The sequence below is a fragment of the Pleurodeles waltl genome, chromosome 1_2 (genome assembly GCF_031143425.1).
Source record: "Pleurodeles waltl isolate 20211129_DDA chromosome 1_2, aPleWal1.hap1.20221129, whole genome shotgun sequence".
Taxonomy (NCBI): Eukaryota; Metazoa; Chordata; class Amphibia; order Caudata; family Salamandridae; genus Pleurodeles; species Pleurodeles waltl.
Genome location: NC_090437.1, coordinates 726,702,449 through 726,846,627, shown reverse-complemented (window position 1 = coordinate 726,846,627; position 144,179 = coordinate 726,702,449).

The window sequence follows — 144,179 nt, the reverse complement described above, 5'->3', positions numbered from 1 at the left end:
AGAAAACTTCCCTTAGTATTATACGCAATTAGGACCCATGAACAAGCCTCTACGGGCCATAGTCCGTTTGAGTTGTTGTTTGGGCGACAACCCCGGACCCTACTAGATATGGCCGCTGAAATATGGGAAGAGGAAGAAGGAGAAAAGACCATTCTGAAATATGCCCGTGAGTTAAAAACCCACCTACACACAGTATGGGAAAGCGTAAGGGAACACATGGAGAGGGCCCAAGACAAACAGAAGAGGAATTATGATCGGAATACCCAATTAAGATCTTTTTCCATAGGAGATAAGGTGTTAGTGCTTCTTCCCAGTTCAGACGACAAACTGTTAGCAAAATGGCAGGGACCATACCCCGTAATAGGAATTGTAACCCCCGTAACCTATAAAGTTCAGCTCAAAGATAATCCCAATAGGTCGCAGATCTTCCATGTTAATTTATTAAAGCGATGGGAAGAACCTCTGAGCGACCAGAGACAAGGCTGTCTAGTTAACACCGTTAAGGAATTAGAGATAGGGTGGTGTCCCACTGATCCCCCTGGCGGGAGGGAAGTTCCTACCATAAATGCAGATATCTCAATTCACCAAAATAGACGGTTAAACAAACTCTTCGATAACCATATCCGGGTGTTCTCCTCGATGCCCGGTAGAACACGACTGGTACATCATCAAATCATCACACCACCTGGGAAGATAGTACGATTAAGGCCTTATCGTATCCCTGAAGCTAGGAAAGCCTGGTAGAAAACGAAATCGAGAAAATGTTAGACCTAGACATCATAGAACCTTCCCAAAGTCCCTGGTGCTCGCCAGTAGTATTGGTGCCCAAACCTGATGGGTCTATACGCTTTTGTATTGACTTTAGACAGGTCAATTCCATATCGCAATTTGATACGTATCCCCTTCCGAGGATAGACGAACTCCTAGAAAAGTTGGGAAAGGCTAAATATATGTCTACCCTCGACTTGACCAAAGGATACTGGCAGATCCCGCTGGCCCCCGAAGACAAAGAAAAAACGGCTTTCTCTACTCCCTCAGGATTGTATCACTTTAATGTTCTCCCTTTCGGGTTACACGGGGCACCCGCCACCTTCCAACGTCTCATTGACACTATATTACGACCTCATAACAGATACGCGGCGGCCTATCTGGATGACATCGTTATTTTCAGTGAGACCTGGGAAGACCATTTGGTACACCTAGACGAAATCTTTTCGGCTTTACGGAAGGCTGGACTGACAGCCAACCCCGCCAAGAGCCGACTGGCCTTTAATGATATCTCCTACCTGGGCTATCACATTGGGAAAGGCATACTTCGACCCCAAATGAATAAAATCGAAGCCATCCTGCACACCAATGCTCCCACCACGAAAAAGGAGGTTCGTTCCTTTTTAGGCCTAGTAGGTTACTATCGAAGGTTCATCCCACACTATTCCAGTTTGGCTGCCCCCCTAACCGACCTTTTAAGAAAAGGGCAGCCCAACAATATCACGAAACTAAACCCGACTCAACTTCATAGTTACCATACCTTACAAAGGTGTCTCACTACTCAACCGATTTTAAAATGCCCTGAGTTTGAAAAACCCTTTCATCTCCAGAGTGATGCCTCCGACGTCAGAGTGGGAGCCGTCCTTTTTCAAAAAGATGAAAACGAAATAAGCCATCCCATCATCTTCATCAGTCGTAAACTGTTTCCCAGAGAACAGAAGTATCCCATTATAGAGCGGGAGTGTCTTGCCATTAAGTGGGCAATCGAAAGTCTCCAATATTACCTTTTGGGCAGGCCCTTCCTGTTGTATACAGACCATGCACCCCTTACCTGGCTCTCAAGATATAAGAATACCAACAGTCGTATATTGAGATGGTTTATAGAGCTCCAACCTTTCTCCTTCCAGGTTTGCCATCTCCCTGGTGACCTTATGGGTCAGGCTGACTATTTATCCCGGTTTCCGGGTCTTGTGGGGCTCGACCAGCCCCATTCATGTGAGGGGATGTGTAACCGGGCGCCTCCTGACGCCGGTTCATATGCAGATAGGACAACCGCCGAAGGATACCCCTGGGGCACCCGAGAAACTCCGGACGTGATGACGTCCAACGCCATCTGTCAGGAAGAAATACCCGACAGAGAAAACGGACGAGGAGACGATGACGCGAGGAGGAGAGAGAGAGACGCTGGATCGACGAGGAGCCGAGAGGAGGAACGCCGCAGGCCGCCGACCGGGAAGGGAAACCCCGCCACGAAGGAAGAGGCATTGCTGAGGAGCGGAAAGCTCAGGGAGCCTCCCGCCCCTGCTTGAGAGAAGTCGGGAGATCACCTGGAAGCCGGCCGCGTCCCTGGAGGGGCATGGCCAACCAAGGTACGCGCGTACCGACAGTGGGACTGGGGTTCCGGGTGGCTAGCTGGATTACGGGGCGTTAAGGGGAAAGGGCTGAGAACCTGCAGAGAAGGGGAGACGGTGTAAATAAGACCGAGACTAACTGACTATAATAGCACAAAGTGCCGCAAACAGGAAGCAGTGGGATAGAATAAAAGGGGAGCACGAAGAGTTCACAAAGAATAAACCACGAAGGAAAAGTAGCCCCCACCTACCTCCACTCTCACAACCCCCCCCCCTCCACGCCCTACTAACCTTAATTAACTGTGTTTAATTACTTTTTCCCCCACTTACCTGTTCCTTTCTCATTCTTTGTTTTGGGAAATCCGGTGTCACTGAGAGTCGGGAGAACGAGACCTCTCTCCAAACCGGACCAGGCTATTCCCGGAGCACCACCGAACCCTGAAAAAGAATAAAGGGATTCATATTAATTTCTTTGGAGTCTGACCACAAGACAACTTTGAAAAGTAATATAGTTGTCTAGCGCAAACGAACAGAAATAAACTCACTAACCCCATAAAAGCCGAGTCTGTCGCCTTCTTCCAATATCTCTTCAACTCGGGATAAAGAACCCGTCACACCATGATTGTGGCAGAGGGCGAGGCAGCTGATTCAGCCACTTGAAGACGATGAAGTGAGTATCAATAGGGATCAAGAATATAGGAAGGCACGAGCTAGCAGGGCGAAAACGTATAATTGTAGTTGGAAGGTAATAGTGGAATGCAGCTGTCGGAATTTGAATTTTTTGCAGTGATTTTGGGTCTTGTAGCAATGGTAGATATTGCTTCTGTGGTGCTCTTCTTTGAATTTTGAAATCAGGGCTGTAGAATGATTTGCTTAAATGTGTGATGTTTAGGGCAGCAGTATGTAGTGAATCCTATTTTGTTTTAGCAGGGAACAGGAGTTAGCTTAGCCTTTGGTTTGCAGACTAATGCCCCCGTCACTAAGTGACTTTTACCCTACTTATTTTGTTCTGTTTTAGCTTATTTATTTAATTATATATTTTAAGATGGCTGCCTTGTTTCTAGTTAGGTTTCAGAAATGAGGTCTTTGGTTGGCAGTCAGGTTAACCCCTGTCCAAGCAAGGACCCTCACTCTGGTCAGGGTAACTCACACACAATCCAAATTATCCTGTGCCCACCCTCTGGGAGCTTGGCACTGAGCAGTTAAACTTAACTTAGAAGGCAATGTGTAAAGTATTTGTGCAATAAATTATACAATAACACCATATAGCACCACATAAAGATACCACACAGTGTTTAGGAAAAATATATAATATCAGTCTGGATAAATGCAGGTCAAAACGATCAAGATGCAATAAGAATATGTTGAGATATCACTGAAAAAATGATAGAAAGTGTCTTAAGTCTTTTAAAAGCAATCAAAGTCTCTTTCAAGCACAAAGTACCTGGTTTGTGTGCTAAATCTCCGCAAAGAACCACAGAGGAAGAGATGCGTGAAAACAAAGGGAGTGTGCGTTGATTTCTTGTGCCGCGCACGGTGATGCATCATTTAGTTTTCACGCAGGGACTGCATCAATTTTCGGCGCTCGGTCGTGGATCCTCATCGGGTTGCAGGGTTTTCGGACAACCCCGGGGACGATGTGTGGATTTTCGGTGTGGCAGGATGAAGTCACAGGGACTGCATCGGTTCGGTGGGCGTTGCATCAAATGTTCTACCGCATGGCAGGCGCTGCGTCGATTCCTCTCTGGATGTCGGGCTGCGCCGTTCTGGCTCGGCTGTGCGTCTATCCGGTGGGCCGTGCGTCAAATTTCCGGTCACTACACTGAGGCTGCGTCGATCTTCTCAATACGAAGTCGGGCTGCTTCGTTCAGGTTCGGCGTGCAGTGAAATTTTCACCACAGTGCAGGCTGTGTGTTGTTTCTGGCTGTACTTCGAATTTCACTGCACAAGGAGTCTTTCTTGTAGAGATGAAGTCTTTTTGGTCCTGAGACTTCAGGGAGCAGGAGGCAAGCTCTATCGAAGCCCTTGGAGAGCCCTTCTTCACCACAGCCAGGGAGCAGCAAGGCAGCAGGGCAACAGCAACAGCAAGGCAGCATTCCTTCACAGAAAGCAGACAGGTGAATCCTTTGGGCAGCCAGGCAGTTCTTATTGGCATGATGCAGGTTCTGGTTTAAGTTTCTTCTCCATGAAGAGTCTGAGTTGTTAGGGGCAGAGGCCCTGGTTAAATACCCAAATGTGCCTTTGAAGTGGGGGAGACTTCAAGGAGTGGCTTAAAAGTGCACAAGGTCCCCTTTCAGTTAAATCCTGTCTGCCAGGGTCCCAGTAGGGGATGTGGCAGTCCTTTGGGTGAGGGCAGGCTACTGTCCTTTGCCATTCAAGTGTCAGGCCCTCCACCCTCTCAGCCCAGAAAGACCCATTCAAAAAGCAGATGTATGCAAATGAGGCTGAGGATCCTGTGTTTGGGGTGTGTCTGAGTGAATGCACAAGGGAGCTGTCAACTCACCCAGCCAGACGTGGATTGTAAGGCAGAAGGATTTAAGTGCAGAGAAATGCTCACTTTCTAAAAGTGGCATTTCTAAAATAGTAATATTAAATCCAACTTCACCAGTCAGCAGGATTTTGTATCACCATTCTAGCCCTACTAAATATGACCTTCCTACTCCTTTCAGATCAGCAACTACCACACAAACAATGTATGAAGGCAGCCCCAATGTTAGCCTATGAAGGGAACAGGCCTCACAGCAGTGTAAAAACAAATTTAGGAGTTTTACACTACCAGGACATGTAAACTACATAGGTATATGTCCTGCCTTTTGCCCACACAGCACCCTACCCTATGGGTTACCTAGGGCATACCTTAGGGGTGACTTATATGTTGAAAAATTGGGTTTTTAGGCTTGGCAAGTACTTTTAAATGTCAAGTCGAATTAGCAGTTGTAGGGAGGCTGGCCTGGTTTATAGTGGGTACCTGATGGTACTTACACCATGTGCCAGGTCCAGTTATCCCTTAATAGTAGATTAGTAGTGTTCTAGCAGCTTAGGCTGATAGAGGTAGCTATAGCAGAGCAGCTTAGGCTGAGCTAGGAGACATGCAAAGTTCCTACTATTCCACTTATATCATATAGGTACTATATCATAAGAAACACAATACTTAGAGTTACTAAAAAATAAAAAGGTACTTTATTTTAGTGACAATGTGCCAAAAATATCTCAGAGGATATACTCCCTTAGGAGGTAAGTAAAATACCCAAAATATACACACAAACCAAAATCAGGTAAGTAAAACAGTCAGAAAGTAGTGCAGACACTGTAGAATACAATAGGGTGCAATAGGCCCAGGGGCAACACAAACCATATACTAAGAAAGTGGAATGTGAACCAAAAATGGCCCCCTAGGCTAGGGTAGTGTGTAGAGAGTCACTGGGAGTGTAAGAAAACACCAAGGGTGTCCAAGATACCCCACCCTAAGACCCTGGAAAGTAGGAGTAAAGTACTGCTATTTCCACAGAAACACACTAAACTCGTGATAGAGGATTCTGAAAAGACCACAACAGACTGCAAAGCACTGAAGATGGATTCCTGGACCTGAGGACCTGCAAAGGAAGGAGAAAAAAGTCCAAGAGTCATGAAATTGTCCAGGCGGGGCAGAAGCCCACTAAACCCCGGATGAAGGTGCAAAATGGCTGCTTCTGGATGGAAGACGCTGAAGATTCTGAAGGTGCCAGGAAGTTCTCCTTCGTGCAGAAGATGTCACACGGAGTGCTGGAGGATACAAAGTTGTTTCTTTGGCAAAAGACTGCAAACAAGCCGTGCTAGCTGCAAAGGTCATGGTTAAAGAAAAAGGGTGCTGCACGGGACCAGGAAGGACTAGGAGGTCGCCATTTGGGAGAGGAGCCAGAGGGGGCCTCAGCAACGTAGAAAGCCCACGCACAAGAAAGCAGCACCCGCAGAAGTCCTTGAACACAGGTTCAAGAAGACTGAGCATGGTGGTTATCTCAACAATACAAAAGAGGGTCCCACGAAGCCGGAGGTCAACTCAGAGAGTTGAGCAATGCAGGACGGAGTGCTGGGGACATGGGCTTGGCTGTGCACGAAGGATTCCTTGCAAAAGTGCACAGAAGCGCCAGCAGCTGCAGTTCATGTGGTGTACAGGATTACCGTCTGGAGAGGGGAGGCAAGGACTTACCTCCTCCAAATTTGGACAGTTGGACCACTGGACAGTTTGGGTTACTTGGGTCTACCACCTGTGTTCCAGGGGCCATGCTCGTCAGGATGAGAGGGGTCCCAGAGTACAGGTGATGATGAAGTTTGGTGCCTGCTGGAGCAGGGGGAAGTTTGCATCAACCCACAGGAGATTTCTTCGTAGCTTCCAGTGCAGGATGAAGGCAGGCAGCCTCCAAAGCATGCACCACCAGGAAACAGTCGAGAAAGCCAGCAGGATTAGGCGCTACAATGTCGCTGGTAGTCTTCTTGCTACTTTGTTGCAGTTTTGCGGGCGTCTTGTAGCAGTCAGTGGTCGATCCTTGGCAGAAGTTGAAGAGAGAGGTGCAGAGGAACTCTGGTGAATTCTTGCAAGTCGTTATCTGAGGAAAAGCCCACTGGAGAGATCCTAAATAATAGCCCTCAGAGGAGGATTGGCCACCTAGTCAGGAAAGCACCTATCAGGAGGGGTCTCTGAAGGCACCTGCTGCCACTGGCCACTAAGAGGCCTCCAGAGTGCCCTCACACCTCTGGATTCAAGATGGAAGAGGTCTGGGACACACTGGAGGAGCTCTGGGCACCACCTCTAGGGTGGTGATAGACAGGGGAGTGGTCACTCCCCTTTCCTTTGTCCAGTTTCGCGCCAGAGCCGGGACTGGGGGTTCCCTGAACCGGTGTAGACTGGCTTATGCAAGGAGGGCACCATCTGTGCCCTTCAAAGCATCTCCAGAGGCTGGGGGAGGCTACTCCTCCCCAGCCCTTAACACCTATTTCCAAAGGGAGAGGGTGCTGCAATTGGTGGACTTTTGACTTGGTTGTGCTGTTCTTTATGGACACATTGTGCGGTTTGTCAGTGAGAAGCAGGACGAGGGTTGGTATTTAAAAACTGAAAATGAGAGATATTTCTTTAAAAAAGCCCCAAAGAAAGGAATAGAAAAAACACCTGCTACGAAAATGGCACAAACAGTGCCATTGGCTGTGCATGTGGCTCAGCCAAGGGCATCAATATGTTGAGGAAGATAGCACTGCAAATCCCATTGTGCAGAACCTTTCAGATTGCAAAACTCATAAATTTGTGGAGGAGAAATTATGACTCACAGTCAAATGCAAAGGTAGCACAATTGAACACACTTCATGTCTGCATGAACAAAACTCAAGTTGCCACACATTAGATGAATCAATAATCCATATCAGGGGGACAAGTTTAATATCATACACGCTCACATTGTACAACACAATATTAAATATTAACCATAACAAACAGCACACAATGCCATGACACTACGATTGCATTTACACCCACATATCCATACAGTCAACTCATACCCTTGTCTTGGGGACACCCGCACTGCTCACAAAGTGAGATACTGAAAACAACAGCAAATGGGTCAGCAAGTAGGCTGAAACAAACACAACTGTAGGCAGACAACACAAGTTGCTCAGGAACAACATAATGATAGAAGAATAATTCCTGGACAAATGTATACCCAAAAAAACAACTGTTTGGGTTTATTAAATGTATATTTTTGTAAAGTCCAAGGACATTGGCCAGTCCATATGTTTCTGCACAGGCACATCATTGTGTCATCACTTGACTCCTGTTAGACTTTTCATCCTTGGCGTGGTCTCCCTTAATGTTTGGCATCTGTTTTCCAGGATATTGATGTGCTGGACTGTTTTTGCTGTTTATTTACTCTGGGCACTTTACCACTGCTAACCAGTGCTAAAGTGCAAGTGCTCCTTTACAAAATGTGTATGTAATTGGTTTATCCATGATTGGCATATTTGATTTATTAGTAAGTCACTAGTACAGTGCACTAGAGGTCCCCAGGCCTGTAAATCAAATGCTACCAGTGGGCCTGCAGCACTGGTTGACCACCCACGTAAGTAGCTCTGTAATCATGTCTCAGACCTGCGACTGCAGTGTCTGGTTGTGCAGTTTTAACTGTAAATTTGACTTGGCAAGTTTACCCACTTGCCAGGCCTAAACCCCTTTTCTTACATGTAAGGCACCCCTAAGGTAGGCCCTAGGTAGCCCCAAGGGCAGGGTAAGGTGGATGGTTAAGGTAGGACATATGGGAATGTGTTTTATATCTCCTGACAGTAAAACATTGCTAAATTTGTTTTTCTCTGTTGCAAGGGCTGTCCCTCTCATAGGTTAACATGGGGGCTACCTTTAAATCTGGTTAAAGTGTAGATTCCCTTTGGGAGCGGATAGACCTATGGAGTTTGGGGTCTCTGAGCTCACAATTTAAAAATACATCTTTTAGGAAAGTTGATTTTAAGATTTTGTGTTTGAAAATGCCACTTCTAGAAAGTGAGCATTTTCTTGCTTATACCATTTCTGTGACTCTGCCTGTATGTGGATTCCCTGTCTGGGTCAGTTTGACAGTTGGACTGGTTGCACCTCACACTAGACAGTGACACAAAGGGAACTAGGGTGTAGTCTTCATTTCCTGATGAGCCATCTGTGCTAGGAGGGAGGGGAGGAGTGGTCACTCACACCTGAAAGGGTTGTGCCTGCCATCAAATAATGCAGTCTCCAACCCCCTGGCGAGTGTCTGGGGCCTGGCCTGGGCAAGGCAGGATTTCACAATCAAGTGAGACTTTGCTTTGAAGTAGGCCAACTTCAAAGGAGAAAATAGGTTTAAGAAGGGCACCCAAAACCACAGACTTTAGAACACTTCTGGAAACCATGAGGAACCTCTGCCTGGAGAAGAGCTGAAGAGCTGCCCTGCCTGTGCTTTGTGGAGCTATCCTGCAGTTGCTGCTTCTGCTAGAGTAAGAGGGAAAAGACTGGACTTTGTGTGCCTTCCATCTTGTGAAGATCTCCAAGGGCTTGAATTTGAGCTTTCCTCATGTCGTTTGTAGTCTCAGGGACAGCAAAGACTTCTCTCTGCCAGCACCCGGAGTCTCTGGAGAGAGTCCTACTCTGCCAAGTGGTGCCAATCCAGTTCCTGGGACCCTGAAAGGAGAAGCTGGCAGCCTAAGAAGAAGAAATCTACACAAAGAACGATGTGCGGGGAAAAGATCAACGCGACTCCGATCTGCAGCTGAAATTTCAATGTGCTGCTGGCTTCGCAGCTGAAAATCGACACTCGTCTGCAACGCAACCGGAAGATCGACGCACGGAGCTAGCGAAATGACACGCAGCATCGCTGACGGAGGCTGATGAGATCGCAACCTGCGCTGCATGGTTTTCGGATCATTGTGTGGCTGGATTTCCGAAGCAAACACTGCTGAGTGTGTAAAAACAACGCAAGTGCTGACCGGATCGATGCATCGCTCTCCTGCGGAGGGAAGAAATGACGTGCCCCGACCAGACGAAAGGAGAAACAACGCAAGGTCTCGCTCATGAGTGAAATCAATGCATCGCAAGCCCTTTTTGACGCACACTCTGAAGTTAAGCCTACTGCTCGTGCCAAGCTACCAAGGGGGTAAGCAGGGGTTAGCTGAGGGTTATACCCTTTTACCCTGACTAGAGTGAGGGTCCTTGCTTGGACAGGGGGTAACCTGACTGCCAACCAAAGATCCCATTTCTACCAACTCCTAACTGGCAGGGAACCTCCACTGGAAGGGGCATCAGGTGGGCAGGTAGGCAACTCAGAGATCATCTTTTGGGGGGTCAGATTTGTGAGGGGTTGGTTTGGTCTTGGGTTTTGGAGGGGTGGGCTTCTTCTTGGGGGACGTGTATGGGTGTTTGCAGAGGAGGACTTGGAGGTGGAAGGGATGAGTTGAGAGATCGGTCAAGGTCTCTTGGGTTTGGGAAGGGGTGGAGGGAACAGGGCAAAGGTCAAGATCAAACATAAAACAGTACACAGGGACGGTCAGCAGAAGGGGGTGGGAATTTGAAGTTCAAGGCAGTGGTTGTCTGCTGTGTCAGTGTGGATGTCATGGGTGTGTGTGTATGGGAGGCATGCTTATGTATGGGTGGTGTCTGTTGCATGGGTGAATGTGTGTATTTGTGTGTCTTGAGGTTAAGAGATGGAGGCGCTGGGGAATAGAGTGGTGGATGTGTGTGTCTCTGTTGGGGTGGTGTCTGTGGGTATGCTTGTAGTGGTGAATGTCTGAGTGTCTGTTTGGGTGGTGTCTACAGATATGGAGGTTCTTGTGGATGTCTGTGTGACTGTTGGGATGGTGTCTGCGAGTATACTGGGTGTGGTGTGTGTGTCACTGAGTTATGCCGTGGTGCCTGTGGGTATTCTTTATGTTGTGTGTGGGACAGTGGGGGTGGTGGCGATGTCTGGGGAAGCAATGACTGACGTTGTGTCTGTGGGTGTCTGTTGTTTGCTTGTGTGCTGGTGTGTTTTGCGGTTCTTGTGTTTGTGTGTGCTGCTCTTGTGTGCTGAGGTAGATGCGTGCAGATAGGTCTGTGTGCTTTGAGTAGGTAGGGGAATGGGAGATTTGGATTGGGAAGAGAGAGGTAGAGGAGGGACGGAAGATAGAAAGTAACTAGCTGCCATCCGTGTGGAGGCCAGAGCCTGAAAAGATCTCCAAAGGCCAAACTTTTCACCATGAATGTCTTCCAGGAATGCATTTGTCTGCTGCAGTTGGATTGCCAATCCCTGTATGGCATTCACAATGGCTGTCTGACCCACAGGGATACTTCTCAGGAGGTCAATAGCCTCCGTAATGAGGGCAGCAAGGGTAACAGGAACTGGGGTGGAGATGTCTGCGGCAAAAGAGATGCCTACCCTCTTTGGTGAGTGGGTGCTGCAAACTGGGTGGGGCGCAACAGGGAGGGCAGTGATAAAAATGGGGGGGGGGGTTACAAAGATGGTATAGGAATATGTCCTGATAGGTCTGCCACCACTAGAGAGTGTCCACTGAAGGAAGGTTCTGATGATGAAGATGATATTCCTGATGTTCCTGTCTCCCCCGTGGAACTCCCCTCATCCTCCGGGCTACCAGGTCCCCTGTGTCCGTGGTGTCTTGACCCAAGCTCCCTTGTCCAGATGCATCCCCAGTTGGCTGTGCCCTCTAGCTTTCCCGTTTCAGTGTTGATACTGCAAATACAAAGAGAAATAGGGTCATCACATTTTAATGATCACACTTGAACAACAGCTTTGATTAGCAAACATTGCCATGATGTCAACTAGGCCCCAGAAACAAACTCCACCTAAGTGGCCCATACATGTGCTATACCAAATGTATGCATGCCATTCAAAATGTCAACAGTTGCCCATAGGAACATCAGGATCTTAGACAACTACAATTGCATGGCTGACGTTGTGCAATCACAGTAACCATTGAACTAGTAGGAGACCTCATCGCCCTCAAAGCCTTGCCCAATGGAGCAGACCTCAGTTACCTATTTTGATGCAATAGTAGGCCAATGCCCACTGCATTCCCACTGCTCCCTCACAATGTCATGAGACATCTATTTGTCCCATACATAATGACCTAACAATAATAACTGATGCTCCAAAATCCTGCCATGTTGATGATACATTACAATAGCCTCAATAAGGTGACATGGAAATACTCATGTCACAATGGAAGCAGTTCCACAATGCACACTTCACCAAGTCCTATTTGTTCCAATATAGTCATGGAGGTAGTACTAATGTTGCTCAGATAGGCCACATATGTGGCATGGAAATGGACACTGTAAACATAATTTGCAATATGTCAGGGAGAGATGTCCCCAAAATCCACAACACAATGAATCAGCATGCCCCAGGGTAATCACCACTAATGACTGGCACCCCTTACTCTGAGTGCTTCAGTAGACACCATTAGTCCCTTGGATGTTGGAGAGCCTCTGAGATTTGCATGTACATGCTGAGGACCCTCAACATGTTTCCCAATTGGAAGCCACATCATTATCTCTATTATGGTCATGCAGACCTAGATATCTGTCTGTAGATGAATGCTTGTACCCAAACACACGTGATTTCAACATAACTGCATGTCACTCCATGATGCCTGCCAACAGTCAGGTTACAAACCTTACCCTTCACACATGTGCAGTGTACTTTGCCACATGTTGCCACATCAATGACATAGAAATGCACATTTTGGCTCAAGACTCTAGACCTATCAGTCATGTCCCTCAGTGCTATTGCAGCTCTACGTGCCAAATTACAAACTCTGATGCATGAGGGAATTTATCACCCAATAAACATTGGTGACACACTCCCATATGTGGCATAACATGAAATGCAACCCCATTGAAAATGTCTTATACAACACAAAGCTTGTCATGCAGTTATATGTGAGGGGATACAGACATCATCCCATCAACACGGGTAGACCATGCAGCATACAAATGTTTTGCTAATGACAAAGATGTGCATGCTGACATGAAGGCACAAGGAATGTTGGCAACAGTGATGACACATAAATCATGTCAATGGACATTCCCCACTTACCAGGGGAAAGAACTGATCTGTAGTTGCACCCAAAGTACAATGCATGCTCTGTCACATATATGATGGTCATCTTCACATTAAAGACTGCAGTGAGCACCAGTACCCATCACACGCTGAAGACAAATAGCCTTTGGGAGGCAGATGCTAATATACTAATTTACCAAGACACATGGCTAAGGACAGTGATCCATGACTTCTTAACATTTAACCTGTAACATTGAGGAGTAGTGGTCTGTGGTATAGAATTTACACACACAACAACAACAAACAGTACTTAATTGATCACTGTACACAGCCATAAGTCGTCCCTGAAGAGCAAGATGTTTGTGGATTGTACTCAGATGTGTCCTAGGTTCCTGGGCCAATAGGCAAGGCCTATCAGTATACAACACTTGACATGTCTACAGGATCACTCATGTACTGCGTTACACATGGCTCATCCCTAATTGCCAGGGGGGCTGTCAGAACCTAACACATTCACTTGGCAAGGTGACAGGCAGAAATATTCCCTGTACTCACTCTCTTGTGATTTCTGTGCTGTCCTCAAACGCTAAATCAAAGTCTGGGTAGGTCAGCGCCAGAATGCAGGCCATCAGGGGGGTCATGATCCAATGGGCACCCCACACACATTGGGAAGGCAGCTCCATGTGGACCTCTGGAATTGTCCGTCCCCAGCATCTCAGGTCCTCACACTTTTTCCTGCAGGGGGTGTTCCGCTGGCTGTGGGCTCCCAGGGTTCGCACCTTCTTGGCGATGGCTCTCCAAAGGTCCTTCTTTTGATGGGCATGACCTGAATGGATGCAAAAGGCAAATCAAGAGATTCATCACAAATGGTTAAGTCACATACATGTCAGTAACATCAAGCTAGGACATTTCTATTTGTCAACACCCCCCAAGTGTGAAACACACAAACCAATAAGCACAGGGACATGACTACATATATATATACAGTTCCATCAAGCAAGCATACTGACATCAGGTAGCCAATGCTCTACCAACCTGTACTGTGATGTTAGCCACTACACCTCTGTAACAATCAAGGGGCTGGCATAGTGGGTACAGAAAGTGTTTTCCTTATCCATAGCTGGAGATGAGGCCTAACAAATACAGACTCTGGCCACTTCAGGGGGTGGGGTTCTCTGCTATGTACCTGTACCACGGAACACTCTTTTGGACATATATGTCCATCGAACAAAGATAGCATCCAACAAACAAAGGCATGCATTGTACAATTTCTGTTATATGACCAATCTACTGAATCACACATCGTGGCCTCCCAGGTTCACTGTGGGACTGTCAGTTATGCAATATGCATTGTACAATACAAATATGACCTGTGTGAAGGTGGCTACAGAACTGTGGGAGTAAGTGATGTGTCATAAGTCTAAGAAAAGACAAAGTTCCCTTTATGGATTTCCACAATATGAATCCTTACTAGTGTTGCTTGCACACAACTAATAGTTCACAAGGTAGTGCAGTAGTTATCATATACCCCTTCGTCGCCACGGACGTAATGGTTACGTCCATGGCTGCGCCCGTGTGGCGCAGCCATTTTTTTTTATTTTCATAAAACTGACATAAGGGAGCGACCCCTTGGGCAAGGGTCACTCCCAGGGGGGCATTTTTTTATTTTAAGGCCTTTTCTGCCCCCCCCTGGGGGCAGAAACCTCTAGGCACCAGGGATAATTATTTTTTTGTTTGTTTTGTTTTTGTTTAGTTTTTTGTTTTAGAGGTGGGGAGCGACCCCTTAGGCAAGGGTCGCTCCCATAGGGGGCAAATTATATTTAGGCCATTTCTGCCCCCCTTGGGGGCAGATTGGCCTATTTTTATGAGGCCAATCTGCCCCCAAGGGGGACAAAAACCACTAGACACCAGGGAGTTTTTTTTTTTTTGTTCAGGAATTTCACGTAAGGGGAGCGACCCCTTAGGCAAGGGTCATTCCCCTGGGGGGCAAATTTATTTTAGGCAGATCAGCCTATTTTAATTAGGTCTATCTGCCCCCAAGTGGGGCAGAAACCGCTAGGCACCAGGGATCTTCTTTTTTTGCGCCGTCACGCAAGGGAAGTGACCCCGTAGGCAAGGGTCGCTCCCCGGGGGTAGGGGGGCACATTCATTTTAGGCCATTTCTGCCCCCCGGGGGCAGATCGGCCTATTGTTATTAGGCCGATCTGCCCCCGGGAGGGCAGAAACCTCTGGGTGCCAGGGCTAATTTTTTTTGTGTATTTTTGTTTTTTTTGTGTGTGGTTTTTTTAGAGATGGCGAGCGACCCCTTAGGCAAGGGTCGCTTCCCTGGAGGGGCAAATTGTAGTTAGGCCATTTCTGCCCGCTTTGGGGGCAGATTGGCTGATTTTAGGTCAAGCTGCTCCCAAGGGGGGCAGAAACCACTAGGCACCAGGGATAATTTTTTTTGCACCGTCACGCAAGGGGAGCAACCTTGTAGGCAAGGGTTGCTCCCTGGGGTGGGGGTAAAAATTATTTTCGGCCATTTCTGCCCCCCCTGGGGACAGATCGGCCTATTGTTATTAGGCCGATCTGCCCCAGGGGAGGCAGAAACCTCTAGGCGCCAGGGAATTTTATTTTTATTTATTTATTTTATGTTTTTTTAGAGATGGGGAGCGACCCCTTAGGCAAGGCTCACTCCCCTGGAGGGGCAAATTGTATTTAGGCCATTTCTGCCCGCTTTGGGGGCACATCGGCCAATTTTAAGTGAATCTGCCTCCAAGAGGGGCAGAAACCACTAGGCACCGGGGATCTTCTTTTTTTGCGCCGTCTCGCAAGGGGCGCAACCTTGTAGGCAAGGGTCTCCCCCCGGGGAGGGGCAATTTATTTGGGGCCGGCTGAGCTAGAGGCCAAAATCCACAGGTAGACACTTTGCAAAAAAAACCTCTGTTCACCATGCAAGTGAGGTACCATTTTGGTACTAGTTTTCATAAATGTGCGGGTTTGCTAGGTTTCCCCAGGTGCCGGCTGAGCTAGAGGCCAAAATCCACAGGTAGGCACTGTTTTCTGTGAAAAAATGTGATGTGTCCATGTTGTGTTTTGGGCCATTTCCTTTCATGGGCGCTAGGCCTGCCCACACAAGTGAGGTACCATTTTTATCGGGAGACTTGGGGGAATGCTGGGTGGAAGGAAATTTGTGGCTCCTCTCAGATTCCAGAACTTTCTGTCACCAAAATGTGAGGAAAATGTGTTTTCTTAGCCAAATTTTGAGGTTTGCAAAGGATTCTGGGTAACAGAACCTGGTCAGAGCCCCACAAGTCACCCCATCTTGGATTCCCCTAGGTCTCTAGTTTTCATAAATGTGCTGGTTTGCTAGGTTTCCCCAGGTGCCGGTTGAGCTAGAGGCCAAAATCTACAGGTAGGCACTTTGCAAAAAACACCTCTGTTTTCTGTCAAAAAATGGGATGTGTCTACGTTGTGTTTTGGGGCATTTCCTGTCGCGGGCGCTAGGCCTTCCCACACAAGTGAGGTATCATTTTTATCGGGAGACTTGGGGGAACGCTGGGGGGAAGTAAATTTGTGGCTCCTTTCAGATTCCAGAACTTTCTGCCACCGAAATGTGAGGAAAATGTGTTTTTTTAGCCAAATGTTGAGGTTTGCAAAGGATTCTGGGTAACAGAACCTGTTCAGATCCCCACAAGTCACCCCATTTTGGATTCCCCTAGGTCTCTAGTTTTCAAAAATGCTCAGGTTTGGTAGGTTTCCCTAGGTGCGGGCTGAGCTAGGGGCCAAAATCTACAGGTAGGCACTTTGCAAAAAACACCTCTGTTTTCTGTGAAAAAAAATGGGATGTGTCCACGTTGTGTTTTGGGCCATTTCCTTTCGTGGGCGCTAGGCCTACCCACACAAGTGAGGTACCATTTTTATCGGGAGACTTGGGGGAACGCTGGGTGAAAGGAAATTTGTGGCCCCTCTCAGATTCCAGAACTTTCTGTCACCGAAATGTGAGGAAAATGTGTTTTTTTAGCCAAATGTTGAGGTTTGCAAAGGATTCTGGGTAACAGAACCTGGTCAGAGCCCCACAAGTCACCCCATCTTAGATTCCCCTAGGTCTCTAGTTTTAAAAAATGCACAGGTTTGGTAGGTTTCCCTAGGTGCCGGCTGAGCTAGAGGCCAAAATCTACAGGTAGGCACTTTGCAAAAAACACCTCTGTTTTCTGTCAAAAAATGGGATGTTTCCATGTTGTGTTTTGGGGCATTTACTGTCGCGGGCGCTAGGCCTACCCACCCAAGTGAGGTATCATTTTTATCGGGAGAATTGGGGGACCATAGAATAGCAAAACAAGTGTTATTGCCCCTTGTCTTTCTCTACATTTTTTCCTTCCAAATATAACAGAGTGTGTAAAAAAGACGTCTATTTGAGAAGTGCCCTGCAATTCACATGCTAGTATGAGCACCCCGGAATTCAGAGATGTGCAAATAACCACTGCTCCTCAACACCTTATCTTGTGCCCATTTTGGAAATACAAAGGTTTTCTTGATAGCTATTTTTTACTCTTTATATTTCAGCAAATGAATTGCTGTACACCCGGTACAGAATGAAAACCAACTGCAGGGTGCAGGTCATTTATTGGCTCTGGGTACCTAGAGTCCTTGATAAACGTACAAGCCCTATATATCCCCGCAACCAGAAGAGTCCAGCAGATGTAACGGTATATTGCTTTCGAAAATCTGACTTTGCAGGAAAAACTTACAGAGTAAAACGGAGAGAAAAATTGCAGATTTTTTCACCTCAATTTCAACATTCTTTTTTTTCAGTTGTTATTTTCTGTAGGAAACCCTTGTAGGATCTACACAAATTACCCCTTGCTGAATTCAGAATTTTGTCTACTATTCAGAAATGTTTTAGTTGCTGGGATCCAGCATTGGTTTCATGCCCATTTCTGTCACTGACTGGAAAGGGGCTGAAAGCACAAAAAATCGTAAAAATTGGGGCCCGTATTTATACTTTTTGACGCTAAACTGCGCTAACGCAGTTTAGCGTCAAAAAGTTTTGCGCCGGCTAACGCCATTCTGAAGCGCCATGCGGGCGCCGTATTTATTGAATGGCGTTAGCCGGCGCTATCAGACCGGCGCTGCCTGGTGTGCGTGGAAAAAAACCACGTACACCAGGCAGCGCCGGCGTTGGGGAAAATGGCGTTAGGGCGTCTTAAAATGGTGCAAGTCAGGTTGACGCCAAAAAATCGCCTCCACCCGATTTGCGCCATTTTTAACGATGCCCAGACGCCATTTACATGACTCCTGTCTTAGTAAAGACAGGAGTCATGCCCCCTTGCCCAATGGCCATGCCCAGGGGACTTATGTCCCCTGGGCATGGTCATTGGGCATTGAGGCATGTAGGGGGGCACAAATCAGGCCCCCCTATGCCAAAAAAATATATAAAAAAAATAAAAAATTATACTTACCTGAACTTACCTGAATGTCCCTGGGATGGGTCCCTCCATCCTTGGGTGTCCTCCTGGGGTGGGCAAGGGTGGCAGGGGGGGTCCCTGGGGGCATGGGAGGGCAGCTGTGGGCTCATTTTGAGCCCACAGGTCCCTTAACGCCTGCCCTGACCCAGGCGCTAAAATCCAGCGCAAATGCGGGTTTTTTTGCCCCGCCCACTCCTGGGCGTGATTTTTGCCCGGGAGTATAAATACGACGCATTTGCGTCGCAGTCATTTTTTTAGACGGGAACGCCTACCTTGCATCTCATTAACGCAAGGAAGGCGTTCACGTAAAAAAATGGCGCTCTTTCCTCATACTTTGGCGCTAGACGCGTCTAATGCCAAAGTATAAATATGGCGTTAGTTTTGCGCCGAATTTGCGTCGAAAAAAACGACGCAAATTCGGCGCAAACGGAGTATAAATATGCCCCTGGGTATGTCCCAGTAAAATGCCAAAATTGTGTTGCAAAAATTGGGGTTTCTGATTCAAGTCTGCCTCCTCCTGAAGGCTGGGAAGCTGGTCATTGTAGCACTGCAAACCATTTGTTGATGTCGTTTTCAGGGAAAAAAAACACAAGCCTTCTTCTGCAGCCCCTTTTTCCAATTTGTTTGAAAAAAACTCAATTTTCACTGTATTTTGGCTAATTTCTTGGCCTCCTTCTGGGGAACTCACAAAGTCTGGGTACCTCTAGAATCCCTAGGATGTTGGAAAAAAAGGACGCAAATTTGGCGTGGGTAGCTTATGTGGACAAAAAGTTATGAGGGCCTAAGCGCAAACTGCCCCAAACAGCCAAAAAAAGGCTTGGCACCTGAGGGGGAAAAGGCCTGGCAGCGAAGGGGTTAATATCCCATTGATAATAAACAAGCCTACTCAATACCTTTCTGTTAGTAATGTTTCTTTCCTTTATTTTAACATATTTTTAATAAATATATGCATCTTTATATCATACAATTTCCAAATATTAACATTTCATCACATTCAAATTAAAAACAAAAATGTTTTTCTAAAAAACTAATGTTCTCCTTTTCAAGACCATATAACCAATGCTACTATGAAATAAAACCTGGACTTTCATATGGTATATCAAAAATATCATATAGTATTTCAAAGTGTCGACACAGCATTTTGGTGGTCTTTTGGATTGTTCACCCCATCTTCTTCAGGATAAATTAAAAAGTTCACAGTCTGTTTTTTAAACTGAACAACCCATGTTGTTATACGATGACCTTGTATTTCGGTTATTTCTCAATTATTTTCTACCATCTTCATTACTTCTTGTCTGTCGATACAACTTGTGTGTCCTTTGTTTCAGGTAACTCTCCTCTTTTTAGGATCTGTTTATTTATTATCGACTATAATCGAGCTCAAATTTGCACTGCTGGTTTCTGCGATATAATCACACAGTGCATATTAATCATGTTCCATATGATGCCGCTTTTATCAAAACCTAATATGATAGAGTTCCTCTCCTTCCTCTTATTGAAGGTTATAAAAATGAACTCCGTCCCTTTATTGGTAGAGGTGTACCTCTCTTAATTGTGGGAGTGATGAGTCTAAGACAGACATTACCAGTGATGGTAAATGGGAATATGGAATAGATTAACCCCTTAGCTGCTGGGCCTTCTCCCCCCCCCCCCCAGTGCTGAGCCATTTTTTGGCTATTTGGGGTAGTTTGTGCTTAGGCTTTCACAACTTTTTGTCCACATAAGCTATCCATGCCAAATTTGCGTCCTTTTTTTCCTACATCCTAAGCATTCTAAAGGTACACAGAGTTTGTGGGTTCCCCTGGAGAAGACCAAGAAATTAGACAAAATACAGCTATAAATTTGTTTTTTTCAGAAAAATGGGTAAAAGGGCTGCAGAAGAAGGCATGTGTTTTTTTTCCCTGAAAAAGGCACCAACAAAGGGTTTGCGGTGCTAAAATCACCAGCTTCCTAGCTTTCAGGAACAGGTAGACTTGAATCAGAAAACCACATTTTTCAACACAATTTTGGAGTTTTACTGCGACATACTCCATTTGTACTATTTTTTGTGCTTTTAGCCTCCTTCCAGTTAGTGACCGAAATGGGTGTGAAATCAATGCTGGATCCAAGACAGCTACACATTTCTAAGAGGTAAACAAAATTCTGAATTCAGTAAGGGTACATTTGTGTAGATACACAAGGTTTTCCAACAGAAAATAACAGCTGAAATAAAAATAATACTGAAATTGAGGTGGAAAAAAACCAGCCTTTTTTTTCCACGTTTTACTCTGTAACTTTTTCCTGCGATGTCATATTTTCAAAAGTAATATACCGTTACATCTGCTGGACTCTTCTGGTTGGGGGATATATAGGACTTATAGGATCATCAAGAACCCTAGGTATCCTAGGTATCCAGAGGCAATAAAGGAGGTGCGCCTTGCAAAGGGTTTTCATTGTATACCAAGTGTACAGCAATTCATTTGGTGAAAAATAAAGAGTGAAAAATAGGGATCAAGAAAACCTTTGTATTTCCAAAATGGGCACGAGGTAAGGTGTTAAGAAGCAGTGGTTATTTGCACATCTCTGAATTCTGGGGTGCCCATACTAGCATGTGAATTCCAGGGCATTTTTCAAATAGACGTCTTTTTCACACACTGTCTTACATTTGGAAGGGAGAAAGACAAGGGTAAATAACACTTTTCTGCTATTCTGTGATCCCCCAAGTCTCCCAATAAAAATGGTACCGGACTTGCATGGGTAGGCCTAAGGCCCGCAACAGGAAATGCAACATGGACACATCATATTTTTACATTGAAATCTGCTGTGTTTTTCGGAAAGTGCCTACTTGTGGAGTTTGGCCTCTAGCTCAGCCAGCACCTATGGAAACCAACTAAAACTGTGCATGTTTGAAAACTAGACACCTGGGGGAATCTAGGATGTGGTGTCTTGTGGGGCTCTCACCAAGTACTATTAGCCAGAATGCTTTGCAAACCTTAAAAGTGTGCAAAAAAAAAACACTTTCCCCTCAGATTTCGGTGCTGCAAAGTTCTGGAATCTTAGAGGAGCTGCAAACTTCCTTCCACCCAACCTCTCTTGTGTGGGTAGGCCTAGTGCCTGCAACAGGAAACGCCCCAAAAATGCAACATGGACACATCAAATTTTTACATCGAAAACTGACTTTTTTTGGAAAGTTCCTAGCTGTGGATTCTGGTCTCTAGCTCAGCTGGTACCTAGGGAAATCTACTAAGCCAGTGCATTTTTGAAAAGTAGACACCTAGAGGAACCCAGGATGGGGTAATTTGTGATGCTCTCACCAGGTTCTGTTACCCAGAATCCTTTGCAAACCTCAATAGTTCTGAAATCTGAGAGAAGCCACAAACTTCCTCCCAGCATTCCCCCAAGTATCCTGATAGAAATGGTTCCTCACTTCTGTGGGTAGGCCTAGTGTCCGCAACAGGAATATATCACACAACGTTCAATGTTGGTCCTTACATGAGGGCAACTGTTGACCCTGAGGTGATCTATTCGTGGCACAGCACTAGGTATACGCACTAACATAGGTAGCATTTTTATCAAGACAGGTGGGGAAACACTGGGTGGTAGGAATTTTGTGGATCCCAGCATATTCCTGTAGTTTGTGTGACAGAAATGCAAGATTTTTTTTTTTTTTATTCAACATTTCACCTTTGCAGGGTATGATGGGTAAGAAATCTTTGGGTAATCAACACAAGTCACACCTCTGTGGACTCCCCCAGATGCCTAGTTTCCAGAAATGTCTGGGTTTGGTAGGTTTGTCTACAAGGCTGCCAAGCCCAGGACCAAAAATGCAGATGCCTGTCTTACAAAACCAGGTTGTTTTGTGATAAATAATTTTGATGTCTCCATAATACGAATTGGGTGGTGGAATTTGGGGCTGAACTAAATTGGGGAGCTCCCAAGAGAGCACTCGCTGTGTGCTTGCGGCTGCATGCACCTGCTCTCTGGGTTGGGCTAACCCGCTATTGTCCCGCTGCACAGACTGTGCTTGCGAAGGGACAGGAAGACTGTTCTCATCACCTCCCTCATAATCAATGGAAAAGGAGTTATTGAATGGGACTCCGACGACTGAAAAATCACTCCCAGAGTCTGTGCCATTGTCCTATCTCTCAGATGCTGTCTCAGTATCTGCTGTCTCAGTCTCTGAATCTACGTCAGAACTGTCCTCTAAACCCGAGTGAGGGATTGAGCAGCAGTCATCTAATGAGATGCCATCTCTGCTACTGGCGCCTCGCGGCACGCTGATGTCCCTGAGGGGCTGTTGGGGGGGGAGGGCGGGGAAAGACACAGAAGATCTTCCGTGTCTCCAGGGGAATTTTCTAGGTCCCATACTGAGGGATACATGTGACAGGCCCTCGGCTCTGCAGGCTGAGCATACAGAACTTACATGACTCTCCATTCCAATCACTTTCATGCATGACACTAAATCATGTAGCCAAGAGCAATTTGTCATGTGGTGTATGTGGCAACCTGGAGGGCAGAGGGACTCATGATATGCCTTCCACACAACAGTTTAGCAAGGGCAGATGTGGGTTGAAAGATCTGTGACACTATGCACAGTGCTCACATGACTCAACTGACTCACACAACATGCATACACAGCTCATGGTATCATTTACATGAATGTTTTCTGGCATTTACACCAATCATGGGGAAAGACCTGCCATTGGATGGCGGTAATATCTTAGCTAGTTATGTGCATCCACCACTAGGAGGATTTAGCACCCCAAAAACCTCACATAACACAATGTGACTGAACTTAACATATGGCACTGGCCACCAATACCTGCACATCCCATTGATGCCACACAGACTGCAACAACAGGCACACAAGTAGTCTAATTGGCACACATGGGCATATTCTAGTCTATGAGGAGGGAAAGGATGGTGAAGTATTGTGCACAAGAGGTACTTACCTGCTCCTCTGGGGAGCCGTAGACCTGTTCATACAGGGGTAGGACCTTATTAACTAGCCTCTCCTACTCCTGTGGGGAGAAAACAGGGGCTCTATCACCTGCTGGATATGACATGATTGCTCCCACAGGTGACACACAGCAGCTCAAGTCAAGGAGGTGTTGCTGGCAGCAGTGTCAGGAGTCAAGTTAGTGAATCTGCAGAACATCAGTGAATCTGCAGAACATGGACAAGAGAACACTGGGCTTGTGGTTGGCTTTATAGACACAGGACCTTCCTGTCCTGGCCTCAGTAGTCATGCCATTCCCTCCCTTCCCACATTTGGAAAATGGTATTGTCCCAACTGAATAAACTTAAATTGTGAGTTGTCAGGCAGTGGTCTTTAGAAAAGTGACCTCTGTTCTGGTGTTTGGAGTTGCTGAAACAGTGTCTCCTGTGAGTTGCAGTCAAATCACTATCTCTAGTACACACACTTGACCAGTGTCGCACCAGGTGAATACACTTCAATTAAGAGTTCACTAAAAGATGTATTGTAGCATGTGACCACTGTGCCTGTTTGTAGTTTCATGACTAGTGCCTGCCCGGAATTGTGGTAATGCCAATGCCTGTACTACACACACTATAGACATGTAATCCAGATGTGTACCCTTAAATTGATATGTACAAAACTGGTGTATTTGGAGAAATGACCACTGGTCTTGTGTTTACAGTTATAGAAAAGTGCCTGCTGGGAGTTGGAGTCATGTCAGTCCCTGCACTACACACCCTGTACAAATGTCATGTCCCCAAGTGAGTACACTTCAAATGTAAGTTGCACAATAGAGGTCTTTGGACAGGTGAACACTAGGCTGGTGGGTTGAGTAACAGTAAATGAGGCAAAAGATGAGCAATGAGCATGCATGACATAGCATTTTGGTGTCATTTTTAGTGTTGTGACTTACTCACAATGGTATTCCCATCAAGCCCTCAAGATGCAGGATGGCCAAGACCTTCTCCTCCCAGGGAAGAAGATGTAATGAGGCACTGGCGAGGGCTACCACCAGTCTTCATGGCCTGCAGCTGGTACCTGGAGATCAGGGAATGGACCTTCCCCTCTTCTTAATCTCCTCACTTGTGCGTTATGTGGTGCCTAGAGCATTGGCTCTGTTGACGATCCTGTCCCACATTTCCATTTTCTTACTGAGAGGAGTATGCTGGACTTGTGCTCCAAACAATTGTGGCTCTGCTCTTATAATTTCATCCACCATGACTCTTAACTCATCTTCTGCGAAACAGGGAATTTTTAAATGTGACATTGTGGAAAAAAAACAAATGGGTGACATTGACTTACTAAAGAGGGGAAGTGCAAAAGAGTGTGACTGGACAAAAGTGTTTGCAGGGTGTTATATGGGATGGTAATAAAAAGGGGTCCCTGGTATCTGTACTGTGGTAAATAATTTGCTCTTGCTTGTGTGTGTTGCAGTGTAAATGCAAAAGAGTGTGGTCTGTGAAGGGTTGTGTTTTAAAGTGTCCTTTGCAGGTGTTTCCAGTATGGCAATGTGTGTCGGTTGTGTTGTTTTCAAATTCATCCAGTGTGCAGTTGTGTATTACTTTGGTGATGGCGGATCCCCGTGGTCCAGACCACCATTGGCTGACCTCCATGGGAGTCTGCCATGGTGACTGTGTGCTTGTAATACAGTCAGTGGTTGGTCGCGGGTCTGTCGGTGCTGGCGGTCGGACCGCCTATTTTCAGGCCTCTGTACCGCTGCAGATCTGCCTTTTTTAGTTGGCAGTTCTGCATGTATAACTTGCAATAGGGTGGTCTGAAAGATCGCCAAAATAGTGTTTTTTCCAGGCCTGCCAACATGGCGGTCTGGCGGTCTGACCACAAAACTTGTAATGAGGTCCTGAGTTCAAATGCAAGATTCTTCACCAGGACTTCAGCCAGTGGCTCCCTGATGACAACACCTTTTCCTCTACAAAATTTCTTCTAGGTCTGAAAAAAGTGGAGACCAGGCCAAATCCACTTCTTGTATCCGAACTGAGCTTCATCACAATAGGCCATAACTTTCATCTTTACCTCTGTCTCGTGTTACTAGATGCCTGCAATTGGTGCTTTGATGGTTTAGGCACTACTTTTCATATTAAACTTTTTGTCATATTGGTATGAAATAATGTATTACAATTTACTCTATTTTTTTTTTATTGGTATGACATTTTCTCTTGCTCTGTTTTCACTTTATTACTGTTTGTGTGCTGTATAAACAATTTGCACATTGCCTCAAAGTTAAGCCTGACTGCTTTTGTGCCATGCTTGTGCTGTTGCTTCAGTAGGGCTCCCAACCTTGAAGTCCCTGTCATTGGAATTCTTTAAGATACAAGTAAATGGACCGATTGAGTGCATTAGAGAATGGAGTGACTTAAGGAAGTTTAGGGAGCAGTGGCTGAAGAAAAAAGGTCTGAACTAAAACAGAAGTAGAATTCTCGATGAGCGAAAAGTTGGAAATGCATGATCAACAGTGCAGGAATACCCTTTGAGGGAGGTGCAGTGAAGTGCTTATGCACAAGTTCTACGGTCCAAAGTAGTTCTCCTCCACTTCATGAACACCGCTCCCAAAGCTGAGAGAAAACCATGATAAGTGGTACGCCCAGATCAATCAGATTGCCACTATCTCAAAGGTATTGTGAGAAGATCTAAGCATGACTTTTGAAGTAGCAATCATGAAAGACCTATGAACTGAATTCAAGAGAGCCCCATGGATTGGCCCACCCAAGAGCCTACAAGAGTAGTGAACACAAATGCACCATCATCCATTGTGAAGGCCAAATACAATGTGGTCATTGTTCATCTCAAAACAAAGGTTCCCCAAAGAGAGATGAATTGTCCCAACATTTTTTGAAAGACTCAGCAACCTAGGGAGTCAGTGCATGCATACTTTGAGAGATAAATATACAGGGAGCATAGTGGCATGAATAACCCAGTTGGAGAAAACATGAGAGGTGTTTTCATGTCCTGTGTGTATGGACTGCAAACTGAAATCAGCTCTCAGGTAATTCGGGGGGAACTCTGTTGGCAATCAAAGCCCACTGATGAGCTTTTGCAATATGTAAACTATTGCAGTGACACACTAGGACAAATGAAAGTGACTGAAGGAGAGGTTAATGATTGCTCAAACTGAGGTAGAAAGGGCTAACATACAAGAGGTTTGGGGACAATGCATTCCAGGTCAGACATTGTTGGTAGTGTAGGAATCTAGATGGTGTGTGTTGCCATGCCTGCCTTATGGAAGAAGTGTACCATTGCAGGGAGAGGAAGGGGAAATGGGAATGCCATAAATATTAGTGCTCAAAGGAAAGATACACCTTGTCACATCGGTAATAAGATTGGTCACTGGAATAGGGAATACAGATATAACTCTGATCAAGTATAATTCAATAGTCAATTAACAAATCCCATGTCATAGAATGGGATTCCCTAGATGCCAAAACCCACTGGAATAAATTGAAAAGGTCCTAGGCTTGGGCTACCACAATTCCTGCAGTTTCCCACCCAGATGCAGAGTACAAACACTCTATTTGAACCCCATGAGAAAGCTCATCAGAATCTTTTTTGACACATGGTCACCAAGTTCCCAATATGTGCGAGAGCTCCATGGGATTTGAATAGGCCCAATGATAGTGCTTGAGGGAGGAAGATGATTGCATATTTGGCACCGTTCTGGAAGTGGATAAGAACAGTCCGTATGGGGAAGTCTATTGGCATCCTGTATAATTTTTAGAGCCCCCTGAGTCACTCATTTGACCATTTGGATGGTTCAGGGTCCTATCTTCTCCCTCTCAAGAAAGAAAATCCACGTTTTAGGCTTCGTAAACCAAGAGCACACTAATTAGGCTTCAGCTCCAGTTCCAGTGAAGACATATACCATTTGAGACCATCATCAGTTTGTGATCTGTGATTCAAGTACTGTGAATCTACTAGGAAAAGACTTGCTTAGCAAGCGCAACTGTGTGAAAAATTGCACACATCACAGGACTGAAATGAAAACTCAAACAACAGAGGCTTAGTTGAAGTTAAAATCACAAGTGTCCCTTATTCATGAAAGAAAACTTATATCCTGACATCAAGGAATAGGTAAAGGAGAAGTTGTGGGACTTTACAGGTAGAGAGATAGGGGTTGATTAAAGATGCAAAATCTCTAAAAACCACTGTCATATCCAATGCAGATTTCCCTCAGACCTGACCTTAAAAATTGACCACAGAGTCCATAGTGGGAATCACCCTAATTATTGAAGGTATGATATAACACAGCATTTTGAGAGAAGTCATGGGGAGTCCATGTAACTCTCCGATCAAGGAATTGTAAAAAAGCTACTAAGAAATGGAAAATAGTGAAGGATCTCTTAAAAATAAACACAGTTGTTGCCTCATGTTATCCTGTAGTACTGATCCCAGCCACGATTCTACTCCAGATTCCCTCAGAAGCAGAGTAGTTCACAGTCATTGACTTATGTCAGTCATTCTTTTCCATCCCCCTGCAAGAAGAAAGATAGTATCTCCCCACTTTCAGATTCCAAGATAAAAACACTTTTGTGGTATCAAGCGCCTCAGGGCTACACAGGAAGTCCTTAATACTTCAATCAGATTTTGAAGAAAAATCTGAAGACCTTGAAGTTGCGGTGTAGCTTCACTTTAGTTCAGTACATTAATGACCTTTTTGTAGCGTCAATGACAAAAGAGGCTTGCAGACAAGACACTATTGCTCTGCTCAATCACCTTGCTCAAAATGGGTGTAAAGGTTCCTCTGATAAATTGCAGGACAGTCCGACAAAAGTCATATACCTGGGAAGTCAGATTGAGAACAGTACAAGGAGAGTGTCCCAAGAGTGCATTGAAACTGTTCTGAAAATTAACTTTCCAACTACACAGAAGTGTGAATGTTTTTGGGAATTGTCTGATACTGTTAAACATGGAATTCTCAATTGTCCCTTCTGGTGAAGCCCTTACAGCAGCACACGCATTGATCTTAATGACCCAATGTCAAAGGATAATGAAAGCATGGGAGCGTTCAAAGAGCTCAGATCTTTACTGTGCATTGGTGTGCATTGGCTATGTTAACACAGACTCATGTCAATGCTAAGTTACTTGTAGTATGTCTATCAGCAGCTCCAGACCCAATAGCTGCAGTAGTACCTGATTGTCTCAAAGCAGTTGAAGTTGTTAGCCTAAGTATCCAACAGACTTGGGGGGGCCTATTTACGAGCTGGTTTGTATCGCTCTTGTGCCACACACCATTGTGCAACAGCCACGCAAATCTTACGTCAGATTTATTACGCCACACAAGGCCATTTTGTGTCACCCTGAGAGGCCATAAATCTGGAGTAAAGCAATTCAGTAAATATTGATGCAATGTCTTGTTCTGTCCTGAGAAGGCATTCTATGGCCATTGCGTGGGTTTCTCACACAACTCCCATGGTTTTTTTACCCATTCCAAGATTTATCAACACTGGTAAACCTGGTAATGGGCCAAAAAGATATGCCTTCCCAGGAGAGGCGTAATGGGAAGGCATATCTTCATTTCTTCTTGTTAATTCCTCTTTCAATGTGTGCTGCCAATTGCCGACACACATAAACCCTTCCTGGTGTGTTTTTTTTAATACCCTTGGGAGACGAAGAAGAGCTTCAGCGCCTCCCCCTGTACCTCCTCCCACCCATGTATGACATCAGCGTGCCACGAGGCACTCTTATGTCACACCTTTTCCCCACCGTAGGATCAAGGGCAAGAATGGCCTTCCCAGATGCCAGGGAGGGATTGGTGAAAATGGGAGAGTCTCCCCTTTCGATCAATGTCTTCCTGGCATAGTTTCTCTGCCATGGATCACAGGGCAGCTATGATCCATGGGCAAGAAACAACCCTAGGCACAAGGGATCTTGTTTGGGGGGGGCAGCCCCTGTGTAAGTGGATTGACGCCCCCCCCCTTTGATGGGCGATCACGCCCCCAGGGGATTAAAAAAGGGTGTAAAAAAATATATAAATAGAAAACAAATGGCGGGTTGGACCTCCAGACATGAGCTGATCCCCTCATTTTATTTTTTATTAATATGGTTTCACTTGGGGTCACATACGGCCCCCAGGGAAAGCACATGTATAACAAAAAATTATAAAGAGATAGACTGACTCTCTCTCTCTCTCTCTCTATATATATATATATATACATATATATATATATATATATATATATATATATATATTATATCAGTTTGTTTTATAAATGTGTGGTTTGCCTGGGGGCAGTGATCAGCCCACAGGGAAATCACACATATATAAAAAAAAAATGTGAGACCGAGAGAGGAAGTCTCTCTCTCTCTATATATATATATATATATATGTGTGTATATATATATATATATATATACATATATATATATATATATATATATATATATATATATATATATATATATATATATATATATATTTTAGGCATAGACAGCTGTCAGGCAACAATAAAAATGTCACAATAACTCTTGTGATTGTGTTCTTTTTAGAGAAAGAGATCAGACTTTTGTCTAGTGGTAGTTTTGACGCCATAAAGCCAAAAAGAAGTGCAGAAGGTTTGTATGCCTGCTGCAAAGAACAGATCTCTATTATATGTCAGCAGTTGAGTGGATTAGTAAAGCCAGCCTTTACCTGCGCTTTGAAACAAATAAAATGTATGTGCAAGGGGGGCTATGGGGAGATGAAGGGCACTTTTGCAGGATGGTAGTGAGGGAATACAAGGAGGAGGTCATGGGAAGGGAGCTCCAGGAATGATTGTTGCACTGGGAGCCACTACCACTTATGGCTGTGATAATGGGGATGTAGCAAGGTACAGTAATAGTGTGTCCTTTTTGTTTTTTCAGTGTCTTTAGAGAACCTGCTGACTTGAAGGAAGAAGCAAAAGTAAGGTGACTGAAATGTATGGTTGCACACACCACACACACTCACACACACACACACACACACACACACACACACCACACACACACACACACACCCCCAGCAGCAATTTTGCTGACAAGATATCTGCCTTCTATGTAGGTTAGTGTTTTAGAGGGACAGATTAGCCAGTAGCAGAGATGGTGTCTCATTGAATGACTGCTGCTGAATCCGTAACTTGGGTTATGGGCGACAGCTCTGAGGCAGGATCAGAGACTGAGACAGCATCTGAGAGAGAGGACAATGGAGTAGGGGTGGGTGGCGAGCTCCGCTCCGTTGGCAGAGGTAACGGAGTTTTTGGCACTCCATGCTCCACTTGGAGTGTGGAGTTTGCCCAAAAGCCTCGCTAGCCCCACCAGCAGAGTGGAGTTTGCCACGTGCACACCGCAGTCCAGTTATGAGCCACACAGCGCAAGCGCAGACAGTCTGCACTTGTGCTGTGTAGCCCACAATTGGCCTGCAGTGCGCACTCCCAGCCATACCGACGTTGGTACGGCATCATGGAGCTGCTGTCGGCACCAGCTCCGATCCTCCAGGCCTCCAGCAGCCCGGGCTGGTACCAGAAGCAGGGAGCTGAGGGAGACAGAGCGCCAGGCTGCTGGCAACGAGGACTAAGATGAGTCCTAATTTTTCAATTATTTCTTGGCATACTTGTGCAGAAGAGGCTTGAAATGCCAGCTTTTGCTGCCTATGGCCCTGGCTGGAATTCAGGACAGGGCCACAGGCAGCTAAAACTGCAGTTTTAGGCCTCTTGTGCATTGAGCTTCCCATGCCTCTTGTGCGCCAGCCTTGTGCAGTGAACACTGGGCAGGCTGGTGCACATTAGGCCTGAAACAGCAGCTTTCACTGTCTACGGCCCTCTCCTGAATGCATCCGATCTCAGAAGTCCTAAACAGGGTCGGGCCTGGTTAGCCAGGCCCAACCCTGCTTAGTGCTTCTGAGATTGGGCGCATTCAGGAGAGGGTGCCACACTCTCAGTCTGCTGCACACGGAACACCACCTCTGCATTGTTTATCAACTCCACGGAATTCCACAGAGTGGAACTCTGTGAACTCTGCCCAGGCCTGCAATGGAGCAGAATCTGAGAGTGATTTTTCTGTCAGCAGAGTCTCATCCGACAATACCTCTTCCAGTGATTCTGAGGGAGACATTGAGGACAATCATGCTGTTCCCCCGCAAGCACAGTCTGTGCAGCGGGACAACAGCAGGTTAGCCTAACCAAGAAAGCAGGTGCGTGCATAGGCAAGCATAGACAGAGTGCTCTCTTGGCAGCCCCCTAATTTAGTTCAGTCCCACATTCCACCATTTACTGGTGACGCTAGATGTAAAGTCGATACAGCCAACTTTTTGCCAGTGGACTACATCCATCTCTTTCTGGATGTTGGCTTCCTTCTGTAAATTGTGCAGCAAAGCAATTTGCATGCAGAAATAATTCTGAGGGAGCATGGAGGCACACTAGGGCCCCCTTCTAGGGCATGCCAGTGGACTCCCACTTCACTGGTGTAGTTGAAGATATTTTTGGGCCTTATGCTCAAAATGGGCTTAGTACAAAATCCCACCCTGCAGTCCTACTGGACGGCTCACAGGGATTGGCAACCCCCATCCTCGCACCTTACATGAGCAGAGGTTGTTTTTTGCTACTACAGCACAAGCTGCATTTCAATGAAAATTCTGCTGCATTGCCCTGGGACCATCCAGACCATGACAGGTTGTTCAGAATTCAGCCTGTCATGGAACATTTGTCTTCCAGGTTTCGAAAGATCTATACTCCTAGAAAGAATATAGCAGTCAATGAGTCCTTCATTCTGTACAAAGGGCGGTTCAGACAGTATATTTTGAGCAAAAGAGCTTGCTATGTCATCAAGCTATGTATGCTGTGTTAGAGTTCTTCTGGCTTTGTGTACAGCTTGAGAGTGTACAGGGAAGGACTCCATGTTAAATCGTGCAAGTTGCCCTCCAAACTTAGGGGCCATAAGAAAGATTGGATGGGAGCTTGTCCAGCCACTCCTTCACAAAGCTTATAACCTTGATGTGGACAATTTCTATTTTGGAGTGGAGCTGTTCAGTGAGCTCTACAAAGGTGGCACTGTGGCATGCGGTACAGTTTGTTGTAACTGCAAAGGATTCCAGAAGGAGCTTGTTTGCAAGAAGCTGCAGAAATCCCAGAGTGCTGAGTTGTGTTCCAACTAACTGTTTTTAGTAAAGTTCTCAGATAGGCATGATGTATACGTGATGTATACATGCTTACTACAATTCATGATGAGAGCACTTCCCCATCACAGTTTGGGGTCAGATGGCAAAAGTCCACAAGCCAACCTGTATAATTGAATACAAACATTGATCTGATCTCTAAATGGAAGACAACTGACAACCTAACAGACTCTTGTCCAATGGGATGCAAGACCAAAGAAAACATCGGTCTCGCCCTATTCCACTGTCCTGCATACAAGAAGCAAAGGGCTTACTGGATAAGACTACTCTGCAACTCCTTGGGTGTTAGGGATTGCCGCTTGGCCCTTAGGATCTGCAGAACAAATACTCACGGGCCTGTGGTGTGCACTGTGGCAAAGTTTTTAGCAGCGATTTGCCCCACTAGAACAAGATCTTTTAGCACTAATGTACATTCTTTTATTAAATGACTAAAATTGTGTTTTCTGACTAATATCTAGTATTGCATATTTTAATATTTTGTTTACATATTCACGCTTATTAAGTGTTAAGTTTTACGTAGAGCAGGAGAATTACATTTTGTTCCTCTAACTCATCCGGTAATGTTCCCCTGCTCTCTGTTAGAACTATAGGTGGGACAACTTTCAAACAAATCACTCTAGTGCACAAATTCATAATTTTTAATTAATATTTTAGATATAAGTATATAGTGATCTTGTACTCTGTGCGCAAACCTCATGTCTTGGGACCTGGTCATGGTGATGTTTATTATTGCTAGGTCTGTATTATAGTTTCTTATTTGTCTTAAATGAATTATTGGTCTTATTGTATGTATATGGTGTGCTTTTATGGCACTTATTGCTGAAATAAAGCTTAATTGAATTGAATACAATAAGTACATGGGTGGAGTGGACAAGAACGACCAGGTTCTTCAACTACACAATGTGTGTCTTAAAAGTTGCACTTGGTACAAGAACCTGTTTACCCATCTGATCCAGATGGTAACATACAAAGTGTATGTTGTTTATTGTCAGACAACCACAGGAAGACTTCTATCTTTCCATGACTAATAGCTGTCTGTAATTGAAAGCCTCACTGCTACTACAGAAGCAGCTTCCTCCACTTCATATGTTCTGGAGGATGTGGCAAGGCTGCAGGAGCGACACTTTGCTGATCGCATTCTTAAAACACCAAAAAGGGATTGTCCATTTCATCATTGTAGAGTGTGCTCAAAGCATGGAAAGCGGCAGTAGAGTCATTATTACTGTCTCCTATGCCCATCTCAGCCAGGCCTCTGTTTCCCTACGTGTTTTACGTTGTATCATACTAAAGCAAAGTTCTGGGAAATCGACTGAGGTGGAGCTTTCAGTGGCTGTGCATGGATACCAAACATCCATGGGCCACTGCTTCATTAGGGAAGCAGTCACAGAATTTTAGTTAATCTACTTCAGGAAATCATGGACTTCCTTAAGCCTTCTTGAAACCTTCATCCTTCATCAGAATGTGGCAGGTGTTCTGTTAAATAACCTTGCATTATAGTCCCCACACTGCACATACTAGTGAACAGAACATATGGCACATTGTCACCGGTATCCTGTGTGGCAAAATGTTAAAGGCTTGACTTAATTTTTAAGTGCTTGTTAGGGAACTAATTATGTTACACAAGGACCACCATGATTGTCAACGCGAACCAGAGTAAGTGTAATAAGTCAAACGAATGTCCTGTGTGACATATTCACCAAAGTTTCTACTTGTTTGAAAGTGTGCAGACTCAATTTGTAGATTCACTTTCAAAGCAAAAGTGAAAAGTGTTGGTAAATGAATCCCACAGGATATCTGTTTGACCTTTTTACTTTAGAATCCTTAGGATGTATTCAACATCATGTCTGTCTTAGTTGCAATGGTAGATATGCTTGCTCACTTTGAGGAATATGCCTCCCAAGGCATACTCGGATATCCCCAGCTTGCATCCTTATACTGCAAGGAGTTGGATTTAGCACAGTAGGTGCACTGATGGAGCATGAAAGACATGCTTTCCTGAGTTTCAAGTTGCTAATGGTGGAAAGCATTGGTATAGGTTCACTTGTCAACTATACTGATGAGGACAGAGACATGAATGGGTAAAAAAAGCTTATAGTAGGTGTGCTTTCCCAGGGATATTGCACAGGAAGAAGGCAGAAAGTAAAGGTAGTACAGGTGCATATCATCTACACCTATGGATTCAAACCCATTGATGCCACCCTGGCACTGAAGGAAAATGACACATATGGTTCAGTGTTTGACCTGATTATCATGTTCATCCTCTGTCAGAACTTAGTAGATGTTTAATTTGCTGTATGATAAGTGCATTACAGTCACAGCACTGCACGTAATGGTGGCTGGGACATATGCTATGTTCTAATGGACTACCCTGCGTGCCAAACACTACTCTTCTTCAAAGTTTAAGACATTCTCTTTAGGGAACTTCACGAAAATTCCCCAGCATGTCTGCCTGAGTTTTAAAGGTAGATATGCTCACTCAGTTTGAGGCATAGGCCTCACAAGGCATACTCGGAAACCCCCAACTTGAATTCACAAACTGAAAGGAGTTGGATTTAGCACAGTGAGTACTCTAAAGGCTCATGAAAAACATGTCTTCCTGAGCCTCAAGTGGCTGTCATGGGAGCCATTATTTAAGGTTCCTTACACATGCCTTTGGTAATGTTCAGGAAGAAGGAGGTGGTTACTTGACAGGTGGTAAAATGTAGTCAGTGGGGTGTGAATGGGCCATAAAGTGGTTGGTGCCTTGAAGTGACTTTGTGTCTCACCTTCAGAAAACTTGGTTTCAGATACTATGATAAGTATTCAAGTTTTCCTTCACCCAGAAGCCCCTTGAAATCACAAACTTTGCTTAAAAAAGATATTTCCCTTGCATTTCCATGAGGGAAATTCCTGGAATCTTCAGTCAGCCACACATTTTCTACCACCCAGTGTTCTCCTAAGTTTCCAAGGAAAAAAGGTGCCTCACTTGTGAGGGTGGGCAAGTGAACCCGACATGGAGGTGCCCAAAACGTATTGTGGTGACATCAAAATTACCTATCACAAAACAGCCTGTTTTTTTAAGACGGTCCCCTGTGTATTTGATCTTGGGCTCAGCGGCCACATAGGGAAACCTACCAAACCCAGACAATTCTGAAAACTAGACACCTGAGGCAGTCCATGGAAGTGTGGCATGTGTGGATTCCATAAAGTTTTCTTACTCAGAATAGCTGTGGATTTTGGCCTCTGGTGCAAAGCCACAGTCTCACAAGTCTCTACAGTGGGTGGTTTGCCCACTGTTCCATCCTGGGGAGTGCAAAGCCACAGTCTCACAAGTTTCTACAGTGGGTGGTTTGCCCACTGTTCCATCCTGGGGAGTGCAAAGCCACAGTCTCTCAAGTCACTTCAGTGGGTGGGTTGCCCACTGTGCCATCCTGGGGAGTGCAAAGCCACAGTCTCACAAGTCTCTACTGTGGGTGGTTTGCCCACTGTTCCATCCTGGGGAGTGCAAAGCCACAGTCTCACAAGTCTCTACAGTGGGTGGTTTGCCCACTGTTCCATCCTGGGGAGTGCATAGCCACAGTCTCACAAGTACATAACAGCCTCCACTGGTTCTGGAGGGGGACTGGTGACCAGAGTGCTTCATCCTGTGAAGGACTGAGGTAGTGGATGCATGTCTCCACTGGTTCTGGAGGGGGACTGGTGCCCAGAGTGCTTCATCCTGTGAAGGACTGAGGTAGTGGATGCATATCTCCACTGGTTCTGGAGGGGGACTGGTGCCCAGAGTGCTTCATCCTGTGACGGTCTCTGGACTGTTCAGCGGCGCTTGCCCTGTTCAGTGGTGCATGCCCTGTTCAGCGGTGATTCGCCATGGCGGTCTCTGGACTGTTCAGTGGTGCTTTGCCATGGCGGTCTCTGGACTGTTCAGCGGTGCATGCCCTGTTCAGCGGTGATTCGCCATGGCAGTCTCTGGACTGTTCAGCGGTGCTTGCCCTGTTCAGCGGTCTCTGGACTGTTCAGCTGTGCTTTGCCATGGCGGGCTCTGGACTGGGCATTGGTGTGTGGCATGACGGTCCCTCATTGCCCAGCGGGGCTGTGGCTGCCGGGGCCCTCCTGGGCAATGGCTATGGCGGTGGTCTCCTGACCAGTGACGATACTTGGGCCCTCCTGGGCAATGACTCTGGCGGTGGTCTCCTGACCAGTGGCGTTACTAGTGCCCTCCTGGGCAATGATTCTGGCGGTGGTCTCATGACCAGTGACGATACTTGTGCCCTCCTGGGCAATGCCTCTGGCGGTGGTCTCATGACCAGTGACGATACTTGTGCCCTCCTGGGCAATGACTCTGGCGGTGGTCTCCTGACCAGTGACGATACTTGTGGCCTCCTGGGCAATGACTCTGGCGGTGGTCTCATGACCAGTGACGATACTTGTGCCCTCCTGGGCAAAGACTCTGGCGGTGGTCTCCTGACCAGTGACGATACTTGGGCCCTCCTGGGCAATGCCTATGGCGGTGGTCTCCTGACCAGTGACGACGGTGATGGCGGTGGCGTCCCGGCAGCCGGGAAGGATGCCGCCCTTCTCCACCGTGATGCTCACACCAGGCTGTGCAGACTTCTTCTGGCCCTTCCCCACCTTTGGAGGAGTCACAGCTGACTCTGCAATTCCCCTTGGACCCCTGTGAGTTGTTTTACCTCCAGGAGTCTTCAGCCGGTTCCGTCGGCCACTTTCCAACTTCAGAGCCTTTACAGGGGGTGGACTGGCAGTGCCTTGGCTCCGTGTCACACTGCCTGCCCTGGTGGCCGGTGCACTCCACACACCTTGAACACCCACCACTGGTACTGGAGGCTTTTTGGCTGAGGCGCTACGACGGGACTGATGAATTGGAGGAATGGGGGTGGGGGCAAAAAGGTCAACTTTGAAGAGGGACAGTTTCTGACGAACACTGGGATGGGTAGCTGGAGGGGGTCTGGGAGTGGAGGAAGAGGAAGTGGTTGTAGGAGGTGTCACTTTAGGTGTTTTGGGTGCAGGTGCAGGTACTGGAGGCTGTTGTGAGGTTGATGGATGTTGGGTGTGTGGGTGCCCGCGTTTGTGTACTTTGGGAGGGGGCATCACAGACACACTGGGAGAGGACACAGGGGACGTGTAAATGGGAGTGGGGGTGGTGAGTGCAGGGGAGCGGGGTGTGGTGCTGGGTGTTCTGGTGCCTGTAGATGTAGTGCATGCAGGTGAGAGTGTAGACGACACTGGGAGGGAGGAGGGAGACGATGAGGAGGGGGACACAGTGGAGGCAGTGGATGTTGCTGTGTCTGTATGTGTGTCATGCTTGTGTGAGTGCCTGTGGGATGTGTGGTGCCTATGTTTGCCTGAGCTACTTATGTGTGTTGAGGTGTGTGCCTGCTGGTCTGATGGTGTGGTTGGGATGGGCTGGGGTACAGGGGATTGGGTCTGGGTGGAGGAAGTTGGAGGGGGGAGGCTAGACACAGGGACAATGGCTGCCATCAGTGCTGAGTCCAGAGATTGCAGGGTTCGCTGAAGGGCAGCCTGACCAGAATTAATGCCCTCCAGGAATACATTACCGTGTTGCAACTGCCTTTCTACACCCTGGATGGCATTCACAATGGTAGACTGCCCAACAGTGAGTGACCTGAGGAGGTCAATGGCCTCCTCACTGAGGGCAGCAGGGGTGACTGGGGCAGGGCCTGAGGTGCCTGGGGCGAAGGTGATGCCCACCCTCCTGGGTGAGCGGGCACGGGGCGAACGCTGAGGGGCTGTTGGGAGGGCGGTGCTGGTAGGGGAGGTGGCGGCTGTACCTGTAGAACTGGGGGGCACAGATGGTGCCACCACCACAAGGGAGCTCCCATCGGAGGACGAGTCCGTGTTAATGGTAGGTGATCCAGGGGCCGACGTGAAGCTCCCCTCAGCCTCTGTCCCACTGGTGCATTCTGAGTCCGTGGTGTGGCCCTCCATGGCCATGTGGGATGCAGCTCCCTCGTGCTCCGGTGCCACTGTACCTCCGCCTGATGATGCTGATGCACAAAAGAACAGGGAGAGCAGAAAAAGGGAGGGGACGACAGAAGAAAGACAGGTTGAGTGCATGGCATACCGCTACCGTTGGCGGACAATACAGACACAGCAGCCCCCTGCACTACGCCGTGCTCCTGGCCTCTACAGATGCAATTCCTGGGATCTGGACTACATGGCTATGGTGGACATCTGCACACATGGATGCCACAGGGGCATGTATACCTGTACTTGGCACTCTACTGCTGTGGGGTGGAGTGCCACATGGCCTACATTACGGAGGGGCCTAGCCTATGGAAGTCGCCATGGTCTTGGGAAACCCACAGCCCTCCTCCCACACCTAGACCCCTCAACTGCGCGCAAAGTCCCCAGAATGATAGTGTACTCACCCCCTTGTGTCTGCTGTGATGCCCTCAAGCGCCCATCCAACTCCGGGTAGGCCACCGCCAGGATCCGGAACATCAGGGGGGTCATGGTGCGACGGGCACCCCTCACACGTTGGAAGGCCATCCCCAGCTGAGCCTCGGCCGTCATCTTGCTACAGCGGCGAATGTCCTCCCATCTTTTCCGGCAGTCGGTGCCCCGTCTCTGGTGGGCCCCCAGGGTCTGGACTTCCCTACCCTTGCCATGTGGCACATGCATTCACATGCATTCATGTTCCCTGAACTCTGTCCCCTTCCCTCTTACAAGCAGCCCTCTCCACCCAGGCCTAGCTCATACAACGTCCTCCCTGTGTACTTACCTGTTGGTCTGGAGGACCTTAGAGTAGCTTGTACTGGGGGAGGACGCCGTCTACTAGTTTCTCCAACTCCTGAGCAGTGAAGGCAGGGGCCCTTTCCACAGACGCATCAGCCATCGTCGCTTCCAGACCGAGGTCACAGCAGCACTTGCAGTGTAGGTCCTCTCCTGTCGAAGGTCAGGTATAGAGTGATTGAATAGATAGAAAATGGCGGTGACGTCCGCAGCGGTGACGTCCGCGGCAGTGCGTATCATCAACGCTGGCGCACTTGTTCATTTGCTCCTGGAACCCATACGGTCCAATGTTAACCAATGCTGCATTGCGCTGCGGTCTACTACCGCCTACTGCGACGGTGTGCAACGCCAGCGCAGTTACCTCACAATACCAATGTCCCAGTTTAGAGGTCAGGCAGCTGCCATTTCAGGGGCCCACATGGCTTCATTTACTTCTGCATCACACATATCTAGGCCTACACTCAACACACATACAGGAATGGTTTTGTGTTTGGTGTCGTGTTCTGTGTGTCTGTGGGTACATACCTGAAAATTTGTTGACTCTGTGGTCGCTGTTGTCCTTCCTAGGCACCGTCAGCTGGGACAATTGTGAAGATGGCGGAAATCCTCCGGTGTACCGACCGCTGGTGGACCTGTTGACAATGGAGGAGTGACATTTAATCATCAACTACAGGTTTGACCGTGCCACTATCCAGGAACTATACACCCAGTTGGAGCCAGACCTGATGTCACCAATCCGCCATCCCACTGGAATCCCCCCTGACGTTCAGGTGCTGTCAGTGCTCCATTTCCTTGCAAGTGGGTCTTTTCAGACAACAGTGGCCATGGCATCAGGGATGTCCCAGCCTATGTTTTCCAACGTGTTGTCCAGAGTGTTGGCTGCCCTGCTGAAACACATAAGGAGATACACCATTTTCCCTGAGGTGGAGGATTTGGCTACAGTGAAAGGTGACTTCTATGCCTTTGGACATATCCCCAACATCATAGGTGCTATTGATGGGACCCATGTAGCTCTGCCCCCCCCCCCCCCACAGGAGTGAACAGGTATACATTAACCGGAAAAGTTATCATTCCATGAATGTACAGATGGTATGTTTGGCAGACCAGTACATCTCCCAGGTAAATGCTATGTTCCCTGGCTCAGTGCATGACGCCTACATCCTGCGGAATAGCAGCGTCCCTTATATGATGGGTCAACTCCAGAGGCACTGTGTGTGGCTATTATGGGACTCTGGTTACCCCAACCTGTCCTGGCTACTGACCCCAGTGAGGAATCCCAGGACCAGGGCAGAGGAACGCTACAATGAGGCCCATGGGCGGACTAGGAGGGTGTTCAAACGCACCTTCGGCCTCCTGAAGGCCAAGTTCAGGTGCCTCCATATGACAGGTGGTTCCCTATTCTACTCACTAAAGAAGGTGTGCCAGATCATCATGGCCTGCTCGATGCTTCACAATCTTGCTTTGCGACGCCAGGTGCCTTTTCTGCAGGAGGATGGTCCAGATGACGGTGTTGTGGCAGCTGTGGAGCCTGTGGACAGTGATGAGGAGGAAGCTGAGGAAGAAGACAACGACAACAGGGAGTCAGTCATACAGCAATATTTCCAGTGACACACAGGTGAGAACATTTTAATTTTTACATTCACTGTCACACGTCTTCCTCTTTCCTGTGTGTAATTTCACAGCATTATTTGGTAACTGAGTTGTACCTTTCCAATACGGTTTCACAGGTGTGGTTACCAACGGGTGTTATCTGCTTGCATCCTTCAAGGACTTGTGATGTGTGACATAGGTATGTTAGCTTTACAACTAGAAACACATTTTGACACTGTCATTGATAATACATTTGACCAAATCACAGACTGACTCCAGATTTTTTTGTGGTTCAAGGGTGTTTATTGAAGTGCTCAAAAATGGAGGGGGGTTGTACTATGGTGATGGGGGACGGTGGGGGAATGTCCATGGCAGAGTCCAGTCCATTGGTCACACAGGTGCACTGGCCATATGGGCAAAGGAAGTGGAGCTGGGGCAGTTAAAGTATGGACAGGGTAACAAAGTGAGACAGTGGGAGGACAATCAGGGTGGTCTCATTTCCTGGTGGGGGTCTTGCCATCATGCTCTCTCTTGTTCCTGGATCTCAGGGAACGCTTGCGTGGTGGTTATCCGTCTGCAGGGGGTGGGGTGCTGGTGTGGTGGTCCTGTGGCGGAGCGTCCTGTCCACTAGCGCCGGTGGAGGTGGTGGGCAGTTCATCGTCCATGCTAGTGTCAGGGGCCCCTTGGAGAGCCACAGTGTCCCTCAAGGTCTGCTGTATGTCCTTCAGCACCCCTACGATGGTGCCCAGGGCGGAGCTTATGGTCCTGAGCTCCTCCCTGAACCCCAAATACTGTTCATCCTGCAGGTGCTGCGTGTCCTTAAACTTGGCCAGGACCGTCGTCATCGTCTCCTGGGAGTGGTGGTATGCTCCCATGATGGAGGATAGGGCCTCGTGGAGAGTGGGTTCCCTTGGCCTGTCCGCCCCCTGTGGCACAGCAGCCCTCCAAGTTCCCCTGTGTTCCTGTGCCTCCGTCCCCTGGACCGTGTGCCCACTACCACTGCCCCCAGGTCCCTGTTGTTGTTGGGGTGGTGGATTATCCTGGGTTCCCTGTAGTGGTGGACACACAGCTGATTGACGTGTCCTGGGTAGGGAGGTATGGGCCCGCTGGGTGGGTGCTGTGCTGGTGTTACCAGAGAGTGGAAGGTCATTGTTGGGCTGTGCCTGAGCAAGGGGAACTGACTGTCCCGAGGCCCACAATGGTCCGGGCTGGTCATCAGGATCCAGTAGGGCAGAGCTGCTATCGTCACTGTGGGCCTCTTCTGTGGGTGGAGTGGAGTTGTCTGGAGCCTCCGGTGTGGTGACAGTCCTTCGTGATCCAGCAGGGGCATAAGTGCATGATTATTGTATGTGTGTGTGTCATGGTGTGCAATGGGTGGCTCACTGTGTACACCAGTGCAAGCATTCCTGTGGGGGGGCTTGTGTGATGATGGTTGGGGGGGTGTTCTGGGTATGTGCAGTGAGCATGCTTTGGTGATGGGTGTCCATGCTTTGTTATGTCATGCAGGGCTTGGTGTTGGGATGGGTGGTTTGTGTTATTAGTACATTAGTGAGGAGTTGGAGTGATAAGGGAGGGTGGGGGTGTGTGATAGCATGCAGGTAGGGTGGGGGATATGATAGTTAAGATTTGACTTACCAGGGTCCATTCCTCCACCGTCTCCTCCGAGGCCCTCTAGATGCATGATGGTCAAGACTTGCTCCTCCCATGTTGTTAGTTGTGGGGGAGGAGGTGGGGGTCCGCCGCCAGTCCGCTGAACCGCGATGTTGTGCTTGGAGACTGCTGAACGCACCTTCCCCCGTAGGTCGTTCCACCTCTTCCTGATGTCCTCCTGATTTCTTGGATGCTGTCCCACAGCGTTGACCCTGTCCACGATTCTGCGCCATAGCTCCATCTTCCTGGCTATGGATGTGTGCTGCACCTGTGAGCCAAATAGCTGTGGCTCTACCCGTAGGAATTCCTCCACCATGACCCTGAGCTCCTCCTCGGAAAACCGGGGGTGTCTTTGGCGTGACATGGGGTGGTGTAGGTGATGTGTGAGGTGGTGTATGTGTTGATGAGTGTGGTGATGTGTAGTGGTCTGTGGTGTTTTGTGCATGGATGTTGTGTGGGTGATGGTATGTGTGCCTCTGTGTGGTGGGGTTGTCTATTCTGTGCTCTCTCTCTGGCCTTCGTCTCTATTTTTTGGTCGTAGGGGTTTGTGGGTGATGTGGGTGTGTGTTTTATATTGTGTTGGGTGTGTGGGAGTGTTGTTTGCATGTGTATCAGGTGTGTGTATTTGGAATTGTCCAATGTGTCGGTGTTTTGGAGATGTGTGTGTATTTTGAGCGCGGCAGTGTGTACCGCCAATGGAATACCGCGGCTGAAAGACCGCCGCGTGGATTCGTGGGTCGTAATAGCATGGGTGTGTTTCTGTTGGCGGGGAGGTGGAAGTTTTGTTTTCGCCAGTTTAACACTGACCTTTGTTGTGGCAGACTTGTGTGGGTGTCTGAATTTCGGCGGATTCCGAGATGTGGGTCATAATAGCTGTGGCGGGATTCCGCGCCTTTTACCGCCAATGTTGTAATGACCACCTTAGTACTTAGTATTGGGAGTACTGCTTGGAAGGAACATTGTGCCTCCCCTTTGATTCCAGAACTCTGCATCACTGAAATGTTAGGAAAATGTGTTTTTTAGTCAAATTTTGAGGTTTTCAAAGAATTCTGGGTGACAGAACCTGGTGAGAGGCCACCCCATTATGGATTCCACTAGGTGTCTAGTATTTAAAGACACATAGCTTGCTAGGTTTCCCTTGGTGCTGGCTGACCTAGAGCCCAAAATCCACAGCTAGGCATTTTGCAAAAAATGTGTCTCTTTTCTTTGGAAAAATGTGATGACTCCACATTGTGTTTTGGGGCATTTGCTGTTGTGGGCACTAGCCCTACTGACACAAGCTAGGTACCATTTTAATCGGGAGACTTGGGGCAATTCTGGGTGGAAGAAAATTTGTGGCTACCCTCAGATTCCTGAACTTTGCATCACTGAAATTTGAGGAAATGTATTTATTTAGACACATTTCAAAGGATTCTGGGTGACAGAACATGGTGTGAGCCCCAGAAGTCACACAATTCTGGATTTCCCCATCTGTCTAGCTTGCACAAATGTATTTGTTTGCTAGGTTTCCATAGGTGTCAGCTGAGCTAGAGCCCAAAATCCACTGCTAGGCACTTTGGAAAAGGAGTGTTTTTCGTATAAATATTTGCTGTGTCCACGTTGCGTTTTTGGGTGTTTTCTGTCACAGGCACTAGGCCTACCCACACAAGTGAAGTTCCATTTTCATCTGGAGACTTGGAGGAACACAGAATAAAAGAACAGGTGTTATTGCCAATTGTCTTTCTCTATATTTGTGCCTTCCAAATGTAAGACAGTCTGTAATAAAGGAGTTATTTTGAGAAATTCCCTGTAATTCACATGTTAGTGTGGGTACCCCCAATTCATAGATATCCAAATAACCACCACTTCTAAATTCAATATCTTGTGCCAATTTAAATACATAGGTTTCCTTGTTACCGAATATTCACTCTTCATATTTTACCAAATTAATTGCTGTATACCTGGTATACAATGAAAACCCATTGCAAGGTGCTGCTTATTTTTTGGCTCTGGCTACCTTGGGTTCATGATGAATCTACAAGCCCTATATATCCCCACAACCAGAAGAGTTCAGCAGACATAATGATATATTGTTTTTAAAAAATCTGCCATAGTTGGAACGAGTTACAGAAGAAAACGTAGACAGATATGGCTGTTTTTTTCAACTCATTTTTTTTTTTTTTGGTTTCATTTATTCTATCACCAGTGTTCAATCATATTGTTTTGTTGTAATTATGCATGTTCCCTAGAGAGTGTCCCTTTATTGCTGCATTATCTGAGTCTCTGGCTGACCTCTACAAAGATTGTTTTCATACCCATGGTGACACGAATAAACTTATCTCAATGCACCAATGATTGAATGTGAAAAACAGGGTTTTGAACAGCTGCAGAACCCTCCCCCGAAACATAGTTGAAATGGCATCAATGTTTTTGGGCTTCTAAGAGTCCCTAAAAAGGGATCCAGGAACACTGTGGTGATTAGAACCACATCTCTTTCATCCTCTACGCTAAGAAAAGGACACGCTAACTAAAAAAACGAATTTATTTCAACAGGTGTACCTTGTTGCTAGGCACAGCTAAACTAAGCACACAGAATCTGATTAAAACAGCACACATGCATTTTGTGAACCATACCATACCTGATACCATAGCTAAAATGTTACATAAAGAAACTAACACCTTAAAACCTACTTCTATGTGCTATATTATTAGACAATGGAGTAGCATAGATTGCAACTAAGTTTTCTTAGGGACAATGAGTTTACCTGTTACATGTTAACAGCCAAACATTGTAATTACCAGAAGTCAGGGAGGTAGTGTTCCCTGTGAAAGGCGAACATTTGTCTCATGACCAAGATCTCCTTCTGGACTCAGCACCTTGATATCAGCTTTCAGTAAAAATGGTGATAAAGCAGCATCTCTGGCAGTCAAGGTTGCTTCTGGTAGTATATTGCACAATAATCTGGGGCAAAAGATATCTCCTGACAAATGATCAAGTGGTAGCCCTTTTATACTATATCTTATTTAAGATGGAATTTCTACCATCACCTTAGGAATGTCTGGTATAACTAATGAGCATGAAAATGCTAGTCTAAGATGGATTCCTTCAAACAAACAAGGTAATCCTACAATTCAGACTAAACTGTTTTGGCTATTGTTCTTGTTTGACCTTGAAACTGACATAACAAGACACTTATTCCTTGCTAATGTTGCATCAGGTGTCTTGTTGATGGCTTCATCTGAGTGATTTGTCACTGTTACAGGTTCTTGCAAAGATAAGAACACACAACTTCTGCGCCACAGGCAGTCATGTTGAGCATTCTGCAGAAATACAGCAAATGGAGCCTTGGTATCCTTAAGATGGATGCATCGCAGAGCAGTGGTTCTGAGAATGTGTTAGGCTGTGATGCAGGCTCCTGAATTGTTGTTGACAATGTTGTCAATGAGGAGCGTGTAATGCAGAGGCCTGCATCAAGGATGTGTTATGCAGCATCTGTTCTGGGGAGAATGCAGGCCATGATGTGATGTTCGACATTAGGTGTGTTTCTCTGTTGTGGTTCAGAAACAGAAGTGCAAGAATATTTACATCCTTATAGGCCACAAGGCCTACTCAAGGGTGGCATTAATATTTAAAAGAGATGATTAGGCTGGTAAAAAAAGGTTTTCTTTTTGACTAACTGAATTCTAATTTCTACACTGCTCCAGTCAGACTGCAATGGTAGGCTTGAAGCCATGTTTGCACTGCCACTGTATTGAAGGGGACAATAGGTACCGCTGTCCAGTGGTGAAATTTAACTTTCAGACCTGGGTACACATTGGCCCATTTTCTCAGGACTTAAAAGGAACTGTACCAATTCATCTACATTAAAATGGGTACATGGGTACTTTACTGCTGGTTATCAGGGGTAAATTGCACAGAGCTCTACGGCCAACAAAATAGGGTTAAGCCAGCCAAGGTGAAAACCCTAGGGGTAACCTTGCAAAAAAGGTGGATCTCCTGCATCCTACAGACTCTTTCTGGTAACACCCAATGAGACTAAATGTAACTAGTAAATGCTGTCACAAGTAGAGAGGTAAGGAGCTCAGATCTTGCCTCTGATGAGGATCATGGAGGCTCAATCACAGCTTAGGACACTTCCGAAGTATGTGGGCAAGAGGAAGCAGAGAGATATATCATCACATCACCTCTCAGGGTGGCCTTAGAAGTGTGCTATCTGGAGCAAGGGCATCAAGATTTTATGGTGTGGGCAGACAAATAATATGCAAGAGTTATCCCTTAGTACAGTAAGGCAGCAGGGTAATTATACCGGTCAAACTAATAAGCTGTGCTTAACCCTACTATAATCAAATAGGAATTATTATATCATCTATATGCATATTACATATTTAAATACTCAAATCACAATTTTATTTAGAAATACTCATTAAGATTATTCCAATATTCATTTGAATAATTTGTTGTGGGTTCATTTTACACTCTGCTTAGGCACACATATTTTAGCTTTGCTTAGGCCTGCAGCCTGTGCCCCTTTACCTTCATATATGCTCTGATTTCATTTACTTATTCATTTGTAGTTAGTCTGCTTTCAGCTGGGATGTTTTTATTTCCTAATCAGCTGTGAGTTTGTGATTCTGCAAAAGCATTGTTATTATTATTCTGTGCACAACATTTCACCATGTACCTCTGCACAAGGTTTACAACTCTAAGTACATGGTAAACTAGACAATTGTTGTCACAAGAGTTTGCAATCAGTCTGCCATTCAGGCACTTCCCCACATCAGGCCTTTTTTATTGAAAGAAAATATGTTTTCTTATAAAAACACTATGTAGGCCAAGAGACAACAGGATGGTCTTTCCAGGCAGGATTCTATCAATGCTGCATGCCATGTCATTGCTGACCTCAGCCCTGTCTCTATAGCAACCCAGGTGATGGCAGGCAGACCCCTTTCCTTCATATACTGGGGTGGGTGCTCCTCTCATGGACTAAGTACGGACAGATTGGGCTATCACTGCTATGCTCTTGCTTAGGAGTTAGGCGTTAGGTAGGATTCATATATGTATGTTATTCCAATATGTTGGGACTGTTCATTTTCTTCCCACTGGTCACCACCATCCTAATACTGTTATGCCTCAATGTCCTGATAAATGCAGCACATGTATTTTATCGTTGATTGCAGTCTTTTCAATAAATATATTGAAAACCATCCTGCATCACTTTCTTTGCATGTGTGTGTGTACGAGACCCTTTTGATAATGAGAAAAAGGGGTGGGGCTTGTCGATCACAACCTCTCCTGACAAGTCATGGAGTGTCATGACAGCTGCCAAGATGGTGTGGGATGGACTCAGTAACCCACAAACAGTTGTTTTGCCACCCTTAATCCAGCAGTCTTGTTCTAACAATGGGAACCCTACAACACATGCACAATATATATATATATATATATATATATATATATATATATATATATATATATATATATATATGTATATATATATATATATATATATATATACACATACATTTTAAAAGCATGTCATTAATTTGGAACTATGTTGTAACAAACAACATTATTCACTGATACATGCATTTTATCAACAGATTCTCTTTAAAATTATCAGTGTTCCTTTTGGTGACAGATATAGGGCCTGATTTAGATCTTGTAGGTGTTGCAAAGCTGCATTGATGGTGCACCCGAAAATACTGTTAAATCAACGGTGATCCGCCCACTGTATTTAGATGTTACAGCTCTGCATACGGTGAACTGGCAATGGATTGCTGACAGAGAGATTTGGCAGTGGGACCCAATGGACTTTGTACAATGGCAGGGGCAAGGGTACAGAGGTCGGTGACACAAACACTTTTCCTTAGCCATATATGTACCCCTGCACTTTACACCACACAACACAACACATTCCCATTGATGTGTATACTGTTTCCTGGTGGAGATGGCGGTTCGATTGAGGACTTTCGTCTATGGGACCACTATCATCTGAATACAGTGGTTGGAACATCGCACCAGTGGACTGGTTTTCAGTTTCTGCCTACATCTAAATCAAGCCCATAATATTTAAAGTGATCTCTATCTAATTTGTCAATGAGACACTTTTTTACTCAAAATGTGTCCCATCCACTTCAGGAAAAATATATTGAGTAAACCAATACCCTCAAGTAACTTCAATATAGAAGTTTTAGGTAAAACAATAATTTTTAAATGTAGTAATTTCTTATGTGTGCATATAGAATTATTCAACATGATAAATATTTTCATTTGAGGCATACAATTCTTTATGACTACTATAGACAGTTCCTCTCAGTGGGACTTGTCAGCCACCTATGTCCTATTTTGATTAACAGGAACCTAAAAATGTCAGCCATCACACATAATTGAATGTGCATAGATTTGCGTTTCTATGCAGGTATGTGATACTTAATCAGTTGCCTATGTTAATATTTATTAGCTAATTTATCAACTAAGCAGCTACATTATCCGTATCATCCTATGCCCACACAATATTAACAAAAAAACACCTCTATTTATTCTGCTTTCGTTGCATTGGATTCTCCTGGATCTACTTTTTCTCTTTTCACAATAAACAGAATAACGTTAACAGCAAATGAATGAATGAATGAAATGCTACTTCTAGAGCACACGGTTGCTTCAACACAGTGCCCTGTGCTAATCAGCAGTCTGCGTTGAGCCTCCTTCTTGATTTGCCTAGAATGAAATTTTTTCAAAGCCTTTTTAAATCTGGGTTTCAAGTGTAACTTCCTGAGCTCCAGGGAGAGACTGTTCCTAAGTTTGGGTTTCAAAGATCACAAAGTACACCTTCCTCTACTGACCAGATTTATTATTGTAACGGCCAGGAGTTTCTAACTGATGGACCACAAATATCTCTTTGGCCTATACCAATAAAATCTCCGTTAGAGAAAAAGTGGGCCTGTGAGAAACCAGGGCTGATTGCAGACACCCCCTAACTTTTTTACCAAATTTTTCACTTTTTTCTGGTGTTTTTCTGACTCTAATGGTGCCTTCCGTACTGCTAACTAGTCCCAGGGCCTGTGCTCTGTATAAAATAGGTATGCAAATTAGGCTAATTATAATTGGGTATGTCAACCTACCTATAAGACCCTAGTAGGTAGTAGGGCATGTAGGTTTAGGGATCCCAGCATAGGTGGGGCACACATAGGTGCACTGCAGAGGCGCCCAGTGTCATTTCAAAGACAGGCCTGACTTGCTGGCTGCTTTTAAATTAAAGTTGTGTGCAAATGTTGACGTTTGAATTAGAAGTACTTCTAAAGTCTTAAACTACCTTATTTTTACATATATGTTAAGGTGTGCCCTATGTGCTCCTAGGGTTGGGTTCCATGTAACTATAAGCAGGGACCTTATAAAACTAGTTTATAAGCCCTAGTGAGGCAAAACAGCACCATTTGTTTTTCCCTCACTTTAGTGAATAGCCTCCTTAGGCTAAAATGGGCAGACTTTATTTTAACTAACAAAGTCCCCCTTAGGTGCCCTCTTGATTAGATTAGGAGAGGACAGGAGAGGGGTGCAGTTAGTATTTTTAGCCATCCTGTGTGGGCTCAGCCAGATGTAACCTCCAAAAATCAGTTTTAGCCATGATGGTTTTTTGATGAATGTTGCATCCTGGGACTGATTTTTGCCACACTTCCCAGGAAGTGATCATCACAGGGGGAAGTACCCTACACCTGATTGGAGAACCAGGACCCCCTGTTTTTCACCCAGGAGCAAGGATAAATATGGTAGAGCTGCACCTACACCTCAGATCCCTACCAGATCCCTACAAGGAAGAATATCAGAAGAAGGATGTGGACACTGCACTCTGAAGGACTGCTCCAGGTGAAAAATTGCTAACCTGCACCAACTACTGAAGAAACTGACCAGCTGACCACTGTCCAGTGGCCAATTTGGAGTTTGAGCCAGATGCATTCTGGGAGTTGTAGTCCGGACCCGCAAGGAGCAACTTAGAGCTTCTGGAACATTGGGGTGAGCTGTGGACTCCTAAAAGGAATTAAAAGACCTTCTGGAAGAAGATCCAGAAGTTTGAAAAGGTGAAAAAGCTCCATAAAAGTACCGACCCGCCGCAGCAACTCTAGCCAGCTTGCCTCAATTGCGACCCGGCCTGATTTGCTTGTTCGTCTCGCTGAAAAAAATCTCTGAAAAAGTGACTAAGTCCGAACGTAGGAAGTTGACCAGGACCCTCCATGCAGTGTTATCCGAAGAGGGCTCCAGGGACGGCGGATCCAGACTTAGGTTCGGCCCAGTCAATAGATTTTCATCTCATAAAATCGTCTAAGTCTGAATGTAGAAATCTTCACGTAGGGCTCTTGTGTTGCGTGTCAGAAGAAGGGCTCCAGGGAGGTCAGATCGGACTGGCGACTTCGTCCCGGTGGAGAAAATCTTCAAGAAAACGACTATATCCAAAGGTAAGCTTTTGACCTAGACCTCCTGCTAGCTGTAGCGGGTCAGGGCTCCTTCGCGGTCAGCCTTAAACTTTGACTTTGCCCTGGTGAGGTGCAATCAGATTGGCACTCTTTGTTTCTAGGTGATAAAAAAAACACTAAGGCCCTCATTATAACATTGGTGGTAAATGCTGCTTACCGCCACGCTGACGGTCACTAACTTACTACCGCGCTGGCAAATATCCGTTCACCATATTATGACACACACACACACCAATCCAACAAAATACAGCCATATACACAAATCCGCCAGACAAAACGTCAGTGATAAACTGGCGGTGCCAAAACCCACACCATTAAGCCCATCACATTATGTCCCAAGAATCACCATGGCGGACATTCAATGGCGGTAAAATATTAGTGGCAAAATATTGGCGGTACATACCGCCACACTCACAATGGACACCGACATACAAACCAACACTACATTGGTCGATTCAAACAACACACACCTGACACCCATATACACACCACACCCACACCACTATAAAACACACCACACCACACCACATTGCCCACAACCCTTTTCCAACAACTATTGCCACCACAAAACTGAGAAGAGCACAGAGACAACTAGAGACACACACCACTCAGACCCATACACCCCTCACATACTCCACATCACACACCCCACCACATTACCCAACACACCCTTACCAGCACACATCACACAACACCTATGGCACAACAACGGCACCCTTGTTTCACTGAGGACGAGTTAAGGGTCATGGTAGAGGAAATTGTCAGGGTAGAGCCACAGCTTTTTGGAGCACAGGTGCAGCAGATATCAAAAGCAAGGAAGATGGAGCTATGGCAGAGAATCGTGGACAGGGTCAACGCCATGGGACAACATCCATAAACAAGGGATGACATCAGGAAGACGTTGAATGACGTACGGGGGAAGTTATGTTCCATTGCAGCAAAACACCAGCTCGCCATATGGAGGACTGGTGGTGGACCCCCACCTCCTCCCCCACAACTCACAGCATGAAAGTAGCTGGTACTGGCATTACTGTATCATGAGGGACTCGCCGGAGTTGTCGGAGGACTGGACACTGGTAAGTCTACTTTTAACAATTATCACCCCCCATACCTGCATGGAATCACACACCATCACCCTCAATCCCATCACTCCACCACATCCCACACTCTCCACCATCACATCTAACTAATCCCGATGCCAGGCCCTGCATGCTGTACCAATGCATGGACACCCCTTCTAGTCCTTCATGGACACTCACCAAAGCATGCACAGCATAGAGAAACTAAAATACCCGCAATACACCAATATACACAAGGAAAAGCTGGCAGTGGAACAACAACCATAGAGGGGAAGCTACAGAAGTACAAATGTCAGACACCTGAAGCATAATACATAAGTTACATCCCCACAGGTACCTCAGCCAATGTCACTGGAGATGAGGTGCCACCACTATTCAGTCCCCCAACAGAAGGGCCCACAGTGATGACAGTAACTCTGGACTTCAGGATCTGGACGATCTATCTGGTCCATCAGGATCCACTGGACAGCCACTCACGTACCACCACAGAGCCTCCCCCATCAGGAACCAACACCACAGCACCCACCCAGTGTACCCACACCTCTGTCCCCAGGACATGTCAATCAGCAGTGTGCCCACCTGTACAGGGACCCCAGGCCGCACCTTGCCCACAAGACAATCAGGGACCTGGGGTCAGTGGTAGTGGGCACACCGTTCAGGGGACACAGGCACAGGCCAACAGGGGCACTGGGAGGACTGCTGTGTGCCAGGGGAGGATAGGAGCAGGGAACCAATTCTCCAGTAGGCACTCTCCAAGATCCTGGGAGCCTACAGACATTCCCAGGACACGATGGGCCAGATCCTAGACAATGTGCAGGAGAACATGTGGGTGCAGGAGGGACAGTATCAGGGGATCAGAGAGGACTTGCAGGCCATTAACAACACCCTGATCTCCATAGCAGGGGTGCTGGTAGACAAGGCCAACATCATGAGGGAGGCAACAGCACACCAGTGGGCTCCTGCCACCAGACAGTCATCTGAACAGCCGTCCACTTCCACTGCCGCTAGTGGCCAAGAAGCCCTGCCACAGGACCAACATGCCACCAGCACCCTTCCCCCTGCAGAAGATGAACCATGTTGCAAACGTTCCATGCAAACCAGACAAAAGCCAGAGACACTTGCCAAGACCACCGCCAGGAAATAAGACTCTCCTGATTGTCCCCCTTGTGTCCCACTTAGTCACCTTGTCCACCTTGTCCACCTTGTCCACCTTGAATTGCCATTGCTCCCCTTTCTGTGTCCCCATGGACAATGCACCTGTGCTACAAACAGACTGGAACAATACCTTGGACTTTCCTCCATCATCACACCATTCCATTTCACTTTACCCTCTATATATTAGCACAACAATAAACACCCTTGGATAAAACGCGATTAGTAGTATTTCATTTTTTGTACATTTTTATTGATTGAAACATCTACAACCAATGCAAATGAACTGTAGGTAGTATGAGCATAGAATTAATGACCTGTAGCTGGCTGTTGTGATCTCACCAGAAGAATGTTGTCATATCACCAACATCTGCAAAATGAATATCCATAGATAACAGTAAGTAGGGGAAAGAAGTGGGTAATGCCAGAATGCCAATGCCACATCGAACACACAAATAGTCATAGAAATGTGAACTTGCACCGTCTCACCTGTGTGTCATTGGAAGTACTGACATATCATTGATATTCTGTTGTCCACATCCTCATCCTCACTGTCCTCAGGGTCCACTGTTGCCACAGGGACATCTCCAGTCTCCTCCTCCTGCAGAAAAGGTACATGGCATCTGAGGGCCAGGTTGTGCAACATGGAGCATGCCACTACTATCTGGCAGACCTTCTTGGTTAAGTAGCACAGGGATCCACCTGTCAGATGGAGACATCTGAACGTGGCTCTCAGGAGGCCAAAGGTCCTTTCAATGATCCTTCTAGTACACCTTTGTGACTCATTATAACGTTCTTCAGCCCTTGTCCTGGCATTCATCACAGGGGTCAGCAGCCATGATAGGTTTGGGTAACCAGAGTCTCCTGCAAATATTGAGGTACAACATGTAGGCACACACTATCCTATATGGCCAACACCAAAGGCATACACCAACATATACTGGATGGGAACCAAGGCTCACCTATTAGCCACACCCTGTGCCCCTGTAGTTGGAACTTCACATTTGGGATGCTGCTATTCCTCAGGAAAAAGCATCATACACTGACCCTGGATACTTAGCATTGGTGTGGGAGATGTACTGGTCCGCCAGGCACACCATCTGCACATTCATGGAGTGGAAACTCTTATGATTCCTGTAGAACTGTTCATTCTGGCAGGGGAGTGCAAATGCAATATGTGTTCCATCAATCACCTCAATTATATTGGGGATATGTCCCGTTGCATAAAACCGGGCCTTCACAGTGGCCAAATCCTCGCTGCACATGTGTTTTTTCAGGGCAGGCAAGACTCTTGCTAGCACGATTGAGAACATTGGCTGTGACATTCCTGCTGCCTAGCCCACTGTCACTTGGAAAGAACCAGTTGCCAAGAAATGGAGCACTGATAGAACCTGCTCAAGAGGGGGGATCCCAGTGGGATGACAGATAGCTGATATCAGGTCAGGTTCCAATTGGGCACACAGCTCTGTGGTGATTGTGGCCTAATCCAGTCTATAGGTGAGTATTATGTGCCTATCCTCCAGTGTAGCTAAGTCCACCATGGTTCTGCACACGAAGGGTATGTCTCCATCTCCTATTCTTTCACAGTGGTAGGTATCTAAGGGACACAAGAGTGAGTAGGCTGTCAAAAACTGAAGAATGGAGCCACAACAGTAGTCTACATCATGCAAACATGTTATGGGACAGTGTAATTTATAAAGTATGTGCCTATTTATCCTGTGACGCAGCAATTATCGATAGGCGTGTTCACCCACCCCTGAAATGGAGGCCGCCTGTCCTGTATGGAGGGACAGGTGGAAGTGAGGTAATGCTGCAGACGTTGTGTGCTGTGGCAGTAGGCTGCCATGAACCGCCGTGCAATTCCTCATTGTAAAATATTGGGCCCTATGGGGTACAGTGGCCAATGGGGATCTATGCCGGCGGTGACAGTATGCACCGCTGCAGATGTGACCGCCATTTTCTATCTCAATCCTCACTTGTTTCCTGACCTTCCTTAGGAGAGGAACCACACTGCATGTGCTGCTGTGACCTGTGTCTGGAACCTACCACAGCCCGTGTGACCGGGGAAAGGGCCCCATCCTTCACTTCTGAGGAGTTGGAGTGACTGGTGGATGGGTTCCTACCCCAGTATGGACTGCTGTATGGGTCTCCAGACAAACAGGTGAGTATACTGTGGGCACGATGCATGTGTCATGAATGCATGAAGTTGTGTGTGAAGGCCTCATGTAAAGGGGGTGGGTGGATGTCCTCTTGGTGGTGTACATGTTGTGCGCTGGGCTATGTGTGTGCCAATGGAGATGCAAATGGGTATGGTGGGCCATTTGTGTGACAGGCTGGACTGTTTGTCTAATGGTGTTCTTCTATCTGTATTGCCTCTGCAGGGCAGCACCCATCAAATGAAGGGAATATGGCAAAGGAGATGCAGACCCTGGGGGTCCCTGGCAGGCGGAACGCCCTCTGTTGGAAACAGTGGGAGGACCTAAGACGCTGGGAACAGACGACCATGGAGTCCCAGCTGGGAATGGCCTCCCAACGAGGAAGGGGTGACTGATGGCCCACATGCTGGCAGTGGCCTACCCTGAGCTGGATGGGCGCTTGAGGGCATCACAGCAGCCGCAAGGGGTGAGTACAGTGGCTATCATTACAACTTACAGCTGATGGGGTGGTGTCTGGGTGGGGGTTGTGTGTCCTTGGGTGCCCCTAGGCCAGGCCAGACATTGCAGCATAGGTCCTCTGGTGGTAGAAATTGGTGTTGGATTTTTATCTCTTAAGTTAAGCCTTGTCGCTTGTTGCCAAGCTACCAAGGGTTGAGCTGGATTTCATTTATTTAGACCGAACTGGACGTAAGTGGAGGTTAGGGGCCTATTGCTTAGTGTAGGTACTTACCTGCCCTTACCAATAACCCACTTTCCAACAGGTGTTCATTAAAACATTTGAAACATGCATGTTGCCAGTATAAAACTAAGTTATTGCATGGAGAGACCATTGAATTAACAATCTCTCTCTCTCTTCCATACCTTCATGGGATGGAAGAGAGAGAGTGACATGACCGCGGGGGAGCCTCAAGGTCCTACGGTACTAGTTGGCCCCCAGGATCTTGCGGGAGCCAATATTGCTTCTGCAAGCAGGGAACTGCTTGAAATAGCAGCTCCCAGCTTGCATGAGCAATGTTTTCATCTGTTTCCCTGCATGCATATTTGCATGCAGGGAAACAGATGAAAATTCTGCTTTCTACTGTCATGAGCTGTTTGAGAGCTCAAGCTTGCGGAAAGTGGCGCTTGTTTGCTTTTGCCCCTTTTCTTATTTTTTACCTTTTTGTGGCTGCCAACACTTCCTTACTGTATTGTTGGTAGCCAATCAGATCTCAGCATGGATCAAGAGGGTTTGCAGAGCCTTTGTGTCCCTATATATTCAAATTAGTTTTTTCTTTAATTTCTCAAAAACTACTGAACGGATTTACACCAAATAACAAAAAGGTTGCTTTCTGGACCAAGACCTTTCTCTCTGCAAAATACATATAATATCTATAGCTCCATCTATCACTTTCTTTCTTTATATATATGTGTGTGTGAAAATATCTAGCTGTAAACTTTCTCTAACACTAGTCAAATCTATTATCACACTTCTTCGTATGGATTTTCAAAAATAAATGGGAAATTCAAGATTTGTGTGTGGCAGTAGTGAAAGCCTAAACCAAAAGCAGTCATTCAATTATTTGTTCCTGACTACATCAGCCTTTTAACTATCGAGCTCAGCCTCCTGTGACAGGATTGCCATTGAACACCATTGCGGAATTACAATAATTCCTTTCCTAAAATATCCTAGTGAGTGTGCCTAAAATGCTATGAGGAAAGCCACTGAATTTCATACCTGAGCCAGATGAACAATATACAATGAAAATAAAAGTAACCAAACTGGTTAGTTCCGGTCCCTGTAGAAAACGGTGACACCTTCTAGTCCCTCCTCTCACCTTTTCCACCTCTTGTTTATGTATTATTTTCTAGAAGTTTATAGGATTACTCAGTAGTCTTTAGGTAAAATATGTTACTTATTACACAGGTAAGAATGTTTTTTTTACAGTAACCCTCACCAAATATACTGTCCTCTTTCTCACCACAGTCTTTAGTCTGTATTGATGAAATATTAACCAACATTTCAATACCCTCAGGTGCGATATTTGGTTCCCCTCTCCATTGCATTTTAGGCACTTTCCTTGCAACCATTTACTCGTTGACACTTTTCTAAACATACCTACAGAACTTAATATATTTATCCTGAAGAAGACTGGTGGAGTTTGTCCCACTAGATCAAAATGCAACTTGCGTACTTTCACATGTATGAAGATCCACACAAGCTACCAAAAGGAAACCTTGAGAGTAATCGAGGGCATTTGAAAACAAATTGGTTATTCACATTATTCCACTTGGCCCGACTGAATTGTTGGTTGAACTCTTACTGACATAATTCTAGTTTCTCAAGCAGACCGTTCTACATGCTTTCCAGTTTGTTTAATGGGCTATCTTCTTCTTTAGTGGGGTCAACAAAACCACCCCATTTCCATTACCATTAAACTATCAATATCTAATTTATGAAAATGTTTTACTCATGTAATACACATTTTCCCTCTTGTCTGACTTCATGTGCTCATGTTTTTCACAGTGCAAGTCTATGGACACTGTCCTTAGAATCAGATTGCACTTTGTTTTATTGCATTTGTTGGCTTTGTAAATTATATGTCACTTATTTATTAAGAAAGAAACTTTACTGTATGACACACCAGATTGTCTTATAGTAATTTGCACATTAAGGGCCTGATTACAACCTTGATGGAGGGGATTACTCCATCACAAACGTGTCAGATATCCTGTCCACTGTTTTACAAGTTCCATAGGATATGATGGAACTTGTAATACAGCAGGCAGGATATCCATCACGTTTATGACAAAGTAATCCCCTCTTCCAAGGTCGTAATCAGGCCCTAAATGTTAATTATTTGAGAATATTACACCCCAGGAACACAACTAGCCCATGTTTCCCTGTGTAACAATATCTTATACAATTTATAGTAGAAGTAGGTCCTTTGAAGTGTTTTGTTCACAAGTAGCACTGAACATGAGGCCAGTCAAATGCCCCGTGGAGAACAATTAAAGTACTTGGAAGCCCCTGGAAATTAGAGCACACAGGAGCATAATTTATATTCTCTCATTTGAAGAAAATTATTAAGGTGACTGAGACATCAAGGGCATTAACAATAATAAACAATTTAGATTCCTGTGAAGCTTGTTTGGCTACATAATGAGGAGCAGGAATCGATAATTGAAGGTAAATAGTTTTATTTCCAATCAGTAATCAGTCCAAGATATATATGTCATGAAAATGTTACAAAGATACCGGGTTGCAGCTGGCAAGCTGAAATATTGCAATCAGTCCAGTTTCATCAGATTAAGATACAAGGCAATAAGAACCACAGCAATACAGAAACTTAGAATTACAAATAGGTGTTCCTTAAAGAAACCATGCTCTCTCTCTCCTAAACATGAAATGATTCTAAAATCACGTAATCAGAGTTCTAAGTAGGGAATGAGGATGATTTGAATGAAGTCTTAGGGAAATTTGGAAATGCAAGAAAGTGTCAGCAAAGTGAAGGCTCCAGTCGAAGTCTTCCAGAAAACAGAATATGTGTTGGGAAGAAGCATCACACATGCAAGAATTGGGAAAGTAGAGAAGTCTAAGGGAATCTACCTTAACGTCTAACAGAGTAAGTATTCATTAAATTATACAAAACCTTCAGCATCAATGGTATCTCTCTCTTCCCCACCAGGAACCAATCAGTTCCTTTCCCGTTGTTGCATTTGCAACATCACCTGAATTTCTCATCCCACAGAACTCAAAGACATACTGCAACCTTGAACATCCCTCGTTCCTGGTACACAATGAGTAGGATACGTCAGCTGCTCACTAGATCGTCATGTCTCTTGCCAAGATTTCTCTTCTCAGGCATTACTATAAGCAACTAATACATCTAACAATACTACTTTTTACTAGCTAACAAAGCCTTGAAACACACCTTCAAAAGAACACACTATCCAAGAAAAATACATTCTAGGATTAAAACCTTCAATCAGGCTAACTTTAACTGACTCTGAATGGGCATTTCAAATACATCATTCTATATGCGTGAATATACTTGTCAAAATAAATGCTGAACATGAATATACATGAATAAAGAATACATATTTACTTCTACAAATGCAACTTAATGTGTAAGACAAAATGTGAATAGGGAAGATATGTAAGCTATTTCAAATTAACATCAGTATGCACATTTCTAAAGTTTCAGTCTTTCAGTGGTTACATTTCATTAATGCATTTAAGTATTCACCTGGCATGTTAATATCATTAAGGCACACAGTAAACATAATGTAAATGTGTATTTGCACAATGATGGAGTCTAAATTGTGCTGCTCCAGAACTTTGGAATCTTTTGGTTGCTTTTCTTAGCAGTCAGGCAGAATCATATTTCTTTCTTCTGATATCCTACCACATCCAGAAATGCTTTGGGAAGGGCAGTCATAGTGTCATTTGTATCCTGTGAACTTCACAGATATTGGAGAAATCATTATATACAATTTAGGCAGAACACCAACAGACAGACAAACTCCTTTTCAGTACCTCCTCTCTCACCTCATTATAAACCTTCCAATAGTCTATTATTTAAGAAAGCCATAATAGGGACCTGTTGTCCCATACTTTGTCCACTCCAATGGACAGGACGGAACAACCCCTTTCACTGATCTGGAAACAGTTTTCCCTTCTACTGTGAAAAGAGACAAATATTTGATCTATCTCTGGAATTGAAAAATGCCCCCTCGTTTGAGTCCCTTTTGGATATTTCTATTTAAAAAAGAAGGCAATTGAGATAGTCTTCAGTTACCATCTAGTCCCATCCCTTCCTAGATGGCTCAGCCCAGCTTCATGGCCAATGTTTATCATGTAATACCCTTTCTGTCTTTCAAAGTGGTTGTATTGTCCTCTAGCAGACCAGATGTTCATTTGTCTAACTGGGGTGTTTATTATTGTCACTGGGGAGATGCATTGAGTGGAACTGTGTTTAGTTCCTATTTGCTTTCAGACAACACATTGTACATTTTATTACACTTATTTTTCCACTAAAGATACCAAATATCTATTTTCACCACAAATCATATTGCTGATAGACTGTGACAGGCATCTTTTAAACAAATTTGTAATCCACGGTTGATTTGTAAAAAACAATTTTAATGACAATTAAACCTCTTTATGGACAATGTAACTTGGACTACAAAGTAATGATCTGGGAGATCATGGGTAAAATTTTGAGACAAGATGATTATGGTGGTACCATTCAAGGAAGCAAGGAAGTACAACACATTTCCAAAAACAAAGTAAGATTCATTACCTATGATGATAGTGACATTAGAGCATCATATACGCAGTCCCTACTGAAAGTCCTAATTCAACTGATGTTGAATAACTTAGGAAACAGCATTAATATTGAATATTGACATCAAGATATGAGCTATCATAAGCACCAAGATTGTATACCAAACTATGCATTAATTAGCAAAACATGTTTTTTTCATTTGAACAAAACCAAACAGTAAGTATATGTTTACAATAAAAAAACTGAAAACATATACTGAAGAGGAAAATGGTAATTGGATCTAGACACAACATTTCCATGTAAGCATGTTAAATAACATACGGATCAGAATCAATAGCCAATCTGCAAAGACTTTTTTTGTATTTAGTCCCTTTTTTTCTTATGTGAATTTGTACAACTTTTGGCATTCTGTTATATGTTATTTCACAGAACTTCGCACCACCACCTTCCTTTTTCGGTCTTGGTCTACTAGGCAGCACAAGCACTGTCTGTTGCAATATTTATTGGTAGCTTACAGTGGTCTTAGAGCCCTCCCATTTCATATTGATGGTTGCCTTTACTGGCAGTCCCATTTCCTTGCTTCTTATTTGTTAACCTGTGTGGGCTTTTTTTCCTCTTCTTGTGTTTGTCCCACTCCTAGCATGACTCACATTCTTTCTTTTTTTTCAAACACTTTTTCCTTTTTTGTGTAAGCACTCCAGAGAGTGGGTGTAAATTCTAGATATATCCTTCCTTCAATTCTCCCCCATCCGCTGTGCTCTCTCTTGCATGTGCGCTTCTCCCCCACCCTTTTCTGATGCACTCTGTGACACACATGTCCGTGTGTTTCTCATCTGTGTTTCTTTCTCACACATGTGCTTGTACCACAGCTCCATAGTACTCCATTGCCTATGTATGTTTTCTCCCCCACGTTGCTCATTCTCCTAGTTAGTTTGCTTCCCTTCTCCCCCTCTTTGTGTTGCTTCACCCACCTGCTCTCCATGTTGTTTCCATTCCACTTTCATGATGTATCCCCCATCCCTGTTGTCTGTGATTCCACATCCCGCTCACCGATTTGCTTCCACCGTTCCCCTGCACTCCATGTTTTTATTTGTCGTGTGTGTTTCTCCTTTTCCCTCAGTTCTCTCCCTCATGTTGCTCCTCTCCTCGCCTGATGTCTTGGTTCACCCTACGAACAACAGAAAACAATTCTTTGTCTAGCTGCCCAGACACAAAGACTTGCTGAAGAAGAACACATTCCTTTCAGATTCAATGAAAGTCATGAAAGTCGTGAAAGTCATGCTTTTTTCTTTTACTTTAAGAATGGCATTTTTAGAGAGTTAGCTTAGTACAGAATGTGAGTATTCTTGTATTCTCAAGACCTTCAGATCAGTCCCTGGGCTTTGAACTAATTTTGTCTGCCATCCCTGCTGCTTTACTCCCAGAGAAGCTGAGGATATTTGGATCTGCTTTACCAGGGAGCAATTGACCTTCATGATTTTTGGGAACTTTTAAAGTGGTGCAGCTGCACCAAGAGCCTTGGGACTACATTCACGACTTAGTGTGTCACAGTGGAGGATCTCAAGCCCTCTGCTTTCTTTCACTGAAGTGCATGATTTTCCCTTTCTGACATGTAACAATAACTGTGATCCTGACCTCCCAGAGATGCTACAGGTGAGTGTTGCTGAGTAACAAGTCAGTTTCTCCTTCTTTCTGCTCCACAGGTTTGAGATTTGACTCCAAGGACTCCACAGTTTTAAAACATCACAGATTTTAAGTCTTGCTTATGAAACTGGCACACGCCGGTTGTTGACATCAATCCTGTAAGCAGGATGAAAACGTTGGGGGTTTTTAAAAGTTGCTTGACCTAAGTAATTAAAGGCCTGGCTTAAAACATATCAACTGTAATGCTGCACTATACAGAGCATGCTGCTTGATCAGCATTTAGGTGCCTCTTTATGAGGTTTCTGCTATTGCATCCAAGTATCTCACACACCAACAAAAATATGATTAAAACAAGACAGAGCATTTAGCTTTGTGAGTGCCTGTTATCAATTTGATGTGAATCAGTAACAACAATGAATATTTAGAATTTGTACATATTAACCATCACCCCGTGCACACTGATGAGAGACCAAGGATTGAGTAAACATGGAGTCTTAAAGAATATGTTAAAAAAACATTAGTACTTGTTTGAAATGTTGTATCTAGTTGGCAGTGGTTTTCACCCTGTCCAAGTTAGGACCCTCACTCTAGTCAGGGTAAAAGAGTCACACATATAAGATAACCCCTGTTCACCCACTTGGTAGCTTGGCACGTGCAGTCAGGCTTATCTTAGAGGCAATGTGTTAAGAATTTGTACCCACACACAGTAACACAGTGAAAATACTACAAAGGGACACCACACCAGTTTAGAAAAATAGCCAATATTTACCTAAATAAAGCAAGACCAAAACACCAAATAACAAAGAAACACAAGCAAAGATATGAATTTTTGAAGGTTAAATCCCAATAAGGCACTTAGAAACACAATAGCTCCAACTAGGACTATCATGATGTAGTTGACAAAGTCATTCCCAAAAATCCAATGCCTCTCGAGAGGCAGTGCAGCACCAGTCACAGAGTCCCATGGCCCCCAGCTACTGTACCCTTGAGAACAAATCGGGGAGGTGAAGGGTCACTGGAGCCTGTAATGTGTTGGTTTTCCTATTGTTATCAGGAAGTTGAGGCTTTGGTTCCTTACTGCGAGATAGGGGAGATGAGGCGCCGGTTCCTTGCAGTTGCAGGGGGGTGATGCAGTGTCGGTAGTGAGGCATCAGTTCTTAACAATCCGTCAGAGTCAATGAATCCAGTGTGTCAAGATGCAATGGACAACCTTCTGGGATTGCAGTCACACCAAAGGGCCTAAGCTGCTGTGGTAGAGTTGGGTGTCACATACGTCGGTGACACTTCACTTGGGACTCACAATGTAGTAGGATGTCCACGGCATTGCGGCCGCCTCAGGCCTGCAGGGTCAGTCGAGGTCATCGCACTCCAGCAGGCACCACGGCCTTGGTGCAGGCGGATTCAGGCAGCGATGCCAGTTTTGGAGTCCTCCAGACTCGATGTGCCTGGTTCTTATTGTTTTTAGGCCAGCTTTCACTCCGAAGGGCCCAGGAACTGGAATGGGCACCATCTGTTAAGTCAGGGTCCTCGGCATGAGAACCCAGAGGCTGGTAAGTGAAGTTTTTGCTTTCCCTGAGGAGGTAAGCTCAGTACAAGCCCTTGAAGAAACTTCCCAAGCAGGATGCACAACAATGTCGAGTCCTTGTCCTCTCCAAAACAGAAGCAGCAACTGCAGGCCAACCCAGCAAAGCACACACAATAAAAATGGCAGTACTCCTCTTCACAGCTCTTCAGTTCTTCTCCTTTGCAGAGGTTCCTCTTGATCCACAAGTGTTCTAAAGGTTGAGGGGTCAGCAATCCAATACTTATACTAATTTCTGCCTTTGAAGTAGGCAAATGTCAAAGGAAAGTCTTTGTAGTGCACAATACCCTGCCTCTCCCTGTCCTGACCCCAGCCATACTGTCTGCTCCTCCCTTCACTCTAGCCCAGGAAGACCCATCAGGATAAGCAAGGCATACCTCAGCTCCTTATGTGTTGCTGTCTAGAGTGAATTCACAAACAACCCAACTGTCAGTCTGACCCAGTGTATTCAGCAGCCAGGCAGAGTCACAGAATGGTTAAGCAAGAAAATCCCCACTTTCTAAAAGTGGCATTTTCAAACTTACACTCTAAAACCAACTTTACCTAAAGAAGTATTTTTAAATTGTGAGTTCAGAGACCTCAAACTCCATATCTCTATCTGCTGCCAATGGGAAATTACACTTAAAAAGTATTTAAGGGCAATCCCCTTGTTAACTGATGTGAGAGATAGGTCTTGCAATAGTGAAAAACAAATGTGGCAGTATTTCACCATCGGGGCATGTAAAACACACCAATATATGTCCTACCTTTTAAATGCACTGCACCCTGCCTATGAGGCTAACTAGGGCATACCTTAAGTGTCACTTGCATGTAGTAAAAAAAAAGGTTTGGGCCTGGCAAGTGGGTACACTTGCCAAATAGTATTGACAGTGTAAAACTGCACACACAGACACTGCAGTGGCAGGTCTGGGACATGTTTACAGGGCTACTCATGTGGGTGGCACAATAAGTGTTGCAGGCACACTAGTAGCATTCGATTTAGAGGCCCTGCGTACACATCATGCACTATACTAGGGAATTACTAGTAAATCAAATATGCCATTCATGGGTCACCAATCATAATCACAACATACACGGAGGGCACTTACACTTTAGCACTGGGGAGCACTCATCCAGATTATCAAAACCAGCAAAAACGAAATCCAGCACACAGACAAAAATACAGGAGGCAGAGGCAGAAAGGCAGGGGAAAACATGGCAAGGATACCAGGTCTAACACCACTGCTAACCATATTCAACAAACCACTAACCTATTCGCTCTTCTCACTATGTCATATTCTTTGAGATGAGTATGGATTCTACAGGTTTGTTTGCAAAAACTGTTTTATGGGATGGGCGGAACACTCCCAATTCAAATAACCACGCAGACTCTTCCTGGCAATCCAAAGACAGTATTTACTAACTGTCACAATAGGTAGAACAACACTATGGACTGTACCTTAGCCCCGCTCAAGCAACTTCTGTGGTTTTTCTGAAATATCTCTTTGCAGGCAGGCCTTTTATACACTACAATGCAATGCATTATTGCACATAGTAAATAATAAGTAATTTGCAAGTTACAGATTCAAGACAGAAAAACACTTAAGGACATGTGACAGCATAACCCTGAGTGCCTGAGCCAAACCATTATACATTCTTCTTTATACTTTGGACAATACTTTATGAAAGAGCATTCTTTGGCCTTACAATGTGTGGGTGCTTCATTGTAGATGTTCACTCCTTAAAGTGTGTGCTGGCAGCATTTTGTGCCTTAGGTCCTCATCTGCTCAGAATTTAGTTTCTTCCCTGCACCCATTGTTTAATGAAGCACCTGTGTGCTCTGGGCGGGTTCATTTATGAACCTATTGTCTAATCAGGTCACAATCTGTTTGAAGGCACAGAATGTGTGCCGGGTGACTTTTGTGCTGATCTCATGAATGCTTTTGGGTCCGTTAGACATGAGTTGGCCTTTAACTAAAAACCCTTTCAGGTTTGCTATCCAACTACATCCTTAAGTGAACTTTTCAACTTGTTTGTGTCAGAGTAGGAGATGGGCCAAAACTGTTTTTCAACTATGGACAGCTGTGCAGTTTCTGCTTGGGCCTGATGTTGCATGATAACTCATGTGACATATTTTCTACATTGCATTTATTTTTCAGATTCCCTGCAACAACTGCTCGATAGGCAAAAATTACACTTTGGCCCTCATTATGAGTGTGGTGGTCTCAAGACCGCCACAGTCGCGATGGCTGTCGGACCTCTGCAGAAAGGGCGATTCGACTGCCCTATTATGATCATGGCAAAGCCGCCACAGTCAAAACAGCAACACCACCAGGCTGCAGCCAGCCTTCAGCCTGCCAGTGCTGGCGGCTGTAATCCGTCAGGTCTGCACTGCAAGCAGCGCTGCCCTGGGGATTACGACTCCACATCCACCAGTCTTTACATGGCGGTAAATACCACCAAGGAAAGGCTGGCGGAATGGGGGCATCGGGGGGCCTCTGGGGTCCCTGCTCTGCCCATGCACTTTGTACGGGCAGTGCAGGGCCCCCCATGCACAGCTCTATTGCACATTTCACTGCCCGAATTCCGGGCAGTGAAATGCGCGACCGGTGCTCTTGCACCAGATGCACCAAAACATTGCCGCTGGGTCAATTATGCTGTGCTGTTGTCCTGTGCTGTTTTCACCCGCTGGCCCAGCAGAATACTCCTAATAAGGCAGACAAAAGACCTGCAGGACTGGCGGTCTTTTAGCTGCAGCAGCTTCGGCGGTCCTAGAAAAGGACTGCCAAAGTCATAATGAGGCTCTTTGTTTTCAGAAATAATGGATGGTTGTAACCATTCTCTTCTGAACACATCTGTAAGAATCTTAATCACAACGTTTGTATGTGGAAAAATAATCCACATAAGCTAATACATAACACCTGCTGCACTTATCAATATGGAAAGGCGATGTCCAATATAGTAAAACTGGTGTTTTTTTTGTTGGATGTAGCTTATTCCTTAAAGTTGTGCTACAAAGGAGACAGGTCATTTCAACCTTCCTGCCAAACTTTTGTGAATCAAAGCTATTTGATTACAGTTAGCTCTGCATGGTGTAATGTGGTGGGGATGCAGGTCATTTGTGCCTCTGCCGAACACTTGTCAGGTGTGCCAGTTAGTCCATTTCCTTGGTTTCTTGATAGGCCTAGTGATATATAGAGTATTATTGTATGTACCTAGATGTTATTGCAGCTTTTATGAGTGATGTAGTCTAACCTTTAGTAGAGCCTCTCATGTCACAAACACTTATTAGAATGTGACAGTCTATCTTTTATGTTAAGTGTAGATTAATGTTTAAACCTAGAAAGCTGTACTGACACACATTTTAAAAGTGTATTTGCTTTCATTTAAGAGTTTGCTTAGGTGCTATTTGTATTAAATTACATGTTAGAGGGATACATTTGATGTTATAATGTAATTTAGGAGCTAGACTAACAGTGCATATAAAAACAATATTGAATTTCTCACATTTAGTGAATGAATAATGAGTTTAAAAATATGTGAAAAGTGAGAGAAATGCAATTCTCTATTGTACCTAATGAAATGCAGTAACAAAGCTTTTTCATGTGAAATGAAAAGTATTACTCATATATTAATGAAATATTATCAATGCTGAATTTATAAGTGTGCATATTACATTTGTTTTACTAAAACATTTTAATCAAACACATTAATATGGTACTTTTGTGTTAGCATGAATGAGGCTTGTGATTTGTGACCTTGCTAGAAATGCTGATTCAGTTCCTAACATGAACTTTCTTTTAGGTTATGTTCTGATGAGAACCTAGCTAGTTGGTAACATATTTTAATGTTAAAGTATAGAGAGAATGTAGCGTAGTACCCTTGATGGTAACACATGGAGAATATAGACTGGTATCATATTGCATATTTGTTTCAAGCTTGTGTGGAATCGCACAGATGGAAGACGTTCCCTTGACAGACCTGGGAAAGAATTGGGCTGTTACAACTTCGAGCCTGGTAATCAACTACTATTGGATGATGTATATTCAACATGACATGAACTGAACGCTTTGTGAATTCTAAAATATCAATGGACATTTGAACATTGGAGCAGTCCTGACCTAGCCGCAGTTGATAACAAAACATGTTACTAACTGTTGTTACATCATAAAGACTTTTGTGGAGAGTCTGACAAACCTCCATGAGAGATTTCATTACAAGACTGGAGGCTACCATTATGCAATAACTTGTATTGCTGCTTCAACATGCAGCCCTTTAATGAACATAAATACACCATAAAGAAGACATTCTAGCTTAGAATATTCAAATAACATATAACTCCATGTCAGTAAGCATCGTTCTCTTTTATTTGCTGCTCCTGCACATTTAAGTATTATGGCTTTCTTTTATCCTTTAGCTTGTAAAAATGCTTGTTTAATGTAGCTATTAGATGTACAGATTGGAGACTGAACACGACCATGTTTCAATGTTATTTTCACCCTTCCAATTTACAGTTGGGTTTCTTTTTTTTCTTACAGTTTCCTTATTTATCAGCAGTATTATGGAAAGTGCTTGTTTTAATTTAAAGGTTAAACCTTTTTGCCTCTCCCGATTGCTGCAGCGGCACAGGATTCTTTCCACGGCCTTTGGGTAAGTGTTAAAAGGCACATGAGCTAAGGTCTGCAAACCTAGAGATGTGCACTGGGATCGGTGCACTCTCGTAAGACATCAAAGACACTCTCTCACATGTTTGCGAGGAGCGCCTTTGCCTCTATTCATCAAGCTATGTTGCAACATCCACTTGGGCAATCAAGGGGGTAGAAACAGGCCTAAGCTTCACAGCATCCATCTTCTGTAGGGTATTTTCTTATTAAGATGCACTCAGTATGCATGTGATGTTGCCATAGCAATGGGAGCTCCTGCAACGTGAGCTCCTACAATGTGAGCTCCTGCAAACGGTTTTCATCTGCAACTGAACCAGTAGAAAACATGTTTTTTGATTAGCTGAGTTTTCATTAATAATTTATTTTAAAAAAGAATACAAATTAGGTAATTGGTTCCTTAATTTGTTAAAAATAATGTCTGAGACCAATACCCAAGAGATATCAGGGCCTCACCTCAGTGAGGATATGTTTAATATTTTTTTTGACAGGGAATTAAAGTCTTCCATGAAGGAAGTGATGGAAGCTGTTTTCACAAAAAGGAAAAGGGATTCCCCCTCTGAGGAAGATTTTTTCTCCTTCTCAGAGGAAGAGACCCCTTTATTAATTAAGAAGGCAGGTAAGGCAACTAAAAAAAAACGAATCATCTCTTGAGTGAGGCTCCTTGGGCAGCCTGAGCACTGCAAAAAACCATGAACAATCCTCGGACAGCCTGAGCACTGGAAAAAGTTATGAACACTTATTGAGTAGCCTGAGCACTACAAAAGAGCGAGGTGTCCAAAGCTGCACAAGTAGCAGGCACGACCATTTTAGTGCCAATGATATAGGTGTCCTCCACGGTACAAAGTGATTGAGTGGCCTTCATGGCACCAGAGACTGCAGTTTTGATACTGGTGAAAAGTATTTGTGTCGTAACCTTCATCTTCAAATGCTATTAGAGACCCTTTGGGTGTGGAAATGTTTAACCCAACCCGCATTATGCACTCAAGGGATTGAGATATGTGGTCTATGAACCACGTGACCTCCTTTATTAAATTGTGGATCAGCAAGTCCCTTGACATAGAGATACAGAATTTGTTGAGAGACAAATGTCCCAGGCCATTCCTGGATATTAAGTCAGGACTAACACCTAAATTCAACCCAGAACTCCTGGCTTTCCTTTTAAAGTATGGGAAAGATGCTAGGAAGGGTCTTGAGCACTGCCTAAAACAGTGCCAGGGCGGTTTATTAGACACCCTCGGTCCGCTGGCCAGGATTTTGGCTACGGCTGAGGAGGCCTCCTTTAAGGGCATGCCTGTAAATGTGGAGCTTATCCAATGTTGGAGCAAAAGGCCCTATGCCTGCTTGGCAATTCTAATGTCAGTTTAATTGCATAGAGAAGGACAGCCATCCTGATGAGAATCAATCTAAAGTTGGTCATTCTTGCCAACAAAGAAACACCAGGAGATCTGAATGGCCTTCTCTTTGGGGAACGTTTTATTAAAACGCTGGGAAAATATGTCTCAACATTTACTGCTGTTAGTAAGACGCAAACTAACATGAGACAAATGTTTATTAATAGAGATTTTTGAAGGGCAGACAGGAGGGACCTGGATGTGGACTAAAAAGGTCCCAATATTACTATCAGGACAAGCTGGGATACGGAAGGAGTTTCTGTGCAAACAGCAGTTCCTTCCTGCAAGGAGGACGAGCCCCTCCCTCATGAGGCAGCAGGGGCAGATTTCAGAGAGCTTGAGATCAAGATAAGCCTCATTCATCCAGTTGGTTCTTTCCATTCAAAGGCAAGGGGAAGGTTATGTGTTTTCATCCAAAACTGGTCTGCGATAACAGAGGATTTTGGGGTTTTACAGACTATGAAAGGTTTCAAAATAGAGTTTTGTCAGGGTACCCACTAAAGAGGTCAGCCAAGGGAGTTGTCCTTAGATCAGGATCAAATCACACTGGTAGATACAGAGACTGCATAAATGTTGCTCAAAGGAGCAATTTGCAAGGTCACGGACTCAGAAAAGGGTTTCATAAGTATTGTCTTCCTAGTGAAAAAAAGGACAAGGGTTGGTGACCCGTAATAAACATAAAAGGATTGAACAGATTTTTGGTTTACATACACCTCAAGATAGAAAGGATTCATCTTGTGCAGGTCAATTTACAGGAAAAAGACTGGCTTGTAAAGTTGAATCTAAAAGCACCGACTTCACAATTCCTATGGACCTAGATTCTCAGAAGTATTTCGGTTTCAGTTGGAGAGGTATTTTGTACCAGTTTTCCTGTCTTCCCTTTGGTCTGTCATCAGCTCCTTGATGCTACAGAAAAGTTCTAGTCCAGTAGTTGCTTTCTTGAGAGAGAAGTACGCTTACTGATTTATCTAGATATGTTACTGATGACTCAGAATCAGGGAGAGTTGCTGATGCACATGAAGGGGTCAACAGATCTCTTACAAGTGTTAGGGTTCATTATCAATGAGAGAAGTCATTCATGATTGCTAGGCAGAACCTGGATTTTTTTAGGTTTGAGGTTGATCCCATATATGACACAGCTTTGTCTTCTTCAGAAAAAAATGGCAAAGATCAAGAAGAAGGTAACTCATATTCTAGCAAAGGATGTGGTAATCTGAAGGGGTCTTGTAGGAGTGATTGGACTTTTGTCATCTTCCATTCAGGCTATCTCCCCAGAACCATTGCATCACAGGGCTCTTTAGAGACTGAAATCCATGGGTTTGAAGAAAGATCTGTGGCACGCAGATACAATTCAGCTGTCCCAGGAGGCTTGAGAGGACCTTCAATGGCGTTTGAGCAGTCTGGACAGCTTGAACGGCAAAGCAATATTTGAGAATGTTACGGAATTTATTGCAGAGTCGGATGCAAGCAAACTTGGTTGGGATGCAGAGTTAGGAGAAATAGAAATTGGGGTGAAGTGGTCCATGGAAGAATTATCCCTACACATAAATTGTTTGTAGATGGTAGCAGTCCTGAACACTTTGATGAGCTTCAGGTCCATTCTAACAAACAGTGTGGTATTGACCCGAATGAACAATTTCACTACAGTATCCTATATCAATCGTCTAGAGGGAGAAATACCAAAATAACTTGCAGATCTGGCCAGGGAAAGTTGTTATTTTTGTTTGAATGAGAAAAATCTTTTGAAAGCAGAGTTTATCCTGGGTCATTAGAACAAGAGAGCAAACTAGAATTTGAGTTTCTTGAGGGACACCAGCGATTGGAAGCTGAGCCCAGTGTATTTCCAAAAGATTCATAACCTAAGGGGCTTTTTACAGATGTATCTATTTGCCAGCAGACTCACATTTCAGGTAGATCGGTATTACAGCTGTAGGCCAGATCCCAAGGCATTGGCAGTGGTGCCTTGCTACAGACTTGTAAGAGAGAGAACTGATATGCATTCCCTCCTTTTGCACCAATACAGAGGTGTTATAAGAAGGCTGGAGAGAATGATGCAGCATCGTTCTGGTAACTCCACTCTCGAACTCGCAAGTTTGATTCCCTAGAGTAATTGAGTAAGCTGTGGATGTTCCCCATATGATTTCAGGGAGTCTGGGTCTTTTAGAAGGACAGGAAGGAGAGGAGCCTCCTTTAGAGCTAGAAGAAAACATGAACTTTCTTGATCTGGTGGATACTCCGACCTTTCAGGAGAGGCTAAAAATCTATTGGATGATTCATGGGCACCATGAAAAGATACTCAGGATGATGGGGAAAGTGGTGTCATTGGTGCTTGGAAAACAATTTGGATACCATCAAGGCTCCTACCTCGCACAGTTGTTCAACGTAGGCCTCTCTTATGGAACTGTTAACTGTTACAGATCTAGTGTTTCGGCTGGGCATTCCTTTGTGAATGATTTTGCTATTGGTAGTGATCCCTTAACACGCAGAGTAATGAAGGGAATTAAGCTTAGGCATCCGACAAGGGCTAGTTATGATTCACCATGGAATGTTAATCTAATTTTTGATCCATTTGTCTCATGGCCTGATAATTCCTATCTTTTCAGTAGACAGATTTCACAGGAGTTTGCAACTTTACGCTGTCTAATATATTTTAGAAGAGTACCAGATGTTAAGACATTGGGGGTTTGTAATAGGTTTTATTCCCTGGACATGGTCCACTTTGAAATTTGGAAGAGGACCAACACCATGTCTGAAAACATCTTTTACCCATATTTTAATGGCTGCAAGAAGTTGTGTATGTGTTGCATGAGAATGGTGAGGATCAGCTGGTAATTTCTTATGTTAATCCCTATAGGGAAGTTTCAACAGCTACTATTTCACAGCTGTGATGTCTGAAGCAGGGATTGATTTATCCAAGTTCAGGGATCACTTTTCTAGAGGTGCAATGCTCGGTAAAGTGATTTACACAGGTGGTACACTTCCAGCCATTCTGAAAGCAGCAGACTGGTAAAGTGTTAACACATTTGCAACTCTTTATCCTAAACCAGTGGAGTATGTGAGCAGTGTTGCACTGGGGAGCTTTAAACATGCATAATGGTAGCCTACAGTCTTGTAATGAAATAGAAATTCTCCAATTAGCATACAGGGAGAATCTTGATTTCATTAAAGACAATGGAGGCTATCATTATCCCCCCACTACTCCCATTTAATTATTTTTACATTTCTGTGTTTGAAGTAGTTGTTTACTAGGGTTTATTCAGTTTATATCATTAACTTGATTTTTTTTTTATTAAGGTAAATGATTATTTACTTTGGATTGAATTTTTGGATGTTATCACTTTATTTCTTCTAATTTCAGATAGCTGTTTTCAGTCAGAACGTTTTGCAGTCAAGCCAAAGAGGCATAGTTTGTTTCATCACAGCTTAAAGAGGAAGATGCTTAGTGATATGGTGTTATATGTATGAATATTCTAAGGTGGAATATCTTCTTTATGACATATTTATGTTCTTTAACCCCTTCGCTGCCAGACCTTTTCCCCTCAGGTGCTGAGCCTTTTTTTGGCTGTTTGGGGCAGTTTGTGCTTAAGCCCTCATAACTTTCTGTCCACATAAGCTACCCACCCCAAATGTACATCCTAGGGATTCTAGAGGTACCCAGACTTTGTGGGTTCCCCTGGAGGAGACCAAGAAATTAGCCAAAACACAGCAAAAACTTTGTTTTTGTTTTAAAATAATAGAAAAAAGGGCTGCAAAAGAAAGTTTGTGTTTTTTTCCCAGAAAAAAATGGCACCAACAAAGGCTTTTAAGTGCTAAAATCACCATCTTACCAGCTTTCAGGAACAGGCAAACTTGAATCAGAAAACCACATTTTTTAACACAATTTTACTGGGACATACCCCATTTTTTTTTTTTGTGCTTTCAACTTCCTTCCTGTTAGTGAGAGAAATGGGTATGAAACCAGTGCTGGCTCCTGGACATCTAAACATTTCTGAAAAGTAGACAACATTCTGAATTCAGCAAGGGGTAATATGTGTAGATACTTCAAGGTTTTCCTACAGAATGTAACAGCTAAAATTAAGAGCATATTGAACTTGAGGTGAAAAAGAGATATTTCTGTCCACATTTTCTTCTATAACGTTTTCCAGCTATGGCAGATTTTTAAACATAATATGGGGTTATGTCTGCTGGACTCTTCTGGTTGTGGGGGTATATAGGGCGTATAGGTTCATCAAGAACCCTATGTACCCAGAGCCAATAAAGGAGCTGCACCTTGCAATGAGTTTTCATTGTACACCGGGTATACAGCAATTAATTTGGTGAAATATAAAATAGGTATCACGGAAATCTTTGTATTTCCAAAATGGGCACAAGATAAGGTGTTGAGAAGCAGTGGTTATTTGAACATCTCTGAATTCTGGGGTCCCCATACTAGCATGTGAATTACAGGGCATTTCTCAAATAGATGTCTTTATAACACATTGTCATACATTTGGAAGGAAAACATGTAGAGAAAGACAAAGGGCAATAACAGTTGCTCTGCTATTCTGTGTTACCCCAAGTCTCCCGATAAAAATGTGTGGGTAGGCCTAATGCCCGCGACAGGAATTGCAACATGGACACATCACATTTTAACATTTAAATATGACGTGTTTTTTGGAAAGTGACTAGCTGTGGATTTTAGCCTCTAGCTCAGCCAGCACCTAGGGAAACCTACCAAACCTGTGCATTTTTTTTTAAACTAGACACCTATTCAAATTCAGGATGGGGTGACTTGTGGGGCTCTCACCAGGTTCTGTTACCCAGCAACCTTTGCAAACCTCAAAATGTGACAAAAAATACCTTTTCCTCAAAATTCTGTGATAGAAGGTTCTGGAATCCGAGAGAAGCCACAAACTTCCTTCCACCCAGCATCCCCAAGACTCCCAATAAAAATGGTACCTCACTTGTGTGGGTAGGCCTAGTGCCTGCAACAGGAAATGCCACAAAACACAACATGGACACATAACATTTTCACAAAGAAAACTGACTTTTTCATTGCAAAGTGCCTAGCTGTGGATTTTGGCCTCTAGCTCACCCGGCACCTAGGAAAACCTAGCAAGCATGGACATTTCTGAAAACTAGACACCTAGGGGAACCCAGGATGGGGTAACTTGTGGCACTGCCACTTGGTTCTGTTACCCAGAATTCTTAGCAAACCCCACAATTTGGCAAAAAACTATTTTTCCTCACATTTGGGTGCTGCAAAGTTCTGGAATCTGAGAAATCCACAAACGTCCTTCTACCTAGCATTCCTCCACTTCTCCTGATAAAAATGGTACCTCACTTGTGTGGGTAGACCTAGTTCCCGCGACAGGAAACACCCTAAAACACTACGTGAACACATCAAAATTATCAAATACAAAACTACCTGTTTTTGTGGGGGTCACCTGGGTTTTTGGTCCTGGGCTCAGAAGTCATCTAGGGAAACCTACCAAACCAAGACATTTCTGAAAACCAGACACCCAAGGGAGTCCAGGGAGGTGTGGCTTGTATAGATCCCCCAGTGTTTTCGTACCCAGAATCCTGAGCAAACCTCAAATTTAGCTAAAAAATCACATTTTCTCCACATTTCTGTGTGGGATCACTACACCTGCATAAATGTCCTACCACCCAACGTTTCACTTGGTCTCCTGATAAAAATGATACCTCACTTGTGTAGGTGGGTCAAGTGCCTGTGCCAGGTAAGAGCCAGAAACATGTCAAAATTGAGGGGGAACCAAGGTGGGTCCAAAAGGGCAGCTTGGAAAAAAACATTTTTTAGGCTGATAAGTGGGGCAGAATATTTATTGGTATAGATGCAAAAACGTTGCCTAGTAGGAATTTTGTGGATTTGTGCAGATTCCGGACATTTACATCACAAAAATGTGGGGAAAATGTGTGATTTTCAGCAAAGTTGGAGGTTTGCAGGGCATTGTGGGTAATAAAATGGTGTGGGTACATGTGAAGCACACCACCCTGGACTCACCCAGATGTTTAGTTTTCAGATGTGTCTAGGTCACATAGATTTTTCTACATAACAGCGTCCAAAAGTCCAAAAAGTGCAGCCCTCACCATTCCAAGTGGGACGATTTTGAGAGTTAGACAAGCTCTCATGGCCCAAATGTAAAACCAAAACCCCAAATAATCAAATGTGCTCTTGCTTGCCGTTGGGATAACATCTTTTGGTGTGCGGGAGAGAGCTGGAAGACTGTTATCCACTTCAAACATGCCCAAACTGGTTGGTTGCCACCACCCCACAATTTTTTATTTATTTTTTATTCCCTGGGATCTAGTAGGCTTTCTGCCCTCCCCCCCGGGGGTGGATTGGGGGTAATTGCTCCATCTGCCCATCCGAGGGCAGCACAACTTTGTCCTCAGTTATTTGGGGTGGGGGTATGGCCATACCCCCAATCTCCTTTTTAGAAAACAATTCTTCCCTGGTCTCTGGTGGGCTTTCTGCCCCCTTTGGGGGACGATGGGCCTTACATAAATAGGAGGATCTGCCCCCAAGGGGGTAGAAATGGCCAACAGTAATGTGCCCCCACGGGGAGCGACCCTTTCCCAAGGGGCTGCACTCCGGAACCAATGTGGGTCCAAAAGTACAGATTGGAAAAAAACGTTTTTAGGCCGACAAGTGGGGCAGAATATTTATTGGTATAGATGTGACAATGCTGGATAGTAGGAATTTTGTTGATTTGTGCAGATTCCGGACGTTTCCATCACAAAAATGTTGGGGAAATGTGTGAATTCCAGCAAAGTTGGAGGTTTACAGGGCATTGTGGGTAATAAAATGGTGCAGGTGCATGTGAAGCACACCACCCTGGACTCATCCAGATGTTTAGTTTTCAGATGTGGCTAGGTCTCACAGATTTTTCTACATGACAACGTCCAAAAGTCCAAAAAGTGCAGCCCTCACCATTCCAAGTGGGACGATTTTGAGAGTTAGACAAGCTCTCATGGCCCAAATGTAAAACCAAAACCCAAAATAATCAAATGTATTCTTGCTTTCCTTTTGGATAAGATCTTTCAGTGTGCGGGGGAGAGCTGAAAGACTGTTACCCACTTCAAACATGCCCATACTGGTTGGTTGCCATCACCCCACAATTTTGTATTTATTTTTTATTCCCTGGCATCTAGTAGGCTCTCTGACCCCCCCCCCCAGGCAGCACTACTTTGTCCTCATTTATTTGGGGTGGGGTAGGGTCATACACCCACCCTCTTTTTTAGAAAACAAATCTTCCCTGTTCTCTGGTGGGCTTTGCCTTACATGAAGGGGGGCAGAAATGGCCAACAGTTATGTGCCCCCATGGGGTGGGACCCTTTCCCAAGGGGCTGCACTCCCAAACAAAACACACACAGCAATCCCTGATGCCTTAGTGGTTTCTGCCCCCCCCCCCGCCAGGGACAGATCGACCTAATTAAAATAGGCCGATCTGCCCCCAAAGGAGGCAGAAATGGCCTAAAATAAATTTGCCCCCCAGGGAAGTGACCCTTGCCAAAGGGGCTGCTCCCCTTCATTATTTATTAAAAAAAAGAAATCGCCCTGGTGTCTAGTGGACCTTTCTGCAACCCAATCACTGCAGAAAAGCTCAGAAAGACATGAAATGTAAAGGAAAGTCCTTTCCTTTCCTATCATGTCTCTCTGCCATCCCCCAACCTCCAATCGGAACCCAAACGCGCTGGAAGTAGAGCTGTCTACTTTGACTGAAAATAGAAATCACAGCCATAGGAGGGAAAGGAAGGCCGGGTTGGTGGTGGGCTTCGGTTAAAGGCAGGTACAGTACTTTTTTCATATTTAGGACAGAGAGGAGAGACCATATTATCTATAAGTAGTCATTACTTCTTTGTCTCAGCCTAACAGTTATGAGGAAGGGCATATTATTTTAGAGGCCATACATAACATAAAATTATAGATGAGTTATTGGGCTGCTTTTCACCTTCAGGCTCTGAATGACATAGACAACTTGAAATGCCCTGTTATGCATTTTAATTTTATGTATAGTTTTTGAGATACAAAAAATCAATATGGCATTCATTATATAACATAAGAGGCATTGTGGTGCTCAAAGAGATGGGCTTTTCTGCAGAGCAATGAGGGTTTTCGTGGATTTCATAGAGCCACAATTGCCAATGTATTCTTATGTCAAAATGGGCCGCTGACAAGCATGGATGACTACTTTTGAATTTCAAGAGCAGTAGAGCTGTTGAGAATTGAATGGACTTATGTGAACATACTGTGATTGGAATTTTTCTATGCTGCGGAAAGGCCCTGAATGCATTTATAATTAGAAGTGATTTAAAAGTGATGGCTGTCATTTATGCAATTTCGAACAGAAGGCTCTAGAGGCTAATATTAAAAAGATACATTTGCTGCGAAATATGTAATGACTGCTTCCCTCTTGATACGTCAGAGCAGAATTATGAAGCATAAATTACTCTTAATGAAGGTGGCGTCCTGAGTGTCACAAGATTGGAGTGCAGCTGGTAGATTCACGGTGGTGCAATGAAAAGTCAATTTTACAAGTATTTAAATTAGTTCTTCGAGAGTTATAAATGCACATGAACAGGAGTTTCTATGAGGGGGCTAATCAGAGAGGCTGTTAGCCACGTGCAGAGGCCTCAGCTGCAGCATCAATAGAACCGCCCTTCAGTGCGGAAAAGCTGGACGCTCACTTAGCGAACTAGTGATAAGTGTTATAATGTATTTGCTAAGGCCTACCTAATCAGAAGAGACTGACCTAGATCTGAGCTTCCTCATTCAAACCGAACAGATGGTTGCAACCCATACAGATGAATGCCTATTATGTTAGCTCAAAAAGCGATCTTTTGTCGCAGCAGAGGACTGACTGACGCCGTGCCTATTTTAACACACGCATTGCCTGTCCTTCATGGATATACAAAGAGAGGCTTTTGTTGCATGATTACCTGGTAGAGTGCGAGGTGCATGCCCTCTTTTACCATGTTTTTCTTCTTTTGTAGCTAAATTGCTTGTTGCTAAATTACTTGGAGAAGAGGCAATCCCTGCACACTATTGACTTGTTCTGTTTATAGTTAATGCATTAACTCGGAGAAATGTCGAGATATATGTTTGAAACTTTAGCTACTTCCAACGGAAAAAAATAAGAAAAAAACAGAAGCTCGTCCCATGGTGTTACAAGAAACATCTTTTAACAAACATTCAGCGGCGGTGGTCGCAAATCTCAAGGGGAGATGGGGACGGAGGGGGAAAATAAAAAACATAAAATAAACTTACCTTACCACCATCTCTGTCTCCTGTTGTGTTGCTCCTCTTACCTCGATGTGGTGTCCCAGCAGTCACTAGGACACCAGCACAGGCTCCCGAGCAATCTTGACACTGCTTTCATGCAAAGGATTGCATGAAAGCAGTGTCAGGATTGGTCTGAACAGAAGTGACTGCCGCTCAGGCACAGCCCTGGGGTCTGTGTAGTGAGACCTAAGTGTGCATGTGTTTTTGGCCAGTCTGAGACAGCTGGCCAAACCTGCTTCTTCCTTCCACCTCCCACCTTCCGTGGCCGAGCCCGTCCCTCCCTCTACTGCTGGCTGAGCCAGTAGATGAAAAATAAAACAATAGTGCAACTATCATTTTATTTTTCATCTCCTGGCTCTTGGCCAGAGGGTCGACGCTCCTTCACCATAGAGAAGGAGACACCCCTGCAAGCACTGACAATGCCATTAGGTCTGGTTTAAAATAATTTTGCATTTAATGTTAACTATTACAAGTAGTGACAGTTGCACCATTATGACAGACCTAAAAATCCATGTAGGGTAATGCTTGCCCTCCCCCATCTGTGCTTCTGCCAGAGAAAAACGCCATAAATTATCTAGTTATCTAAGACAAATTAATAGCAAATGTGTACCCTTGAAAGTCCAACCTTAGGCAGATGGATAAATAAACTAAATCACTGGTTCCCAACCTTTTGACTTCTGTGGACCCCCATTATACCATTACTGGAATCCAGGGATACCTACAGAATCAGAATTGGAATCTGCAGACCCTCAGCTCCCCCCCTGCCTGTGTGATCAGCCTACACTTTTGTATGGAAGCACACAACTTCTGCCCAATAAAAACTTGTAGTTCTGGCTCTCAACATGTGGGTGCAGCCATAGTCCCTCTCCTGTTGTTCTCACATAATTGTTTGATGACAGCTAAGGTGTGAAACCAGTTCATAAAAAGAGCTCATAAGAAGCAAAATGAACAATGCCATCTTCCCAGTTTTCTTAAACATGTTTCCACCAGGGCCATTAAATAAAGAGTATGGCTAAAATACAGTGGGGGTCATTACAACCCTGGCGGATGGCGTAAAACCGGCGGTAAGACCGCCAACAGGCTGGCGGTCTTACTTTGGTGTATTATGACCATGGCGGTTACCGCCATGGTCATCCGCCGGTTTTCCGTCCCGGCCGCCAGGGCGGAGATGACCGCTGGGCTGGAGACATGGGTCTCCAGCCCGGTGGCCGTCAGTATACCACCGGCGGTATTTGAACGGGGCTTACCGCTGTGGATTTCCAGCGGTTTCAACCGCCATGAAATCCATGGCGGTAAACACTATCAGTGCCAGGGAATTCCTTCCCTGGCACTGATAGGGGTCTCCCCCACCCCCCACCCCCACCCCTACTCCCTCCCCTACACCCCCCACCACCCCTGCCACCCCCCAAAGGGGCAGGGCCCCCCTCCCCACCCGACCCCCAACATAACATTACTCACACACACCCGACACACATGCAGGCACCAGCAACACACACACGCACACACCCCGACATACATGCCTACATTCACACACACAGTCATACACGCACACCCACATTCCAACATACACGCACACATCCATACAGACATACCCACAGACATACACGCACTCATTCCCATACACACAACAACCCGCAAGCATGCACGCACACCCCCATGCACGCACACAACACCCAACACCCAACACCCCCCCACCCCCTCCCCTAACGGACGATCGACTTACTTGGTCCGTCGATCCTCCGCGAGGGGACGGGAGCCATGGGGGCAGCTCCGCGGACACCACACCGCCAACAGAACACCGCTGCGGCGAATCACAGGACGTGATTCGGTGGGCGGTGTTCTGTTGACGTGGCGGTGGAGCAACCTCCACTTCCCCGCCGCCCGTCACTATAGCTGTTGGCAGCTCTCCGTCGGAATAACGACGGAAAGCAGCCAACAGTCATAATACGCCGAGTGGCAAACCGGCGGTCTTCCGCACGGCGGTCCATCGGTGGTCTTTTTGCAAGTAATGACCCCCAGTGTGTTGTATAGTAGAAGATTCATTGTGCAATAAAACATGTTGATTGATATATAATGTGTAATTCGATTCACATATGAGCAATGAAGACGTGACCATAGATCTGACTTGGTTTAGTATAGATACCATTAGGCAGATGGCTAAGTGTCTGTTGCAGAGATCTGTCTCTACTCTGCAGAATCATCATTCCAAGACTGATGACTATGAATACATATACATTTGTTTAAAATGTTTCTTTTCTCTAAGGCACAATGAAAAATTCATTTAGTGGTATGTGCTAGATAAATCATCACCAATGCTTGACATTTTAGGTTTATGTGAAGTGCCTGCACTTATAGAACAGTATCTCATATGTCTAATTTGTTGACTGGACTGCTGATAATTAGTTTGATAAGCTTCTGAGAGGTTATGGCCAGCTTTTTCTGTGATTGTGTGAAATGTCAGGGGACAGGAAGACTGGGCAGGGGTTTGGTCTTGGTCTGCAAGAGAAGCCTTTTCCATTTTAATTGGAATTCATATCATCTATGAAACTTCCTTAGCAAGAAGTCAGACTCACAGACCTTCGATTACCTGTAAATAAAGGTTTTGATACATTGAGGAAAGCGTGAGATTGGTTTGGGATAACCTCCAATGATATGTTACTCTGTTCTCTTTACTTTGAGAGGCCAACAAAACCTTGAGTACAAACCCAGATTTGAAGGAAGATAGATAAGACCTGCATCCCTATTTGCATATCTGAGGAATAGTTGGCATGACCTTTACTTGAATCTCTGTATGTACCAGGATAAGAAAGATACCCTTCAGACTAATTCCCAGGTACAGAAATCTCTGTGATCTTTTGTAATATATGCAACCTGTTGTGATTCCTTTTGTCTAATTTGTTAGAAAATTTGAAGCACTTTGATACCAGGGAAGCAGCTTAGGAACCTAGATTCATCTCATGAGAACTGCTCCAAAGTGAAATGGCTTTGTTAGAACATGCCTGGAGTATCTGTAGAAATTCACTGATGTTGCACGTATACCAACCCTTCATAAAGACTGTGGCTGTTTTTCTTTGAACAGAAAAAATAAAGGCCCAGATTTATGTGGGCGTAGCCCCATTCTTACGCCACATTAGCGTAATTTTTTTACGCTATTGGGGCGTAAGAAGGCCAAAAACCCAGCGCCAAATTTACAAAGTGGTGCAATGCTTGGACTTCACCACTTTGTAACCCCTTGTGCCACATTATGCCTGCCCTAGGCATAATGTATTCAAGGGGAGCGTTCAGCACTAAGGGGGCCGAACAAAATGCACAAAGTAATCTTTGAGATTTCTTTGCATCATTTTCATCTGCATTATTTAATGCCTGATAATAAAAGGCGTTAAAAAGAGGCTCCCATTGTGTTCAATGGGCCTCTGGGTGCTATGCAGGATTAGCGTCATAATTCTTTCAGTTAATCCTGCAAAGCAAAAGGCTAGCATAAATAATTGTGACTCTAGTCCCACTGACTACTGCCATGGTGCACCCTATTTTAAATACGGCACACACATGATAACGTTAGGGGGGCATTAAGGGGTGCAAGAAAAGTGGTTCTGCACTAAGTGCAGCTCCATTTGTCATGAATATGCCCCAAAGTTTGCAGACTTCAACTTGAGGATTGAGTGGATCCTAAACCACCCAGATTTGCTCTGTTTGGCTACAGCTGTATTTATACATTTATCAAGGTTGACCTCAATTGAACTGTCACTATTGAGGTAAAAGCAAAACATTCACCCTGATCTCTTTTGGTTCAGGAACATATTGATCCTTTCTTAAGATGAGTAACATTGGAAATTCTTAAACAGTACTGTTGCAATTGGGTTCCACTCATTGAGTACCCCTGGATGTTTTGCTTTTTGGATCACCCGGTTGGGGACATTTTACTATGGGTGAGCCTCACTACATGTGTCTCACCCAGGGTAATTACAATGCAAACAGAGTGTGCTTGTATGCTGCCGGTGTCTGCCTTTTGAAATAAGGCTGCTGTGATGCAGTAAGGTAAGGGACACTTGGCTGGTTACACATGTGTGGACACACAGACTGCACGTGAGAGACTACTGTTGTGCACAACCCCGTAACTGTGCGCAGGTAGCCTGAAGCAATGCGGATTCTGCAGGTTTAGATATTCCCTGGGATAGGCCTTCTAATGTTAGTGCACACTAATAGGGAACGCCAGTGTGATTTACTGTTTTGTCTATAGTGACACTTTATTATATACATAGGGAGAGAACTACCTTACAGTGCAATTGTGCTTCCCTTTGGCATACAGAGACCATTGATATCTCAAATTAGGGTGTAGCCTGTGTGGGAAAATCAATTCTGCAATTTCCATAATGATAGCTATACACTTTATGGGTCATCCAGCATTGTCATATTTCTCAGTTGAGGATCAGAGCTCATGCCTTGTATCACCCTGCTGTGCCCAGTCAATTACATTTCTCACCAGCAGCAGAAATAAAGGCCTTACCACATAAAGGAAGCAAATAAGAGTACTGTACCAAGCCATTGAAGAGGAAAGGAGTGGGGTGGAAGGATCAGCAGCCAATCAGCTGTCACTTTGTACCAGGGATGGACCTTCCCAAGCTCACTGAACACAGGAGAAAGCTTAGACAATTCAAGCCAACCTAGGAGGGGAACTGTCTTTCAACTTTCGGTGAGCAAGATCCTGGCAGTGATGTCAGCAAGGGGCACAGCTGAAACCTGAGGAGCAGATGTGGCCAGTGACTCCTGGATGATGCCATTTTGAGCTATCCCAGCATGTGGTGCAGGCAGATTGGGGTCATTGGAGGAGAGATGACATGGCCCCCTAGGATTGGCCAGGGATGCCTGACTTCTAGGACCTTCCTCTCCTCTTCATCTTTAAAATCTCTTGCACAAGGGGGAAACTATCTGTTGCCGAGGGATTTTTCTGCGCTTTACTGCTGGATTCTCGACCACCATGGAGAACTAGAAGGAGGAACCCCATTATGCCCAGGAAGGACTAAGGACTCTGACCAGTTGACCCCAGGATCAGTGAGCTGATTCCCCCACTAGCCCTGAGGATCAGTTGGGGGGAAAGCCCTGGAATTTAGTGCCTGGAAACCAAGACCAGGGGAAAGGCTAGTGCAGGAAGCCAGGAGAACCAGCTCCCTGAGAACTGCACCACTTCAAAAGTAATGAAGTATGCTGCACCATTCCCTGATGGCTAGAGCTCACCTGCAGGAGTAAATAGAGCCCAATGTCATCATTATCAGGTCAACGGGGACCAACCTATGCTATTTAAAATGTTGGTGACCTTTCTTCAGCAGTGAATCGCTTGGGGCTCTGCTGCCGTATTCATCCATTACCCCTGTGGTGGGTCAGGGTGCAGAGGTTGTGTACCCTGACCCACCACAATGGGTGTGAGTTGGGCCTCTCCCCTGACTCTCCTATCCATCCCCCAGATGTGCTTATTCTCAGGGGGCGGGGAGTTCATCCCTGACCTCTTGCATACCAAAATTGATGGGGAGTGCTGATCTGCTCCTTCAGCATTCGTGGTCAGCCTGCCCAGCTCCCCATGCCCGTGTCTGGGGGAGCAGGGGACTGCCACAGATACCAGTGCCGCCCTGCAGTAGTGGGCAGGCAGTGGAACCTTGCTGGCTTCTATGGCAGCGCAGGTAGGAATCCAGCAGGGACCCTGGGTTTCTCCCCAATGTGAGCAAAGTGTGGGGTGCCCAGGTGGAACTGGGCACACCTAAAAAAAAGGAAAACGGCCGTGAGGCCGAAAACAAAAGATAAAGAGTCATTGGCTCTGTTTTTCTTTGAGGCAGTGGGAAAGCCACTCATAAACTATTTAATGCTCCCAGAGAATCGCCCCGTAATGCCATGCAGGGCGTCACAAATTATGTACTTTTATGCTCATGGGAGCCCCAAAACAGTCAGGGGTCACCCCCAGAGTTACTAGAAAAGCCTGGGGGCTGCAGGAGTGCAGAGGCTCCCCCTCCAAGGAGTTTTTAAGTGCTGACCATAAATTTGCGAGGTTAGTGAATCAACCCCTCCAGGAGTTTCTTATTATTTTCAAGCACTCTGGGTGCCATATTTATGGTTGCATTACAATGTCATTACAATGTGATGCTTTAGAGTGTCTGCTTTCATAATTAAAGTTTTATGGCTGGAAACTGTATAAAAACTATACAAACACATTCTTTGGCTTTGCTTACTGTTCACAGTGTTTTGTGAGCAATATGTTTTATCACCATTAATAAGTGCATTTTCTCTGAATTATTACTTTGATGATCACATTTAAGTATGAAACGTTGATTTTAGCATGTGCTTTGTTGCCCATGAACCTTTGATAAATCCAATAGACTCACTTGATATGTTTGTGTGACCCACTTTAGGGATCAAAAGGGTCTGTGCAATGTAATCTATAGTAATTCCCATCCGCCAATATACATATTTGTAAATTATTGCATAGTATTTAGTATTGCATGTATGATAAATGTTCTTTTCCTTTATCTAAAGAAAAAGTATTGACTGGGCCATCATTTATTCAGTGTTATTATTGTGTGACAGTGAATGGTGATTACTAGCCCACACCACCTCCCCTGAATACGCCTTGTACTTCTCTGCCTTGCTACCTTGAGAGAGTCAAGCACCAAGGGGTGCTTGGTTCCCAGTAAGAGGAATTGTGGATGTAATACTTGTGCCGGCCACACAACTGATAACCCAAATTCATCCAAATACCATATACCAATTAGAGAACCATACTCCTAAGGTCAAAAGGGCAATAAATGACTCAAAACCAGCAAGGATATTGTGATAAATCACGCCCCAGATTTACCAAGAGATTGTGTAACCATTGCATCACACAAGGTGATGTAAGGCAATGCAAGCCCTTAAGTCGGAATTTACTATTTCACGCAGACCCACCTTGCATGGCTCTGAATGGCATAGTAAATCTGGAGTAACACAAGGCCGCCCAAAATGCTGCCTTGCTTTACCTTACAGCGGTAAGACTTTTCACAGGTGGAGCGAGGGTGTTCCCACGCATCTATCCATGGTTTTTGGCACATAACCAGATTTCCTAAGACTAGTAAACCTTGGAATGTTTCAAAATGCTACACCTTCCTAGGTGGGGAGAAATGAGGAAAATATGTTTATTTATCCTCTTTATTAACGCTTTTGGCATGTGCTGCAGTCTGCAGCATACATAGATGGAGGAAAATGCCTCTGAGGATTGTTTCTCACAGTAAGGCGGCCCTGCCTGCACAAAAACAATCCTGCCTGTAACACAGTCAACCTTGCACAATGGCACAAAATTGCCTGCTTTGGTGCTTGGCAGCTACAGGTGTGCCAACATACACAGAGCACAGGAATACACAATGGGGCATACTCACAAGGGGAGTTGTGTCACCCTTGGACCACACAACGTGTTGCAAGTGTGGTGCGAGCCCAACATCCAAATTTATGAAGCCACTCAAGGCCACCTCACATGGCCTTGAGTGGCTTCATAAATCTGGAATAATGCAGTGCATTCCAAATCACTGCATTGCCTTACTCTGTCCAAGTGAGGCTTTCCATGGGTGTTGTGTAGGTGTTCCTGTGCAACATCCATGTATTTTGATGCATTCCCAGATTTATTAAAAGTGGTGCACCTGGGAATGTGCCAAAATGCTACACCTCCTCAGATGAGGCATTACCTCCTTTTCCATTTACTTATAGAAGCCCTAATGCTTACATTACACAAAAAAGTCTAAGGACCAAGAGATTTTTCTGCAGCCCACAGTCGGTGCTGCCAAGTGGTGTGTTGCAAGATACCAAAGCTTTCTATTTTTGATTCCATACTGCACTTCCAACCTCCTTATCTCACTCTTGTAAATTACTTGTATCGCTATTCTCTGCCAGGGATACACTTTTGTTATCTTTTATGTTACTTTCTTTTTTATGTTCCTTTCCCTTGAAATGGGTCAAATTCTAAGGATGACAAGTAAGGCCAAAAATGAGTGCCGCTGCCCACCACCTCCAACCTCCAGCATAAAGTAAACACTGAAAAAATCAATGAGCAATGCAGGCAGGAGTTTAGTCATGAACAAACAGAAATCCAATGCACAGCATTTATATAACATCAAAAAACAAGTTAATATTAGGGATTTAGCAATGATCACACCCCATAGATGCTTATGAATAAAGTATGAAGGTCAGGCCAAAAAAATGTGGAATTGCTTCTACTGTTTAATTTAAGAAAATCTGTACTAAAGTTCACATGGGCGAACCAGAAGAATAATCAAGAGTATCTTTGGCCTCCTGAAGGCCAGGTTCAGATGACTCCATCTGACAGGTGGATCCTTGTGCTACTCACTCAGAAAGGTCTGCCAGATAGTAGTGGCATGCCGCGTTTTTCACAACCTGGCCCTCAGACAACATGTGCCTTTTCTGCAGGAGGAGGAGACTGGAGATGCTCCTGTGGCAGCAGTGGACCCTGAGGACAGTGAGGAGGAGGAGGCAGAGGATGAGGATGTGGACAACAGAACATAAGTCATATGTCAATACTTCCAATAACACACAGGTGAGACGGTGAAACTGATCATTGATCTGAATTTTGATGTAATCTGTGTGACTGTAACATGATGGCACCTATGGCTTCTCATTTTCGAGATGTTGGTGATATGTCAACAATGTCTTGATGTGATCACTACATTTGCACTAGATGTTACTGTTCCCAAAAATGCACATTTTCAACACATAAAAGTGTCACTCAAATTGTGTTTTAGGCTGTTTATTGTAGTGCAAATAATTGACTGAAAGGTGCAATGGAATGGGGTGATGGCGGAGGAAAGTCCACGGTATTGTTCCAGTCTGTTTGTAGCACAGCTCCAGTGTCCAAGGGGCCATAGGAAGGGGAGCAAAGGTAGTTCAAAGTGGACAAGGTGACAGGGTGGTACACAAGGGAGACAATCAGGAGAGTCTCATTTCCTAGTGGTGGTCTTGGCAAGTGTCTCTGGCTTTTGCCTAGGTCACAGGGAATGTTTGTGGGGTGGTTCACCTTCAGCAGGGGGAGGGTTGCTGGTGGCCTGTGGGTCCTATGGCGGGGCCTCCTGTCCACTAGCTGCAGCAGACATGGTGGGCTGGTCAATAGACTGCCTAGTGGTGGGGGCCCAATGCTGTGCTGTCCATTCCCTCATGATGCTGGCCATGTCTGCCAGCACTCCTGCTATGGAGATCATGGTGGTGTTGAGGGCCTGCAAGTTCTCCTTGATCTCCTGATGGTGTTCCTCTTGCAGCACTTGTTCTTCTGCATGTTGTTTAGGATCTTGCCCATCGTGTCCTGGGATTGCTGGTAAGCCCCCAGGACATTAGTAAGTGCCTCCTGGAGAGTCGGTTCCCTGGGCCTGTCCTCCCCCGGGCGTGGGGCAGGCCACCCAGTGTCCCTGTTGCCCTGTGCCCCTGTCCCCTGAACGGTGTGCCCACTGCCACTGACCCCAGGTCCCTGGTTGTCCTGGGTGCGAGGTGTGGACTGGGGTCCCTGTACAGGTGGGCAAACTGCTGATTGTCGTGTCATGGGGACAGAGGTGTGGGGATGCTGGGAGGGTGCTGTGGTGTAGGATACTGATGGAGGAGGCTCTGTGGTGGACTGTGAGTGGGCTGAGGTGACCAACTGTCCAGTGGTCCCTGATGGGGCAGGATGTTCATCCAGATCCAGAAGTCCTGGGTTACTGTCATCACTGGGGGCATATTCTGTTGGGGGACTGGATAGTCGTGGCACCTCCTCTCCGCTGAGAGTGGATTGGGGATGGAAGTGATGTATTATGCTTCATGCCTGTGACATATTGTACATCTCTAGCTTCCTCTCTATGGTTGTTCTTGCCCTGCCACCTTTGAATGTGTATGGTGATACTGTGGGATTGTTAGTTTCCCTATGCTGTGCATGCTTTGGTGATGAGGGTCCACGCAGGGCTGGGATGGCTGTCCATGCATTGGTATGGCATGAAGGGCTTGGCATTGGGGTTAGTAATCTGCGTTGGTGCAGTGGGTGGGATGGAGTGGAGTGATGTAAGTGAGGGTGAGGGGGTGAGATGGCATGCGGGTATGGGGTGATAAGTGATAAAAGTTGACTTACCAGTGTCCAGTCCTCCTGCTACTCCAGTGAGTCCCTCTGGATGCAGCATTGCCAAGAATTGCTCCTCCCATGATGTGAGCTGTAGGGGAGGAGGGAGGGAACCACTACCAGTCCTCTGTATGGCGAGCTTTTGCCTTGCTGCCATGGAATGTACCTTCCCCCGTAGGTCATTTCACCTGGTCCTGATGTCGTCCCTTGTTCTTGGATGCTGTTCCACAGCGTTCACCCTGTCCACGATTCTCCGCCATAGCTCCATCTTCCTTGCAATGGATATCTGCTGGACCTGTCCTCCAAAGAGCTGTGGCTCTACCCTGACCATTTCCTCCACAATGACCCACAACTCCTCATCTGTAAAATAGGGTGCCTTTGTGGGGCCATGGGTGTTGTGTGGTATGTGTAAGTGGGTGGGTGTTGGGTAATGTGGTTGGGTATGCGCAGTGGAGTGTGTGAGGGATGTATGGGTGTGTGTATGTAGTTGTCACAGTGGTCTTGATGTCTGTCTGGTGGAAATGATTTGTATTCGTAAGGGGTTGTGGGTAATGTGGGTGTGTGTTTTATAATGGTCTGGGTGGGTGTGGTTTGTGTATGGGTGTCAGGTGTGTGTTTTTTGAATTAGCCAATGTTGTGTAGTTTAGAATTTGGGTGTACATTCTGAGCACGGCTGTGTGTACCACCAATGGTTTACCACCGTTGAATGTCTGCTGTGATGATTCGTGGATCATAATGTGGTGGGCATTGTTTTGTTGGCGTAACAGTATGGGTGTTGGTACCGACAGTTTACCACTGACCTTTGGGCTGGTGGATTTGTGTATGTGGCTGTATTCTGTTGGTTTGGTGTGTGTGTGTGTGTGTCAGAATATGTCAAACGGATATCTGTCACTGCGGCAGTATGTTGGCGGCCGTCACCAAGGCGGTAAGTGGGATTTACTTCCAATGTAATAATGAGGGCCTAAATCCCGCTTAGCCTTGTCTAACTTGTAAGTGATGGTTACCTGTCTTCGGCAGACTTCCCTTCGTTGTGGTAGTCCTCTCTTCCCTGTGGCATCCACACATTCACAGCAACAGGCTTTTCCTTGCAGTGATATTCTTCCTGAGTTCCGACCTTGTATTTCCGATCTTCTCTGCAGTTACTGCATTACCTGTAAATGGTGGGCAGCTTGCAGTTCATCTTTTGCATCACGCTTTCTTGTGTTGGCAAAAAAGCATGGCTCATCCCAAATAAAGTAACATGAGTTTTTCTGTTTAATTTGGGATCTTGATCAGTGCTGATTAATCAAATTCATCTAAAGCCAGCAATAATATTTGGATCAATCTTGTCACTGAAAAGGCATTACAGAAAAGTTGGTTTACTTGTCATAGCTGCACCTTCCTAGATCTTGTGCTCTTAGATGGTTTTCAATACATGTTTTCTTGATCAGAATATGATGTTGGTGTTTTAAAGACTGTTGGGACAATTGAGAACTATGATCTGATTGGCTTTGCATATTTGCATATGCACCTTGAACTCTTAAGACTCTTCAACTACTGAAGAATTTGAAGTAGTTTTGTTGTGATTAACCCAGTAATTTTGTCTTAGTGGAAATCCTTTTACATGATAATTCCAGTTCATGATAATTCCTGGATATTTCTTGAATCACACTGGGGAATGTTTCTCATATGAATTGTTGGTATGTTGAATTGACGTTAGTTAATTTCCAAAGATCTGTTTAGTTTTTCGTGTTTTAAAGTGTTGTCTCATTACTGGGAAATCTGAGTCCAGACCCTTGTATGTGAACAATCCTGATGGCCAATATCCTGAATCCAGAACCAGAATCCAGGTTGTAATGTGAGGATCTGAAAGTGTGGAATCAAAGCATATTTTTGTTTAAACCATTATGAGTTTTGTACAGTTATTTCTTCAAGGTCTTCATATTAAAATGTAACTGTAAAAGCTGTTTTTTGCAGCTGAAGAAGAGTGAGCTAAAGTCAACTGCACATGCTGTCTACGTATGTGCACCTACACCAATTACATCCATTGCAATGGTATGATGAGCAACGTGTAGTTTCACAAAGTAATATCACAGTGTATCAAAAAGTTGCATTTTCTTGATAGACACAGAGTGAGGATTGTTTGCAAAGAACACAAATACTTACTATCTATAAATGGGATGTGTGAGGCATGTGAGGCCAAAACACTGTTCCACTCATCCACATATACGTTGCAAAGTAAATATGAACACCATTCCCTAATACAAATACTTCACTGCTCACACAAAATATAATCGGCAGTACATAAATCTGGATGGTTGCACAAATATTAGCCAGATATACATTGCCATATTACTCATGGATTTGCATGGTACTTGTGCCGCAAAAGGGAGCACAAGGGCAACCCAAATGCAAGGGCACCTTGCCTAGGCCCTGTGTCCAATGATAAATGTTGAGCAACACTGGCAAAAATAGCCAACCTATTTTTCTCTTCCCCAGAGAGGCCTTATAAATATATTGAGTGTGAGTACATCCACACATTACATCTTTTGAACATTCAATTTTGTGTAAGTGACAGACTACGGAACCTGTAATGCTGTACCTCCCAAGGGGAGGGTAAAATGGAGCTTAATGGACAATAGATCTTATCATTAGTTTTCCTAAGTAAGCTGCATGAAGTGCCACACTTAGCTAGTAGTAAATGCCAATGATAAGGGATGTTATCCAGGCAGGTGTGACTTCCTGCACAATTAGAAACCAGCTATTAGAAATGGGGTCTCCAGCTGGCAGAGGTATACCTTGTCCAAGTACGGACAGAATTCTAGTCAGGGTAAGTCACAAACAATCCAAATTATCTTGTTCCCACCACCTGATAACGTGGCACTGAGCAGTCAGGCTTAACTTAGAGGGCAATGTGTAAAGTAATGGTGCAATAAATCATTCAATAACACAGTAAATACACCACAAAAATACATCACACAGGTTTAGAAAATAGTTGATATTTATCTGAATAAAATAAGGTCAAAACGATTAAGATTCAATAAGCACAAGTTGAAGTATCACTTATGCAAGTTTAAAAAGAGTCTTAAATCTTAGAAATCAACAGTTGCGTCTTGATTACACAAAGTACCTGGCTTGCGTTAAAAAAAAATCGCTTGGAGACCACAGAGGAGGAGATGCATGGAAAAATAAGTTGTGCAACGGATTCTCCGGCGTGGCACAGATGTTGCATAGGTTCTTTCCACGCTGCAAGGGGCTTGTGTCATTTTTTGGCGTGCAGTCTTGGTTCCTCACTGTGATGCGGGGATCTCAGTGATGCCCAGGGATGATGTGGAGAAATCCTGGGTTCGCTCGAAGAAGCCACAGGCGTGGTGTTAAACCGGTAGCGCCATGCATCAAATTTTCAGTAGCACGGCAGGCGCTACATCAATTTTCCACTTGGGGAATCGGCTACGTCATTCCAGTTCAGCTGTCCGTTGATCCTGTAGGGGGGTGCATTGAATTTTCTGTTGCAAGGCAGTCTCTGCGTCAAATTTCAAATCGGGAAGTCTGGCTGCGTAGTGTGGCGATTTATCAGTCGCAAGGTTGTGCGTAGTTTTCGGCAGGCTGTGCATTAATTTTCAGCGCACAAGGAGTTTCCTGATAAGATTAATTCTTTTTGGACCTGAGACTTCAGAAAACAGGAGGCAACCTCAATCCAAGCTCTTGGAGAGCACTTCTCAGTAAAGTGAGAGGTCAGCAGGGCAGCAGGGCAACAGCAGGGCAGAAGTCCTTCTCAGCAAAGCAGTCAAGATGAGTCATTTGAGCAGCCAGGCAGTTCTTCTCGACAGGTTACAGGTTCACGTCCAAAAGTGTCTGAGGTGGTAGGGTCAGAGACACAGTTTATATACCCAAACATGCCTTTGAAGTGGGAGAAACTTCAAAGAGTGGTTTCAAAGTGCACAAGTTCCCCTTTCAGTGCAGGTCTGTCTGCCAGGGTCCCTGTAGGGGGTTTGGCAGTTCATTGTGTGAGGGCAGGCCACAAGCCTTTGAAATGTGAGTATCAGGCCCTCCACTCTTCCAGCCCAGGAAGATACATTCAGTATGCAGATGAGTGCAGGTATGACTGAGTGTCCTGTGTTTGTGGTTGCCTGGGTGAAATGCACAAGAAAGATGTCAACCAGCCCAGCCCAGACGTTGACTGGAGACAGACTGTAAGGCACAGATAGACTTTAACCTCTTAGCTGCTGGGCCTTCCCCCCCCCACCCCAGTGCTGAGCCCTTTTTTGGCTATTTGGGGTAGTTCGCTCTTAGGCCTTCATAACGTTTTGTCCACATAAGCTAACCACGCCAAATTTGCGTCCTTTTTTTCCAACATCCTAGGGATTCTAATGGTACCCATAGTTGGTGGTTTCCCCTGGAGGAGACCAAGAAAATAGCCAAAATACAGTGAAAATTTTGTTTGTTCCAAAAAAATAGGAAAAAAGGGCTGCCGAAGAAGGCTTGTGTTTTTTTCCCTGAAAATGCCATCAACAAAGGGTTTCTGGTGCTGAAATCACTATCTTCCCACCTTTCAGGAACAGGCAGACTTGAATCAGAAAACTACATTTTTCAACACAAATTTGGCATTTTACTGGGACATACCCCATTTCCTACAGAAAATAACAGCTGAAATGAAAAAATATTGAAATTGAGCTGAAAACAACAGCCATTTTTCTTTATGTTTTACTCTGTAACTTTTTCCTGCGATGTCAGATTTCTGAAAGCAATATACTGTTTTGTCTGCTGGACCCTTCTGGTTGCGGGGATATAAAGGGCTTGTAGGTTCATCAACACCCCTAGGTATCCAGAGCCAATAAATGAGCTGCACCCTGCAGTTGGTTTTCATTCTATACTGGGTATACAGCAGTTCATTTGCTGAAATATGAAGAGTGAAAAATAGGTATCAAGAAAACCTTTGCATTTCCAAAATGGGCTCAAGATAAGGTTTTGAGGAGCAGTGGTTATTTGCACATCTCTGAATTCAAGGGTGCCCATACTAGCATGTGAATTGCAGGGCATTTCTCAAATAGACGTCTTTTTCACACACTCTCTTATATTTGGAAGGAAAAAATGTACAGAAAGATAAGGGGCAATAACACTTGTTTTGGTATTCTATGTTCCCTCAAGTCTACCGATAAAAATGATACCTCACTTGTGTGGGTAGGCCTAGCGCCCGCGACAGGAAATGCCCCAAAACACAACGTGGACACATCCAATTTTCTTGACAGAAAACAGAGCTGTTTTTTGCAAAGTGCCTAGCTGTGGATTTTGGCCTCTAGCTCAGCTGGCACCTAGGGAAACCTACCAACCCTATGCATTTTTGAAAACTAGAGACCTAGGGGAATCCAAGATGGGGTGACTTGTGGGGCTCTGACCAGGTTCCGTTACCCAGAATCCTTTGCAAACCTCAAAATGTGGCTAAAAAAAAACGTGTTCCTCACATTTCGGTGACAGAAAGTTCTGGAATCTGAGAGGAGCCACAAATTTCCTTCCACCCATCATTCCCCCAAGTCTCCCGATAAAAATGATACCTCACTTGTGTGGGTAGGCCTCGCGCCCGCAACAGGAAGTGCCCCAAAACACAACGTAGACACATCACATTTTTTGACAGAATACAGAGCTGTTTTTTGCAAAGTGCCTACCTGTAGATTTTGGCCTCTATCTCAGCTGGCACATAGGGCAACCTACCAAACCTGTGCATTTTTGAAAACTAGAGATCTAGGGGAATCCAAGATGGGGTGACTTGTGGGGCTCTGACCAGGTTCTCTTACCCAGAATCCTTTGCAAACCTCAAAAAGTGGCTAAAAAAACACGTTTTCCTCACATTTGGGTGACAAAAAACAACGTGGACACATCCCATTTTTTTGACAGAAAAGACAGCTGTTTTTTTCAAAGTGCCAGCCTGTACATTTTGGCCTCTAGCTCAGCCGGCACCTGGGGAAACCTACCAAACCTGTGCATTTTTGAAAACTAGAGACCTAGGGGAATCCAAGATGGGGTGGCTTGTTGGGCTCTGACCAGGTTCTGTTACCCAGAATCCTTTGCAAACCTCAAAAAGTGGCAAAAAAAACACATTTTCCTCTCATTTCGGTGACAGAAAGTTCTGGAATCTGAGAGGAGCCACAAATTTCCTTCCACCCAGTGTTCCCCCAAGTCTCCCGATAAAAATGATACCTCACTTGTGTGGGTAGGCCTAGCACCCGCAACAGGAAATGCCCCAAAACACAACGTGGACACATCCTCTTTTTTGACAGAAAATACAGCTGTTTTTTCCAAAGTGCCAGCCTGTACATTTTGGCCTCTAGCTCAGCCGGCACCTAGGGAAACCTACCAAACCTGTGCATTTTTGAAAACTAGAGTCCTAGGGGAATCCAAAATGGGGTGACTTGTGGGGCTCTGACCAGGTTCTCTTACCCAGAATCCTTTGCAAACCTCAAAAAGTGGCTAAAAAAACACGTTTTCCTCACATTTCAGTGACAGAAAGTTCTGGAATCTGAGAGGAGCCACAAATTTCCTTCCCCCCACCGTTCCCCTACGTCTCCCGATAAAAATGATACCTCACTTGTGTGGGTAGGCCTAGTGCCCGCGACAGGAAATGCCCCAAAACACAATGTGGACACATCAAATTTTTTCATTGAAAACAGTGCCTACCTGTGGATTTTGACCTCTAGCTCAGCCGGCACCTGGGGAAACCTACCATAGATAATTTTGATGTCTCCACAATACGATTTGGGTGGTGGAATTTGGGGCTGAACTAAATTGTGGAGCTTCCAAGAGAGCACTCTCTCTCTCTCTGCTTGCCGCCGCATTCACCTGCTCTCTGGGTTGGGCTATCCCACTATTACCCAGTTGCACAAACAGCTTGCGAAGGGACAGCAGGACTGTCCTCATCACCTCCCTCATAATGTACTGGAAGAGGAGTTATCGAATGGGACTCCTCCGACTGAAAAATCACTCCCAGAGTCTGCGCCATTGTCCTATCCCTCAGATGCTGTCTCAGTATCTGATGTCTCAGTCTCTGATCCTATGTCAGAGCGGTCCACTATAACCCGAGTGCAGGCAGCAGTCATCCATCAGGATGCCATCTCTGCTATTGGCTAAAATGTTGCTCTAAAACACTAGCCTACGTAGACAGTCACAAAATCGATGGTATGTGTGAGATACGTGCAACAGTAGAGGCCACCTTACCTGCGCTTCTTCCCTCAATCAGCACGTTCTTTCAAGACACTCAAAAAACACCTTGTCACATACCATTCGTCACAGTCTTTAGCACCTCCTGCGCCCAGTCCAACAATCATTATTGGTGCTCCCACTCCCTCCTTCTCGGATTCCCTCATTACCACCCAGCAAAAGTGCCCTTCATCTCTCCATAGCTGTCCTCCACCCCGCACATACATTTCATTGGTATTATAGCGCAGGTAATGGCTGACTTTACTAATGTACTCAGCTATTTACATAAAATACAGATTTGCTCTTTGCAGTAGGCATATAAACCTTCTGCGCTTCTTTATGGCACTAAAACTGCCACTAGACAAGTCTGACCCTTTTCCCCCCAGGGAAACCACACACATATTGACAAAAGTGATATATATATGACAGCCAACCACCTGAAACTCAACTCAAGCAAAACCAAAATAATCCTCTTTGGCCCACACAAAAACACCTGGGACCCCTCATGGTGGCCCACCACGCGAGGCCCTGCACCCACCCCCGCCAACCACGCACGCAACCTCGGCATCATCCTAGACTACTCCCTCTCGATGACCCAACAAATCAACGCTCTCACCTCTTCATGCTTCAACACACTCCGTATACTGAAAAAAACATTCAAATGGATCCCCACAGAGACCAGAAAAACTGTCACTCACGCACTCATCAGCAGTAGACTTGATTACGGAAACGCCCTCTACGCCGGCACCACTCTAAAACTCAAGCGCAAACTACACACATCCAGAACTCAGCAGCACGACTCATCCTTGACCTCCCCCGACACGAACACATCTCTCCACACCTCAAATCCCTCCACTGGCTCCCCATTGACAAAAGGATCACCTTCAAGATCCTCATCCTCGCACACAAATCACTCCACAACACAGGCCCTGCCTACCTCAACGAGAGTCACCTTCCACACCCCCACACGAAACCTCCACTCAGCTGACCTCTCTCTCGCCTCTGTCCCCCGCATCAAACACACCACCCCCGGGGGCAGATCCTTCTCCTACCTTGCATCCAAATCCTGGAACGCCCTCCCAACCCACCTTCGCAAGACCCAAAACCTACTTCTTTTCAGGAAGGGCCTCAAAACCTGGCTTTTCGAACAGTGATCCTCCCAGCCCCTTTCCCTCCCCCCCCCAGCGCCTTTGAGACCCTCACGGGTGAATAGCGCGCTTTATAAATCTCTTTGATTGATATATATAGATCTATCTCTCTATATATATATCTATCTACATAGATATATCTATAGATACATCCATGTCCATAGATATATCTATATATATAGATCTATATATAGATGGCCCCCAGGGAAACCCTACAACATCTAAAAAAAATATTGCCCCCACAGGGGGTCACCCTGCCCACGGGCGACCCCCTGTCCTTTTATTTTTTATTTTATTTTTATTTTTGGGAAAAAAAATATCTCCTGGGGGGGGCGCGATTCCCCCCCATCCCCCCCCAGGGGGCACCTACCTTTTTTTTTAAAGAAATATGCCCCCGGGGGGGCAGCCCGTTTTCCGAGGGGGCTGACACCCCCAAGTGAAATCCCTGGCGTCTAGTGGTGTTTCCTGGCTTCGACCGGGGGCCAGGAAGCACTTTCAGGAAGGCCTCGTAAGAAAGGGGAGACTCTCCCCTTTCTTACGAGGCCTTCACGAACGTGTGGAAGGCCGTTTTCCCCATCGAAGCAGGAAGCGGCCGCAAGGCTGCTTCCCGCATCGATGGGGAAAACAACTTTGTAACGTCAGCGCGCCACGTCACTAAGGGGCTGTTGGGAGACACTGAAGCTTCCGTGTCTCCCGGGGTGAAAAAAATAAATAATAAAATCCTCGGGTGCAACGCACCCTAGGATTTATTAACACCCTCCCTGGTGTCGCCCACTGGTCGTGACCCGCACCAAGGAGGTAGTGCGGCCGACGCCCGCATTGAAGGGGTTAAGTGCAGAGAAATGCTCACTTTTCAAAAGTGCAAAAAGAGCAGTGTATGGAGGGAGTGTAGACCACATCCAACATTCACCCCCAGTCATAGATCTGGTTTTAATCCATCAGTTGTTTTGCTCACCATGCCATTCCAGTTTGGGCATAGCTATATGCAATCAGTCTTGACCCTGTTCCCTGTGGGAACAGTCCAGCCCGAGTTTGCCATGCCAGATCCTCCCTGGCAAAGAAACAAGCATCCTGGGACTGGTTTCGGGGTATGACCCCTCTTCAGCCAGGCTAGCTTGGATCTGGTGCTATAGTGAGCACAGGACCCACATCTGGGCATACCCTTCCCATTTGGGGTGACAAATGCAAAAAGAACAGTTGATGGACAGAATGTAGACCAAATCAAAAATTCACCCCCAGTCCTAGATCTCGGTTTAATCCATCATTTTTTTGCTCACCATGTCATTCCAGTTTGAACCTAGCCATATGGAAATCAGTCTTAACCCTGTTCCCTATGGTAACAGTCCAGCCCGAACTGCCAATCCTGGTCCTCCCTGGATGACAAACAAGCATCTTGTTACCGGTTTCAGGGTATCACTGTTCATAAGCAAAGCTAGCTTGAATCTAGTGGCGCAGTGAGCACAGGATCCACATCTGGGCATACCCTTCCCACTTGGGGCGACAAATTAAAAAAGAACAGATGATGGACGAAATGCTGAACATTGCAAACAGTTACCCCCACCAGATACAAGCTAGCCATATCTTTGTACCTGGGAGTGAATGTTTGCATTGTTCAGCATTCCGTCCATCATCTGCTCATTTTTCCACTTTCTAAAAGTGGTATTTCTAAAACAGTAATATAAAATCCAACCTCACCAATAAGCAGGATGTTCTATTACCATTCTGGCCATACTAAATACGACCTAGTTCCTCCTTTCTGATCAGGGTCTACCACTCATACATTGTATGAGGTTAGTCCTAATGCTAGACTATGAAAGGAGCAGGCCTCACAGTAGTGGAAAATGAATTTTGGAGCTTTCCACTACCAGGACATATAAAAATACATGACCTGCCTTTTATTTACATAGCACCCTGCCCTAAGGGTTACCTAGGGCCTACCTTAAAGTGATAATTAATTATGATACATAAATGCAACCCCGACTGCGGGTGGCCTTCAGCTCAATACATCTATATTTCTATGGTTTTGAGTGAGTAAATTCAGAATATACCTAAAAAGTCCCTGTAACCTTTGTTTTTTTCAGTGAATTTCTATAGTTTTTTTAACATAAAGTAATTTTAATGACTATATGTTAATCCAACTATAATGTATATATATAATATATATATATATATGTGTGTATATATATATATATATATATATATATATATATATATATATATATATATAATATTCCAAGATATTCAAGAATATTCGAGAACATTCAGGGATATTCACGAATATCATGCATAGTGAAGAAAACCCATTTTAAACCCATCATTTGACCCTAAAACACCCCTATATCACACCCCTGGGTTCAGGGTACTTCACGCCTGACCCCTTATACCACTTATCATTTCAATTTGCAGCCCTGGGGACTCTCTCCAATAACATAAAATGGTGGCTGCAACTTTCTAGCCAGGATGAGGGCAGCCAATTACAGTCCTTCTATTCAGACACACATGCACTAAAATTCATGAACTTTTGTGATTTATTTGCAGCCATTTACAAAGGTGGAGTTTCCCTAATTTCTTTTAACTACTGAATGAATTTACACCAAATATTCAAAAGCACAATCTATGTACTGAAAGCTAGCTTTCTGCTGAATTTGGTGTAATTCCGTCCAGTGGTTTGGGCTCTAGTCATGTCTAGACGGTCCTATGGGAATTAACATGAGAAACACAACATTTTTGACCCTCCCCCCCTTTTTCTCAGCACCTGATTGCGGGATCACCCCAAAACTTTCCATGTACAACAAGAATGACGAGGGCACTTTTAAAAATAAATGTTCTGAAGATTTGTCAAATGGTGTCAAAGATGTAGGCAAGTGAAAAAATGATTTTTCTATGGGAGCATGCTTCTAACTATAATTACCTACTGGCGACTGCACACACTATAGAAATTCAACAGTTATAATAAGTGTATTTCAAGTAACTATAATTAGTGCCCTAAGGTAACTATAACTCACGCCCCGCCATACACAGTTTTCTCCTCAATTGTTTTACTGCAAATATTACATTCATATTATCAATGATGTTATCAAAGATGTCATAAATGTTGCAACATTCGGGGTAACTAGCAGTGCATGACCTGTGCTAGGCCTTGCAGCCAAACCCCTATAAACACCCAAACCCGGTTTGGCCTCAGGGCCTGTCGGTACCCCCTACAGCCACCCAATCCTGTGTTGCACACTGGCTTCAGTCATGTACGGCAGGGGTTGGCTCCGAGCAGCAGTTGACAAGAAATAACTCACTCGTCACAGTCCCTATGTGAGATATTGTGCTCAAAAACAGCAAGGATGCAAGCAAATCCTTCAAAGATTAAAGATAACATTTCAAGGTGAAAATGCAGAGAACAAACACTTGCTTTGCCTCGACCATGTACTAGAAATGTGGATGATCAGTACTTTACAGAAGTGGAGCTTCAACTTGAGCACCTGCTTTGTTTATTTCTGAAAGTGCTTCCCGTTGAGATTTAATTCTGTGAAATGAGCATGGTGCCAGAATAAATCTTGCCATTCCTATTTACCCAAGAAGAGCCACAGTGTTTGCAAAATATCTACCCAACTGGAATAATTGCTAATTAGTAGTGCTGCCTAGTTGGGTAAATATATAGGTCATCTCCTACTCTACAGCTGTGTAAAGGACACCAAATAAATTTCTTCAGTGACCTTGTGTGTCTTAACTTTGCCAATGTGATTGTTCCTTGAGTGTCTTCATCAGGTATCCACAAGGTGGCACGTTCCAGAAAACACACTTGGATGATTTGTACTTTGCACAACTAAGTGAGTATGGGGACCGTGGGTGTCTGAAGTCCCCCGCAGTCCAAGCTGGCTTCCTTCTCCTGCGGGATCTGGCATTGCTGCTGCACGCAGGGAGGTGTTGCAAATAGCAGCTTCCTGTGTGTGGGAGCAATGTTTTCATTCCTTTCCCTGCACACATTTTAGCCGGTGGTTAAAGAGATGAAACCTTGACTTTCATCAAGCTGGAGCTTTTTTAAAGCTCCCTTTTAAAGTTCCTGCTTGCTGAAAGCAGACTGTTTGCTTTTGCTTGGTGGGAGCTGCCAGCTTCCTACAAGCAAAAGCAAACAGCTACCTCCAGAGTGTGGACACCTCAGGAGCTAACAGCAGCGGGCCCTGGGGGGCAGTGGTCCCCATGACCATGTATGGCTCCAAGAGGGGGGTCCCTCCATGTTTTCAATTTTGAAGTAGGGAGGGCCAGTCCAAGCTGGTTTCCTTCTCCTGCGGGAGCTGGCATTGCTCCTGCACGCAGGGAGGTGTTGCAAATAGTAGCTCCCTGTGTGTGGGAGCAATGTTTTCATTCCTTTCCCTGCACGCATGTTAGCCGGTGGTTAAAGAGATGAAACCTTGACTTTCAGCAAGCTGGAGCATTTTTAAAGCTCCATTTTAAAGCTCCTGCTTGCTGAAAGCAGACTGTTTGCTTTTGGTTGGTGGGAGCTGTCAGCTTCCTACAAGCAAAAGCAAACATCTACCTCCAAAGGGTGGACACCTCAGGAGGTAACAGCAGCGGGCCCTGGGGGGCGGTGGTCCCCATGACCATGTATGGCTCCAAGAGGGGGGTCCCTCCATGTTTTCAATTTTGAAGTGGGAAGGGGCCAAGTCTCAAAATGGCTGCCAACACTTCCTAGTTGAAGTGTTGGCAGCCAATCAAATCTTGGCTTGAGATTGAGAGTATTTGAAAGGTCGTCACTACCCTATATATATACAAATTGTGATTGCCTTTTATTTCTCTTAAACTATTGAACAGATTTACACTATAAGAATAATAAAAAAGTAATCTGCGGACCAAAAGCTACCTTTCTGCTAAATTTGGTGTAATTCCATGCAGAGGTTTGGGCTGCAGACGTGTCTAAAGTGTCTATGGGAATTAACATGGGAAACATACTTTTTTTTATCCCTCCTCCCCCCTTTTCCTCTGCCCCCACTAGAGGGATCACCCCAAAACGTTGCAAGCACAACAAGGTCTTTGGGCAGACCTTTTTGGAATATTTCATGAAGAATCATAAAGCGGTGCCAAAGAAATAGGCAAATCAAAAAATGCTTTTTCAATAGAAACTAGGTCCTACCTATAACTTTATATATATATATATATATATATATATATATATATATATACACACACACACACACACACAGAGGTCAAAGTGATGTTATAGTTAGATGAAAATTAAAAAACTTTAGTTAATGTTCAGCACTAAAATTTCAGATGCCACCAGTGATCTTATCATCGAAAATATAAAGAGTGATATATAATATGTGGTGTCATAAGCCATGCATAGTGAGGGTGTGAGCTAAAGGTACTTCGGTTCAGGGGCACAACTAAAGCTTCACTTCAGGGGGACTAGCATTAAACAGTGGTGGTGATGCTACAATTTTGCATACATGGGCCGGGCACATTTAGAAGGCCAATAGGTCCGGGTTTAATGTGCTAATGCTTTGAAAAAGCATATATGCATGCCTGTACTTTCCTCCTTTAGCAGACTGAAGCCAGATCTTTTATCTTCATCAATTAATTTCCCTGAAACACTGAGTACTGCTGGAGCTCACAGAGCGTACAATAGACCTGCGAGCATCAGTTGCCTGCAAGATGGTTGGTACCAAGCAAGTCATGTGGATGCCTGACAAAGTAGCAAAACAAAGATGCCCAGAGTCATGGTGCAAGCAGAGGAAATGGCCACTTTGAATTATGATGTGTTAATAAATATAGCAATTATCAGTGTTAAATGGGCTCCTCAGGGCTCCAGGCTCTCGTGTACTACACATGCTGCACCAATGGTAGGCATGCCCCTGGTCTGATGCACAGAAAAGAAGGAACTGAAGTCTTAACTGATTAAAAGGAACATGAACTGCATAATAATAAAATGCTTCAAAGGAACAAGAGGTTGTGTGTGGGAGTAATCTCCTAATGTACCCAAGAAAGTGCTCCAAGAGACATTGAGAAGTAGATTTGAGCTGTGAAGAGTAAACCTGGATAAAGAAAGATGCTGGAAGCTTCTATCTCGTTGTCACAGAATGTGGGTGGTTCACCAAAGGAAGGGGTATTCACAGAGAATATTAAGCTGAATACCTGTTCACAGTCTAAAAGCATGCATGTATTCATATTTGTAAAGCATGGACATGTCCCGAGAGCAATAGCTGTACATTATGGGATGGAAAATGATGCAAGATTGTATTCATCAAGTGGTGAGGTAAATCTTTTTGTTGCAGTAGTATCTCACACATTTCAATTTTAGGTACATTATGATTAAGTGATTTTCCACAACTGCATAATTTTCAGTCAGTGCTAAGCTAGATGCAAACCAAGGTTTGAAGTGTTGGCAGCCAATCAAATCTCAGCATGAGATTGAGAGTATTGGAAAGGTCGTCGAGATTGCCTTTTATTTCTCTTAAACTATTGAACAGATTTACACTATAAGAAAAATAAAAAAGTAATCTGCGGACCAAAAGCTACCTTTCTGCTAAATTTGGTGTAATTCCATCCAGAGGTTTGGTCTGCAGACGTGTCTAAAGTGTCTATGGGAATTAACAATGGAAACATAATTTTTTTGACCCCTCCTCCCCCCTTTTCCTCTGCCCCCACTAGAGGGATCACCCCAAAATGTTGCAAGCACAACAAGATCTTTGGGCAGACCTTTTTGGAATATTTCATGAAGATTCATAAAGCGGTGCCAAAGATATAGGCAAGTCAAAAAATGTTTTTTCAATAGAAACTAGGTCCTACCCATAACTTTATACATACATATATATATATATATATATATATATATATATATATATATATATATATATATATATATGCACACACACACACACAGAGGTCAAAGTGATGTTATAGTTAGATGAAAATAAAAAATGTTAGTTATTGTTCAGCAGTAAAATTTCAGATGCCACCAGTGATCTTATCATATTAAATATAAAGAGTGATATATAATATGTGTGTCATAAGCCATGCATAGTAAGGGTGTGAGCTATAGGTACTTCGGTTCAGAAGCACAACTAAAGCTTTACTTCAGGGGGACTAGCATTAAACAGTGGTGGTGATGCTACAATTTTGCATACTTGGGGCCAGGCACATTTAGAAGGCCAATAGGTCTGGGTTTAATGTGCTAATGCTTTGAAAAAGCATATATGCATGCCTGTACTTTCCTTCTTTAGCAGATTGAAGCCACATCTTTTATCTTCATCAATTAATTTCCTTGAGACACTGAGTACTGCTGGAGCTCACAGAGCGTACAATAGACCTATGAGCATCAGTTGCCTGCAAGATGGTTGGTACCAAGCAAGTCATGTGGATGCCTGACAAAGTAGCATAGCAAAGATGCCCTGAGTCATGGTGCAAGCAGAGGAAATGGTCACTTTGAATTATGATGTGTTAATAAATACAGCAATTATCAGTGTTAAATGGGCTCCTCAGGGCTCCAGGCTCTTGTGTACTGCACTTGCTGCACCAATGGTAGGCATGCCCCTGGTCTGATGTGCAGAAAAGAAGGAACTGAAGTCTTAACTGATTAAAAGGAACATGAACTTCATAGTAATAAAATGCTTCAAAGGAACAAGAGGTTGTGTGTGGGAGTAATCTCCTAATGTACCCAAGAAAGTGCTCCCAGAGACATTGAGAAGTAGATTTGAGCCGTGAAGAATAAACCTGGATAAAGAAAGATGCTGGAAGCTTCTATCTTGTTGTCACAGAATGTGGGTGGTTCACCAAAGGAAGGGGTATCCACAGAGAATATTAAGCTGAATACCTGTTCACAGTCTAAAAGCATGCATGTATTCGTATTTGTAAAGCATGGACATTGCCCGAGAGCAATAGTTGTACATTATGGGATGGAAAATGATGCAAGATAGTATTCATCAAGTGATGAGTTAAATCTTTTTTTTACAAAAGTATCTCACACATTTCAATTTTAGATACATTATGATTAAGTGATTTTCCACAACTGCATAATTTTCAGTCAGTGCTAAGCTAGGTACAAACCAAGGTCCTCAGATTAACAGTTTAGCAACTAGACCATACCTCCTTCCTTAGTTGATGAATTAGAACGTTCAAAAAAAGCTTTAAACATTTGATTACACCACTCTTTGTGAACACTCATGTTGTGTTGATGTTTAAACATAGCCATTAGGCCGTATGCCTCATGGTGTCTAGTGAGTTGACTGAAAGTGATTTATTTAGGTTTTAATGTGATATGCATGTGTAGCCCCTAAAAGAGTTGTCTCTTGTTTAAGGTTCAGTTATCTATTTGCATTTACAAAATGGTTCAAAGATAAAGTACATACAGAGGATACATAATGGGTTCTAATGATATCTTACGCTTTGTTGTATGTAAATGTCACCAGAAGCCTGAGATGGTAATGACAAGGTATGCATTAAGTATTTTTTTTATATTACAACTGTTGTATTCAAAATGCAGCTGCATAATTCTGATAACCTTGGCCTTCTAAGCTGCATATTGTTAGTAGCCTGGACAATGTAAATGCTCTGCACAGTGGTTTGGGGTCTACCATTATGAAAACAAAATTTGTATTTCACAAGTAAGCATAAAATATTTTCCATATTTCATGGTTCCTTGTACTACATGGGTTTTATACCACTGCTTTCTGTGAAATACAAGAACCTACCTAATTAAATGCATGCATCTTTACTTAAAGATATAATGACTTCTCAATAAACTTAAAATGGATATGCACTGTTGTGTGACGAGTGAGACAATATCGTAAATTACACCTATGGGTAGTTGCCATTTTGTTAGCTCTATGTTAATTTCCCCAAAGAACACACTTGCACTTAAGTAACACTTGCTCCTTTCTCTCCAAATGAAAGAAGGTTGGGCAAAGAGGCACAAATGTAAATGTGTGTGTTCTGCAACAGAAATCTATTATGGGAAGTAGTGTTGGCAGCCACCTTAGTGAAGGGGCTGAAGCCCTATAAAAATTAAAGGTATTCTTCTTATGTTGAGCATCAGCAGCAGAATACACTTCTGCAGGATTAGACTGAGATAGCCAGGAGACCTGTGCATAGCCCCATCCATGTGGGAAGGTGTGTGCAAGCACATAACCCTGCTGCGCTCCTTTCAATAGGCTCCAGTAGCTCCAACAGGTGTACAACACCTGCACCCTCTGCTAGTGTGCAGCTCATGTTCCTTTACCAGAACAGATGCCTAGTTCTCTCTCGCAGGAAGATAGAAGGTACAGTCAGTAGCATAATGGGTATACATAGCTTTTGTCCACTGAGGAGACCATGACTTGAGAGCACCATGATTGGGGCTCTACCCTTTTTTGTGGTGACACAAAGCAATTCATTAAAGATTAGCGCACTACCAGAGGATGCTGCAGGAAATCACTCCTGCACTCCTGAAGTAGAGATGCTTTTATAAGCTTTATGCTTTACTCCTCCATCCACTCACTTTGGAGTTTGCCTGCTTCAACCAAACCAGGGAAGTGAATATTTAAAATGTCAAACTCCTTCAGTATGTGGGTGGTTAACATTTGATGTGCCACATAAAACGCAATTTTGATATGGATCTTTTACAATTCTAAAACATAGCTACCAAGAAGATCTGCTACTTGTGCAACACCTTCACTGTAACTCAGTGCTTAACTTGCTTTAAAAAAAGTGTTCTGGTGACCAAAATATTTTTTGTAGATTGTTATTAGCACCATCCACAGCCAACATCAGCACTGCCCAGTCACACAGTGAAAAACAGACTTCTGATGAAGGGGGCAAAAGAATAGGGGGAAATTTGCTGTAAAACTTACTGTAGTCAATGGAGTTACCCCTCCTGTTTCCACACCCTCAAAATGCTGAATGAAATCCTCAAATAGTTCACAATCAACACATACAGAATGGTCACCCAGGCCCTTGTCATCAGCAAGCTGTACAATGCCACCACACACTGTTGGAATCACTGTCTAACTGTCTAACTGCTGGAAGACTTCAGTGAATACAAAGCCCAGCAGCCAGACACACACTCAGGCTTTCCCCCCTGAGTTCACATCACTCTGCACCTCAAAGACCACCACTGGCACACCCCATTCACTAACCCACACCATTAAAGTTGCTCACACACACAAATTCCTCTACAACTTCTGCCCCACCTTCCTTAATAACCACATCATCTATAACACACCCAATAGACACCTCCGCTCAGCCAGGCTCCTGCTCACACACAATCCCTGCATACACAGAACCAGAATCAGCCTTCTTGCTTTCTCCTACCTCATGCCTGAAGTCTGGAATGACCTGCTGCTACACATTAGAGCTACCTTCTCAGTACCTGAGCTTTGCAAGAAACAGAAAACGTGTCTCTTTGCCTGGACAAGGTCAAGTCACAGCCAACATAACCCCTGCTTTCTCAGCACCAGGATACTATCCAGTGTGAGGTGTGCCGTTCACAAATACTCTTAACATAAAATAACATAAAGTTTGCCTTAGTAATAATGTTGTGTTTTTGTTCAAATGTCTCTCTGTTTGTCTCCCGTTTCACACATGGGTGGTCATTACAACCCTGGCGGACGGTGTTAAAGCGGCGGTAAGACCGCCAACAGTCCGGCGGTAAAAAAATAGCAATTACTACGTGGCGGAAACCACCAACATAGACAGCCACTTTAACACTCCAACCGCCACTGCGGTACAGACAAACAGCTTGGCGGTCACCGCCAACAGACAAGCGGTAGACAAAGTACCGCCCACAGTATCACAACCTACCAATCCGCCACCTTTTCTGGGGCAGATTCACCACGGATAAAAACACGGCGGAAACAGTATTCCAAAGGGAAAGCGCTCACCTCTACACACCAGGACACCATGGAGCCGGAACCCCAAATTCTCCCTGCGATAGTCTTCCTGCTCCTCTACCAGGAGCACGAACGCCGGCGGCGAAGACCACGGTGAGTACTGCACCTACGACACAGGGGAGGGAACAAACACACATGCAACACCCCCACCCTCACCCACTACAACACACACACTAATACATATTTATACATGATAGTTACACCCCCCCAACCCCCCTGGAAGAATGCAAAGACAAAAGAAAATGAGTGTAACCATTGTAATATATTAAAATCAAGTAGGCAAAAATATATATATACACCATAAACAAAATATACACCAAGCTCATGAGTCCAGGTAGTGCTCCAATGAAGTCTGTGGAACACTGGGCCCACACGGCATGGGCGAGGCCCACACAAGAACCCCGACCATGACGGAGAGAACACTGCAAGGGCATCAGAGAGCAAGAAAACAGGCACCTCAGGGTGAGGGAAAGGGGGGGCTCCTCACCCGGTTGAGTGCATGACGCCAAATCCATGAGAGGACCACATGCCCACTTTTCAATCCTGGGGAGTGCAAAGCCACAGTCTCACAAGTCTCTGCAGTGGGTGGGTTGCCCACTGTTCAATCCTGGGGAGTGCAAAGCCACAGTCTCTCAAGTCTCTACAGTGGGTGGGTTTCCCATTGTTCAATCCTGGGGAGTGCAAAGCCACAGTCTCTCAAGTCTCTCCAGTGGGTGGGTTGCCCACTGTTCAATCCTGGGGAGTTCAAAGCCCCAGTCTCTCAAGTGAATGACAGTCTCCACTGGTTCTGGAGGGGGAATGGTGCCCAGAGTGCTTTATCCTGCTAAGGACAGAGATAGTGGATGACAGTCTCCACTGGTTCTGGAGGGGGCCTTGTGCCCAGAGTGCTTCATCCTGCTAAGGACAGAGGTAGTGGTTGACAGTCTCCACTGGTTCTGGAGGGGGCATGGTGACCAGAGTGCTTGATCCTGCTAAGGACAGAGGTAGTAGATGTGATACTCCACTGATTCTGGAAGGGGCCTTGTGCCCAGAGTGCTTCATCCTGCTAAGGGCAGAGGTAGTGGATGTATCTCTCCACTGGTTCTGGAGGGGGCATGGCGCCCAGAGTGCTTCATCCTGCTCGTGACGGACTCAGTAGCGTCAGTGCCCTTGGTGCTCATGGGCCAGCGGTGCTTGAGGCGGCGGTGCCCTGTTCAGCGGTGCTTGGAGCAGCAGTGCCCTGTTCAGTGGTGCTTGAGGTGGGGGTGCCCTGTTCAGCGGTGCTTGGAGCGGCGGTTAGCCCTGTTCAGCGGTGCTTGAGGCGGTGGTGCCCTGTTCAGCGGTGCTTGAGGCGGCGGTACCCTGTTCAGCAGTGCTTGAGGCGCCAGTGCCCTGTTCAGCGGTGCTTGAGGCGGCAAGCTCCTTTGCAGTGGCTCAGCTGCTGGCGGTCCTCTCTGTCCCAGCGAGGCTTGTGCTGGCGGTCCTCACTGTCCCAGTGGGGCTTGTGCTGGCGGTCCTCTCTAGCCCAGCGGGGCTTGTGCTGGCGGTCCTCTCTAGCCCAGCGGGGCTTGTGCTGGCAGTCCTCTCTAGCCCAGCGGGGATGATGGTGGTGGCCTCCTGGCCAGCGGGGATGTGGCGGTGGCCTCCTGGGCAGCGGGGATGATGGTGGTCTCCTCCGCCGTGCTGCTCTTCCAAGACTTTCTTGGTTTTTTGTGGCCCTTCCCCACCTTGGAAGGTGTCGCAGCTGACTCCACACTCCCACCGGGACCCCGGGGAACAACTTTGGTGGCTGGAGTCTTCCCCCTCTCCCGCCGGGCACTGGCCAGCTTATGATGCTTCACAGGTGGGGGACTGTGGCTCCGTGCCACACTGGCTGCCCTGGTGGCCGGTGCACTCCACATTCTGGTGACTACAGGCACCACTGGTCCCAGGGATGTTGTGGCTGAGGTGCTAGTTCTGGACCTAGGAGACAGACGGGGTGGGGTAGGTGTGGGAAAGAGGTCAAGGTTGGACAGGAAAAGTTTTTGGGAGACATTGGGACGAGTAGCTGGAGGGGGTTTGGGAGTGGAGGAAAAGGTAGTGGTTGTAGGAGGTGTTCGTTTGCTGACTTTGGGTGAAGGTGCATGGGCTGGAGGTTGTCGTGAGGTGGATGGCTGTTGGATGGGTGTGTGCCTGTGTTTGTTTATCTTGGGAGGTGGCGTCACAGACACACTGGGAGAGGACACAGGGAACGTGTGTATGGTAGTGGGGGTGACTGCACGTGAGTGGGGTGTGGTGGTGGGTGTGCTGGTGATGGCAGTAGTGGCTGTAGATGTAGTGCATGCAGGTGTGAGTGTAGACAAGACTGGGAGGGAGGAGGGAGATGAGGAGGAGGGGGACACAATGGAGGCAGTGGATGTTGGAGTGTCTGCATGTGTGTGATGTTTGCGTGAGTGCCTGTGGGATGTGTGGTGCTTATGTTTGCCAGAGCTTCCCTTGTGTGTTGACGTGTGTTCATGCTGGTCTGTAGGTGTGCTTGTGATAGGCTGGGGTGCAGGGGATTGGGTCCTGGTGGAGGTAGTTGGAGGGGGGAGGCTAGAGACAGGGACAATGGCTGCCATCAGTGCTGAGGCCAGAGTCTGAAAAGCTCGCTGAAGGGCTGCCTGACCAGAATGAATGCCCTCCAGGAATGCATTGGTTTGTTGCAACTGCCTTTCTACACCCTGGATGGCATTCAAAATGGTAGACTGCCCAACAGTGAGGGACCTGAGGAGGTCAATGGACTCCTCACTGAGGGCAGCAAGGGTGACAGGGGCAGGGCCTGAGGTGCCTGGGGCGAAGGTGATGCCCACCCTCCCGGGTGAGCGGGCACAGGGCAGTGCTGGTAGGGGGGGTGGCGGCTGTACCGTTAGATGGGGAGCACAGATGTTGCCACCACCACAAGGGAGCTCCCATCAGAGGACGAGTCCGTGTTGCTGGTCTCAGCTCCTGTCACCGCCGTGGAGCTCCCATTGCCTTCCGTCCCACTGGTGAAGTCTGAGTCCGTACTGTGGCCCTCCAGGGCCATGTGGGATGCAGCCCCCTCGTGCTCCGGTGCCACTGCTCCTCCACCTGATGATGCTAATGCACATAAGAACAGGGAGACCACAAAAAGGGGGGGACGACAGAAGAAAGACATGTTGAGTGCATGCATTACCACTACCGTTGGCGGACACGACAGACACAGAACCCTTCTGCAATACGCTGCGCTCTTGGGCTCCACTGTTCAATCCCTGTGAAATGGCCTACTAGTCTATGGATGACATCTGCACACAAGGATGACACAGGGGCATGACTAGGTGTACTTGGCACTCTACAGAGGTGGGGTGGGGTGCCACATGGCCTGCCTTATTGAGGGACCTTGGCTACGAAACTCGCCCTGGCCTAGGGAAACCCACAGCCCACCTCCCCCACCCAGACACCTCCACTGTGTGCTAAATCAGCAGGATGAGAGTATACTCACCCCCTTGGCTGCTGTGATGCCCTCAAGTTCCCATCCAACTCCGGGTACACCACCGCCAGGATCCGGAACATCAGGGGGGTCATGGTGCGTGTGGCACCCCTCCCACGTTGGGAGGCCATCCCCAGCTGAGCCTGCGCCGTCTTACTGCTCCAGCGGCGAATGTCCTCCCATCTTTTCCGGCAGTGGGTGCTCCGTCTGTGGTAGACCCCCAGGGTCCGGACGTCCTTGGCGATGGCAAGCCAAATATCTTTTTTCTGGCGGGAGCTGACCTACATGAATTTTACAGGGGGAAAGGAAAAGTTATTACCAACTGCACCGTCACAATCATTGGCCCCCATCCCTACCCTTGCCATGTGGCACATGCAATCACCGTCGTTTCATGCACACCGCAATCCCCCCCCCTTCTTACATCCACCCCACTCCACACAGGCATAGCCCATACAGCATGCTCCCAGTGTACTTACCTGTTTGTCTGGAGGACCGTAGAGTAGCGTGTACTGTGGAAGGACCCCGTCCACGAGTTTCTCCAACTCCTCCGCTGTGAAGGCAGGGGCCCTTTCCCAAGACACTCGAGCCATTGTCTCTTCCAGTCCGAGGTCACAGCAGAACTTGCAGTGTAGGTCCTCTCCTGTCGAAGATCAGGTATTGAGTGATTGAACAGATAGAAAATGGTGGTTACGTCCGCGGTTTTGCGTACCGTCATCGCCGGAGTACATCGTCATTGGCTCCTGGGACCCATAGGGTCCAATGTTAGCCCATGCAGCATTGCGCCGCGGTCTTTGACCGCCTACCGCAATGGTGTACAACGCCAGCGCAGTTACCTCACATCCTATAGTCCCACTTTCGAGGTCAGGCAGCTGCCATTTCAGGGGCCCACATGGCTTAATTTTTAACTGCGTCACACATACCTAGGCCTAGACTAAACCCACATACAGGCCACATTTTGGATTATGATTCATGTTCTGTGTAAGCTGTGGGTACGTACCTCTGAATTGGTTGACTCTGTGCTCGCTGTTGTCCTTCATAGGCACCGTCCACTGGAACATATGAGGAGATGGCGGGATCCTCCGGTATGCCGACCGTTGGTGGACCTGTCGACAATGGAGGAAAGACATGTGATCATCACCTACAGGCTTGACCGTGCAACAATCCAGGAACTGTGTACCCAGCTGGAGCCAGACCTGATGTCAGCTATCCGCCATTCCACAGGAATCCCCCCTCAAGTGCAGGTGCTGCAAGTGCTCCATTTCCTGGCAAGTGGGTAATTTCAAACAGTGGCCATAGCATCAGGGATGTCCCAGCCTCTGTTTTCCAACGTGTTGTCCAGAGTGTTGTCTGCCCTACTGAAACACATGCAGAGCTACATCGTTTTCCTTCAGGTGGCGGATTTGCCTACAGTGAAAGGTGATGTCTATGCCCTGGGACATATCCCCAACATCATAGGTGCCATTGATGGGACCCATGTGGCTTTGGTCCCCCCCGCAGGAGTGAACAGGTGTACAACTACTGTGTCTGAATAACAATTGCCTGAACAACTAATATATATATATGTTCTAAACAACTAATAAACCATAAAAACCAAAAGGAAAACCTTACCCTAAAATTAGTTGTTCAGGCAATTGTTATTCAGACACAGTAGTTGTTCAGACAGTAGTTGTTCAGTACTTAGTTGTAGAGACTTTTTAGTTGTTTAGCAGTAGTGGTTCAGGCAAGTAGTGGTTTAGACCTAGTTGTTCAGGATGTTTCCTGATTTCAGTGGCCTCCAAGTAGAATGGGGGAGGCAGACTCTCTGGGTTCTACCGGTGAAATAGGAGATGACCCAGTCCAGGGCTCTGCCGTGTATTCGTACCTCGCTGAGGCATGAGAGTAGGGTGTGGTGGCAGATATTGTTGAATGTGGCCGAGAGGCCCAAGAAGATGAGGGCCGTGGTTTCACCGTTGTCCAGTATGGTTCTGATGTCATAAAAGGCAGCAAAGAGGGCAGCTTCGGTACTGTGGTTGCTGCGGAATCCGGTTTGGGAAGGGTCCAGGGTGCAGTTCTCCTCGAGGAAGTGGGTTAGTTGTCTGTTGACAGCCTTCTCAATGAATTTTGCCAGGAAGGGGAGCAGGAAGATAGGACCTGTTAGCCCAAAGTTGCTGCATGGCATGAGAGGGAGAGAACCAGAAAGCACCATATCTACAAAGATATGGCACCATCCTGCTCAGTAGTGCTGGTGCACAATCAGGCTGCCAAGCTCCACACAAACACCTTTGCACCATAGTGCAAAGATGACTGTGTGAGTCTAGCATAGGTTTGTACCAGAGGGGGCCCTTCAAGCACAAAATACTACGCTTTTTCTAACTTTAAAACTTTTCCTACTTCAGATGTATACTCTACAGTGCAGTACACGTGCAAAGTGGGAAAAGTTAGGAGTAATAAAACCAATTATCCTGGTTGTACGTAAAAACCATGGGTGGCTGCATGGGAACTTCAATGTACCAATCAGGAAACACCCCCTTGACACTGAGTAATGTAAAGCAGTGCTTTGTGTTATTTTCAGGCAATTTCCCAGTGGAAAATAGGTTTTGCTCTGAATCACTTTTTTGATGCAAAACCAGCACAACATGTTTGTTAATCTAGGCCTAAATGTAAAAGGGAGGGAATGTGAGTGAGTCAATTTAGAAAAAAAATTGCCGAACTCCTGGGCGGTGTTATGCCCCACCAATTTCATAGATCACCAACAGCCACTGATCCCAATACTGACTGATGAGAGGTAGCCTTACAGACTGAGCTGCTGACTTTGTTACTGGGGAAAAAAGTTTTAAATTTCAGCGCCAGCTCAAACTCTGGGGCAAATCGTTTAATTTCACCATGCCTAAAAAAAAATCTGATGTTGTGTAATGTAATCTGGTGCTCATGTAAAGTGCCCACCACCCATGAAAGATGCTATTGGTAGCAATGTCTGGTAATTACATTTAAAAAAACACAAAAAACTCTTTCTTCCCTTTTTAGCATTCATTTAACACTTTTTACCACTCACATGAGTAGTAAGCAGTTTATAAATTCAATTGAAAATCAAGGCAGTTTGTGATTTCTCCCTTGTTTTCTTGAAAGCACAGGAAGATGGAAGAGATTGCCTTTGAACGGTAGACACAGAGCCTTATTATGACATTGATGGAGGGGTTTACTCCATCACAAATGTGACGGATATCCTACAATCTCCATAGAATATAATGGGATCATAATATGGCAGACTGGATATCCATTACATTTGTGATGGAGGAAACCCCTCCGTCAAGGTCATATTAAGGCCCACAGTCTCTCATACCAGCTGCAAGTGTTAATGGGCAAGCGTTGTCTCTCTTAAAAATTCTATGATGATCAGTAAAGCACACTGCTTTGCACAATCAGAACCCCCACTGTGAGGTTTATGTCCTTGAAGATGAGATTAATCTGTGACCAAGACAACCTGAATTTTCCTTTCAGAAAAAAGAGAATGTTCTGACACTCTCCAGCGATATCTCTTGTACACTTTCCCTAGGATAGACCCCCACACAACTGCAGTTCTGCAGCCTGGGGTACGGAACATGACAGGAGCGGGTGTGGGTTGGAGGAGGCTGAAGCCCTTTCAGCCTAATGGATGTTGTGTGCCTGCTTTGGGGAATTGTAACTGGCGTATTTCTGTGTTTTTTAGACTTTAAAAATTAAAATTTTAACTAACATTTCTGCCTAAGTATAAGATCACTTTAACCTCAGTTTTTGTCAGGGAATTTCTGAGTTTTTTTTTTATGTAAGATATTAATACCAGACCTAACTATAACATCATTGTAACCTTTGTTTTTTTACTCATTGAAATTCTGAGTTTTGCTTTTAATGTGAAGTAAAAATATGAAATTTAAAACATATCTACCTCTATCAAGTATTTTTTTAAAACCATTAGCCTATTTGAGCCTTTCTTTGACACTATTCAGCCACGAAATGCAGCCATAGGACCACCCACATAGAGCTTGAGCTTGGTGTGCTTCAAACACAATGGTGGCTCACCTGGGGTCATGCATTCCATGACCAAAAAGGCAGCACATGTTGCACATTCCGTGCTGCCATGTTTTTTTGTATATATATTTGTAAGTGGGTGCATCCCGGCCACCCACATCATTGCCAATCGTTGGGGTAGCAGAGGAAGGCTGAATGGCTTGGGACAGGGGGGCTTCATGCTCCCGCTCCATAAAAATGAAATCAGTCCCAGGGAAACTTACATCATCCTCAGGGTGTAGAGTTCACGGGGCCTTTGAATGGCTCTGGTAAAGGGTCTGGTCTCTCACCAGCCCAGAAAAACGTCATTGTCCCAGAGGGTCCGGGTTCCCAGGGCCTTGAAATGGCTAAGGAAGGGGGCCACATACCCCTTTCCCATAAAACTTACCACGCACCATCTCCCCCAGGATCTAGCCCACCCCAGATGAATTTTAATTGAAAGGAGCTGATCAGCAGTGCTGCTAAAAAATATTTTTTACCCCCTTACACCTGGCCAGGGAGTGAAGGTATCCTTATCCTGCTCCCCCATGTGTTTTCTATAATCTTTTTTGGGGGGCATGGGGACTGAGTTCAAAGGTCATTAAACAGCTACTGCAACATCTTTGTTGACATGGCTAGCAATAAAGCAATTTCTTGATCTGTCGGGTACTCGGATCCTTCACATACATTTTGAATCTTAATTTCCCAAAACCTACTGAATGGATTTACTGTCATTTAGTTCCACATGGCTTCTCCTTTTGGTGATACTCCCTTGGGAAAACTCAAGGCCACATTTATGAGAGGCTTGCACTGCCACTGCGTCACTTTGATTGATGCAGCGGTGGTGCAAACCTTTCAATCATATATATGAGGCCACGCAAAGGCCCTTTGGGTGGCTTTGAATGGCCTCAGAGATATCAAGTAAGGCAAGGCAGTGCAAGTCGCTATGTTGCCTCACTCTAGGCCAGCGTGGTATTCCATGTACATTGCGGTAGGTTTTACCACGCAACCTCCCTTGGATTTTGATGCATCCCCAGATCTACAAGAGCCACTAAACCTAGGGATGCGCCAAAACCTTATGCCTCCCCAGTGAAACCAGAAGGAGAAACATCCTCATTTGTCCTCGTTTTTTATGGGTGAGCGCAAAGCGCTCCGCCCCATGCTGTAATCTCTCTTTGGGCTTCTGACCACACCCATGTCACGTCAGTCACTTTAATTGGTTCATGGGCTTGCCTTTTAAAATCTGCTTGCTTTCATTTGTGAAAGGCATGCATACATCATGCCTTTTCCAGTGTTTAGCCCACCTACGCAGCACCGGTAAACTACTGAAACCATTTGAGTCTTGATGTTTTCAGCATGGTTTCCGGACTACTTTATCTTTTTTTTTTTTCACGCAGCGCGATCGCTGCCACATCTGAAATTGAGCCCCTTTTGAGTTTTATTTGACAAAGTATGGCTGCAGCAGGTTTTCTTTTTTGCTGAAAAGCACGACTCAAGAGTAGCTCCACCCCTGAGCATCGCAGATTAAAATAAATAAATAACCACTAATTCTCCCTCAGGCTACCTTCGTAGCAAGCAAATGTCCGTTTAGCCTGCAGGAGAGAGCGAGAATGGCTTTACAAGCACCGCCTATTTTTTTTTTTTACAAGGAACTGTGCCAACCTACCTTTCTGCTTGATCTTAACATGGCAAATGTCTTTGTTCACAACTTAAAGTTAATGCTTCATGCTATATCCAAGCGCAGACATGCGCACACTAACCGTACAGGACCTGGCTGGAGGCATACACATTGAATAGTCCCACAGAGAGAGGCCAAGCTCATATTTGAGACACGATCAGTGCTGCCTTTGTGATCCCTGGAAGTTGTAGTTTTCACACAAAAGTTCTTCAGGGAGCAGTCGCTGGGTAACGACACGGTCACATGTTGCACAGGTGCATAGCCCTTCTTGTCTTTCCGATGGGAAAAGCTGTGTCTTTGGCAGCCTCAGAAACCTATGCCTAAAATATATGTATGTCTTCTGTCGTTTCATGTACAGGTGCCGACTCCATAGTGTAGAGTGTGCTGTAGAAGAATGAATGAATAAAAATACGATATATGCATGCCTGCGAGTGTTACATGGCGTTCTATGAAGATGCACGTATACATGTGCATCTACCCCATGCATAGAAAGCTTTCTATATTGTAACATTGAAGCATGGGATTGAAAACGGCATGACAAGTGCAAAATGTCTTCCAACAAACACAGTGACACGTTAGCAGCACTTCGGTGCAGGTCAGCGATTTCCTTGTCTCGGAGGTATGGAAGCGCGTGTCCTACAGGGTTAAAAGGTTGGGTTAGTCACTAGCACCTTGCCACCCCTCAGGCTTCACCAAGCATAAATGAAGGGTCACAACAAATAAAAAAAAATACTAAATATAATAGTTAAACGGTGTTACATACTTCAATGCCACTATTCATGAAACTCTAAAGGGCCTGGCAGGTTATACCCATACCGTGCAAGTATTTATTACAGAAAGCTGCCACTTGGCCTGGAAATGCTTGGTTCAAGTATTGTTTTTTGCATGTAACCCTACGTTTGCAGCCTTGTTAGGTCATTAACCCCCAAACCCACTATTTTCACGGACAACCTATTTGCTGTTGTAAGGAAATGCCTCCTTGGCATGGTTACCCCTGACTTTTTGTCTTTCCTGATACTAAGTTTTGATTTGAAAGTGTGCTGAGGCCTGCTAACCAGGCCCAAGCACCAGTGTTCTTTCCCTAACCTGTACTTTTGTTTCCACAATTGGCACACCCTGGCATCCAGGTAAGTCCCTTGTAACTGGTACCCCTGGTACCAAGGGCCCTGATGCCAGGGAAGGTCTCTAAGGGATGCAGCATGTCTTATGCCACCCTGGGGACCCCTCACTCAGCACAGACACACTGCTTGCCAGCTTGTGTGTGCTAGTGAGGACAAAACGAGTAAGTCGACATGGCAATCCCCTCAGGGTGCCATGCCAACCTCACACTGCCTATGCAGTATAGATAAGTCACCCCTCTAGCAGGCCTTACAGCCCTAAGGCAGGGTGCACTATACCATAGGTTAAGGCCCAAGTGCATGAGCACTGTGCCCCTACAGTGTCTAAGCAAAACCTTTGACATTGTAAGTGCAGGGTAGCCATAAGAGTATATGGTCTGGGAGTCTGTCATGCACAAACTCCACAGCACCATAATGGCTACATTGAAAACTGTGAAGTTTGGTATCAAACTTCTCAGCACAATAAATGCACACTGATGCCAGTGTACATTTTATTGTAACATACACCCCAGAGGGCACCTTAGAGGTGCCCCCTGAAACCTTAACCGACTATCTGTGTAGGCTGACTGGTTTTAGCAGCCTGCCACACTAGAGACATTTTGCTTGCCACATGGGGAGCGTGCCTTTGTCACTCTGTGGCTAGTAACAAAGCCTGTACTGGGTGGAGGTGCTTCACACCTCCACCTGCAGGGACTGTAACACCTGGCGGTGAGCCTCAAAGGCTCACCCCCTTTGTTACAGCACCCCAGGTCACTCCAGCTAGTGCAGTTGCCCGCCCCCTCTGGCCACGGCCCCACTTTTGGCGGCAAGGCCGGAGGAGATAATGAGAAAAACAAGGAGGAGTCACTGGCCAGTCAGGACAGCCCCTAAGGTGTCCTGAGCTGAGGTGACTCTGACTTTTAGAAATCCTCCATCTTGCAGATGGAGGATTCACCCAATAGGGATAGGAATGTGCCCCCCCTCCCCTTGGGAGGAGGCACAAAGAGGGTGTACCCACCCTCAGGGCTAGTAGCCATTAGCTACTAACCCCCCAGACCTAAACACGCCCTTAAATGTAGTATTTAAGGGCTCCCCAGAACCTAGGAACTCAGATTCCTGCAACCTAAGAAGAAGAGGACTGCTAAGCTGAAAAACCCTGCAGAGAAGACGGAGACACCAACTGCTTTGGCCCCAGCTCTACCGGCCTGTCTCCCCACTTCTAAAGACACTGCTCCAGCGACGCTTTCCCCAGGGACCAGCGACCTCTGAATCCTCAGAGGACTGCCCTGCTCTAGAAGGACCAAGAACTCCAGAGGACAGCGGCCCTGTTCACCCAAGACTGCAACTTTGTAACAAAGGAGCAACTTTAAAACAACTTGCGTTTCCCGCCGGAAGCGTGAGACTTGACACTCTGCACCCGACGCCCCCGGCTCGACTTGTGGAGAACAATCACTTCAGGGAGGACTCCCCGGCGACTAGGTGACCGTGAGTAGCCAGAGTTGCCCCCCCCTGAGCCCCCACAGCGATGCCTGCAGAGGGAATCCCGACCCTCCCCCTGACCGCGACTGCCTGCTCCTCAGATCCCGACGCCTGGTAAAGACTCTGCACCCGCAGCCCCCAGGACCTGAAGGATCCGAACTCCAGTGCAGGAGTGACCCCCAGGAGGCCCTCTCCCTTGCCCAGGTGGTGGCTACCTCCAGGACCCCCTCCCCCTTGCCTGCCTGCATCGCTGAAGAGACCCCTTGGTCTCCCATTGATTTCAATTGAAAACCTGACGCGTGTTTGCACACTGCACCCGGCCGCCCCCTCCTGCTGAGGGTGTACTTTCGGTGCTGACTTGTGTCCCCCCCGGTGCCCTACAAAAACCCCCTGGTCTGCCCTCCGAAGACGCGGGTACTTACCTGCTGGCAGACTGGAACCGGGGCACCCCCTTCTCCATTGAAGCCTATGCGTTTTGGGCACCACTATGACCTCTGCACCTGACCGGCCCTGAGCTGCTGTAGTGGTAATTTGGGGTTGCTCTGAACCCCCAACGGTGGGCTACCTTGGACCCAAACTTGAACCCCGTAGGTGGTTTACTTACCTGCAAAAACTAACAAACTCTTACTCCCCCTAGGAACTGTGAAAATTGCACTGTGTCTAGTTTTAAAATAGCTATATGTGATTTATGTGAAAAGTGTATATGCTATTTTGCTAATTCAAAGTTCCTAAAGTACCTACCTGCAATACCTTTCATTTGAAGTATTACATGTAAATCTTGAACCTGTGGTTCTTAAAATAAACTAAGAAAATATATTTTTCTATACAAAAACCTATTGGCCTGGAATTGTCTCTGAGTGTGTGTTCCTCATTTATTGCTTGTGTGTGTACAACAAATGCTTAACACTACTCCTTTGATAAGCCTACTGCTCAACCACACTACCACCAAATAGAGCATTAGTATTATCTCTTTTTGCCACTAGCGTACCTCTAAGGGGAATCCTTGGACTCTGTGCAATAGTGCATACAGAGCCAACTTCCTACAGCTGGGCTCTGAAGTCGGCAAGTTCATTTGTTATACCCAGCACAAAGGTGCAGGAGAAATGGTTTTGACTTACTGATACCTTTTTATACACAGCATAGCATTGTGTTTGCTGCACTATACTGCTCAGGAAGAATTTCTGAAATGTTGCTTAAAGAAAAACATCTGAAATCAGAGGTGTTAGCATCCTCATTGTCTGAGGTAGAATCATTGTCATCCTCATCATCATCAGTGTCTCTAATGTCCTCACTCACAATTGTATGGGTCTTAGACACATTTTTTGTTTTATTTTTACTTTTGGTACCCATAACTTTATTCCCCTCCGTACTAGGAGGCCTGTGAGGAGCTTCGCCCTCTATCCTGAGTGAGTTTGACTCACCATCCATTAGCGCAGATGAGGCATTAGCCTGATTAAAAGAAGCCTCTGAGGCTTTGCGCTTTCTGCTTTACCCCGCAGAATGGGCCACATGTGATTGGGATAGACAGGAAGACACAGTAGTTTGAATTTGATTGGAAATTTTTCCCATAGAAGCAGAAACTGCTTTTTTGACAGAAGATTGTATAAAATTATTTAAGTTGTAAGAAAGATTCTCTTTAGAATCTTCATTTGCTGAGAAGAAGTCTGAAAAATCCATTTTGCTATGGGAAGAAAATAAACTGGTAAATAAAGTGTTAAAAAATTTGAAGGGAAGGGCTTTAGAACAACAACGTGTGACTCACCAGAAAGCTAACGAGTGAGAGGCTGGAATAATAAAGCCACGCCTCACCAGGAAGTATCGAAGTCAGCAGAAGAAACGAAATGGAGAGCGAAGGTAAGGGCTGCTGAAATGTTTATGGCAGCGAAAGAAGTCAAAGTTGAATGAGCGCTTCAAAACAAATGTGCTCGGGACTGGGATAATGAAACTGCAGTGCTCACGTCAGCCGGCGTTCAGAATAGAACGTTCACGGCTACGCGAGTGAACGCAATGTTATTTTAAGAAATGTACGGTTTACAGAGTCAACAGAAACGTGCGTATAACATTAGAGCATTAGGCATTACTATATATTGAAAATAGAACAGTAAATGCTAAGCGAATATTTAAAACTGTAAGGGACCACTACCTGCCCTGAAAAAATTCAGAAACAAAAGGTTTCGGATTTTTTTTTAAGTGTAGCTCGTTTTCCTTTAAGGAAAACGGGCTACACTTGAAAAAAAAAATACTGCTTTATTTAAAAGCAGTCACGGACATGGAGGTCTGCTGACTACAGCAGGCCTCCATGTCAGTGAGTGCCCTGAGTCGCTATGAGGCCGCAATTTGCGACCCACCTCATTAATATTAATGAGGTGGGTCTTTGCGACCCCATAGCGACTCGCAGACGGTGTCTGAGACACCGTTCTGCATAGCAAATTGCGATTTGCTTTGTACCTACATCTGGCCCTATGTTCTTTGACAAATAGAAAGATGGGTAGAAAACAAAAACTTGCACTTATTTGCGCATACTTAAGCAAATATTATCTTCCCTTGACCATAGCAGGTGACATGCTATTCCTGCACATTCAATTTTACCTCCTCTAATTTGGCTGCTGACAGAGCACATGTCCTGAAGTAGCAGGACTGTCCCAAAGTGGACTCTCTGCTAGGTGTCCAAAAGCTCATCATTTCACTTGCATCTCAATGCCTCTGATTCACCAATCTGAGAATAAATATACAGAAGGTAAAGGCAGTTTTCAATGCAATTGCCAACTTTATACACATTCTGTGTGCATAGATCCTGCCCATGTCCTCTTGGTCCTTTCTTCTGAGGCTAAACACGGGAGCTTTAAAACTACCACTAAGTCAATATGCAAGCCATGTGCAATGTAAAGTATCGTTTGCCTAAGAAGTGGATGATAACCCTGGCAGCACCCTAACTCCTGAGACTCAGATGCTCCTATACCTCCTGTCATTGCCCCATCAATCAACATTTTGAGAGTGGCATGTATGGAAAAACTACTACTCGTACTCTTATGGACATGATGCACGCATACTTAATTAGTGACAAGTTGCATGGTTTTTAATGTTGTGTAAACAGTTTCTCCGTGGATACTTTTACAAGCTATCGGAGTTGTTTGATTTGGGCATGTCTATACCAGGTTTAGAGGAACAGTGTAACCCAACACAGACTAGCATTTGTTGTGTGCTTGAGTAGCTATGTCAGGTGTGTGTATGTGTTTAATGCTTTCTGTGCGGATATGTTTTGTGTTTAAGCTATTCTCTAATTGTTGTTTGTTTCAACTGAACCATTGTCAGGTGGATTGCGATATAAGACAGGGGTCTCCAAACTTTTCAGTAAGAGGGCCACATGGCATATTTTATAAATATTCACGAGCCCAAAAAAATCTGTTTTATAAAAATGAACTAATAAAATTGAAGTTAATTATTAAAGACCTAGCCGCATTGTACGAGACTCTCCCATGGGACGTGTGCAGCCTCCCGAATTATTTTCTATGATCTCTCTTGCACTGAGGTTTCACACTTCATGGACTCAAGAGAATTTAAGCAGAACAGAGAACTGAGCAAGTACAGTGGTGGAAAAAGGTAAAGTCCAAACTAAAACCGGAACAAACATGGAAATACATGAAACTATCAAAGCAAGCCCCAGAATAATATTAGGTGCAGTAAAAAAATATGCCAAGGTGGGCTGAAAAATGAAAATCATTAAGGGGCAGGTGTATGAAAATGCAATTTTGGATTTTTTAAATAGCGACATCATAGAAATCACCATTTAAGAAATGCAACATGCTATGTACAAAGATACCGATTTCCTAACAGTCATTCCTACAAAGTAGCAATTGCTATTAGGAAATCGCTAGTAAGAAATCCCATTGCATTTGAGTGAATGGTTCGATTTTGCATTTCGTATTTAGTGATTTCTTATTAAGAAATCGCTATTTAGGAAATGCAAAACTAGGGATGACAATGGAAAATTCCCCTCTAGGGCTGCACCTGTAGAGAACACATTTGCCTTAGGGGCACCTTGGGGTGCTTTTTTTTAAATTGCACCTGTTTACCACTGACATCAAGTCAGTGGTAATTGCATTTCCAAAATGCCCAAATCGCATTTTGGAAATGCATGGTACATCAGAATAGGAAATGGAAATCGGAATCCCTATTTGCATTTCCTATTCTATGAATCGCAAATTGCGATTTCTACAGGGCAGAAATTGCAATTTGTGATTCCTTAAAGGCCTTCATACATAAGAAAAGGCAGTTTTGTATTTCTTAATGCCCCAAAATACCAATTTGGTCCATTAAGAAATGCAAAAGTACATTAGAAAGGCCCAGTTTGCATTTCTTAACGGCCCAAAATACTGATTCGGACCATTAAAAAATACAAATAGGCTTCATACATCTGGCTCTAAGAGTTTCTCTACTGGTGCCTTTCATCCTCATTGCAGAAGAGCCAGGATTAAGCTGTGAATTATCCCTTTCATTACTCCAGCATCCTCCTGAGTGGCCTTTGCTTTTGGATGGTCATCCAGCACCATCTTTAGTGCCTTGCCTGCCTTGGCTACAACTCAGCGGCACCAACACTGAATACACAGGGCTTTGTATAGGGGCCATACTGCACACTTGCGAGGGCATTAGGATGCCAAGATCAAGGAGCAATGGGGATGGTTTATTCCTGCCAAAGCAGAGCTGTCAATTTCCTCAGTAGGACCTTCAGGGAGCACTGGATTCCCACTATAACTCATTAGGACCGTTCCTTTATGTGTTGTGTGGACCTCCATTCACGTGTCTGTCTCCAACTGTTACAAACGGATCCTGAATGCCACTGACCTCCAGGAGATGTGAGGCAGACTGTGTACCCTAGGGCCGCCCTCTGACAAAGAGAGGGCACAGCCTGAAGAGCTTTTGGCCACAACATAACACTTCTCTATTCTAACCCTTTCTGGTGGCAGTGGGTAAAGGCCTGTGAATACGGTCATACTACTCAACATTGTTGTTGTAATGTGAGTGGCTAATAACAGATGTAAAACCCTGGAATTGTGTGGCCCATCCAACAGTGTCAATGTAATGTGTTTTGATGAGATAACATGATGATATGCTCCAACAGTGTCCATCCAATATGCCTGAGGAGATGGACTTATGATGACCCTATAGTTGTGCAGCATGAAACGGGGGTGAACACTATCTGGATAGTGGTTAATCTAAATATAAAATCATATAGGCAGCAGATGTAAAGAACACTCACATGCACATTACAGCACTTACAAGCCATTAAGCTATGCAGTGTGTGATTTACAAACAGACATACACACAGCAATACGTTGCGAAAGGCAGAGGAGGTCAAAAGAGTCCTGTTCATAGGGACCCGAACCAGAAGCACAGCAATGTAGCTAAACTGGAGGTAGGGCCTTCTAGAAGGTGAGGTCACAATTTGTGATTGTGGAACAAGATCAGGAGTAAGAGGTCACAATTTACAACCAGATAGAGAGAGAGAGTATGAGTGGTACCGCAGTGTCACAGTGAGACTTGAAGGGGTTGGAGATGTTTTACAGATAATTACAGAGAATATATATTCACTGAGAGGTCCTTGGCAGTCCCATTTCTGCAAAGCAATACAATTCCCAAGCTGAATTAGAGAACTAGAATATATTTAAATAAACACAATGATATGAAAATGAAAAAAATCAAATAAGGAAAACCCAAGATATGATTTTTTTTTTTTTTTTTAAACAGAAATAGTGCCAAAAAGCTGTAGACAGCAATGATAGTCCATGGTCACAGTGCCCAGGACCTAAGCGCAATTTGAGGCTGATCATTAAGGAGCACAGGTCAACAACACCAAAAAGGGCCTGATTTAGAGTTCAGTGAATGGGTTACTCTGTCACAAATGTGATAGATATCCTGTGCACTGTATTGCAAGTGCCGTTGTATATAATTCACTTGTAAAACAGCAGATAGAATATCCGCTGTGTTTGTGACTGAGCAACCCATTCCCTCATGTCTAAATCAGGCCCTTAATTTTTTAAGTGCCAACCCACCAAAAGAATACACTTCTAAAGTCCCCCAGAACCTCAGGACAAGCACTTAGAAACTCACAGCATGTCAGGTCCAGTCAACGTCCAGTTGCCACTTCTTAAATGTGTACTTCTAGAAAAATACCTCTTTCAGCTTTTTGGCTCCCTGTAGCCACAAAGAAGGTCATCCATCTGATCATTAGAGTTCACTTCTTGTCCTGGGTACAAGAGTGATTGGTCCAGCCCTTCAGGGCTCCTCCCAGGTCACAAACAGCAGGCTGAGTCCTCTTGTGACACACTGTAAGTCTGGAAAGTGTTCTGAGGTGAGTGCCTGTCGGTGCAACATTTATGCCTGGCACTAGCTTGTGTGTGGGAATGAATCCTGGGCACACCCCCTGGGAACCCTCATCCCATTCCCACCCCGGGAATGGGGTGAGGGTTCCCAGATGCAAAAGTCTTTGTCCCCATTAAACTAGCTGTTAGAGGGCTGTGTGTGTGGGAGGGGGGAAGTGCTATGGTAATCCTAGTGCCCTCCCACCTCCATCATTAAAATTCAGATTCAAGCAGCCACCATTCACACAGAAAGCCCAGAGACAGAAGACTGGTAGGACAAAGCAGAGTCATTTAGCAACCAGCCAATGAATCAACAAGAATTGGCTTGTGTTAGAAACTGGGTATCTGGTTGATAGATTGTCTAAACAGGAACCACAATCCTAGTCAGGATAAGTCACCACACACCCTAAATTAACCTGTGCTCACCCCCTGGAAACTTAGCACAGAGCAGCCAGGGCAGGACCACTGGAAATATGCAGCTGGAGAGGGTCAAATTATGTGGCAGGGCTGAGCAAGTTATGTGGCAAGAAAAAACATATTATGAGGTATAATGCGGCACATCGTGTAATAGTATTACCCCACTCTTTTGTCACTTTTAAACTTCAAAACTCTGTCTGGACATTGGTAGCACCTCACTAGTATCAATATAACACTCAAATATAGCGATTTGCAACAGAAAGGTGACCAGTCAAGTTTTGCAAACGCCTTTTCACTCTGTAGCAACATGTGTCACTGCATTGTTAGTAACTTTTGAACTGTTTGAGACAGAAACTTTTTTTGTTAGAGTCTTCAGATTACACGTCAGAAGATGGATTATGTGGCAAATGTGGCAAATCTATAATTATGAAAAAACAGCTGCAGCCACACCATTTTATAATTCCAGTGGCCCTGTTTAGGGGGCAATGTGTAAAGTATTTGTGCACACTTCAAAGAGTAAAACAGAGAAAGCTCCACACACCCACACCTGATTAGGAAAATAGAGCTTAATTTACTGAACAAAACAAGACCTAAACAACAGACTGATCTGGTTGCGCTAGATTGGGTCACATTTGAAAACTCAGGCCGACCATGATGGAGCACTGGCTGAAATCAGGGACTAACCTTGGCATGCAGAAAAGTACCTTGGTTGCATCACTGTGGAGGAATATGCGAGGAGAAGCTGAAGCAATGCGTTGTTACTAATCGTTTGGATGCAGGTGATGCATCAGCTTCAAACCGCGCAAAGTATGAGATGCGCCAGCAATCTAGGCAATGCACCTCACCATCAATGATGCGTTGTCCTCAGTCCTCGCAGCAGCAGTGGTGCGTCAGTGAGAATGGAGATGCACCAGTTCTGAGTGGTGCAACAGTGTTGAGGCATTGATTCTGTACTGGGACATCACTTTATACCCACCTCAAGGGCCCAGGACTGGATCTGCCCCACTTGACAGGGCAAGACTCACAGACGGCAGAGTCCAGGTGCTGTAGATAATGGGTTGGAAGTCTTGTGTGTTCCTGAAACGTCAGAAAACAGGAGGCAACCCAGCAAGACATTGGAGTCCATCTGATTATGGGTTTAAGTGATGTGGGACTAGTCCTTCGCACCCAGGCAAGGATGGCAAAAGGCAGCAGGTGAGCACAGCAATAAAGCAGTTCTTCCAAAGAGCAGTCCAGGGTAGTAGCAGTCCTTGTAACAGCACAGCAGTCTCTCTTCCTGGCAGAGTATCCTCAGGCCCAGAAGTGTACTGAGTTGGTAGGGTCAGAAATCCTTTTTTATACCCAGTGGTGCCTTTGAAGTGAGGGCCACTCTAAAGAAAGGCTTTAAAGTGCACAGAGGTCCTCCCTTCCTGCTCTGGCTCCAGACTCATTAAAAGGGGTTAAGCAGTCCTTGGTATGGGGACAGGACACAGCCTATTCAGGTGTAAGTGTGAGGCTGTGGCTAGCTACTCCCTCCCAACAAGCCCGGATGGCCCATCAGTATCAGTCACACTTAAGCTCTGTCTGTGTGTGGCTATCTAGAGGGAATGCACAAAGCCCACTGTCACCCTACCCTAGACTTGTATTGGAGACATGCTACAGACACACAGGGCTTACAGCAGGAAAATACCAACTTTCTAAAAATGGCATTTTTAAAAATTGTAACAATAAATCTAACTTTCCCATTAAGGAGTAGTTATTATTACAATTCCATAGGTACTAAACATGGCATATCTATCCCTTCTCAATTAGGAAATACAGATTATTAAATGTGATATGGAATCCACAATGTTATCCTATGAGAGGGGTAGGCAGCAGGGTAGTGAGTTTCTCACTACCAGGATATGTAAAACTTAAAAGCACATGTCCTTCTTTTTGAATTCACCGCACCCTGCCTTATATGCTACTTAGGGCCTACATTAGGGGTGGCTTATATTTAATAAAAGTGGAATTTAAGGCTTGTCAAGGGTTTTAAAGGCCAAATCAACATGGCAGTAAAACACTGCAGTCAAGCTGCAATGGCAGGCCTGGGACATTTTATAAAGTGCTACTTAAGTGAGTGGTGCAATCAGTGCTACAGGCCTGCTAGAAGCATTTAATTTACAGGAGCTGGGCACATGTAGTGCACTTTACTATGGACTTTCAAGTAAATTAAATATGCCATTTAGGTATATACCAATTAAATCACGTTTTAAGGATAGAGCAAAAGCAATTTAACACTGGTTAGCAGTGGTAAAGTGCACAGAGGTCGAAGGCCAACACAAATGAATTCATTAAGATGGGAGGCACACAGGTAAAAGGTTTTGGGGTGACACCACAACCCCACTCAATCCTAAAGTCTGGAGAGACTAATTAATTCCTTGATAGACTTCCCTGACAATAGAACATGGACAATAGCCCATTACTGCAGGGGTGCACATCAGTTCTATGCCTCTCTGAACACAGTTGGGCCCCTCTGTCTATACTCTCCTGAATCACTTGTCTCACCCATGGGCAACACTTCTCCTCGCCTCTGGACCCCATCTGTACAGCACCTAACCTTAATTTGCTCACAGATGCATCCCAGTACACAGACAGTATCACCATGGCCAAATCAAGTGATGTGGCCCATTCCACTCCTTGGATCAAGCATCTGTCCCCAACCCAAGAACAACTCTGTCCACAAGGACAGCAACCAACAGAGGCCATTGATAGTTGTCAGTGTCAAGAACCAGGCTGCAGGCCACCCAAGGGTCTCTGAACTCTGTGGTTTTTCAGAGTGGGGTGCAGAAGCCCCAAGTGTCTTACATCCTTTTTCCACTCTACCTCCCGGCAACTGAGGGGTGATATCCTGAAACTTATCCTTAAACCCAGGGTCTGTAGCCTTAGGCTGAACATATGTCTAGTGATCCAGGACTTCCAGGTGGGAGACACCACCACCCTCTTTAAGGATGACACATTCTGTCTGTGTCGTGCAAGAGTCTACCTGGTGCAAGTCTCCAGGTTTCCATCCCTGTGGCAGTGCATGGAGCCCCTGCTGATCAGAAGTGGCCTCACCAGGATCAGTCTTGGGATGCCCTGTTCTCAAGGTTGGCAACCCCTGACCTACTGGACCTCCCATTGTGCACTGTTTCCACCTCCTACTCCTCCACCTGGGCCTCTGTACCCTGCACTATGGAGTGGTACCCCCAGAAAATAGAACTGGTAGGGTCCCTGTGGCACCTGCCCCATACAGTTCCCCTGACACTTTAGAGCTCTTATCAGTGGATGGTCTCTTGGTACAGACCTGGTACCTCCGCTTGTGCCCCCTCAAGAAGCAACCCAAGCTCTGGAGCTGGAAATAAGGCACAATGGGCCTCAGTCTGCCCCATTCCATGGGAAGCTGTAACTTTGCCAGAGCAACGCCTTGCTTTTTTGACAACTTGGTTTCTCAGTGAATTGCATACCATAAATATTAAAGAGTTACTTGAGAGGTGAAATTGTTGTTCTGTGGTGTGACTGACTGGCACCCCATACTTGAGCCATAGGAATTATGGCCCTCATTATGACATTGGCGATAAATTCCGAATATCGCCGCAGTGACTGCCGCCAACATACCACTGCAGAGGCGAACCTCCGTCTGCCAGATCATGTCACATACACGCAAAACTGACTGAAAACAGCCACAACCACAAACCTGCCAGACCCACTGAATGTGATAGACTGTCGGAAATACCGCCCATACCGTCACGCCACCAATACTACGCCCTTCAAATAATGACCCACGAATCACCGCAGCGGACATTCAACGGCATTAACCATTGGCTGTGAACACAGCCGTGCCGGATAAGGCCACCCAAATACAAAACAAGACAACATTGGCCAGAACAAAAAACCTACACCTGACACAAATACACCCACCCCACACACCCACCAAAAGCACTTTAAAACACACACACATCATCGACAATCCTTTGCTAACACGACAAGACGGATACACTTAGCGATGCTAACACAAAGGAGAACTGCACACACATATCACAACTACCTATTTATCCCACACGCACCACACACCCCACACCCCACCACATCACACATCACCCTCTGCAAAACCTACACACACCAGACAACACCCATGTCCCCCACAAAGGCCCCCCTGTTTCACAGATGAGGAGTTGCGGGTCATGGTTAAGGAAATAGCCAGGGTAGAGCCACAGCTGTTTGGAGCACAGGTCCAGCAGATATCAATTGCCAGGAAGATAGAGCTATGGCGGGGGTTCATGGACAGGGGGGACGCCATGGGGCAGCATCCACGCACAAGGGACGACATAAGGAAGAGGTGGAATGACCTACGGGGGAAGGTGCTTTCCATTGCAGCGAGGTACCAGCTTGCCTTCCAGAGTACTGGCGGTGGACACCCCTACTCCCCTACAGCTGACAGGATGGGAGGAGCAAGTCTTGACAATCCTGCATCCTGAGGGACTCACTGGAGTAGCCGGAGGACAGGACACTGGTGAGTCAACATTTACTATCTAACACCCCCATGCCTGCATGCCACCTCGACCCCTCCCCCTGTCTCCCATCACCCCACTCCATCCCACACAGTGCACCACCACAATTAACAAACCTAAATGCCAAGCCTTGCATGCCATATCCACTGAATACATGCCCCTCCCAGCCCTGCATGTACACTCACCACCAATGCATGCACAGCATGGAGAATTAATAATCTAACAATCCATCACCATACACAAACAAAAGTAGCAGGGCAACAGCAATAATTTAGGGGAGGCTAGTGATGCAGAATGGGTCACACACATGTTGCATACTACACCACTTACATCCCCATAGGTACCCCAGCCAATCTCAGCAGTGAGGAGGTGCCACGACTACCCAGTCCCCTACCAGAAGATGTTCCCAGTGATGACAGCAACTCTGGAGCTCTGGATCTGGATGAACTCCCTGGCCCATCAGGGACCACTGGTGAGTTGGCTACCCCAGCCCACACCCAGTCCACTACAGAGCCTCCCCATCAGAATCCAACATCACAGCAGCCACCCAACCTCCCCAGACCTCTGTCCCCAGGACATGTCAATCAGTAGTGTGCCCACCTGTACAGGGACCCCAGTCCACACCTCACAGGCAAGACAATGAGGGTCCTGGGGGTCTGTGGCAGTGGGCACACTGTTCAGGAGACACAGGCACAGAGGGCCAAGGACGGTCGGAGGACAGTTGTGCGCCAGGGGGTGGACAGGCCCAGGGAACCGACTGCCCAGGAGGCACTTACCAATGACCTGGGGGCTTACAAACAATCCCAGGACAAGATGGGTCAGGTGATAAACATCATGCAGGACAACCAGCGGCTGCAGGGTGAACACCACCAGGAGATCAAGCAAGAATTGTAGGCCCTGAACACCACCATGGTCTCCACTGCAGGGGTGCTGGGTGAAATGGTCAACATCAAGAGGGACCATACAGCACACCAGCGGGCCCCTTCCACTAGCCATTGTACTGACCAGCTTTCCACATCTGCTGCAGCTAGTGGAGAGGAGGCCCGGCCGCAGGACCCACACAGCACCAGCCCCCCTCCCCCTGCAGAAGGTGAACCACCCCACAAATGGTCCCTGCAACCCAGACACCAGAGACAGTTGCCAAGACCACCACCAGGAAATGAGCCCCTCCTGAATGTCCCCCTTGTGTTCCACTGTTTCACTCTGTCCACTTTGAACTGCCATTGCTCCCCTTCCTATTGCTCCTTGGACACTGGATCTGTGCCACAAACAGGCTGGCACACCTCACTGGGCTATCCCCAACCATCACCCCACTCTATTGCACTTTACATTGTATACCAATTCTTAAAAAACACCATTGGACACAACTTGAGTATTAGTGCTGTCCTCAGTGTCCACTGCTGCCACAGCTGCATTGTCACCCCCTCCTCCTGCAGATAGGGCACATGCCATCTGAGGGCCAAATTGTGCAACATGCAGCACACAACAACAATCCTGCGAACCTCCTCAGGGGAGTAGCATAGGGTCCGCCTATCAGATGGAGGCTCCTGAACCTAGCCTTCAGTATCCAGAAGGTTCTTTCAACAATTCTCCTGGTACGCCCATGAGCATCACTGTACCTGTTCTCAGCTTCTGTTCTAGGATTCCTAATAGGGATCAGGAGCCAGGAGCCAGGAAAGGTTTGGGTAGTCAGAATCACCTGCAGGAAGTGAGGGACACACATTAGTCTGCACAATGGCATGATGTATGACTCCTGAATGCATACACTGACATACATTGGGTGGGAACTTAGGCTCACCTATAAGATGCACTCTGTGTCTCTGTAGTTGTGCCATCAGCTGTGGGACACTGCTATTCCTCAGGACAAAGGCATCATGCACTGACCCAGGATACTTGGCAGTGACGTGGGAGATGTTCTGGTCAGCAAGGCACACCATCTGCACACTGAGTGAGTGGAAACTCTTCTGATTCCTGTACACCTGTTCATTGGCCCTGGGGTGGGCTAAGGCAATATGGGTCCCATCAATGGCCTAAATTACATGCAGTATATTTCCCATCACATAGAATCCTTGTTTCACAGTGGGTACAAAATCTACCTGGGAGAATATGATGTAGCTGCACATGTGTTTGAGCATGGCAGACAAAACCCTAGCAAGCACAATAGAGAACATTGGCTGTGACATTTCTGCAGCCATGCCCACTGTCATCTGGAAAGAGCCATTTGCAGGAAATGGAGCACTGAGAGTACCTGCACAAGAGGGGGTATAACTGTGGTGCAACGGATAGCAGGTAGCAGATCAGGCTCCAATTTTGCACACAGCTCTGTGATTGTGGCCCTCTTCAGACGATGGGTGAGTATGATTTGCCTGTCCTCCAGTGTAGCCAAGTCCACAAGGGGTCTGTACATGGGTGCTTGCCTCCTCCTCCTAGTCCTCTGCAGTGGTTGGTACCTAAGGGACCCAAAAGTAAGAAGGGGGTGACAACAGGAACCATGAACACACTGCAGAAGAGTACACAGAGCATGCTTATATGTTGGACACTGGAATTGTATAGGTGAGTACATTCGACTGCAATGACACACTTTTAAATCTGTACATGTGTATCAGCATTAGAAAATGGCACCTGCCTGTCCTGTATGCAGGGACAGGTGGAAGTGGCCTCACTCCGCCGGTGTTCGCGTCATGGCGGGAGGCGGTCTGAGCCACTGCCTCGGTCTAGGAACCAATAATGATCAATGCCAGTGGTGATGGTGTCGACCCCTGCAGACGTGACCACCATTTTATGTCTACCAATTCACTTGATTCCTGACTTTCCACAGGGCGACATCTCCACTGCGTATGCTGCTGTGACCTTTGTCTGAAACCTGCCATGGCACATGTGACAGGGGAAAGGGCCCCAGCCTTCACGTTAGAAGAGTTGGGGAGGCTCATGGATGGGGTCCTACCCCTGTATAGGCAGTTGTATGGGCCTCCAGACCAACAGGTGAGTACATCATGGGTACGTTGCATGCAACATGGCTGCATGGAGATGTATGAGTGTGCCAGCAGTTTGCCATTGGGGGGTATGGCTGGTGGCAGTGTTAATGCAGGGGTACAGGTCATGTGTGTGCCTGATGAGGGGCTAATGCAGTTTGTAGGCCATATGTATGATAGGTTGGATTGTCCCACTGTTTGTGTTTCCTCTGCAGGTCAGCGCTCATCAGAAGAAGGGGTTGTGGTGTGCCATCACCAAGGAAGTATGGACCCTGGGGTTCTACAGCAGGTGGAGCACCCACTGCAGGAAACGGTGGGAGGACCTGAGACGCTGGGCCTGGAAGACTGTGGAGTCCTAGCGGGGACAGCCTCCCAACGAGGGAGGGGTGCCCATCAGAACCTGACCCCCGATGGCCCAGATACTGGTGGTGGACAATCCTGAGTTGGATGGGCGCTTGAGGGCATTACAGCAGCCACAAAGGGGTGAGTACAGTGTGTTCGACAACCATCTCTGTTGCCTGGCATGGGATTTGGGTGCAGGGTACTAGTCAGTGGATGCCCCAATATGTCAGTTTAGACGTTGCTGCATGTCCCAGCTTAGGTTAATAGGGTAAAATGCATGTTTTTGAAAGCTAGGTAGCTGGCTTTTCATGGCAGACAGGGATTAGTTGGTCCTAGAGTGTGTGTAGTTGGCAGTGTTTGGGTCCTACCTGCTGTGGTACTTAGCCAATGGAATGCCAATGTGGTCCATAGTGCCCATTCTTAGTCTCAGTGTGTGACAGTGATGCGTATGCCATCTGTGCTGTTAGTGCTGTGATTGATCCTGTGCTCCCTTTCTTTCTCACTCCTCTCTCTACTTTTGTCATCCTGTCCATGTTTGCATTAGCATCATCTGGCGAAGGAGCAGGGGCTCCGGTGAGTGAGGGGGCTGCAGTCCACGGGACACAGGAGTAAGAATCCACTGATGCCAAGGGGACCAGTGGGATGGAGGGAGAGGGGAGCACCACGGCGGGGACAGGAGGTGATACCACTGACTCTGATTCCTCCTCCGATGGGAGCTTCCTGGTAGAGGTGGACCCCTCTGGGACCACCCCAGCTACAGGTACTGCCGCCACCCCCGTACCAGTGCCTGCTCACCCAGGAAGGTGGGCATCTCCTTCAACCCAGGTACCTCAGGCCCCACCCCAGTCAGCCGGGCTGCCCTCAGTGAGGAGGCTATTGACCTCCTGAGATCCATCTCTGTAGGGCAGTCAACCATAGTAAATACCATCCAGGGGCTGGCATCCCAGATGCAGCAGAGCAATGCCTTCCTGGCTCTAGCCTCTTCACTGATGGCAGCCACTGCCCCTGTTTCTTTCATCCCACCTCCAACTACCAGTCCCAGTCTCCTCACCCCAACCCATCCCATGCACACATTCAGACAAGCATGCACACAAAACATCACACAAAACTCTCACAGACAAAAAAAGCCAGCACACTTCAGTCCACAAGCACTCACACAGCCAACAGACAGATGCACACACAACATTATCCACTGCCTCCACTGTCTCCCCTCCTCCTCCTCCCTCACAGTCACATCCACACTCACTCCTGCATGCACTGCATCAACAGTCTCTGAACTTGCCACCTACACAGCCTTGCCCACAGTCACCACAACCGCAGACCCACATGCATGCACCCCACACACCACATGCGCAGTAATCACCACCACAATCACCACATCATGCACCACTCCCACCTCACTTGCAGACACCACCACAACATCCATCCACATGTCCTGATTGTCCTCTCCCACCCTGTCTGCCCCACTCCAAAGACACACTAACGCTCTCACTCGGCCCCCCAACAGCCATCCACCTCACATACGCACACTGTCCATGCACCTGTACCCAAGTCCAGCACACGTACTCCTCCTACAACCACTCCCTCTACCTCCACTACCCTGCCCCATTGGCTCTAAGAAGCTTATCCTTTCCCGCCTTGACCTCTTCCCCCTCACCCCTGTGCCCGTAAGAGGAAGGTCCCACCCCCAGGACAGTATCTCAGGCACACAGTCTGACTGTACCACCTCCAAAGTCTCCAGCATCCATTAAGGAGCACATGAGGGTGACGCTGGCACCCCACCCCAAGGATACTCCTCCACCCCAAAGCAAATGGCTGAAGTGCTACCCCCTCCCAAACAGCCAACCAGGAGCAGGGAGCCACCTCCAAAATATAGGGCCAAGGAGACCCCTCCCAAGACCCAGGACAAGGAGGCCCCCACAAAGAAGTAAGCCCAAGGAGGCCCCTACAAAAAAAGCTCAAGGAGGCCCCAAGAAAAACTAAGCCCAAGGACCCTCCTCCAGTACCAGTGGCCAGGGACACCCCTCAAGAACCAGTGGCCAAGGACACCCCTCAAGAACCAGTGGCCAAGGACACCCATCAAGAGCCAGTGGCCAAGGACATCCCTCCAGAACCAGTGGCCAAGGACCCCCTCTTGAACCAGTGGCTAAGGACACCCCTCCAGAACCAGTGGACAGGGACACCCCTCCAGAATCAGTGGCCAAGGACACCCCTCAAGAACCAGTGACCAAGGACACCCCTCCTGAACCAGTTGCCAAGGACACCCCTCCTGAACCAGTGGCCAAGGATAATCCTCCAACACCAGTGTGCACGGAGCCCCTCAGTAACCAGTGGGCAAGGAGGCCCTCAGTAGCCAGTGGGCAAGGGATCCCTCCAAAACCAGTGGGCAAGGAGCCTCCTCAGTATCCAGTGGGCAAGGAGCCCCCTCAGTATCCAGTGGGCAAGGGTCCTCTCCAGAACCAGTGGGCACGGAGCCCCCTCAGTATCCAGTGGGCAAGGAGCCCCTCCAGAACCAGTGGACAAGGATCTCCCTCAGTATCCACTGGGCAAGGGTCCCCTCCAGAGCCAGTAGGCAAGGATCCCCAGTGGGAAAGGGTCCCCTCCAGAACCAGTGGGCAAGGAGCCCCCTTAGTATCCAGTGGGCAAGGGTCCCCTACAGAACCAGTGGGCTAGGAGCCCCCTCCCAATGAGATGCGACCCCCACCCGCCCCAACCTCCCGTCCCCTTTTTGTACCTGCCCATTTTCAACATGATGCCCCTGTGGAGTCTTGATATTGTCAGGAGTCAATTTGGGGCTTGGACTTTGCCCTGTGGGCATTAGAGACTTTAAACTGGCCTTTGGGCCTGCATGTATGTAAGCAGTTGTATGTTTTTGAATTTGAATTATCATCCAACATGATTACAATGGTTGGAACAGAGGTATGTGTCCTGGCCTTCTTTGCTCCTGGGTCCTGTTACTGTTGATTTACTCTGCAGCTGGTTCTGGGTGTGTGGTGTGTGTGTATGGTGTCTGTTGTGCGTGTGTATGTCATTCTCCCCACCCTCCCTCCCTCCCTTGTGTACTAGGCGGCTGTACTCAGCATTGTCATCTTCGTCATCGTTGGTGGTCCAGGGCAGCCATGGAGTGGTACAGCATGGGGAAGGCTTGCAGTTCTGGTTCCATGGCGGCCGCAGACTCCTCTGTGTCCCTGGAGGTGAAGGTCTCCTTTTAAATTATGTGTTTCCATCAGGCTTTTGGTGTAGTTGCTACTGCCCTGGAAATCCTGGTGGTGTGCTATGTCACAATATGGTGGGTGGATCCATGTTTTCCTCCTGCCTGTAGGTGGCTATTGCCGTGTTTAGTGGTCATACCGCGCTGGTGGTTGGTGTGGTACATTGGCTGTCTATGGGAGGGATCACCGCCGTGGTCATTATTTGGTGGTCATTACTGCCGGCCTGGCAACGGTACTACAGCCATCAACGACGTAGCGGTAACCTGACCGCCAATGTCATAATGACCACCTATATCTCTTCAATACTCACCCATGTCACTATTTTACTTGAGAAGGTCCCTTCCCACACCGGGATCTGCCACAAGGTCCCTGAAATTGTGCATATATTTCTTGAACAACCTTAAGACTGCAATCAATCATGTATGTGCATTTCTGTCCTGATGATGACCTGAAATCATGAAGGTAGAAATGCCATCAACAAACATCAGCAAACTCATGGCCTCTGACTTTGAGCATGATTTTGTAGAAGCCATTATTGCTACTTTATATTTAATATCAGCTAAAATCCTTGTCCATTCATTATGTGCAACTTTTTTCACATGCTTCAACTGCACCGCTTTCACTTTTTTTATGAGCACTTTATGTTCACTGTACTGCACATTTGCAATATTGGTGACACCTTTAAGTTTCTTTTGCTCATCTTTTGAAATATAATACAGTTATTGTTCGTTGGTGCTTCCTTTCTCTTCAATTAATTTATTCATTTTAAAATCAAGTGTTTCATTGATGCCTGTTGATACATTGTTGTATGTTACCCCTTGTGGAAGGGCAGCATGCCGAATCTGGTAGTGAAATCAGTTTATGGCTGAACTGGGCTGACACATTGCTCCTTGATACATGTAGGAATGGGTGAAAGAGAAATGTGAATGACAAAGACACAAACTAATGGATGAAGTCTGGCTGAGAACCCTAAGCAGTATGTTATACTTAGAATTTTCATAAATCAAAAGGTTTTGACTGACAAAGACCTTAAAAAGCCAACAACTTTGGCATTGGCTGCTAGCCACTTACCTTTGAGAAAGAGGGTATGGAAGAAAAAAGACAACAAAGAAATAAAAAGGAAAGAAATAAAGGAGGAAAAGAAGGAAAGAAAGAAGGAATGAAGAACGTACGAAAAAATGAAAGGAAGAAAGAATAAAACATTGTCCAGTCGGAACATTTATGTATAAAAAGGAACACTCTGCTCTATACTACACATTAATTTACAAATATACATGCTCGAAGGTGGAACTATCTATGGTGACATCGTCCAAACAGTTCAGATCCTTAAAGCACAATACTCCACATATAATTGATACAAAATGATGGGGTATTGTTATCAAAATGCAGGCCTATTGACTTTATCAGGGTAGCACCACATTCATGAAAACTGAAATATGCCACAATAAACACCATTAACATCACTAAGGATGGTACTACATTTTCATTGACTCATGTACTGATTCATTCTTACCTTTGTGGTTGTTAATAAAGCAATGCTGTTAGCAAAATGTTTACATGTGATGATTCTTACTGACTTTATCATTAATAAAGCATTTCAGTCTCAACAAACTCCTTGCTTTATTCTTTCTTCTATTATGACCATGCTGCAAAACAGTCTTTGGACTCACTAGCTGGATTTGCCACACTCCAAAGCCTTTACACAGAATCCCGAACTCTCACTTAAAACCTTGGCCACCTTCTCCCATGACCATCAATGTAATTCCCTGGGAGACTTAGGGTGACATAACCAAAATCAGGGGCAACACCCAACCTCTCTACCTTATGTTGGTGGTACCCCTTTCCTTCCTGGAGCAACACATAAACAGAACATGTATATTCTGCAGCACCCCCAAGGATTTTTGTTTTTGCCTGAGGGCATCCATTGTTGATGAACGGCCTCACACTGCAACAATGTCTTTATTTGTCATTGTTTTTTTGGGTGAAGTTGGGGTCACACTCTTTACAAAGCAATCTTGTGCTGCAACTGTTTTTAAGGTGAGGTACACCTGTCCCAAAATGTGGCACCTGGCTTGTGCCTATTTCTGGGGGTGCATAGGGAGGCCACTCCAACGAGGCCCACTGGCTCCCACAGCCACAACAGCTATTGTGGGCTGGCATGGGACCTGCACCCCTGCCTGTGATCCTTCACCTGCATGTGGGGAGACTGATGCTACCTCTTCTCTTTCGCCTGCAGTTTGTGCATGTGGGGGTGGATATGTTAGGTGCTTCAGCTTCCCCTAGACATGGACACGTGGGGCATGTCTCCAGTGATGTTCCTGGGGGCTTAGCCTACTCCAGGAGCTTTCCGATTTTGTATCACTCCGGTGGTTGTCTTTGTTTGCCTTCTTGCTGTCTTTAACAGAGACCATGAAAACTGTGGACCACCAGGACATTTCTAGGCAGGGGGACCCACACCAGCTCCCTCCCAGAGTCCTGTTTTGATCCTGCACTGACTCCTGGGGTCCTTGACCTTCCACCAGGGTCTTCTATGGGGAAACTAGATGTCTTGTGATGATTTCTGTAACCCTGTTCAGCTGTTTAGGCCACTATTGCTGTCCTTTTGCCCTTCTTTGTAGGCTCTAGTCATCAGGAGGGGTATCTTCAGGCCTTCAGGCCTTCTGGCCTCTAAATGTTATATCTTCTGCAGAACATATTTCTTTGCTCTCTCTCTATTCTCATCCATCCAGTGACTGCTGTTCTTGTCAGCTTAGAAAACAGAAGTCAGGGAGAGGTCCTTTGATGAGGGTTACCACTCTTCAGTCTCAGTCCTCCGAAGTGTCAGGTGAACCCTCCTCATCTAAGTTCCTCCAGCAGTTCCATCCCTTTACTGTTCCTCAGAGGCTTAAGAGGGGGGCAGCCTCACTGGTAATGAAGAGGTAAATCTACAGACCCCCATCCAGGCTAGGTCCAGTGTGCTCTAGCACCCCAGACTGGGGTCCAGTCTTCTCCAGAGCCCTCCAGAAGCTATCTTCTTTCTCCATGTCTTTCTCCTGTGCAGAGGTTTTTCAGTAGAAGTTGAACGTGCAAGTAGGTAGGTACCTCTGTCCAATCCTGCACTGGAACATTATCACACTACCCCTTTCCCACCTCTCCTGCACAGCATCTTGGGACATTCCAAAATGGTGATTTGAGGTGGTCTATTGCAGACCTTTCTGTGAAGGAAACTGAAAGCACACCTGTAAATTCCATCGCTTCCTGGGCCCTTTCCTTAAAAACTTCAGAGGAGACCCCCTCCTGTGACTGGCTCCAGTGGCGTGGCTCCACTCCTGTGTTCTACTTTGGATAAGCCCTTACAGAAGTTGTGCAACATGAAAATGTCTTCAACACATTCCAGTTCTGCCTCTACCTCTGCCTCTATCATAAGCAGGCGTACTCCTGATGAATGGCCCTCCCATATGGAGAATGCTTTTGATGACCTGGGTGGTCAGCAGAGTCATTAACTTGGTTCAGGAGAGGTTTTCAGAACCATAATTCTAATTAGAGAGTTGTCTCAGAGAGTTATTGAAAACTTGAAGTGCCTGAAGGAATGCAGATATGGAGGAACCAATTTCATATTTGTAATTCTGATACTTATTTACTTATTGGTCTGTCACCCTAATCTCTAATCCTTCTGCGGCCAAACTGTACTTTGGTGCAGATTTTGACAAGAATGTATAATACAGTAGGCACAGAGACTTTTCAGTTCAGCACTTCAGACGTATGTTATGAATGTCCACTTGCATTATTAAGCTTAGCCCAGCTCAGCACGATTTACTGGGATTTGGGGCTCCATAGCCTCAAATCCCGCTCAGTGCAGGAGGAAGATCCTTCTCCTACTTAGCAGTCCAGACATGGAACACACTGCCCCTCAAGCTCAGGCAGACTGTATCTCTGAAGCAGTTCGGGAAGGACCCCAAGACCCAGCTCTTCCACTGAGCAGCATGCCTACATTCAGCACCTTGAAATCCTATGGGTGATTAGCTGCGCTTTACTAATCCATGATTGATTGATTGGTTGAATGTATGGTAACAGAGCATTTCAAGGACTCTCTTGGCTTGTATGCTTCAAACCACCCACAAAAATGGAAGCTAGTCAACGTTCCCACATTACGATCTGAACCATTCCAAACATGGAAGTGGTCAGAGATTTACTCTAGCAAAGAGCTGGCATAACTCCCTATTGAAAGGAGAATATACCACCTCCAAATTTGGTGGGGGTGCAGAAGGAGGGGATTTCTCATACGAAATATATTTTTTGGGAAGAAATAAAATGATAAAAAATGTACATTTCACGGGGCAAACCATTTCCCCCTTGTAGAAATTTTTCGGAAGAAATAAAATGATCAAAAATGTACATTTTCACAGGGCAAACCATTTCCCCGTGTAGAATTCTGAGCCACTGAAAACTCTGCACAAAGAGAATTAGAAATCATGTGAATGTCAAAGGAGTCCAAGTGGAAACCTGCTCCCAGTACAGTTTTCCATCCCGATTCTTTGAGGAGTCAGTGAATTCCAAAAAGTATTGCATCTGCACCTGCATACAGAAGTAAATCTGTGGGTGTAGATCTTCTACTTTTTCATATATAGGGTCGCAGTGCTTCTATTTTAAATCTAATATGATTTCGTTTCCTTGATAATCCCAGACAAGAGGGGTTCACCCTTCTATCGAATGCTTATGCACAACCCTCAAACAATTTATTGTTATGCCGAGCATATTTTAGCAATTAAGAATTATGATTTCACCCAACCACTGACAACCCTGGCCCACTTCAAATCAGCAGAAATGTGTGGCATTTAGCAGGAAGGTTTTTACATTGGTAACATTAACTATGAAAGTAGTAAACAGATTCTCACTACATGAAAAATGGGATAAAAAGTATCACTATTAATTGATGTAATACTAGTATCTCTGCCCACCCAACCCACACCGATATGTGGTGATCTCACTTCCATGTCCAAATTTACGTTCATCAGTACTCATCAGACTCCATGTACCTTAATTGGAAGGCTGATAAAGGAGGGAGACTGTAAGAATATTGCTCTTTCGTTTCAATTTGGCCATTTATTTGTGTTTGATCTAAAGGCAACTTTAGTTATCTCGCCAGCTTCATATAATAAAGAATGCTTATTTTATGTTTGATTCTCATTCACATTGAGCTTTCTCCCTCCACATCATACAGCATGGAGCAATCGATTAACCCACGTCAGCCATTGGCTCTTTTGCACTCTGAGTGGAGGCATTTTTACTCCTATCAAGTGCACATCCAGTTAAAAATAGTACACTTTAGCGCCAGAGCTGGTGAGCTAATAATTTACGAATGTTTTTTCCCTTTGTTCTTTCAATTTTTTGTCTTTGATTATTTTTTAGTTTTCATTGTGTGATTTAACTATGTTTCAGGTTACACGAATACAATGGAAGTAATATTTTGTCTTTGAACCAATAAGAATCACATTTTCCCGTGATGTACAATAAAACTAAAGAAAGGATTTATATACCTGTTGTAAATACACCTTCCGGCAAGGAAGCACCTTATTGTTTCAATGTGATGTTTAATTTCAAATATTAATACAATAATGTAGCCCACATTTTTAATCAGCAGCATGTTTTCTTTTTCCCTTTTTACTTTCGTGGTACATATATATATTTGTAAGAAAAGGCGTTGGCTAGGCGGCGGGCAGTAGATTTATCCTTGGTAAGCTGGTGCGGTGGGGGTTTTTCTTTTTCATTTTTCACTGTATAAAACCCCCACCGCACCAGCTTCCCAAGGATAAATATACTGGCCTAGCCAACGCCTTTTCTTTATGTTACTTTCACTGAAATACAATTTCTATGATTCTAGGTGTAATTTCATATTTATTGTTTGAGTCAGAACATGGTGAATGGAAGTTTTTAAGGTAGTGTCGAATTCCTTAGGATGAATGGATGAACAAAATTGCATTTAACCTTGCTAATAATCATTCATGCTTATAGTGTACTTCTGTCAATATTAATATGAATGGACAACCAACATCCTTTGGGGCATATTTGTGAAAAGTGGTGCTGCATCTAGTGCAGCACCACTTTTCCTGCACTGTTTAGCACCCCCCTAACGCTACCATGGTAGCGCAGTATTTAGAATATGGCGCACCATGGCGTAGTTAGGGTGACTAGCATCATAATTTTTTATGCTAGTCTGGTGCTTTGCAGGACTAGCATCAAAAATTACGATGCTAACCCTGCAAAGCACCAAGAGGTCCATTGTAATCAATGGAGCCTCACTTAGCAGGCGTTAAAAAATGCAGATAAAAATAGCGCAAAGGAATCTCATAGATTT